Below are 142,378 nucleotides of genomic sequence, written 5' to 3' on the forward strand. Positions count from 1 at the left end.
TGTCAACAAAATATTTGGTTCATGTTTTATTCACATTTGAAATGCTAGTTTTCTATTTGCGGCTTAAAAAATTTCCTTGAAAACTTTGTAATTTCAAACTTTCAGCGGCATTAGAAAACTCAAAAGTGTTTTCAAATGTCCCAAAAACTCGTTTTTCTGGTGTGGTTGACTTTTTAATTGATAATTTTGACTTTTTCTAGTGCCATTGTTTGATGGTTTTTTGTAAAATCTCAACCGTACAAAGTAAACCCTTAGATTTCTGATTTTGTATAGGAAACAAAAAATCTTGATTTATCTTTGTATGAATGCAATTTTCTCTGAAACTATGCAAGATACTGAAACAAAAATTCAACAGATTTTTCTTGAAAGAACGGCGAGTTCAAATATTGTCAGCAATTGTCAATAAAATATTTGGTTCATGTTTTATTCACATTTGAAATGCTAGTTTTCTATTTGCGGCTTGAAAAAATTCCTCAAAAACTTTGTAATTTCAAACTTTCAGCGGCATTAGAGAACTCAAAAATGTTTTTAAATGTCCCAAAAACTTGTTTTTCTGGTGTGGTCGACTTTCTAATTGATAATTTTGACTTTTTCTAGTTCCTTTGTTTGATGGTTTTTTGTAAAATCTCAACTGTACAAAGTAAACCCTTAGATTTCTGATTTTGTATATGAAACAAAAAATCTTGATTTATCTTTGTATGAATGCAATTTTCTCTGAAACTATGCAAGATACTGAAACGAAAATTCAACAGATTATTTGTGAAGGTACGGCGAGTTCACGTATGGTCAGCAATTTTCAACAAAATATTTGGTTCATGTTTTATTCACATTTGAAATGCTAGTTTTCTATTTGCGGCTTAAAAAATTTCCTTGAAAACTTTGTAATTTCAAACTTCCAGCGGCATTAGAAAACTCAAAAGTGTTTTCAAATGTCCCAAAAACTCGTTTTTCTGGTGTGGTTGACTTTCTAATTGATAATTTTGACTTTTCCTAGTTCCTTAGTTTCATAGTTTTTTGTAAAATCTCAACCGTACAAAGTAAACCCTTAGATTTCTGATTTTTTATATGAAACAAAAAATCTTGATTTATCTTTGTATGAATGCAATTTTTTCTGAAACTATGCAAGATACTGAAACGAAAATTCCACAGATTATTTTTGAAGGTACGTCGAGCTCAAATATCGTCAGCAATTGTCAACAAAATATTTGGTTCTTGTTTTATTAACAATTGAAATGTTAGTTTTCTATTTGCAGCTTGAAAAAATTCCTCAAAAACTTTGTAATTTCAAACTTTCAGCGGCATTAGAGAACCCAAAAGTGTTTTTAAATCTTCCAAAAACTTGTTTTTCTGGTGTGGTCGACTTTTTTATTGATAATTTTGACTTTTTCTAGTTCCTTTGTTTGATGGTTTTTTGTAAAATCTCAACCGTACAAAGTAAACCCTTAGATTTCTAATTTTGTATATAAAACAAAAAATCTTGATTTATCTTTGTATGAATGCAATTTTCTCTGAAACTGTGCAAGATACTGAAACGAAAATTCAACAGATTATTTTTGAAGGTATGGCAGGTTCAAAGATTGTCAGCAATTGTCAACAAAATATTTGGTTCATGTTTTATTCACATTTGAAATGTTAGTTTTCTATTTGCAGCTTGAAAAAATTCCTCAAAAACTTTGTAATTTCAAACTTTCAGCGGCAATAGAGAACTCAAAATTGTTTTTAAATCTCCCAAAAACTTGTTTTTCTGGTGTGGTCGACTTTCTAATTGATAATTTTGACTTTTTCTAGATCCTTAGTTTCATGGTTTTTTGTAAAATTTCAACCGTACAAATAAAACCCTTAGATTTCTGATTTTGTATATGAAACAAAAAATCTTGATTTATCTTTGTATGAATGCAATTTTCTCTGAAACTATGCAAGATACTGAAACGAAAATTCAACAGATTATTCGTGAAGGTACGGCGAGTTCAAGTATGGTCAGCAATTGTCAACAAAATATTTGGTTCATGTTTTATTCACATTTGAAATGCTAGTTTTCTATTTGCAGCTTAAAAAATTTCCTTGAAAACTTTGTAATTTCAAACTTTCAGCGGCATTAGAGAACTCAAAAGTGTTTTCAAATGTCCCAAAAACTCGTTTTTCTGGTGTGGTTGACTTTTTAATTGATAATTTTGACTTTTCCTAGTTCCTTAGTTTCATAGTTTTTTGTAAAATCTCAACCGTACAAAGTAAACCCTTAGATTTCTGATTTTGTATATGAAACAAAAAATCTTGATTTATCTTTGTATGAATGCGATTTTTTCTGAAACTATGCAAATACCTAAACGAAAATTCCACAAATTACTTTTGAAGGTACGTCGAGCTCAAATATGGACAGCAATTGTCAACAAAATATTTGGTTCATGTTTTATTCACAATTGAAATGTTAGTTTTCAATTTGCAGCTTGAAAAGATTCCTCAAAGACTTTGTAATTTCAAACTTTCAGCGGCATAAGAGAACTCAAAAATGTTTTTGAATGTCCCAAAAACTTGTTTTTCTGGTGTGGTCGACTTTCTAATTGATAATTTTGACTTTTTCTAGTTCCTTTGTTTGATCGTTTTTTGTAAAATCTCAACCGTACAACGTAAACCCTTAGATTTCTGATTTTGTATATGAAACAAAAAATCTTGATTTATCTTTGTATGAATGCAATTTTCTCTGAAACTATGCAAGATACTGAAACGAAAATTCAACAGATTATTCTTGAAGGTAAGGAGAGTTCAAATATTGTCAGCAATTGTCAATAAAATATTTGGTTCATGTTTTATTAACAATTGAAATGTTAGTTTTCTATTTGCAGCTTGAAAAAATTCCTCAAAAACTTTGTAATTTCAAACTTTCAGCGGCATTAGAGAACTCAAAATTGTTTTTAAATCTCCCTAAAACTTGTTTTTCTGGTGTGGTCGACTTTCTAATTGATAATTTTGACTTTTTCTAGATCCTTAGTTTCATAGTTTTTTGTAAAATTTCAACCGTACATAGAAAACCCTTAGATTTCTGATTTTGTATAGGAAACAAAAAATATTGATTTATCTTTGTATGATTGCATTTTTCTCTGAAACTATGCGAGATACTGAAACAAAATTTCAACAGATTATTCTTGAAGGTACGGCAAGTTCAAATATGGTCAGCAATTGTCAACAAAATATTTGGTTCATGTTTTATTCACATTTGAAATGCTAGTTTTCTATTTGCGGCTTAAAAAATTTCCTTGAAAACTTTGTAATTTCAAACTTTCAGCGGCATTAGAACACTCAAAAGTGTTTTCAAATGTCCCAAAAACTCGTTTTTCTGGTGTGGTTGACTTTTTAATTGATAATTTTGACTTTTTCTAGTGCCTTTGTTTGATGGTTTTTTGTAAAATCTCAACCGTACAAAGTAAACCCTTAGATTTCTGATTTTGTATAGGAAACAAAAAATCTTGATTTATCTTTGTATGAATGCAATTTTCTCTGAAACTATGCAAGATACTGAAAGAAAAATTCAACAGATTTTTCTTGAAAGAACGGCGAGTTCAAATATTGTCAGCAATTGTCAATAAATATTTGGTTCATGTTTTATTCACATTTGAAATGCTAGTTTTCTATTTGCGGCTTGAAAAAATTCCTCAAAAACTTTGTAATTTCAAACTTTCAGCGGCATTAGAGAACTCAAAAATGTTTTTAAATGTCCCAAAAACTTGTTTTTCTGGTGTGGTCGACTTTCTAATTGATAATTTTGACTTTTTCTAGTTCCTTTGTTTGATGGTTTTTTGTAAAATCTCAACTGTACAAAGTAAACCCTTAGATTTCTGATTTTGTATATGAAACAAAAAATCTTGATTTATCTTTGTATGAATGCAATTTTCTCTGAAACTATGCAAGATACTGAAACGAAAATTCAACAGATTATTTGTGAAGGTACGGCGAGTTCACGTATGGTCAGCAATTTTCAAGAAAATATTTGGTTCATGTTTTATTCACATTTGAAATGCTAGTTTTCTATTTGCGGCTTAAAAAATTTCCTTGAAAACTTTGTAATTTCAAACTTTCAGCGGCATTAGAGAACTCAAAAGTGTTTTCAAATGTCCCAAAAACTCGTTTTTCTGGTGTGGTTGACTTTCTAATTGATAATTTTGACTTTTCCTAGTTCCTTAGTTTCATAGTTTTTTGTAAATCCTCAACCGTACAAAGTAAACCCTTAGATTTCTGATTTTTTATATGAAACAAAAAATCTTGATTTATCTTTGTATGAATGCAATTTTTTCTGAAACTATGCAAGATACTGAAACGAAAATTCCACAGATTATTTTTGAAGGTACGTCGAGCTCAAATATCGTCAGCAATTGTCAACAAAATATTTTGTTCTTGTTTTATTAACAATTGAAATGTTAGTTTTCTATTTGCAGCTTGAAAAAATTCCTCAAAAACTTTGTAATTTCAAACTTTCAGCGGCATTAGAGAACCCAAAAGTGTTTTTAAATCTTCCAAAAACTTGTTTTTCTGGTGTGGTCGACTTTTTTATTGATAATTTTGACTTTTTCTAGTTCCTTTGTTTGATGGTTTTTTGTAAAATCTCAACCGTACAAAGTAAACCCTTAGATTTCTAATTTTGTATATAAAACAAAAAATCTTGATTTATCTTTGTATGAATGCAATTTTCTCTGAAACTGTGCAAGATACTGAAACGAAAATTCAACAGATTATTTTTGAAGGTATGGCAGGTTCAAAGATTGTCAGCAATTGTCAACAAAATATTTGGTTCATGTTTTATTCACATTTGAAATGTTAGTTTTCTATTTGCAGCTTGAAAGAATTCCTCAAAAACTTTGTAATTTCAAACTTTCAGCGGCAATAGAGAACTCAAAATTGTTTTTAAATCTCCCAAAAACTTGTTTTTCTGGTGTGGTCGACTTTCTAATTGATAATTTTGACTTTTTCTAGATCCTTAGTTTCATGGTTTTTTGTAAAATTTCAACCGTACAAATAAAACCCTTAGATTTCTGATTTTGTATATGAAACAAAAAATCTTGATTTATCTTTGTATGAATGCAATTTTCTCTGAAACTATGCAAGATACTGAAACGAAAATTCAACAGATTATTCGTGAAGGTACGGCGAGTTCAAGTATGGTCAGCAATTGTCAACAAAATATTTGGTTCATGTTTTATTCACATTTGAAATGCTAGTTTTCTATTTGCGGCTTAAAAAATTTCCTTGAAAACTTTGTAATTTCAAACTTTCAGCGGCATTAGAGAACTCAAAAGTGTTTTCAAATGTCCCAAAAACTCGTTTTTCTGGTGTGGTTGACTTTTTAATTGATAATTTTGACTTTTCCTAGTTCCTTAGTTTCATAGTTTTTTGTAAAATCTCAACCGTACAAAGTAAACCCTTAGATTTCTGATTTTGTATATGAAACAAAAAATCTTGATTTATCTTTGTATGAATGCGATTTTTTCTGAAACTATGCAAATACCTAAACGAAAATTCCACAAATTACTTTTGAAGGTACGTCGAGCTCAAATATGGACAGCAATTGTCAACAAAATATTTGGTTCATGTTTTATTCACAATTGAAATGTTAGTTTTCAATTTGCAGCTTGAAAAGATTCCTCAAAGACTTTGTAATTTCAAACTTTCAGCGGCATAAGAGAACTCAAAAATGTTTTTGAATGTCCCAAAAACTTGTTTTTCTGGTGTGGTCGACTTTCTAATTGATAATTTTGACTTTTTCTAGTTCCTTTGTTTGATCGTTTTTTGTAAAATCTCAACCGTACAACGTAAACCCTTAGATTTCTGATTTTGTATATGAAACAAAAAATCTTGATTTATCTTTGTATGAATGCAATTTTCTCTGAAACTATGCAAGATACTGAAACGAAAATTCAACAGATTATTCTTGAAGGTAAGGAGAGTTCAAATAATGTCAGCAATTGTCAATAAAATATTTGGTTCATGTTTTATTAACAATTGAAATGTTAGTTTTCTATTTGCAGCTTGAAAAAATTCCTCAAAAACTTTGTAATTTCAAACTTTCAGCGGCATTAGAGAACTCAAAATTGTTTTTAAATCTCCCTAAAACTTGTTTTTCTGGTGTGGTCGACTTTCTAATTGATAATTTTGACTTTTTCTAGATCCTTAGTTTCATAGTTTTTTGTAAAATTTCAACCGTACAAAGAAAACCCTTAGATTTTTGATTTTGTATATGAAACAAAAAATCTTGATTTATCTTTGTATGAATTCAATTTTTTCTGAAACTATGCAAGATACTGAAACGAAAATTCCACAGATTATTTTTGAAGGTACGTCGAGCTCAAATATGGTCAGCAATTGTCAACAAAATATTTGGTTCATGTTTTATTCACAATTGAAATGTTAGTTTTCAATTTGCAGCTTGAAAAAATTCCTCAAAAACTTTGTAATTTCAAATTTTTAGCGGCATTAGATAGCCCAAAATTGTTTTTAAATCTCCCAAAAACTTGTTTTTCTGGTTTGGTCGACTTTCTAATTGATAATTTTGACTTTTTCTAGTTCCTTTGTTTGATGGTTTTTTGTAAAATCTCAACCGTACAAAGTAAACCCTTAGATTTCTGATTTTGTATATGAAACAAAAAACCTTGATTTATCTTTGTATGAATGCAATTTTCTCTGAAACTATGCAAGATACTGAAACGAAAATTCAACAGATTATTCTTGAAGGTACGGCGAGTTCAAATATCGTCAGCAATTGTCAATAAAATATTTGGTTCTTGTTTTATTAACCATTGAAATGTTAATTTTCTATTTGCAGCTTGAAAAAATTCCTCAAAAACTTTGTAATTTCAAACTTTCAGCGGCATTAGAGAACTCAAAATTGTTTTTAAATCTCCCAAAAACTTGTTTTTCTGGTGTGGTCGACTTTCTAATTGATAATTTTGACTTTTTCTAGATCCTTCGTTTCATAGTTTTTTGTAAAATTTCAACCGTACAAAGAAAACCCTTAGATTTTTGATTTTGTATATGAAACAAAAAATCTTGATTTATCTTTGTATGAATGCAATTTTTTCTGAAACTATGCAAGATACTGAAACGAAAATTCCACAGATTATTTTTGAAGGTACGGCAAGTTCAAATATGGTCAGCAATTGTCAAAAAAATATTTGGTTCATGTTTTTTTTAATTCACAATTGAAATGTTAGTTTTCAATTTGCAGCAATATGATTTTGTATATGAAACAAAAAAATCTTGATTTGTCTTTGTATGAATGCAATTTTCTCTGAAACTATGCAAGATACTGAAACGAAAATTCCACAGATTATTTTTGAAGGTACGTCGAGCTCAAATATAGTCAGCAATTGTCAACAAAATATTTGGTTCATGTTTAATTGACAATTGAAATGTTAGTTTTCAATTTGCAGCTTGAAAAGATTTCTCAAAGACTTTGTAATTTCAAACTTTCAGCCGCATTAGAGAACTCAAAAATGTTTTTAAATGTCCCAAAAACTTGTTTTTCTGGTGTGGTCGACTTTCTAATTGATAATTTTGACTTTTTCTAGATCCTTAGTTTCATAGTTTTTTGTAAAATTTCAACCGTACAAAGAAAACCCTTAGATTTTTGATTTTGTATATGAAACAAAAAATCTTGATTTATCTTTGTATGAATGCAATTTTTTCTGAAACTATGCAAGATACTGAAACGAAAATTCCACAGATTATTTTTGAAGGTACGGCAAGTTCAAATATGGTCAGCAATTGTCAAAAAAATATTTGGTTCATGTTTTTTTTAATTCACAATTGAAATGTTAGTTTTCAATTTGCAGCAATTTGATTTTGTATATGAAACAAAAAAATCTTGATTTGTCTTTGTATGAATGCAATTTTCTCTGAAACTATGCAAGATACTGAAACGAAAATTCCACAGATTATTTTTGAAGGTACGTCGAGCTCAAATATAGTCAGCAATTGTCAACAAAATATTTCTTTCATGTTTAATTGACAATTGAAATGTTAGTTTTCAATTTGCAGCTTGAAAAGAGTTCTCAAAGACTTTGTAATTTCAAACTTTCAGCCGCATTAGAGAACTCAAAAATGTTTTTAAATGTCCCAAAAACTTGTTTTTCTGGTGTGGTCGACTTTCTAATTGATAATTTTGACTTTTTCTAGTTCCTTAGTTTCATAGTTTTTTGTAAAATCTCAACCGTACAAAGTAAAACCCTTAGATTTCTAATTTTGTATATGAAACAAAAAATCTTGATTTATCTTTGTATGAATGCAATTTTCTCTGAAACTATGCAAGATACTGAAACGATAATTCAACAGATTATTCTTGAAGGTACGGCGAGTTCAAATATGGACAGCAATTGTCATGAAAATATTTGGTTCATGTTTTATTCACAATTGAAATGTTAGTTTTCAATTTGCAGCTTGAAAAAATTCCTCAAAAACTTTGTAATTTCAAACTTTCAGCGGCATTAGAGAACTTAAAAGTGTTTTTAAATGTCCCAAAAGCTTGTTTTTCTGGTGTGGTTGACTTTCTTATTGATAATTGTGACTTTTTCTAGATCCTTAGTTTCATAGTTTTTTGTAAAATCTCAACCGTACAAAGTAAACCCTTAGATTTCTGATTTTGTATAGGAAACAAAAAATGTTGATTTATCTTTGTATGAATGCAATTTTCTCTGAAACTATGCAAGATACTGAAACGAAAATTCAACAGATTATTCTTGAAGGTACAGCGAGTTCAAATATTGTCAGCAATTGTCAATAAAATATTTGGTTCATGTTTTATTAACAATTGAAATGTTAGTTTTCTATTTGCAGCTTGAAAAAATTCCTCAAAAACTTTGTAATTTCAAACTTTCAGCGGCATTAGAGAACTCAAAAGTGTTTTTAAATCTCCCAAAAAGTTGTTTTTCTGGTGTGGTCGACTTTCTAATTGATAATTTTGACTTTTTCTAGTTCCTTTATTTGATGGTTTTTTGTAAAATCTCAACCGTACAAAGTAAACCCTTAGATTTCTGATTCTGTATCTGAAACAAAAAATCTTGATTTATCTTTGTATGAATGCAATTTTTTCTGAAACTATGCAAGATACTGAAACGAAAATTCCACAGATTATTTTTGAAGGTACGGCAAGTTCAAATATGGTCAGCAACTGTCAAAAAAATATTTGGTTCATGTTTTTTTTAATTCACAATTGAAATGTTAGTTTTCAATTTGCAGCAATTTGATTTTGTATATGAAACAAAAAAATCTTGATTTGTCTTTGTATGAATGCAATTTTCTCTGAAACTATGCAAGATACTGAAACGAAAATTCCACAGATTATTTTTGAAGGTACGTCGAGCTCAAATATAGTCAGCAATTGTCAACAAAATATTTCTTTCATGTTTAATTGACAATTGAAATGTTAGTTTTCAATTTGCAGCTTGAAAAGAGTTCTCAAAGACTTTGTAATTTCAAACTTTCAGCCGCATTAGAGAACTCAAAAATGTTTTTAAATGTCCCAAAAACTTGTTTTTCTGGTGTGGTCGACTTTCTAATTGATAATTTTGACTTTTTCTAGATCCTTAGTTTCATAGTTTTTTGTAAAATTTCAACCGTACAAAGAAAACCCTTAGATTTTTGATTTTGTATATGAAACAAAAAATCTTGATTTATCTTTGTATGAATGCAATTTTTTCTGAAACTATGCAAGATACTGAAACGAAAATTCCACAGATTATTTTTGAAGGTACGGCAAGTTCAAATATGGTCAGCAATTGTCAAAAAAATATTTGGTTCATGTTTTTTTTAATTCACAATTGAAATGTTAGTTTTCAATTTGCAGCAATTTGATTTTGTATATGAAACAAAAAAATCTTGATTTGTCTTTGTATGAATGCAATTTTCTCTGAAACTATGCAAGATACTGAAACGAAAATTCCACAGATTATTTTTGAAGGTACGTCGAGCTCAAATATAGTCAGCAATTGTCAACAAAATATTTCTTTCATGTTTAATTGACAATTGAAATGTTAGTTTTCAATTTGCAGCTTGAAAAGAGTTCTCAAAGACTTTGTAATTTCAAACTTTCAGCCGCATTAGAGAACTCAAAAATGTTTTTAAATGTCCCAAAAACTTGTTTTTCTGGTGTGGTCGACTTTCTAATTGATAATTTTGACTTTTTCTAGTTCCTTAGTTTCATAGTTTTTTGTAAAATCTCAACCGTACAAAGTAAAACCCTTAGATTTCTAATTTTGTATATGAAACAAAAAATCTTGATTTATCTTTGTATGAATGCAATTTTCTCTGAAACTATGCAAGATACTGAAACGATAATTCAACAGATTATTCTTGAAGGTACGGCGAGTTCAAATATGGACAGCAATTGTCATGAAAATATTCGGTTCATGTTTTATTCACAATTGAAATGTTAGTTTTCAATTTGTAGGTTGAAAAAATTCCTCAAAAACTTTGTAATTTCAAACTTTCAGCGGCATTAGAGAACTCAAAAGTGTTTTTAAATCTCCCAAAAACTTGTTTTTCTGGTGTGGTCGACTTTCTAATTGATAATTTTGACTTTTTCTAGTTCCTTTGTTTGATGGTTTTTTGTAAAATCTCAACCGTACAAAGTAAACCCTTAGATTTCTGATTTTGTATCTGAAACAAAAAATCTTGATTTATCTTTGTATGAATGCAATTTTTTCTGAAACTATGCAAGATAATGAAACGAAAATTCCACAGATTATTTTTGAAGGTACGGCAAGTTCAAATATGGTCAGCAATTGTCAATAAAATATTTGGTTCATGTTTTATTCACAATTGAAATGTTAGTTTTCAATTTGCAGCTTGAAAAAATTCCTCAAAAACTTTGTAATTTCAAACTTTCAGCGGCATTAGAGAACTTAAAAGTGTTTTTAAATGTCCCAAAAGCTTGTTTTTCTGGTGTGGTTGACTTTCTTATTGATAATTGTGACTTTTTCTAGATCCTTAGTTTCATAGTTTTTTGTAAAATCTCAACCGTACAATGTAAACCCTTAGATTTCTGATTTTGTATAGGAAACAAAAAATGTTGATTTATCTTTGTATGAATGCAATTTTCTCTGAAACTATGCAAGATACTGAAACGAAAATTCAACAGATTATTCTTGAAGGTACGGCGAGTTCAAATATTGTCAGCAATTGTCAATAAAATATTTGGTTCATGTTTTATTAACAATTGAAATGTTAGTTTTCTATTTGCAGCTTGAAAAAATTCCTCAAAAACTTTGTAATTTCAAACTTTCAGCGGCATTAGAGAACTCAAAAGTGTTTTTAAATCTCCCAAAAACTTGTTTTTCTGGTGTGGTCGACTTTCTAATTGATAATTTTGACTTTTTCTAGTTCCTTTGTTTGATGGTTTTTTGTAAAATCTCAACCGTACAAAGTAAACCCTTAGATTTCTGATTCTGTATCTGAAACAAAAAATCTTGATTTATCTTTGTATGAATGCAATTTTTTCTGAAACTATGCAAGATACTGAAACGAAAATTCCACAGATTATTTTTGAAGGTACGGCAAGTTCAAATATGGTCAGCAATTGTCAAAAAAATATTTGGTTCATGTTTTTTTTAATTCACAATTGAAATGTTAGTTTTCAATTTGCAGCAATTTGATTTTGTATATGAAACAAAAAAATCTTGATTTGTCTTTGTATGAATGCAATTTTCTCTGAAACTATGCAAGATACTGAAACGAAAATTCCACAGATTATTTTTGAAGGTACGTCGAGCTCAAATATAGTCAGCAATTGTCAACAAAATATTTCTTTCATGTTTAATTGACAATTGAAATGCTAGTTTTCAATTTGCAGCTTGAAAAGAGTTCTCAAAGACTTTGTAATTTCAAACTTTCAGCCGCATTAGAGAACTCAAAAATGTTTTTAAATGTCCCAAAAACTTGTTTTTCTGGTGTGGTCGACTTTCTAATTGATAATTTTGACTTTTTCTAGATCCTTAGTTTCATAGTTTTTTGTAAAATTTCAACCGTACAAAGAAAACCCTTAGATTTTTGATTTTGTATATGAAACAAAAAATCTTGATTTATCTTTGTATGAATGCAATTTTTTCCGAAACTATGCAAGATACTGAAACGAAAATTCCACAGATTATTTTTGAAGGTACGGCAAGTTCAAATATGGTCAGCAATTGTCAAAAAAATATTTGGTTCATGTTTTTTTTAATTCACAATTGAAATGTTAGTTTTCAATTTGCAGCAATTTGATTTTGTATATGAAACAAAAAAATCTTGATTTGTCTTTGTATGAATGCAATTTTCTCTGAAACTATGCAAGATACTGAAACGAAAATTCCACAGATTATTTTTGAAGGTACGTCGAGCTCAAATATAGTCAGAAATTGTCAACAAAATATTTCTTTCATGTTTAATTGACAATTGAAATGTTAGTTTTCAATTTGCAGCTTGAAAAGAGTTCTCAAAGACTTTGTAATTTCAAACTTTCAGCCGCATTAGAGAACTCAAAAATGTTTTTAAATGTCCCAAAAACTTGTTTTTCTGGTGTGGTCGACTTTCTAATTGATAATTTTGACTTTTTCTAGTTCCTTAGTTTCATAGTTTTTTGTAAAATCTCAACCGTACAAAGTAAAACCCTTAGATTTCTAATTTTGTATATGAAACAAAAAATCTTGATTTATCTTTGTATGAATGCAATTTTCTCTGAAACTATGCAAGATACTGAAACGATAATTCAACAGATTATTCTTGAAGGTACGGCGAGTTCAAATATGGACAGCAATTGTCATGAAAATATTCGGTTCATGTTTTATTCACAATTGAAATGTTAGTTTTCAATTTGTAGGTTGAAAAAATTCCTCAAAAACTTTGTAATTTCAAACTTTCAGCGGCATTAGAGAACTCAAAAGTGTTTTTAAATCTCCCAAAAACTTGTTTTTCTGGTGTGGTCGACTTTCTAATTGATAATTTTGACTTTTTCTAGTTCCTTTGTTTGATGGTTTTTTGTAAAATCTCAACCGTACAAAGTAAACCCTTAGATTTCTGATTTTGTATCTGAAACAAAAAATCTTGATTTATCTTTGTATGAATGCAATTTTTTCTGAAACTATGCAAGATAATGAAACGAAAATTCCACAGATTATTTTTGAAGGTACGTCGAGCTCAAATATGGTCAGCAATTGTCAATAAAATATTTGGTTCATGTTTTATTCACAATTGAAATGTTAGTTTTCAATTTGCAGCTTGAAAAAATTCCTCAAAAACTTTGTAATTTCAAACTTTCAGCGGCATTAGAGAACTTAAAAGTGTTTTTAAATGTCCCAAAAGCTTGTTTTTCTGGTGTGGTTGACTTTCTTATTGATAATTGTGACTTTTTCTAGATCCTTAGTTTCATAGTTTTTTGTAAAATCTCAACCGTACAAAGTAAACCCTTAGATTTCTGATTTTGTATAGGAAACAAAAAATGTTGATTTATCTTTGTATGAATGCAATTTTCTCTGAAACTATGCAAGATACTGAAACGAAAATTCAACAGATTATTCTTGAAGGTACGGCGAGTTCAAATATTGTCAGCAATTGTCAATAAAATATTTGGTTCATGTTTTATTAACAATTGAAATGTTAGTTTTCTATTTGCAGCTTGAAAAAATTCCTCAAAAACTTTGTAATTTCAAACTTTCAGCGGCATTAGAGAACTCAAAATTGTTTTTAAATCTCCCAAAAACTTGTTTTTCTGGTGTGGTCGACTTTCTAATTGATAATTTTGACTTTTTCTAGATTCTTAGTTTCATAGTTTTTTGTAAAATTTCAACCGTACAAAGAAAACCCTTAGATTTTTGATTTTGTATATGAAACAAAAAATCTTGATTTATCTTTGTATGAATGCAATTTTCTCTGAAACTATGCAAGATACTGAAACGATAATTCAACAGATTATTCTTGAAGGTACGGCGAGTTCAAATATGGACAGCAATTGTCATGAAAATATTCGGTTCATGTTTTATTCACAATTAAAATGTTAGTTTTCAATTTGTAGGTTGAAAAAATTCCTCAAAAACTTTGTAATTTCAAACTTTCAGCGGCATTAGAGAACTCAAAAGTGTTTTTAAATCTCCCAAAAACTTGTTTTTCTGGTGTGGTCGACTTTCTAATTGATAATTTTGACTTTTTCTAGTTCCTTTGTTTGATGGTTTTTTGTAAAATCTCAACCGTACAAAGTAAACCCTTAGATTTCTGATTCTGTATCTGAAACAAAAAATCTTGATTTATCTTTGTATGAATGCAATTTTTTCTGAAACTATGCAAGATACTGAAACGAAAATTCAACAGATTACTCTTGAAGGTACGGCGAGTTCAAATATGGTCAGCAATTGTCAAAAAAATATTTGGTTCATGTTTTTTTTAATTCACAATTGAAATGTTAGTTTTCAATTTGCAGCAATTTGATTTTGTATATGAAACAAAAAATCTTGATTTATCTTTGTATGAATGCAATTTTCTCTGAAACTATGCAAGATACTGAAACGAAAATTCAACAGATTACTCTTGAAGGTACGGCGAGTTCAAATATGGTCAGCAATTGTCAACAAAATATTTGGTTCATGTTTTATTTTCAATTGAAATGTTAGTTTTCTATTTGCAGCTTCAAAAATTTCCTCAACAACTATGTAATTTCAAACTTTCAGCGGTATTAGAGAACTCAAATGTGTTTTTAAATGTCCCAAAAACTTGTTTTTCTGGTGTGGTGGACTTTCTAATTCATAATTTTTACTTTTTCTAGTTTCTTAGTTTCATATTTTTTTGTAAAATCTCAACCGTACAAAGTAAACTCTTAGATTTCTGTTTTTGTATATGAAACAAAAAAACTTGATTTATCTTTGTATGAATGCAATTTTCTCTGAAACTATGCAAGATACTGAAACAAAAATTCAACAGATTATTCTTGAAGGTACGGCGAGTTAAAATAAGGTCAGCAATTGTCAACAAAATATTTGGTTCATGTTTTATTCAAAATTGAAATGTTAGTTTCCAATTTGCAGCTTGAAAAAAATTTCCTCAAAAACTATGTAATTTCAAACTTTCAGCGGTATTAGAGAACTCAAATGTGTTTTTAAATGTCCCAAAAACTTGTTTTTCTGGTGTGGTGGACTTTCTAATTGAAAATTTTTACTTTTTCTAGCTTCTTAGTTTCACATTTTTTTGTAAAATCTCAACCGTACAAAGTAAACTCTTAGATTTCTGTTTTTGTATATGAAACAAAAAAACCTTGATTTATCTTTGTATGAATGCAATTTTCTCTGAAACTATGCAAGATACTGAAACAAAAATTCAGCAGAAAATTCTTGAAAGTACGGCGAGTTAAAATAAGGTCAGCAATTGTCAACAAATTATTTGGTTCATGTTTTATTCACAATTGAAATGTTAGTTTCCAATTTGCAGCTTGAAAAAAAATTCTTCAAAAACTTTGTAATTTCAAACTTTCAGCGGCATTAGAGAACTGAAAAGTGTTTTTAAATGTCCCAAAAATTGATTTTTCTAGTATGGTTGACTTTCTAATTGATAATTTTTACTTTTTCTAGTTCCTTAGTTGGTGCTAGTGCTAGTGTTGATGCTAATGCTGGTGTTGGAGCTGGTGCCTGTGCTTTTGACAGTTTTTCTGCCGGTGCTGGTGTTGGTGCGGATGTTTGTGCCTGTCCTGGTGCTTATCTGGAGCTTGTGCTGGTGTTGGTGCTGGTGCTGGTGCAGGTGCTTGTGCTGGTCCAGTTGCTTGTGCTGGTGCTGGTGTTGGTTCTGGTGCTGCCGCTTCTGCCTGTCCTGTTCATTAGAGTGGTGCTGGTGCTGTTGTTGGTGTTGGTGCTGGTGCCTGTGTTGGTGCCTGTACTATTGCTGGAGCTGGTGCCTGTGCTGATGCCTGTACTATTGCTTGAGCTGATGCTGGAGCTGATTTTGGTGCTAGTGCTGGCGCTTGTTTCTGTCCTGGTGCTGGTGCTGGTAATGGTGTTGGTTCTGGTGCTTGTGCTGGTACAAGTGCTTGTGCTTGTGCTTCTATCGGTGCCGGTGCTTGTGCTTTTACTAGTGCTAGTGCTTGTGCTAGTGCTGGTGCTGGAGCTGCAGCTGGTTCAGGTGTTGGTATTTGTGCTGGTGCCTGTGCTTGGTGCTGGTTTTAGTGCTGGTGCTTGTGCCTGTCCTGGTGCTTGTGCTGGTGATTATGTTGATGCGGGTGCTGATGGAGATGCTGGTGTATATGCCGTTGCTTGTTCTATTGCTGGTGCTAGTGCTTGTGCTGGCGCTTAGTGATGGAGCTGGTGCTGGTGGTGGTGCTGGTGCTTGTGCTAGTCTCATACCAGTGCTTGTGCTGAAGCTTGGGCGGTGCTGCTGCTTTTGGTGGTACTGGTTCTGTTGCTAGAGCTGGTGGTTTTGCCGTTGCTTGTGCTGGTGTTTGTGCTGGTGCTTGTGCTGGTGCTGGTGTCGATGATAGTTCTTGTGCTGGTACAGGTGCTGGTGCTGGTGCTTCTATTTGAGCAGGTGGTTTTGCTTGTATTACTGCAAATGATTGTGCTGTTGCTTGTGTTGATGCTGATGCTGGTGCTTGTTCTTGGGCCAGTGCTGGCGCTTGTGCTGGTGCCTGTACTTTTGCTGGAGCCTGTGCTGGTGCTGCTGCTTGTGCTGGTGCTGGTGCTGGTTCTTGTGCTGGTGCTGTTACTGGTGCTGGTGTTGTTGCTGGTGCTGGCGCTGGTGCCTGTCCTGGTGGTTAAGCTGGTGTTGTTGCTGGTGATGGTGCTGGTGCTTGTGCTGGTACAAATGCTTTTGCTGGTGCTTCTGTCGGTGTCTGTGCTTGTGCTTGTATTAGTGAAATTGCTGGTGCTGATGCTGGTGCTGAGGTTTTTCTGGTGCTTGGCCCAATGCTAGTGCTTGTGCTGGTGCCTGTAAAAGTGCTGGAACTGGTGCTGGAGCTTGTGCTTAGAATGGAGCTGGTGTTGGTGTTGGTGCGAGTGATGGTGGTGTAGCTGGTGCTTGTATTGGTGCCTGTGCTTGTTCTGGTGTTATTGCTGGTGCTGGTGCTTAAGCCAATGCTGGCGCATGTGCTCGTGCCTGTATTAGTGGTGGAACTGGTGCTGGTGCCGGTGCTGGTGCCTATCCTTGTGCCTAGGGCTAGTACTGGTGGTGGTGGTGGTGCTGGAACTCTAGCTAGTGCCTCTCCTGGTTCCTGAACTAATGATGCTGCAGGTGCTGGTAGTGTTGCTCTTGCTTGTGCTGGTTCCCATATCGGTGCTTGTGCTGGAGCTTGAGCTGGTACCGGTTTTTGTGCTGGTGCTTGTTCTGGTACTAGTGCATGTGCTTGAACCTGTAAATGTGCTGGTGCCTGTGCTGTTGCTTGTGCTGGTGCTTGTGACTGTTCTGGTGCTTAGGCTGGTGCTGTTGCTGGTGGTGCTGGTGCTGGTGCTGGCATTGGTGCTGGTTCGGGTGCTGGTGCTGGTGCTGGTGCTTTTGCTTTTGCTTGTGCTGGTTCTTATGCTGGTACTTGTATTGGAGCCGGAGCTGATGATCATGCTGGTGCTGATACTTGTGCTGGTGCTGGTCCTTGTGCTGGTTCTCGTGCCGGTTCTTGTGCTGGTGCTTCAGGCGGTGCCGGAGCTTGTGCTGGTGCTTCTTCTAGTGCTGGTGATAGTGCTGTTGCTGGTGATTCTGCTGGTTCTGGAGCTGGTGCATGTGCTTGTGCCGGTGCTAGTGCTGGTTCTTGTGCTGGTCCCAGTGCTTTTGATGGTGCTGTATCTTATGCTGGTGCTGGTGCTTATGTTGGTGCTGGTGTTTATGATTGTGCTTGCGTTGGTGCCAGTTCTTGTGGTGGTACCGGTGCTTGTGCTAGTGCCATTGCCGATTCTTGTGCTGGTTCTTGTATAAGTGCTTTTGCTGGTGCTGGTACTGGTGCTAGTGTTGGTTCTGGTGCTAATGCTGGTCCTTAGGCCGGTGCTGGCACTTGTTCTGGTGCCTGTACTGGTGCTGGAGCTGGTGCTGGTGCTGGTATTTAGGCTGGTTTTGGTGCTGGGGGTTGTGCTGGTGGTTGTGCTTGTGCTGGTGCCTGTGCTGGTGCTTATGCTGTTGCTTGTAGTGGTGCCGGTGCTGATGCTGGTGCTTGTTATGGTGCTTCTGCTGGTGCTCGTACTGGTGCTTGTGCTGGTGCTTGGGCCCGTGCCGGTGTTTGTGCTGGTGCTGATTCTGCTGCTGGTGCTGATGCTGGTACTTGTGCTTGTGTTTCTGTTGGTGCTGGTGCTAATGCTGGTCCTTAGGCCGGTGCTGGTGCCTCTACTAGTGCTGGAGCTTGTGCTGGTGCTGGTGTTAGTGCTGGTGCTGGCGCTTCTGCCTATACTGCTGCTTAGACTGGTGCTGGTGCTTAATGCTAGTGCTGGTGATGGTGGTGGTGCTGGTGCTGGCTCTGGTTCTGGTTATTGAAACGGTCCTGGTGCTGGAGCTTGGGCCGGTGCCAGTGCTTGTGCTGGTTTTGTTTCTGGTGCTTGTGCTGGACCCTGTGCTTGTGCTTGTACTGGTGCTGGTTCTGGTGCTGGTTTTGTTGCTTGTGCTACTGATGTTGCTGGCGCTTGTGCTGCTGCTTGTGCTGGTGCTGATTCTGGTGCTTGTGCGTGTGCTTGTGTTGGTGCTGGCGCTGGTGCTGGCGCTGGTGCTGGCGCTGGTGCTGGCGCTGGTGCTGGCGCTGGTGCTGGCGCTGGTGCTGGCGCTGGTGCTGGCGCTGGTGCTGGCGCTGGTGCTGATTCTGGATCTCGTGCTGGTGCTCGTGCTGGTGCTCGTGCTGGTGCTTGTGCCGATGCCAATGCTTGTGCTAGTGCTGATGCAAGTGCTGGTTTTGGTGCTTGTCCTGGTGCTTGTGCCGATGCCAGTGGTTGTGCTGGTGCTTGTAATAGTCCTATTGCTGGTGCTGGTGCTGATGTTTGTGATGGAACTGATGCTTTTGATGTTTTGGTGCTTATGCTTCTGCTGGTACTGGTTTTGGTGCTTGTGTTAGTGCTTGTGCTGGTGGTGGTGCTGGTGCTTGTACCGCTGCTTGTACTGGTGCTTGTACTAGTGCTTGTGCTGGTGCAGGTGCTTGTTCTTGAACCGGTGCTTGTGGTGGTGCTTGTGTCGGTGCTGAAACTATTGATTGTACTAGTTCAAGTGCTGTTGCTGGTGCTGATACCTATTCTTCTGCTGGTTCTGGACCCGGTGCTTGTTCTGGTGCTGGTGCTTATGCCGCTGCTTGGGCTGGTTCCTGTGCTTGTGCCGGTGCTGGTGCTGGTGCTTTTACTAGTGCTATTGCTAGTTCTGGTGCTGGTGCTAGTGCTGGTGCCTGTGCTTGTTCCTGTGCTGGTGCCTGTGCTTGTGCTGGTCCAGGTGTTTGTGCTGGTAGTGTTGCTTATGCTGGTAATTGTTTTTCTGCTGGTGTTGGTGCTGGTGCCTGTATATGTGCTGGTGCTGGTGCCTGTGCTTGTGCAGGTTCCTGTGCTTGTGCCGGTGCTTTTACTAGTGCAAGTGCATGTGCTGGTGCTGGTGCTTGTTCTGGTGCCTGTGCTGGTGCTATCGCTAGTTCTGGTGCTGTTGCTGCTGCAAGTGCCTGTGCTTCTGCCAGTGCTTGTTCTTGTGCTTGTGCTGGTCCCGGTGTTTGTTTATGCTGGTAAATGTGTTTCTGCTGGTGTTGGTGCTGGTACTTTAACTGGTGCTGGTGCTGATTCTGGTGCTTGTGCTTGTGCTTGAGCTGGTGCTGGTACCTCTGCTAGTCCCAGTGCTTGTGCTGGTGCTGTTGCTTATACTGGTGCTTATACGTGTGCTTGTTCTTGCGCTGGTGCTTGTACCGGTGCTTGTGATGGTGCTTGGGCCGGTGCCGGCGCTTTTGCTGCTGCTTGTACTAGTGTACTACTTGTGCTGGTACAGGTGCTTGTGCTGGTGCCGGTTGTTGTCTTGATATCTTGGCTTGTTCTGGTGCCGGTGTCAGTGCAGGTTCCTTAACTTGTGTCGGTGCTGGTGCTGGTGCTTTTACTAGTGCAAGTGCTTGTGCTTGTGCTTGTGCTGGTGCTGGTGCTGGTACCTGTGCTGGTGCTATTGCTAGTTTTGGTGCCGGTGCAACTGCCTGTGCTTGTGCCAGTGCTGGTGTTTGTGCTTGTGCTGGTTCCGGTGTTTGTGCTAGTGCTCTTGGTTATGCTGGTAATTGTTTTTCTGCTGGTGTTGGTGCTGGTGCTTGTACTGGTGCTGGTGCTGATGCTGGTGCTTGTGCTTGTGCTGGTGCTGGTACCTCTGCTGGTCCCAGTGCTTGCGCTGGTGCTGTTGCTTGTATTGGTGCTTATGCTTGTGCTTTTGCTTGCGCTGGTGCTTGTGCCGGTGCTTGTGATGGTGCTTGGGCCGGTGCCGGCGCATGTGCTGCTGCTTATACTAGTGTACTGTTTGTGCTGGTACAGGTGCTTGTGCTGTTGCTGGTTGTTGTCTTGATATCAGTGCTTCTTCTGGTGCCAGTGTCAGTGCTGGTGCTGGCCCATACACTAGTGCTATTGCTTGTGCTGGTGCTAGTGCTAGTGCTTCTGTTGGTTCTGGTGCTGGTGCTGGTGCCTCTGCTTGTGCTGGTGCTTGTACTAGTGCTAGTGCTGGTGCTGCTACTGGAGCAGGTGCTTGTGCTTGTGATTTTGCTTGTGCTTGTGCTTGTGCTGGTGGTGGTGTTTGTACTGGTGACGTTGCTGATGCTGCTGCTGTTGCTGATAGTTGTGCTGTGGATGGTGCTGGTTGTGGTGTTAGTGCTGGTGGTGGTGGTAGTGCTAGTAGTGGTGCTGGTGCTGGTGCTGATGCTTGTGCAGGTGCTAGAGCTGGTGGTTTTTGAAGTTGCTTGTGCTGGTGCTAGTGTTGGTGCTGGTGCTGGCGCTTTTGCCTGTCCTGGTGCTTATGTTGGTGCTGGTGCTGGTGCAAGTGCTTGTGCTGGTGCTGGTGCTGGTGTTGATGCTTCTGCTGGTGCCTGTTTTACTGCTAGAGACTCTTCTTGTGCCAGTGCTTGTGCCAGTGCTTGTGCCAGTGCTTGTGCCAGTGCTTGTGCCAGTGCTTGTGCCAGTGCTTGTGCCAGTGCTTGTGCCAGTGCTTGTGCCAGTGCTTGTGCCAGTGCTTGTGCCAGTGCTTGTGCCAGTGCTTGTGCCAGTGCTTGTGCCAGTGCTTGTGCCAGTGCTTGTGCCAGTGCTTGTGCCAGTGCTTGTGCCAGTGCTTGTGCCAGTGCTTGTGCCAGTGCTTGTGCCAGTGCTTGTGCCAGTGCTTGTGCCAGTGCTTGTGCCAGTGCTTGTGCCAGTGCTTGTGCCAGTGCTTGTGCCAGTGCTTGTGCCAGTGCTTGTGCCAGTGCTTGTGCCAGTGCTTGTGCCAGTGCTAGTTCTGGTGCTAGTTCTGGTGCTGGTGCTAGTGCTGGTGCTAGTGCTGGTGCTAGTGCTGGTGCCAGTGCTGGTGCTTGTGCTTGTGCTGGTCCAGGTGTTTGTGCCGGTAGTGTTGCTTATGCTGGTAATTGTGTTTCTGCTGGTGTTGGTGCTGGTGCTGGTGCCGGTTGTTGTCTTGATATCTTGGCTTGTTCTGGTGCCGGTGTCAGTGCAGGTTCCTTAACTTGTGTCGGTGCTGGTGCTGGTGCTTTTACTAGTGCAAGTGCTTGTGCTTGTGCTGGTGCTGGTGCTGGTACCTGTGCTGGTGCTATTGCTAGTTTTGGTGCTGGTGCCGGTGCAACTGCCTGTGCTTGTGCCAGTGCTGGTGCTTGTGCTTATGCTGGTTCCGGTGTTTGTGCTAGTGCTCTTGGTTATGCTGGTAATTGTTTTTCTGCTGGTGTTGGTGCTGGTGCTTGTACTGGTGCTGGTGCTGATGCTGGTGCTTGTGCTTGTGCTGGTGCTGGTGCTGGTACCTTAGCTGGTCCCAGTGCTTGCGCTGGTGCTGTTGCTTATATTGTTGCTTATGCTTGTGCTTTTGCTTGCGCTGGTGCTTGTACCGGTGCTTTTGATGGTGCTTGGGCCGGTGCCGGCGCATGTGCTGCTGCTTATACTAGTGTACTGTTTGTGCTGGTACAGGTGCTTGTGCTGTTGCTGGTTGTTGTCTTGATATCAGTGCTTCTTCTGGTGCCAGTGTCAGTGCTTGTGCTGGCCCATACACTAGTGCTATTGCTTGTGCTGGTGCTAGTGCTAGTGCTTCTGTTGGTTCTGGTGCTGGTGCTGGTGCCTCTACTTGTGCTGGTGCTTGTACTAGTGCTAGTGCTGGTGCTGCTACTGGAGCAGGTGCTTGTGCTTGTGATTTTGCTTGTGTTTGTGCTTGTGCTTGTGCTGGTGGTGGTGTTTGTACTGATGACGTTGCTGATGCTGGTGCTGTTGCTGATAGTTGTGCTGTGGATGGTGTTGGTTCCTGTGCTGGTGCTGAAAATAGTACTGGTAATGGCGCTTGTACCTGTCCTGGTGCTTGTACTAGTGCTAGTGCTGTTGCTGTTTCTGGTGCTGGTTCTTCTGCTGCACCTGGTGCTTTTGTTGGTGCTGGTGCTAGTGCTGGTGCTAGTGCTAGTACTGGTGTGGGTGCGTGGGCTGGTCCTGGCGCTTGTGCTACTGCCTGTTTTTGCTACCGGAGCTGGTGCTGGAGCTGGTTCTGGTGCTATAGCTGGTTCTGTTGCTTGTGCTTGTACCGATTCTTGTGGTGGTGCTTCAGGCGGTGCCGGTGCTTGTGCTAGTGCTTTTTCTAGTGCTGGTGCAGATGCTTGTGCTGGTTAGGGTGCTTGTGCTGGTGCTTCTGTCAGTGTTGGTGCTTGTTTTTGTACTAGTGCAAATGCTTGTACTAGTGCTGGTACTGGTGCTGGTGCTGTAGCTGGTGCTGGTGCTGGTGCTGGTGCTGGTGCTGGTGCTGGTGCTGGTGCTAGTGCTTGTGCTTGTGCTTGTCCTGGTGCTTGTGCTGGTACTGGTGTTGGTTCTAGTGCTTGTGCTGATGATATTGTTGGTATTTATACTGGTGCTTGTCCTTGTGCTGGTGCCAGTGCTGGTCCTGGTGCTTGTGCTCGTGCTGGTGCCTGTACTGCTGGAGCTGGTGCTTATGTTGATGCTGGTGCTGTTGTCTGTGCTTTTGCTGATGCTGGTTCTGGTGCTGTTGCTTGTGCTGGTGCTGATGCTGGTTCTTATGCTGCTGCTTGTACTGGTGGTGGTGCTTGAGCTTATGCTGGTGCTGGTGTTGCATCTGGTGCCAGTATTGATGCTGGTGCTGGTGCTTGTGCTGGTGCTAGTGCTGGTAGTGGTGCTTGTGTTGGTGCTGGTGCTTGTGCCAGTGCTTGTGCTGTTGTTTGTGCTGGTGCTGGTGCTCGTGCTGCTGGTGATACTGATGCTTGTGCTGGTCCTAGTTTTGGTGCTTTTGCTGGTGCTGGGGCTGCTTCTGATGCTGGTGCTGGTGCTTGTGTTGGTGTTGGTGCTTCAGCTTGAGCTGGTGTTGGTGCTTGTGCTGGTCCTGGTGCTTGTGCTCGTGCTGGTGCCTCTACTGCTGGAGCTGGTGCTTATGTTGATGCTGGTGCTGTTGTCTGTGCTGGTGCTGATGCTGGTTCTGGTGCTGTTGCTTGTGCTGGTGCTCATGCTGGTTCTTATGCTGTTGCTTGTACTGGTGGTGGTGCTTGAGCTTATGCTGGTGCCGGTGCTGCTTCTGGTGAGGGTGATGCTTCTGATGCTTATGGTAGTGCTGGTGCTTGTGTTGGAGCTGGTGCTTGTGCTGGTGCTCGTGCTTCTGTTGTTGCTGGTGCTTGTGCTGTTGCTTGTGCCAATGCCGTGTCTTGTGCCGATGTTTGTGCTGGTGCTCATGCCAATGCCAGCACTTGTGCCTATGCTTGTGCTGGTTCTTGTACTTGTGCTGGTGCTGATGGTGAAACTGGTGCCTGAGCTTGTGCCGGTTCTTGTGCTGTTGCTGGTGTTGGTGCTAGTGTTGATGCTAGTGCTGGTGCTTGAGCTGGTGTCTGTGCTTGTGCCGGTCTTTGTGCTGGTGTCGGTGCAAATGGTGGTGCTGGTGCTGCTGGTGATACTGATGCTGGTGCTTGTGCTGGTGCTAGTGTTGGTGCTTTTGCTGGTGCTGGGGCTGCTTCTGATGCTGGTGCTGGTGCTTGTGTTGGTGCTGGTGCTTCAGCTTGAGCTGGTGCTGGTGCTGGTGCTGGTGCTTGTGCTTGTTCTGATGCTGGTGCTTATGCTGGTGCTTGTTCTGGTGCTGGTGCTGATGATCTTGTTTGTATTTATGCTGGTGCTTGTCCTTGTGCTGGTGCCAGTGCTCGGTCTTGTGCCGATGCTTGTACTGGTATTTGTAATAGTGCTAGTGCTGGTGCTGTTGCTAGTGTTGGTGCTGGAGCTGGTGCACGTGCTTGTGCTAGTGCTGGTTTTTATGTTTGTGCTTTTGTTTGTGCTTCTCCTGGTGCTTGTACTAGGGCAAGTACTATTGCTTGTGCTGGTGCTGGTGCTAGAGCTAGTGCTAGTGCTAGTGCTGGGGCTGGTGCAGGAGCTGGTGTCTGTTCTTCTTCTGGTGCTGATGCTTGTGATGGTCGCGGTGCTTTTGTTGGTGCTCTTGCTGATCTTGTTGCTTGTACTAGTGCTAATGCTGGTGCTGGTGCTGGTACTGGTTCAGATGCTTGTAATGGTCCAGTTACTTGTGCAGATCCTGGTGTTTTTGTTTGTGCTGTTGCTTTTGCTGGTACTTGTGCTTCTGCTGGTGCTTGTGATTCTGCTAGTGCTTGTGCTAGTGCTGGTGATTGTGCTTCTGATGGTGCTCGTACTGGTTCTTTTGCTGGTGCTTGTGGCGGTGCATGGACTTGTGCTGGTGCTTGTCCTACTGCTAGTGATGGTGCTGTTGCTGGTGCTGGTACTAGTGCAGGTGCTTGTTCTGGTCCAGTTGCTTGTGCTGGTGATGTTGTTGGTGCTGGTGCTGGCGCTTCTGTCTGTCCTGGTGCTTAGACTGGTGCCGGTGCTGGTTGTTATGCTTTACTTGTTTTCCTTGTGCTTGTTCTGGTTCTTATGCTGGTGCTTGTACTGGTGCCGGTGCTGATGCTGGTGCTGGTGCTGGTGGTGATGCTTGTGCTTGTGCTGGTGCTGGTGCTTGTCCTGGTGCTCATGTTTGTGCTTCTGTTGGTGCTTCTGCTGATGCTTGTACTAGTGGAAGAGCTTGGGCTGGTGCTGATGCTAGTGATAGGGCTAGTGCTGGTGCTGGAGCTGGTGCGGGAGCTGGTGCCTGTTATTGTGCTGGTGCTGGTGCTGGTGCTTGTTCTAGTTCCTGTACTAGTATTGGAGCTGGTGCTGGTGCTGGTTCTTGTGCTAGTGTTGGTGATATTGCTAATGCTGGTGCTGGTGCCTGTGCCATTGCTTGTGCTGTTGCCGGTGTTGTTGCTGGTGCTGGCGCTTGTGCCTATCTTTGTGCTTAGGGCTAGTGCTGGAGGTGGTACTGGTGCTGGAACTCGTGCTAGTGCCTCTTCTGGTTCTTGAACTGAGGATGCCGCTGGTGCTGGTAGTGTTGCTGGTTCTTGTGCTAGTTCTCATACTGGTGCTTGTGCTGGAGCTTGGACAGGTGCTGGTGCTTGTTCTGGTGCTTGTACCAGTGCTACTACTGATGCGTGTTCTGGTGTTGGTGCTTGTTCTTGACCCGGAAATTGTGCTGGTGCCTGTGCTGTTTCTTCTGCTGGTGCTGCCGCTTATGCCTGTTCTGTTACTTAGGCTGGTGCTGTTGCTGGTGGTGGTGCTGGTGCTGTTGCTGGTTGAAGTGCTGGTGCTGGTGCTTTTATTTCTGCTTCTGCTGGCTATGGTGCTGATGCTGGTGCTGGTGCATCTGCTTGTGCCGGTGGTTGTGCTGGTGTTGATGCTGACACTGGTGCTTGTACTAGTGCTAGTACTGGTACTGGTGCTGGTGCTGGTGCTGGTGCTGGTGATAGTTCTAGTGCTGGTGATAATTCTAGTGCTGGTGTTGGTGCTGGTGCTGGAGCTTGTGCCTGTCCTGGTTCTTGTGCTGGTGCTTTGGCTGGTGCTGGTTCTGGTGTTGGTGCTTGTACTGGTGCTTGTGCTGTTGCTCGTGCCAATGCCGTGTCTTGTGCCGATGCTTCTGCTGGTTTTTGTACTAGTGAAAGTGCTGGTGTTAGTGCTAGTGTTGGTGCTGGTGCTGGAGCTGGTGCCTGTGCTTGTGCCGGTTTTTCTGCCGATGCTGGTGTTGGTGTTTGTGCTGGTTCTGGTTCTTGTAGTAGTGGTAGTGCTGGTGCTGGTGCTGGTGCTTGTGCTGGTGCTGGTGTTGGTGCTGGTGCTAGTGCTGGTGCAGGTTCTTGGGCCGGTGCCAGCGCTTGTGCTGTTGCCTGTGCTGTTGCTTGTGCTAGTGCTGGCACATGTGCCTGTTCTGGTGCTTAGGCTGGTGCTGTTGCTGGTGGTGGTGGTGGTGCTGGTGCTGGTTCTGGTTGAAGTGCTGGTGCTGGTGCTTTTGTTTCTGCTTCTGCTGACTATGGTGCTGATGCTGGTGCTTATGCGTGTGTATGTGTTGGTGCTGGTGCTAATGCTGGTCCTTAGCACGGTGCTAGCGTTTGGGCTGGTACCTCTACTGCTGCTGGTGCTGGTGCTGGTTCCGGTGCTAGTGCTGGTGCTTTTGTTGGTACTGGAGCTTGTGCCAGTGCTTGTGCTGGTGCTGGTGTCGGTGCTGGTGCTGGTGCTGACGTTGGTGCTTGTGCTGTTCCTTGTGCTAGTACTTGTCCTTGTGCTTATGCTGTTGCTTGTACTGGTGCTTATGTTGGTGCTGGTGCTTCTGCTTGAGCTGACGCTGGTGCTTGTTCTGGTCCTGGTGCTGGTGCTCGTGTTGGTGCCTGTACTGCTGGAGCTGGTGCTTATGCTGGTGCTTGTACTGGTGCTGGTGCTGATGCTCGTGCTAATGCTTATGCTGCTGCTTGTGCTTGTGCTGGTGCCAGTGCCGGTGCTGGTTTTTGTACTACTGCAAGTGCCAGCGCTTGAGCTAGTGCTGGTGCTTGCGCTGTTCCTCGTACAAGTGCTTGAGCTGGTGCTTGGGCCAGTGCTGGTGCTGGTGCTGGAGCTGGTGCTCGTGCTTGTGACGGTGCTTGTGCTTGTGCTGGTGCTAGTGCTGGTGCCAGTTTTTCTGATGATGCTGGTGCTTTTACTAGGCTATTGCTGGTGCTTGTGCTGCTGCTGGTGCTGGTGCTGGTGCTGGAGCTAGTGCTGGTGATGGTGCATCTGCTGTTTCTGGTGATGGTGCCTCTGCTGGTGCTGGTGCTTCTTCTGGTGCTGGTGCTGCTTCTGGTGCTAGTGTTGATGCTTGTGCTGATGCTTGTGTTGGTGCTGGTGCTTGTATTGGTGTTGGTTCTTGTCCTGTTGCTCTGCCTATGCCGTGTCGTGTGCCGATGCTTGTACTGGTGCTCAAGCCAATGCCGGCTCTTGTGCCAATGCTTGTGCTGGTTCTTTTACTAGTGCTAGTGTTGGTGCTTGTGATGGTGCTGGTGCTGTTGCTAGTGCTGGTGCTGGTTCTGGTGCTTGTGCTGGCGCTTGTGCTAGTGCTTCTGCTGGAGCTGGTGCTATTGCTTGTCTTGGTGCTTGTGATGGTGCTTATAATGTTTTTTGTACTTTAGCCGGTGCTCATGCTGGTGCTTATGTTGGTGCTAATGCTGGTGTCTGTGCTGGTGCTTATGTTGGTTCTGGTGCTGGTGCTTCTACTGGTGCTAGTGCTGGTGCTGGCGCTGCGTCTGATGTTGGTGCTGATTTTGGTGCTGGTGCTTGTGCTAGTGCTTGTGTTGGTGCCAGTGCTTGTGCTGGTGCTTGTGTTGGTGCTGTTGCTCGTACCAGTGCTTGTGCTGGTGCTTGGGCCAGTGCTGGTGCTGGTGCTGGTGCTGGAGCTGGTGCCCGTGCTTGTACAGGTGCTTGTTCTTGTGCTGGTGCTAGTGCTGGTGTTTGTTTTGGTGATAGTGCTTGTGTTGGTGCCGGTGCTTCTGCTGTTGCTTGTGCCAATGCCGTGTCTTGTGCCGATGCTTGTACTGGTTCTTGTACTAGTGCTAGTGCTGGTGCTGGTGCTGGTGCTGGTGCTGGTGCTGGTGCTGGTGCTGGTGGTGGAACTGGTGCTGGTGCTGGTGCTGGTGCTGGTGCTGGTGTTGGTTCTTGTTCTAGTTCTAAAGCTGGTGCTGGTGCTGTTTCTAATGCTGGTGCCGGTGCTGGAGCTGGAGGTGGTGCCTGTGCTTGTGCCGGTTTTTGTTTGGTGCTGGTTTTGGTGCTGGTGCTGGGGCTTGAGCCTGTCCTGGTGCTAGTGCTGGAGCTGGTGCACGTGCTTGTGCCGTTGCTTGTGCTGGTGCAGGTGCTGGAGCTGGTGCCTGTGCTTGTCCTGGTGCTGCTGGTGATACTAATGCTAGTGCTTGTGCTGGTACTGGTGCTTGTGCCCGTCCTCGTACTGGTGATTGTGCTGTTGCTTGGGCCGGTGCCCGCGCTTATGCTGGTTCTAGCGCTTGTGCTCGCGTCCGTGCTTGTGCTGATGCTTGGGCCGGTGCCGGCGCTTGTGCTGGTGCTTGCTCTAGGGCTAGTGCTAGTGATTTTGTCTCTGCTGATGCTGGTGCTGGTGCTGTTGCTTATGCTGATGCTGGTGCTTGTGCTTCTTCTGGCTCCTTTGCTGGTGCTTGTTATGGTCCCGGTGCTGGTGCTGGTGCTAGTGTTGGTGTGGGTGCTTCTGCTGTTTCTGGTGCTGGTGCCTGTGCTGGTCCCTGTACTGCTGGAGCTTGTGCTTATGCTGGTGCTTTTACTGGTGTTGATGCTGATGCTAGTGCTGGTGCTGGTTCTTGTGCTGGTGCTTGTGTTAGTGTTTCTGCTCGTGCCAATGCTTGTGCTGGTGCTCTTGCCAGTGCCGGCTCTTGTGCTGGTGCCAACTATTGCACGGGCACTTGTGCTGTTTATTGATCTTGTGTTTCTGCCAGTGCTGGTGCTGGTGCTTGTGCCGGTTCTTGTGTTGGTGCTAGTGCTGGTGTCTGTGCTGGTGCTGATGGTGTTTCTGGTGCTGTTGCTTGTGCTTGTGTTTATGCTGGTGCTTAAGATGTTGCTTGTTGTGATGCTGGTGCTGGTACTTATGTTGGTTCTGGTGCTGGTGCTACTGCTGGTGCTAGTGCTGGTGCTGGCGCTGCGTCTGGTAATGGTGCTGCTTCTGGTGCTGGTGCTTGTGCTAGTGCTTGTGTTGGTGCCTGTGCTTGTGCTGGTGCTTGTGTTGGTGCTTGTGCTTGTGCTGTTGCTCGTGCCAATGCCGTGTCTTGTGCCGATGTTTGTGCTGGTGCTTATGCCAATGCCGGCTCTTGTGCCGATGCTTGTGCTGGTTCTTTTACTAGTGCTAGTGTTGCTGCTGGTGCCAGTGCTGTTGCTGTTGGTGGAGCTGGTGTCTGTGCTTTTGCCAGTTTTTGTGCTGGTGCTTATGCTGTTGCTTGTACTGCCGCTGGTGCTGGTGCTTATGTTGGTTCTGGTGCTGGTGCTTCTGCTGGTGTTTCTGCTGGTGCTAGTGCTGGTGCTAGAGCTGGTGCCTGTGCTGGTGCCTGTGCTGGTGCTGGTGCCTGTGCTTATGCTAGTTCTGGTACTGGTTCTGGTTAGTTTGTAAGTGCTGTTGCTGGTGTTTATGCTGGTGCTTGTGTTGGTGTTTCTGCTCGTAACTTGTGCCGGTGTCAGCTTTTGTGCCGGAGCTGGCTATTGTGCAGGCACTTGTGCTGTTTATTGATCTAGTGCTTGTGCTAGTGCTGGTGTGGGTGCTGGTGCTGGTACTGGTGCTTGTGCTGGTTCTTGTGTTGGTGTTGGGGTTGTTGCTAGTGCAGATGCTGGTGCTGGTGCTGGTGCTTGAGCTTGTGTCTGTGCTTGTCCCGGTGCTTGAGCTGGTGCTGGTGCTGCTTCTGGTGCTTGTTCTTGTGCTGGTGCTTTTGTTGGTACTGGTGCTTGTGTCAGTGCTTGTGCCAGTGCTTGTGACAGTGCTTGTGCTGGTGCTAGTGCCAGTGTCGGCTTTTGTGCCGGTGTCGGCTATTGTTCTGGCACTTGTGGTGTTTATTGATCTAGTGCTTGTGCTAGTGCTGGTGCGGGTGCTGGTGCTGGTACTGGTGCTTGTGCCGGTCCTTGTGCTGGTGCTTGGGGCGCTGCTGGCGCTTGTGATGGCGCTTGTGCTTGTGCTGGTCCTGTTTCTCGTGCTGGTGCTGGTGTTGATACTGGTAATGGCGCTTCTGCCTGTCCTGCTGCTTAGGTTGCTGCTGGTGCTGGTGGTAGTGCTGGGGGTGGTGCTGGTTCTTGTGCTGCTGCTGGTGCTGATGCTTGAGCTGGTGCATGTGATAATGCTGGTTCTAAGGCCGGTGCTGGCGCTTGTGCAGGTGCCTGTACTGTTTCTTGAGCTGGTGCTGGTGCTGGTGCTTAGGCTGGTGCTTGTGCTAGTGCTTGTGCAGGACCCAGTGCTTGTGCTGAAGCTGGTGCAGGTGGTTGTGTTGGTCCAGTTGCTTGTGCTGGTGTTGGTGTTGGTGCTGGCGCTTCTGACTGTCCTTATGCTTAGGCCGGAACTGGTGCTGGTTATGGTGCTGGTGCTGTAGCTTCTGCCTGTCCTGGAACTTAGGCTGATGCTGGTGCTGGTGGTGGTAATGGTGGTGGTGCTGGTGCTGTTTTTGGTCCTGGTGTTTGTGCTGGATCCGCTTTATCTGTTGCTTCTAGTACTGGTGCTGGTACCGGTGATGGTGCTGGTGCTTGTGCTGAGGCTGGTGCTGGCTCCGGTGCTGGTGCTGGTGCTGGTGCCTGTGCTGTAACTTGTGATATTGCTGGTTTTGGTACTGGTGCTGGCACATGTTTCTGAACTGATGCCTAGTTCTGGTGCTTGTGGTGGTACTGGTAGTGGTTCTGGTATTAGTGCTGGTTCTGATGCTGGTGATTGTACTGGTGCTTGTGCTGGTGTGTTTTCTGGTGCTTGTACTGCTGTTGGTACTGTGCTTCTGCAGATGTTGGTGCTGGTGCTTGTGCTTGTGGTGGTGCTGGTGCTGATGCTGTTGCTGGTGGTTGTGCTGGACCAGGTGCTTGTGCTGGTGCTGTTGTTGGCTGATGCTTGTGCTTCTGCTGGTGCTAGTGCTGTAGCTGGTGCTTGTAGTGGTGCTGGTGCAGATGCTGGTGCTGGTGCTTGTTTTGGTGCTAGTGTTTGTGCTAGTGTTCAAACTGGTGTTTGTGATGGTGCTTGGGCCGCTGCCGGCGCTTCTGCTGGTTCTTGTACTAGTGCTAGTGCTTGTGCTGCTAGCGGTGCTTGTGCTGGTGCTTTTGCCTAGGTTGGTGCTTGTGCTTCTGCTGATGCTAGTGCGAGTGCTAGTGCTGATGCTGGTGCTAATGCTAGTTCTGGTGGTTTTATTGGTGCTTGTGGTGGTGCCTGGGACTGTGCTTATGCCTGTGCTGGTGCTTTACTAGTTCTAAGGCTGGTGATTGTGCTGGTTCTGGTTCTGGTGCTGGTGCTGGTGCTGGTGCTGGTGCTGGTGCTGTTGCTTATGCTGGTGCTTGTGTTTCTGCTGGTGCTGGAGCTGGAGCTGTAGCTGGTGCTTGTAGTGGTGCTGGTGCTGATGCTGGTGCTGGTGTTGTTTTGGTACTAGTGTTTGTGCTGGTGTTCAAACTGGTGCTGGTGCTGGTGTTGGTGCTCCTGCTGGATGCGGTGCTTGTGCCCGTGCCAGTGCTTGTGCTGGTGCTTGTACTAGTGCTAGTGCCGGTGCAAGTGCTTCTGCTGTTGCTGTTGCTGTTGCTGGTGCTGGTTCTTGTGCCGATGCCAGTGCTTGTGCTGGTGCTTGTACTAGTGCTGTTGCTAGTGCTGGTGCTGGTTCCGGTGCTTGTGCCTGTCCTGGCTGGTGCTGCTTCTGGTTAGCTCTTTTGTCTGTCCTGTTTTTCGTGCTGGTGCTGCTGGTGGTGCTGGTGCTGGTTCTGGTGCTGGTACTTGTGCTTGTGCTGGTTCTTGTGTTGGTGTTGGGGTTGTTGCTAGTGCAGATGCTGGTGCTGGTGCTGGTGCTTGAGCTTGTGTCTGTGCTTGTCCCGGTGCTTGAGCTGGTGCTGGTGCTGCTTCTGGTGCTTGTTCTTGTGCTGGTGCTTTTGTTGGTACTGGTGCTTGTGTCAGTGCTTGTGCCAGTGCTTGTGACAGTGCTTGTGCTGGTGCTAGTGCCAGTGTCGGCTTTTGTGCCGGTGTCGGCTATTGTTCTGGCACTTGTGGTGTTTATTGATCTAGTGCTTGTGCTAGTGCTGGTGCGGGTGCTGGTGCTGGTACTGGTGCTTGTGCCGGTCCTTGTGCTGGTGCTTGGGGCGCTGCTGGCACTTGTGATGGCGCTTGTACTAGTGCTTGTGCTCTTGTGCTGGTGCAGGTGCTTGTGCTGGTCCTGTTTCTCGTGCTGGTGCTGGTGTTGATGCTGGTAATGGCGCTTCTGCCTGTCCTGTTGCTTAGGTTGGTGCTGGTGCTGGTGGTAGTGCTGGGGGTGGTGCTGGTTCTTGTGCTGCTGCTGGTGCTGATGCTTGAGCTGGTGCATGTGGTAATGCTGGTTCTTAGGCCGGTGCTGGCGCTTGTGCAGGTGCCTGTACTGTTTCTTGAGCTGGTGCTGGTGCTGGTGCTTAGGCTGGTGCTTGTGCTAGTGCTTGTGCAGGACCCAGTGCTTGTGCTGAAGCTGGTGCAGGTGGTTGTGTTGGTCCAGTTGCTTGTGCTGGTGTTGCTGTTGGTGCTGGCGCTTCTGACTGTCCTTATGCTTAGGCCGGAACTGGTGCTGGTTTTGGTGCTGGTGCTGTAGCTTCTGCCTGTCCTGGAGCTTAGGCTGATGCTGGTGCTGGTGGTGGTAATGGTGGTGGTGCTGGTGCTGTTTTTGGTCCTGGTGTTTGTGCTGGATCCGTTTTATCTGTTGCTTCTAGTACTGGTGCTGGTACCGGTGATGGTGCTGGTGCTTGTGCTGAGGCTGGTGCTGGCTCCGGTGCTGGTGCTGGTGCTGGTGCCTGTGCTGTAACTTGTGATATTGCTGGTTTTGGTACTGGTGCTGGCACATGTTTCTGAACTGATGCCTAGTTCTGGTGCTTGTGGTGGTACTGGTAGTGGTTCTGGTATTAGTGCTGGTTCTGATGCTGGTGATTGTACTGGTGCTTGTGCTGGTGTGTTTTCTGGTGCTTGTACTGCTGCTGGTACTGTGCTTCTGCAGATGTTGGTGCTGGTGCTTGTGCTTGTGGTGGTGCTGGTGCTGATGCTGCTGCTGGTGGTTGTGCTGGACCAGGTGCTTGTGCTGGTGCTGTTGTTGGCTGATGCTTGTGCTTCTGCTGGTGCTAGTGCTGTAGCTGGTGCTTGTAGTGGTGCTGGTGCAGATGCTGGTGCTGGTGCTTGTTTTGGTGCTAGTGTTTGTGCTAGTGTTCAAACTGGTGTTTGTGATGGTGCTTGGGCCGCTGCCGGCGCTTCTGCTGGTTCTTGTACTAGTGCTAGTGCTTGTGCTGCTAGCGGTGCTTGTGCTGGTGCTTTTGCCTAGGTTGGTGCTTGTGCTTCTGCTGATGCTAGTGCGAGTGCTAGTGCTGATGCTGGTGCTAATGCTAGTTCTGGTGGTTTTATTGGTGCTTGTGGTGGTGCCTGGGACTGTGCTTATGCCTGTGCTGGTGCTTTACTAGTTCTAAGGCTGGTGATTGTGCTGGTTCTGGTTCTGGTGCTGGTGCTGGTGCTGGTGCTGGTGCTGTTGCTTATGCTGGTGCTTGTGTTTCTGCTGGTGCTGGAGCTGGAGCTGTAGCTGGTGCTTGTAGTGGTGCTGGTGCTGATGCTGGTGCTGGTGTTGTTTTGGTACTAGTGTTTGTGCTGGTGTTCAAACTGGTGCTGGTGCTGGTGTTGGTGCTCCTGCTGGATGCGGTGCTTGTGCCGGTGCCAGTGCTTGTGCTGGTGCTTGTACTAGTGCTAGTGCTGGTGCAAGTGCTTCTGCTGTTGCTGTTGCTGTTGCTGGTGCTGGTTCTTGTGCCGATGCCAGTGCTTGTGGTGGTGCTTGTACTAGTGCTGTTGCTAGTGCTGGTGCTGGTTCCGGTGCTTGTGCCTGTCCTGGCTGGTGCTGCTTCTGGTTAGCTCTTTTGTCTGTCCTGTTTTTCGTGCTGGTGCTGCTGGTGGTGCTGGTGCTGGTTCTGGTGCTGGTACTTGTGCTGGACCCGGTGCTTGTGTTGGTGCTTGTGCCTGTGCTGATGCTGGTGCCTGTGCTGGTGGTGGTGATGGTGCTGGTGCCTGTGCTGGTGCCTATACTAGTGCTGATGTTTGTGCCAGACCCTGTACTTGTGCTGGTGCTGGAGCTTGTGCTGGTGCTTGTGACTGTGCTTGTGCTGGTGTTGGTGCTGATGCTGCTGTTTGTGCTTGGGCTGATACTTGGGCCGGTACTGCTGCTGGTTATGGTGATGGTGCTGCTGCTGGAGCTGGTGCTGGTACTGGCGCTTGTGCCTGTCCTGATGCTTACGCTGGTTCTGGTGCTTCTGGTGGTGCTGGTGCTGGTGGTGATGCTGGTGCTTGTGCTGGACCCGATGCTTATGCTGGTGGTGGTGCTGTTGCTTGTACTGGTGATTGTGCTGGACCCAGTGCTTGTGCTGGTGCTGGTGCTGATTCTGATTTTGTTGCTGATGCTGGTGCTGATCGTGGTTCTGGTGCTATTGATGGTCCTTTGGCCGGTGCTGGCGCTTGAGCTGGTGGCTGTACTGGTGCTTGAACTGGTGTTGGTGCTGCTGCTTTGGCTGGTGTTGGTGTTGGTGCTTTTGCTGGACCCAGTGCTTGTGCTGGTTCTGGTTCTGGTGCTAGTGCTAGTGCTGGTCCTGGTGCTGGTGCCTGTCCTGTTGCCTGTGCATGTGCTGGTGTTGTGCTTTTTGCTGTCGCTGGCACTTGTTCTTATCCTAGTGCTGGTGTTGGTGGTGATGGTAATGCTGGTGCTGGTACTTGTGCTGAACCCGGTGCTTGTGCCTGTCCAGGTGTTGGTGTTGGTGCTGGGGCCGGCTCTATCGCTAGTGGCTGTACTAATGCTGGAGCTGGAGCTTGTGCTGGTGCTGGCGCTTTTGCCTGTAATGGTGCTTAAGCTGGTGCTGGTGCTGGTGGTGTTGCTGGTGGTGGTGCTGGTGCTTGTGCTGAACCCGGTGCTTGTGCTGGTGCTGTTTCTGGTTCTTTTACCGGTGCTTGTGCTGGAGCTTGAGCCAGTACCGGTGCTGTTGCTGGTACTGATGCCTGTACTGGTGCTGTTGCTTAGGCTGGTGTTGGTTCTTGTGATCTACCCGGTGCTTGTGCTTGTACTTGTACTAATGCTGGTTCTGGTTCTGGTACTGGTGCTAGTGCCGGTGCTGATGCCTATGCCGTTTCTTGTGCTGGTGCTGGTGCTGGTGTTGTTGCTGGTGCTTCTGCCTGTCCTGGTGCTTAGACTAGTGTTGGTGGTGTTGCTGGTGGTGGTGCTGGTGCTGGTGCTGCTGCTTAGGCTGGTGTTGGTGCTTGTGCTGGACCCAGGGGTTGTGCTTGTGCTGGTGCTAGTACTGGTGTATTTGCCTGTGTCGTTGCTTGTGCTGGTGCTGGTGTTGTGCTTGTGCTGGCGCTTGTGTCTGTCCTGGTACTTAGGCTGGTGGTGGTGCTGGTTGTGGTGCTGGTGGTGGTGCTGGTGCTGGTTTTGGTGTTAGTGTTGGTTTTTGTGCTGGTTCTGGTGCCTTGGCCTGTGCTGGTGGTGGTATTGGTGCTGGGGCTGGTGCTGGAGCTGGTACTGGTACTGGTAATGGTGACAATGCTGATGCTGCTGTTGGCGCTAGTGCTTGCGCTTGTTCTCGAGCCAGTGCTTGGGCCGGTGCTGGTGCTAGTGCTGGTGATTGTGCTGGTTCTCGTACTGGTGCTTGTGCTTGAGTTTGGACCGGTGCCGGTTCTTGTGCTGTTGCTTGAACTAAAGCTAGTGCTGGTGCTGTTTTTGGTGCTGGTGCTGGACCGGGTTCTTGTGCTGGTGCTGGTATTAGTGCTGGTACTGGTACTGGTGCCTATGCTTGTGCTGTTGCTTTTGCTGGTGTTGGTGCTGGTGCTGGCGCTTGTGCCTGTCCTTGTGCTTAGGCTGAAGCTGGTGCTGGTGGTGGTGTTAGTGCTGGTGCTGGAGCTCGTGATGGTGCCTCTGCTGGTGCCTGAACTATTGCTGGAACTGGTGCCTGTGCTGGTTCGCTTACCCTTGCTCGTTCTGCTTCTTGTGCTGGACCCGAGGCTTGTTCTGGTGCTGGTGCTGGTGCTTGTGCTGGTGGCTGGTGCCGGTTCCGAGGTTTGTGCTGGTGCTTGTACTAGTGCTGGTGCCTGTTCTATTGCTGGGCTGGTGTTGGTGCTGTTTCTGGTGCTGATGCTGGTGCTGGTGCTGGTGCTAATGCTGATCCTTTGGCCGGTTCTGGCGATTGTGCTGGTGCCAGTACTGGTGCTGGAACTGGTGCTGGTGCTGGTGCTTGAGCTTAGGCTGTTGTTGGTTCTTGCGCTGAACCTGGAGCTTCTTCTTGTGCTGGTTCTTGTGCTAATGCTAGTGCTGCTGTCAGTGCCATTGTTTTTAATGGTGCTGGTGTTGGTGCTGGTGCTGGCGCTTGTGGACAGGAACAAGCACCAACATCATCAAAAGCAACGTCACAGGCACCAGCATCAGCAATTGCACTAGTGCAAGAGCCGGCACTTGCCCAAGATCCAGCACAAACACCGGTACGTGCCCCAGCACAAAAACAAGCACAAACACCAGCACCAGCTGCAGCACTAGTATAGGCACAAGCACAAGCACAACCACGAGCACCAGCACCAGCACCAGCACCAGCACCAGCACCAGCACAAGCACCAGGCCCAGCACAAGTACCAGCAACAGAACCAGCACCAGATCCAGCACCAGCCCCAGCACCAAAACCAGCACAACCACCAGCACCAGCCTAAGTACCAGAACAGGCACAAGCGCCAGCACCAGAATCAGCACCAGCACCAGAACCAGCACCAACACCAGCACTAGCACAAACAACAGCACTGGCAGCAGCACCAGAATTAGAACAAGAACCAGCACCAGCAGCAGAACAAGCACCAGGTTCAGCGCAACAACCTAAAACAGCCTTAGCACCAGCACCAGCTCCAGCACTAGTACTGGCACCAGCCTAAGCGCCAGAACCGGCCCAAGGACCAGCATTAGCACCAGAACCAGCATCAGCACCAGAAAGAACAGCAACACCAGCCTAGCAATAGTACAGGCACCAGCACTATTACAGGCACCAGCACCACCACCGGCACTGGCCTAGGCACCAGCAGAAGCACCGGTACAAGAACCAGAACCAGCACCAGCCCAAGCACCTGGTCCAGCACCAGCACCACCACCAGCACCAGCACCAGCACCAGTACCAGCCTAAGCACCAGCACAGGCAGAAGCGCCAGAACCAGCATCAGAACCAGCACCAGGACCGGCACGAGCGCCAGCTCAAGCACCAGCACAAGCATCATGCCCAGCACAAGCACCAGGCCCAGCACAAGTACCAGCAACAGAACCAGCACCAGATCCAGCTTCAGCCCCAGCACCAACACGAGCACCACAACGAGCACCACCACCAGCACCAGCGCCAACCTAAGCACTAGGACAGGTACAAGCGCCAAAATCGGCAAAAGCAACGGCACTGCAACAAGCACCAGCATCAGCACCAGCCCTAGCACCAACACCAGCACCAGCACCACCACCAACACTAGTATAGGCACAAGCACAAGCGCCAGCACCGGCCCAGGCACCAACACAAACAGTATGAGCACCTGCACCAGCACATCCACCGGGTAGAGCACAAGCACCAGCACCAGTACAAGCCCCAACAACAGCACCAGCACCAGCACCAACACCAACACCAACACCAGCACCAGCACCACCACCAGCACCACCAGCACCAGCACCAGTACCAGCACCAGCACCAGCCTATGCAAAAGGACAGGTACAAGCGCCAGCACTAGCAAAAGCAACGACAAAGGAACCAAAACCAGCTCCAGCACTAGTACAGGCACCAGCACAAGCGCTGGCACCGGCCCAGGCACCAGCACCAGCACCAGTGTCAGCACCGGCACTAGTAAACGCACCAACATAAGCACTAGCATAACCACCAGCACAAACACCAGCATCAGCACCAGCACCAGCACTAGCACCACCACCAGCACCAGCACCAACCTAATAGACAGGTCATTTGCTGGAAAAATTAGGCCTTTTTTCCTGTCAAGGTTTTCTCTTCAGATTCCTTGCCAAGAAACATTTTGGAAAAGATTAAGACTTGGGGCATGTTGAAATTTGCCGAAAAGTTCAAAATGGCGGAATTTTTTAAAATGGCGGACTTTTTACACTGTTTTGGCCATAATGTACCGATTTAATCTTCTAAGAAAAGCATTACTTGGCATCAAAGTGTCCTATTACGTCATAAACATGTTTGTTGCCATGAATGATCATCAAAAATTCAAAATGGTGCTCTTAAGGAGGTAGAACTAAAAAGAAATCAACAATTTTGGCGCTTCGCTCCATACCAACAAAGTTACTGTGGTCATATATTTTTATACGAAGAAACGCAGGATACACGGGATAGTAAGTCACCTCAGGAATTCATGCCCATGTCTTTAGGCCATTTCATGCTCTCCCAAATGTTGACATTAACTATTTTAACGTTTATAAACAAAGGTATAAATTATATTCCCACCTTTGAAGTTGTTGATATAAGTAGTTAAACTTAGACTAAATTGCACTATTTTGATAACCACAAATGCAACTTGAGCTTTTGAAATGTAACCGGCAATGAGATAGTATCTTTCGACTGAGTAGCTTCAGAATTTATCTGTGAAGTTTGGATGAGTTTTCCTCGTGAAAAGATGTGATTTGAAGACCAAAGGATACATTCAAGGGTACTATGTAGTTGAAAGTTGTCGACAATATTCTCTGTGATTTTCTTAGCTTTACTAAGAGGGCTTGATAATAGAAGATGCTGAGACATTTTAAAGGAATGGAAGACAACTTTGCTGTGTTGAAATTAAACTGTTAAACACTGTATGGTTATTGCAGCATTGGAATTATGTCGGCAAATCCCTACCTGCAATTCGATGGTCCTGGAATTAATCGGTGTATTTTATGCGATTTGCTTATTGATGACAAGGACAAAAAGGCTATCTAGTCAATAGCTTTTGATACCATTCAGAAGAATGCTCGTCTTTGGTCAAAAATCGACAAGCGAGTTTGTATTGAACAACCTTACGAGGCATTTCGTGAGGCATCATTGAGGCTTCCCCAATGTTTAACTGAGACATTGTACACTCATAAAGGATGCGCAGTTTCTTTCAGAAGCATGCTGAAGACAAAACAGTTGCAGTCGGCAAAGCTCGAGGAAAATGATGCCTTATGTGATGATCAAGAATCACGTAAAAGTTATAGCGATGACGAATCATTAGTCTCCACAAGTAGGAAGAAGAGAACCAAGCTTTTACGAGAAAAAAGAACTGAAAAATCTTGTTTGATTTGCAACGAACGTTCGAGTGACGATGCACTTCCATACAATGATGGGGGATTGGCACGCTGTTCGGAAGAAAAAGCAGCACTAAAGTTGAAAACCTTGGTTGCCAAGAAGTTGTTAGATGAGCAAGATCGCCATTATGAAGCAGCTAAGAGAATTGACATCTTACTAAATGGTGCCTCCTATGATGTTTTTGCAGCAGATGTCTATTATCATAAGAAATGTTATGCGTCATTTTCTTATTCGTATGACAAGAAGGAGACATTGGCATATAACGCGGAGCAGGAACGGAAAGTTATGGGGTACTTTGATGAGATGATTAGGCGAAGGGTGATTCAAGATAAAGAATCCTTTCTCATGACTGAGCTGTTAAAAGACTTTGCAGAGATCAGTTCTGACTTTGGTCTAAGCGAACCACCTATAAGGCAAACAAAGTATCTGAAGACACATATTGAGCAAACCTTTCCAGATGAAATTGCCTTTTCTAAAGTTGGTCAAAAGAAACAAGTCCTGCATTCCAACACAGTTGAACCTGTTACCTATGTCGAGGCTGCATTGAAGGGTCATGGTTTGAGAGAAGTTGATCTAACCAAGGCTTTTGCCAGACTTGTAAGAAGAAAACTGGCAAACAGACATCCACTTACCTGGCCACCAACAACTGAAGAGCTTTGTGAGTCTTTGGAGACTTTTTTCCCGCTAGAGTGTATTTTCAATGCAATTGCTCTGTCGTTGAATGACAAATGGCCTATCAATCAAAATGGGATTGTCAGTGTACCCAAGGACTTGAATCAAAAAATATCCATTCTTGCTCAGGGATGGGAAGCACTGACAAACATTGCGATGGGCTTGACCGTTAACAGATTAACCGGAAGTAAGGAGACATCAAGACTATTGCACTGTGGTGGTATTGGAATATCTTACAATGACGTCAGGTTGCTTAGCAATTCTTGGGCCGAAGCGGTAACAATGGAGCATGCTCAGATGCTTCCACCAGGATTTGTAAAAGGTAGAGCAGTTCACATTACTTTTGATAATTCTGATGGCCGACAGCAAACTTTGACTGGGTCACAGACGACGCACCACACCACGGGAACGATTTCCAACCATCATTTCCTGGTGATAAAGGGACACGTTTATATGAACCATGCGTAGATCTATTACACCACGGAAAGAAAGATTTTGGTTCATATGTTATTCCAAAGAAACGGGCAGACCCTCCAGCAATGCCTGATTTTGAAGACAAATTCAAAGATTCACCGCTAATCGAAGAAGCATTTTATCGTGATGTAGCTTGGGTATTGTGTGGAGCTGTAAGTAAAGAGATGCTTCTAGAAATACAGCCTGAATTAGACACTGATGCTCTCCAGCCAGTTGGATCATGGACAAACTTCATGAAAGCTGTAACAGATTGCACTACAAGAAGGTGCAAACTAGAATATCTTCCTGTTATTCCTTTTCCTCCACATGATAACGTCGTCAAATGGTATATGGACATGATTCAGAAGATGCTTGATCAGCTAGAAATAGATCATATTTTTCTTCATGCAGATCAAGCAATTCATTCAAAAGTTCTTATCATTCAATGGCTAAACCAAGGGAAATACGATCAAATCATTACCTTCTTGGGCGGCTTCCACACGATAATGGTCAATTTGAAGATCCTTGGAAAGAAGTATTCTTGTCTCGGACTCAAGGAATGGTGGATAGAAGCCGATGTGATAGCTCAAGGGTCTGCTGATCAAGCAATGGAGGGAAGGCATTACCATAGAAGCATAAGGCTACACAAACAGGCTTTTGAAGCCTTGCTTCGCTATCGAATGAAGGGTGTTCTGAACAAAGGTGTATTCACTCCAGGATTCAAAAGGCAAATTGTAAATTTGAGACTTGTCCAATCAACCGCCAATTTAAAGTTCACGAGGCAACGAAGTTCTTGTTTTGCAGTTTGATAAGTATTTTGATCCATTTGTAGATGGTCCTGCAAGACATTTCAAAACTGGAGCCGAAATCGAGCCATCGGTCATTGAGGGACTTCTGAATTCATCTGCAGTAGGAGAAGCAATGTATGCTGAGTTTATTGACGAAAGACTCAAAGCCAAAGAAAATAGGGTTAGTATATTTGCATCAATAAAAAAATCCTAGGATCAAAACTGGCATGGAGCGGGCAAAAAAGATTCCCAAAGCCATAAGCATTCTCAAGGAGGACAGGCAAGCCTTTGGATCACTCGTTGGTAAGGCTACAAGTCCAAGAGACGCACACTCTTATCCTCTTACAACTGTTCCACTAGCTTTAGCATCACCTGACAGTGATCTCAGACAAGGCTGCAAAGCTGCATTACGAAATTTTCTGATAGAAGAATCTTTAGCAGAAGTGCAAACACCTTTGTCTAAAGCAGCATGGTTAGTTGACGGCATGGCTGCAGTAAGGTCAATCAAAAGTAAACCTACTTGGGGAGAGTACGCAAAGGCATACTTCAGATTCTGCACACCTGCAGCCTCTTATCAAGCACATTCAATTGCTGTGATATTCGATAATTACACACAGGAGACAACAAAACAACTTACCCAGCGTCGCCGCGGGCACTCTGGCAAAAGAGTGTTCATTACAAGTCAAGAGCAAAGTATGCCACCACGAAAGGATTGGGACACTTTCCTCCACAACGCAGAGAATAAAACAGAGCTAATACGTTTCTTGGTAAATTACGCCAAAAACCACAAAGGCATGTTCAAAATACCACTTCAAATAACAGAAAATGAAAAGACATGGCTAATTTCTAATGATAACTTCACAGAACTTGAAGACAGCAACCACCGTGAAGCTGATACCCGCTTGATCCTAGAGGCAGATAAATTAGATGCACCTGTGATCGTACATGCTACAGACACTGATGTCTTAGTGTTAATGGTTCATGCCTTTCCAACACGGGTTTTTGAACAGAAGTGGCAAATGAAGATAGGGCATGAAAGATTCATAAATATCGAGTCAATTTGTGTAAATATCGGCACAGAAGCTTGTGCTATTTTGCCAGCATACCACAGCATCACTGGTTGTGATACGACGTCTTTTCCATTTGGAATTGGAAAATTAAAGCCATGGAAAAAGATGGTAAAATTGAAATGCCTTAACCTGCTGAACAATTTTGGTTCCACTCTGGCTTCCATCGGATTTTTGTCTTGTGCAAAAGAGTTCTTTCGAACTGTCATGTACGGAGGCAACAAAGGTGAATTTAAATTTATGATTGAGTTGGACTATAATAAAACCTTCAAATTTTTCAAATTTCGGTATGATTTTTTGCCATGTGAAATTGGATTTTTTTATTTCATAGAGCCCTATCCTTACTTGTGGGACTCTGTCGTTACATTTGTTTATCTTTTATAAGGTTTCTGACCACAGTAACTTTGTTGGTATGGAGCGAAGCGCCAAAATTGTTGATTTCTTTTTAGTTCTACCTCCTTAAGAGCACCATTTTGAATTTTTGATGATCATTCATGGCAACAAACATGTTTATGACGTAATAGGACACTTTGATGCCAAGTAATGCTTTTCTTAGAAGATTAAATCGGTGCATTATGGCCAAAACAGTGTAAAAAGTCCGCCATTTTGAAAAATTCCGCCATTTTGAATTTTTCGGCAAATTTCAACATGCCCCAAGTCCTAATCTTTTCCAAAATGTTTCTTGGCAAGGTATCCGAAAAGAAAACCTTGACAGGAAAAAAGGCCTAATTTTTCCAGCAAATGACCTGTCTATAAGCACCTGGACAGGCAGAAGCGCCAGCACCAGCACCAACACCAGCACCAGCACAAAAAACTGGACCAGCACAAGCACCTGCACCTGCACCTGCACCTGCACCTGCACCAGCACCAAAAAATAAATAAAAGCATTCAACAATGAAAAAATTAAAAAAAAATCAATCAACCATGAAAAAAAGTGAAAAAATCAATCAACCATGAAAAAAATCAATAAAAAGAACCAATCAAATATGAAAATTTTAAAAAAAATAATAAACCAATCAACTTTAAACAAATTAAAAAAAAGTAAAAAAATCAATAAACAATAAAAAAAATTAATAAACCAATCAACCTTGAAGAAATTAATATTAAATAAAAAAATTAAAAAAACATGAAAAAAAACCAATCAACCATGAAAAAAACAATCAACCTTGAAAGAAATGAAGAAAAAAAACCAATCAACCATGAAAAAAACAAAATAAATAAAACCGCTCAACCATGAAAAATTTAAAAACAAAATAAAAAAAATCAATCAACCTTGAAAAAGAAAAATAAATAATTCAAACCAATCAACCATAAAAAAAAGAAAAATAAATAAAATAAATCAACAATGAAAAAATTAATGAAATGAACCATTCAAACATGAAAATTTTAAAAAAGGAATAAAAAAACCAATCAACTATGAAAAAATTAAAAAAAAATAAAAAAAAATCAACCATGAAAATATTTAAAAAAACCAATCAACCATGAAAAAAAATCACTCAACCAGGAAAAAAATTAAAAAAACCAATCAACCATGAAAAAAACAAAATAAATAAAACCGCTCAACCATGAAAAATTTAAAAACAAAATAAAAAAATCAATCAACCTTGAAAAAGAAAAATAAATAATTCAAACCTATCAACCATAAAAAAAGAAAAATAAATAAAATAAATCAACCATGAAAAAATTAATGAAATGAACCATTCAAACATGAAAATTTTAAAAAAGGAATAAAAAAACCAATCAACTATGAAAAAATTAAAAAAAAATAAAAAAAAATCAACCATGAAAATATTTAAAAAAACCAATCAATCGTGAAAAAAAATCACTCAACCAGGAAAAAAATGAAAAAACCAATCAACCATGAAAAAAAATAAAAAAATCAATCAACCATAAAATATTTTAAAAAAATGACGAAAATCAATCAACCATGAGAAAAATTGAAAAATGAATAAAACCAATCAATCATGAAAAATTTGAAAAAAATAAAAAAAACCAATTAACCATGAAAAATTTAGAAAAAATTGAAAGCAACCAATCAACCATGAAAATAAAAAAAAACAAGAATCAACCATGAAAAAATCACTCAACCATGAAACAATTAAAAAAACCAATCAACGATGAAAAAAATGAATAAAACTAATCAACCATGAAAAATTTGAAAAAAATAAAAAAAATCATCCATGAAAATTTTTTAAAAAGCTAAACCAATAAACCATGAAAAATTTGAAAAGAATCAAAATAAAACCAATCAACCATGAAAATATTTAAAAAAAATCATCAAAGAAAAATATTAAAAAATCAAAATAAAACCAATCAACCATGAAAATATTAAAAAAAACCAATCAACAATGAAAAAAAAATCAGTCATCCATGAAAAACCTTAAAAAGCCAATCAACCATGAAAAAGATAAGAAAATCAATCAACCATGAAAAATTTAATAAAAAATGAAGAATATCAATCAACCATGAAAAAACTAGAAAAATAAATAAAACCAATCATCCATGAAAATTTTAAAAAAAAACAACAATCAACCATGAAAAAAATAAAAAAAAATTAAAAACCAATCAACCATCAAAAGGTTAAAAAAAATCAATCAACCATGTAAAAAAATTATTCAACCATGGAAAAAAACCAATCAAAAAAGAAAAGAAGAAAAAAAATCAATAAACGATGAAAAAATTTAAAAAAATATATAAAACCAATCAACCATGATATTTTTAAAAAAATATAATAAAACCAGTCAACCATGAAATATTTCAAAAAAATAAAATCCATCAACCATGAAAAAAAATTAAAAAAAACCATTAAACATGAAATATTTAAAAAAATCAATCAACCAGATACATTTGAAAAATTACTTTTTCAGATGCGAATTATGCACCATTGCTCATAGAATGTGGTACCAAAGGTACCAGAGGTACCGAAGGTCCCTCTCATAGGCTTCTTGAGAGATTTCAAGTAAATTACTTTTCTGGTTGTGAATTTTACATTACTTTTCATAAAAAAGGTGATAAGAAAGATACAAGTGGTACCGAAACAATTTTTCATAGGCTTCTTTAGAGACTTCAAGTAAATTTCTTTTCCAGTTGTGAATAATACACCACTGCTTAAAGAATGTGGTACCAAAGGTACCAGAGGTACCAAGACTCATTCCCATAGGCTTCTTAATAGATTTCAGGTAAATTACAGATGTGAATTATACATCACTGTTCCCAATATATGGTTCCAAAGGTACCGATGGTTCCAAAACCCATTCTCATAGGCTGTCTAGAGAGATTTCAAGTAGAGTACTTTTCCAGTTGTTAATTACACTTCACTGTTCATAAAATATGGTACCAAAGGTACCGGTGGCACCCACACCAATTCTCAAAGTCTTCTTCAGAGATTTTAAGTAAATTACTTTTCCAGTTCTTAATTACAGTTCACTGTTCATAAAATGTGGTACCAAAGGTACCAGTGATACCACAACCCATTTTTACAGGCTTTCTAGAGAGATTTCAAGTAGATTACCTTTCCAGTTGTTATTTACACATCACTGTTTATAAAATGTGGTGCCGAAGGTATTGGTGGTACATACACCCATCCTTATTGGCTTCTTTAAAGATTTTAAGTATATTACTTTTCCTCTTGTTAGTTACACATCACTGTTCATAAAATGTGTTACCAAAGGAACCGGTGTTACCAAAACCCATTCTCATAAGCTTTCTAGAGAGATTTCAAGTAGATTACTTTTCCAGCTGTGAATCATAGAATATGGTACCAAAGGTACCGGTGGTACAGAAATCCCTTCTCATGGCCTTCTTAGGAGATTTCAAGTAAATTACTTTTCCAGTTGTTAATTACAATTACCAGTGGTACCAAATTCCAGTGAAAGTTATCAGTGGTACCAAATTCCATTCTTTTATGCTTCTTTAGAGGTTTTAAATAGATTACTTTTTCAGTTGTTAATTACATTTCACTGTTCATAAAATGTGGTACCAAAGGTACCGGTGGCACCCAAACCCAACCTCATAGTCTTCATTAGAAATGTCAAGTATACTACTTTTGCAGTTGTTAATTACACTTTACTGTTCATAAAATGTGGTAACAAAGATACCAGTGATACCAAAACCCATTCTCATATGCTTCTTTAAAGATATCAAGTATATTATTATATTAGTTGTCAATTATATATACATCACTGGTCACAAAATGTGGTACCATAGGTACCAGCGGTACCAAAACCCATTCTCATAGGCTTTCTAGAGAGATTTCAATTAGATTACTTTTCCACTTGATAATTACACATCACTGTTCATAATCATTGTTGGATATAATACTACTCGTGATGGCGGCTAACTACGTGTCACTATGCTGTGATCGTTAAGCCCATAGCAGAAAAGGGCAGAAGTGAAATATGAATATAAACTATATGAACATTTCGAGCTCTTAATTAGTTGGTATTATTTCATGTTTTAATTTCGGTACACGTATTCTGGAGGCTAGGATTTTTTTTTTAAAATGACGGAAACAGGGCCTACAACACGCCTAAAGGCGATCGTAGAAGACGCGCTTACTCAAATCAGAGCAGCTATTATTGACCTACCAAGCAAAGACTTCTTTGACAATGCAATAGCAAAGATGACATTAGAAATCGAGAAAAAATCACAGAGCAACTTGTTTTACGCGACAAAAAGATTATCAAGCTTGAGAAACAAATTGCCAATCTTGAATGCAAACTCAAGTCTGTTGAAATTCTTGAGAGGAAACTCGATGACCAGGAACAATATAGCCGCAGGAGTTGCTTGAGATTATATAATGTGGAGGCTACATCAAGGAAGACCAGCGAGAAAGAAGACTGCATAAAGATTGTCAAAGATGTATTAGATGAAATGCAGTGTGGTTTAGACGCCAGCGCAATCGATCGAGCGCACAGAATTGGCCCCATAGTGGAGGACAAAAATGGCAAGAAATATCAGCAGGTAATCATCAAATTCAGGTCCTTCTGTGATCGTACAAAAATGTACCGAGAAAGAAAAAGGGCAAAATCAATAATCATTCGAGTTGATTTGACAAAAAAAAGATTGAGACTCCTCAATAAAGCAAAAGAAATGGTGAAAAGCAACGAAAACATCGACTTTGCATTTGCGGATATTAACTGTAATCTTGGTCTAAGAACAAAAACTGGCAAATTCATGTTCTTCAACTCGCGTAAAGAACTTGAAGGAAAGCTCCGTTCTAATAAGTAAAATTGTTTTATTTTTATTTTTGAGACATTAAGGAGGGGCGAATGGTGCAGGCCAATCAGGTAAACTGTTCCATCTTTTTATGATGGCTACACTCGGACCCGGACCAAGCACTCATTCCACCATTTTCTTTGTTGTTGTTCGCATTCTTTGCTCTATTGTTCTTTTAAAAAAAGATCAAACAAAAGAATACACCAAGCCACTCAAATTATGTCCATTCAGCTCAATGCATTGACAACTTAAAACACAACTCTTTACAAATATATTTCACAAGCCCTGCTCTACGCAAAAAGATGCCGAATCACGATTCCTTTTATTTTTTTCCATTTGAAATTTCTTCTGGTTTTTTTTTCAATTTTCTCTTATGCTGCGCTAAAAAAATCTATTTCTCTACATCAATTATCATAAAAACTGTATAAGACTTTCTCTATTAAAAAGACCATCTGTTTCTTTGTCAGTATTCGAAACTGTATACCTTGTATGCACTGTACCTATAAACTTATCCTTGTTTGTTGCTTTCTCGATTTTTACACTTCCCTTGTCTTTAATAAACATTTTGCAGCTCAACCTTGACCCAGATCCTTATATCATGCTCCCTGGAAAATGTCAGCAACTTGCTTCTTTACAGGACACTATCATAGTCCTTTATAAACTCACTGCTTCTTGTATTTCTGTTTTTCAAATTGCTTTGGTAAATGTTTTTAATTCCGTCTGCTTTAGCAATAAAATATTACCATACCTTGCCCCTTTCACTCTCTTTTCGATGATTTACTGCAGGCTTCTAGTTTTAACACATTACTTAGGTGACCGAAAGCCCCTTCAGTTCCTTCTCTTGCTTGTTGGTGACACTGAGTTGAATCCCGGTCCTCCAACTAACCGTGGCTTAAAATTCTTTCATTGGAACTTAAATAGTATATGTGCAAGAGATTATGCGAAAATCCCTTCAATAGAAGCTTACAATGCTGTAAACCAGTTTGACATCTTTGCAGTATCTGAGACAATGCTTGATAGCACAATAAGTAATGATGATATATTTATCGAGGCCTACAGTAAAGAAATCCACCGAAATGATCACCCCGGCAATGAGAAAGTTGGAGGCGTATGCTTATATTTTCGTGAGGGAATTACCATTAAGAGAAGGAGTGATCTTGAAACCCTTCAAAAAATTATCGTTTCTGAAATGAATATTGCTCGTAAAAAGATATTTCTTGTTACATTGTATTGAAGTCCAAATCAAAACAGCATAGATTTTGAAAATTTCATAGCCGGATTGCAGGTGTTTGTCGATCAAGTACAAAATGAAATACATAACTCAATTATCTTGACAGGTGATTTTAATTGTAGATCTGTGCAGTGGTGGCCTGATGATGTCGAAAATCCTGAGGGAGCAGCGCTTGACGAACTTATTGAAATAAATAATCTCTATCAACTAATAGATACTCCAACTAACATTAGAGAAGGAGGAATGTCTTGCATTGATCTTGTTATCACTAACCAGCCAAATTGTTTTGTTGATTCGGGTATTTATCCTTCCCTTGATTAACATTGTCAGCATCAGATTATTTATAGCAAAATGAACATCTCAGTTCCTTACCCTCCTTCTTACAAGCGCACTATTTGAGAGTACTCCAAAGCTTGTCCTCTAAAGATTGAAACAATATTAGCAAGTATTGACTGGGAACACGAATTTCGCGGCCTCAGTACAAATAAAATGACAGTTCTCTTTACTAGCTAATTACATTCTATACTGTCCCGATGTATACCTAATAAAACCATTAAATGTAATGACAGAGATCCTCCTTGGTTTAATTCTCAAATTAGAACAGTGATTAAGAGAAAACACAGGGTATATATTAAGTATTTGAAGCGTGGGAGGAAACCTGAAGATTGGAATGAAGTAAAAGTTGTTCGCAATGAATCTTCTAAAATGATTTCGGCTGCAAAAGAACAATATTATTCAAAATTAGGCCAGAAGCTTAATAAAAAAGCTTTTGCAGCTATCCCCCCTTTAATAGAAAATGGACTCTTTGTAACAAACATTAAGACAAAAGCTACAATTTTAAATAATTATTTTATACCGCAATGTTGTACTGTGGAAAGAAGCAGTTCTCTTCCCCCTTTTGCACCTAAATGTAATGTAACACTGGAGAGCCTGTTCATTGATCCTGACAAATTGCTACGATTATTACGGTCCTTGGAACCACAAAAATCCCATGGTGATGACGGCATCTCAATAACTATGATAAAATTATGCGATTAGGCTATTATCGAGCCTCTTTGCATGATATATCGAAAATGTTTAGAAACTGAAGTATACCCTTCTGCTGGGAAGAAATCAAATGTAGTACCTATTCATAAAACGGAAAGCAGACAGTTGAACAAGAATTACAGACCAATATCTCTTTTACCGATTTTCGGAAAACTTCTAGAAAAGCTTATCTTCGATACCATCTACAGTCACTTATGCGACAATAGGCTCATAGTTGAGTACCAGTCTGGCTTTCGACCAGGCGATTCAACTATAAACCAGTTACTGTTGATCAGTCATAAAATCTACAGTGGATTTGAGGAAGTACCTAGTAAGGAGACTCGGGCAATTTTCCTGGATCTGTCAAAAGCGTTTGACAGAGTCTGGCACAAGGGGTTAATATACAAATTACAATGTAATTAAATTTCTGGTAGCTTGCTCATGCTTCTTGAAGACTTTCTTCATCACCGCAAACAAAGAGTTATCTTAAACGGCCAGGCTTCTGAGTGGCAAATGGTATCATCGGGAGTACCCCAAGGCTCTGTACTTGGTCCTTTACTTTTTTTAATCTATATCAATGATATAGTAGACAATATTAACTGTGATGTTAGGCTCTTTGCAGATGACACATCACTCTTTTCTATAGTAAATTATGCAACTTAGACTGCTTTAAAGATTAGCGAGGACTTAGACAAAATCAAGAAATGGGCTTGGCAATGGAAAATGGAATTTAATGCTGATAAAACAGAAATAGTTATATTTTCTGCCTCAAAACAGCAACCACTTCATCCCTCAATTGAGCTAGGAAATCAAGTCATTACTAGAAAGAATGAACACAAACATCCCGGAGTAATTTTAGATTCTAAACTAAACTTTCAGTCACAAGTTAAAGAAGCTGTAATAAAAGCTAGGAGGGGCATTGGCCTCATAAAATACCTCTCAAAATATATTTCTAGAGATGTTCTAGATCAAGTTTACAAGCTTTACGTTAGGCCTCACCTAGACTATGGAGACATGATATACCACAAGTTTGACCCAGATATGAGAGCCACTGTCACAAAAAGCATTGAGCAAGCTCAGTATACGGCGGGTCTGGCTGTCACAGGTTCCTGGAAAGGGACCAGCAGGCAAAAAATATATGAGGAACTTGGATTGGAGTCTATGTATGACAGAAGATGGAATCGAAGACTATGCCATTTTTTCCAGTTAATACAATCAAAAACACCAGAATATCTGTTTAACGAAATTCCTCCTGAGCGACAGATACCTTACATGATTCGAAACCCACGAAATTATGACCCAAGTTTTTGTAGGACAAATCGTTTTTCTAATAGCTATTTTATAAACACAATTTATGAATTTAACCTTCTCAACAGCGAAATAAGAAATTCAAAATCAATTTCAGAATTTAAACGTAAATTATTGTCTGTAATAAGACCAACATAGTGCAAAAATGTTTTTTATGCGCGCGCATGCTGACGTGATTTACCTGCCCGCGAAAATTGTGTCGTTCTGTCCCGGATGCGATTGATATAAAAATATATGAGAAAACAAACTTTGAATTTTAACCTTACCTCTGCTTTTTTTTATGGAGTCAAATAGATAAATTATCTACTTAAGATACATTTATATCATTAAATTATGGCTTTAAAACCTTATTAATCTCTTCGTGGCCTATGCTTTACTGCCAAACTAAAGTATCCTATGCCTAGGCCTACTATTAGGCAAGAAGGGAAATATGAACAATTTAAAAAGTAAATTTTCAAGCGTTACCCAATTTTCCGCCTCTGAAGGAGACAATATACAAAAAAATTGAACTTTTGACTACAAGTATACAAAAATTCAGGATGCGGCATGGTGGAAATTTTTCACGATCGTTAATTCAAATATCGAACAAAACTTCCCATGTTGACCTTTCAAAATTTCGCTTTTGTTTGGTTTCCTACTCTTATAGAAAAATACCGAAGCGATTTCAAAATCGCGTTAAAAACAGCTACTTACATTCGTGACCAATCTATTTTAATGAAAAACTTCCATGAATATACCGCATATCCCAAAAAGTATGGCGGTTTTAAATCATCATTCAATCGCACCCATAAATTGACAATCCTAAAGTTAGGTATCTTTGCGGTGAAATTATGAACGTGACCCAATTTTCCAAATATGCCAACCAATATAATCTTATTTTTCGGGGCATGAAGATGAATCAATAAAAAAATCAGCGTGTGGCATGGTGCCGTTTTTGAGATAAAATAAATTTGAATTTTGAACTTTTTCTCCGTGGAACTGACAATATTTGAGGCATACTCACATGGTAAAATTTTGTATATAAAATGAGCCGATCAGGCTTTAAGTTCACTCCGCCATACTCAGGTCTTTTTTGGTTGTGGTGACACAAAACCCTATAACATTGCACCTCCCAGGAGGCCTGGATCGGAATCAAAGTGTCACATGGTCGGTTGGCGGGAAAAATTTTGCGCGTCGCCATTTGGCCGCAGCTTGCAGGCGCAAAAGCTCTTTGCACAGCGGCTGCAAACATTTTTGCTCTATGTTAATAAGACCCACAAAAAAACCAGTCTTTGTAAATTCTACAGTAACGGTAACAAGATACTTAACCCAACTTCGAATGCGATTCAGCCTTTTAAACGCACACCGTTTTAGACACAACTTTGATTGCCTGAGACCTTTGTGTGTTTGTGGCGCAGGTGATGAAAACAACGAGCACTTATCCCTGCACTACCATTTGTTCCAAGCAATGCGGAACGAGCTCTTTGGTCAGCTTTCTGAAGTCCCTGGACTCAAAATTTCAAACCTCCTTGCAACGAAAATTTGTGAACTAATACTTTATGGAAGTTACGAATTAAATGTACTTGCCAATAGACTTCTTATGGAGGCCACACTTCACTTCATTAAAAACACTAAGAGATTCTTTTAATTGAAAACACAACAGCAGCAACTCCTTCTCTTAATCTTTTTTGTTTTTGCTGATCTACGTCTGAAACATGTAAATTATGTAAAAAATGTATGTAAATATTTCTAGAGGTACCTTACTATTCCTGATTTAGTTTCTTTTACCTCTATCCCTTTAATGTGTTTATATTTAGATGTAATTGAAAATTGTAAATGTCACTCATAATGGAGACTAGAAGACCTTGCGTGACATGTATTTGAGTGACATGTATTTGAGTAGCTTTGTTGTAGTTTAGAATTTTAAATTATAAAAAAAAACTGTTCATAAAATGTGGTAGAAAGGTACCGGTGGTACCGAAAGCCATTTTCGTAGGCTTCTTTAGAGATTTCAAGTAAATTACTTTTCCTGTTGTTAATTACACTTCACTATTCAAAAAATGTGGTACCAGAGGTACCGATAGCCATTATTATAAGATTCTTTAGAGAATTCAAGTATATTACTCTTCCAGTTATTAATTTTACATCACTGTTCATAAAACGTGGTACCAAAGGTATCGGTGGTACCGAAACCCATTCTCAATTGCTTCTCAAGAGATTTCAAGTAAATTACTTCTCCAGTTGTGATTTATACATTAATGTTTATTAAAAGTGGTAGCAAAGGTACCGGCGGTACCAAAACCTATGCTCATAGGCATTCTAGAGAGGTTTCAAGTGGATTATTTTTCCAGTTGTGAATTATATATACATCACTGTTCATAAAATGTGGTTCCAAAGGTACCAGTGGTACCAAAACCCATTCTTACAGCCTTTCTAGAGAGATTTCAAGTAGATTACCTTTCCAGTTGTTAATTATACTTCACTGTTCATAAAATGTGGTACCAAAGGTTCTGGTGGTACCGAAACCAATTCTCATAACTATCTTTAGTAATTTCAAATGTATTACTTTTCCAGTTGTTAATTACACATTACTGTTCATAAAATGTCGTACCAAAGGTACCAGTGGTACCAAAACCCTTTCTGATATGCTTTTTTAGAGATTTTAAATATATTGTGAAACTGTGAATTTTAAAACTATAATTATTGTTTTTCTCTTTGGCTAGAGACAATTTGTTAGACATGTTATGTATGTATGCTAGATATTATTATATTAGGCAGGACATTACTCTCCTGATATCTAGTTTATTAGACTCGCTGAAACTATATATTTGTCGGGTAGAATTTGATTTAGATGATTAAATGGTCGAGACTGCTGGCACAAGAATATTCAGCATTTAATATGCACAATTCTCGTATAACAGTAAACAATTTTATCATGATGAATATATCTACTCTGGTAGCAACATAATTTAGTGAAATATGAATAATTACATAAATATAAGAGCATTATCCAAAAGTATGGTAGCGGGGGCTGGAGCCTGCCACAAAATTCTCAAAATATACTATTCTTCCTTTACAGTAGTGTACTGAGTATGGAGCAATTGAATTTTGTACTGAAAAACACTATTAAAGAAATTCACTTTAATATGCATATGAAATAATATTTTGTAGATTTACCAGAAATTCATGAGTCTGGCCCTATGACTGAGTGACTCTTGTCCCATACCATTTGTCTAGTACAATGCCATGGAAGTGTTTTTTCAGTAAACTAATAAACCCACCGCCTAGTTGATAGGTTTCCCTCCCAATTTCAAACCATTATTTCTGCAAATACTTAAAAATTTCACATATTTTTTCAGTTTTAATATTAATTTCTTCTTTGCTTTGTGTCGTTTTGCCAGTGTTGGTCGTTTTTGTTGTACTACTGCCAAACAGTCGAAGCAATATCTATAATATAAGTGGAAATTTCATTAATTTTGGTATGATGTTCAACTTTGTAATACCACAAATAAGGATCTTTATGTAGGTTAGTGTTACATAGACACTGAATATTGCTTAATTGCTGATAACTTGTATGGCATTAACCATCAGAATATTTGGGGGCTGTACCTACTTTTGCATGTCTATAAATTTATTATCTTTATCTTAGAGCTAAGAACTCGACATTGCAGCAGCAACTAGCACCAAAATAGACTCAGTAATCTGTATCTAGGAATGAACATATACACTGATCATATTTAAAATCTAAGGAGCTACCAATCTTCAGACTGTGGTGGCACTCATTTCATTTTGATGCACTTGATATGGTACCTCCATTCCCTGGGCACTGCAAAAATCAAACGATTTAGTAAATCACAATTCAAATTAGATATATATTTGCTAGCTTAGAACAAGCTGCTCACAAAAAGCCATTTAAAAAACCTTATCCCTCATCACCTCCTGAGCACTCTATCATTTTCCCATTATTTTTCTCCTAAAATAAAAATGATTTTGTGAAGCCTCAGGAGATGCTAGTTGGCATAAAATGTAGGTTGAATATATCAAGCAAGCATATCTCAAGCAAATTGAAATATCTCAAGGTGTACAGTTCTAATACATTTGGGGTAGAATCATTTTATTGACATAAGATTCTGTTTGGAAAATCAATTTACAGGGTGCTGGGAAATCATGATAAATATTTTTCTTTTTATTTACACAATGTTTCTTTTTGAATTATCATTGATATTATTCTACTGAAATTGGTTTAAAACTTTTAACTTAAAAGATGATGGGTTTCTTACCGTTTTCCATATGCAGTAATTGCTGTTTTTCCTGTTAGCTATCTTTTTCTTTATGGTTGTCTCTGTTTTAAAGCAATCAGATATACATAATCAAGTAGTGAACCGACATACATAATCAAATCGACTGTAGAAATATAAAATGTAATCCTTAGTTATGGTTGATTGACAGCAAAGAGATAGCAGTACGTTATTGTGCTCTTTGTTTTTGTTAGAATTGTGTCTCTTTATCTTGAACAAGTTAAACTCCAGATTGGTTTCAAGGTGAATAATAGGAATTTGGCTTATACTCAAGGGCGACTTTTTTGTTACAGTTTTATTCTAAGATGACTGATAATAAATAAAAGAGCAATTGGAATTTTTTGTGACAACGTTACTGAAATTTTTACAATCTACTTTCAATTATATTGTGACACTTATTATGATATCATGATTTTTACCTGTATGCGGTGCACTACCGTTATCTGTACTTTCATCGTCATCAGGCATTCTTTGATTGCAAGATGCATCACCTTTTTAGCACAGGGATATTTAAGACAAATCTTAAATGAGGCAACTTGGTGTGAAAGATAAAGCTTACAGTATTGAATTAGCAATTGTCAATAGGACCCTACCTTCCTGCTGCGTTTCAACTTCTGTCAAGGAAGAGATACCTGTTGAAGATATTAATGTGGTTGTAGCTATCAATCGTTATTATGACGTTATAAAATCTTTGACATAAAACTCTGCATATTTGTTTGAAATATTACAAACTTTGAGTGGATTTTTTTAGTTTGTTATATTAGCTACCCTGTTGTTTTAGTTTTTATTTTTGAAAAATGTAATAATGATTTCGATGAAAATATTGAATGTTAAGAATTGTGATGTCATAATAGAGACTTACCACATGGGAATATGCCGACTGCTCCGGCAGCAAAAAAGCTTCTCCTTGGTGTTGATAATGATAGCTCCGTCTGCCTTTTTTGAGCGTACGAGTAGCCCTGAAATGAAAATAGACATTCTAGATTCAAAGTCTGTAATTCTAATTTAGGGAAGTTGTCTTTAATGAAATTTGACATCAAAATATGTTTGCCTATCATGAAGGGAACTTCTCAAATGATGCTAATTTTCTTAACAATGAGAGAGGAAACATGTCTAAAAATATAAAATATAAGCTTGAAAAAGAAAAACTAGGTTAAAACTGAAAAACGAAAAATCTAAAAAAAAATTTCGGAAGAACAGTTGCTGATTCCTTTCACTCAGATTCATATTGACAGTGTTTTCCAGTTGAAAAAATGTTCAAGACTAATTTTGGAGTCAGTTGCAGGAATTTGGCTTTGCCATCTGGGGACATAGATGCCTATAACAAAGAAAGAGTACAAACGACTTAAACGACACTGCTACAAGTAGATCGTGATTTTCCTCACAAGAAAATTGCAAGGACCAGTAAAGAGGATGCATTCTTTACTTCGACAAGCTGTTATTTTATTTAAGCTTGATCAAATCAATGATGTAAGCAATTGTAGTAAACGTTTACTGTAAATGCTTCCTCTTCTGCATCGGCAGTTGATGTATCAGATTCAGCTATAAAATGGTTCGTGTTTTAAGTTTAAGGTTTCGAATTCAAATATGTAGTATAATGCTATCTTTATGAGGAAATTCATACTAAATTCATTATATAATAGTTTGATAGTGACGGCATGAAAGTTTTCTCGGGATTTGACTGTGATCAGCAAATGAGGCCGGAGTTTTGCGAAGGATTTTTCGGTCAAATGTTTTACAAGTTTTACAAAACTTTATATTGTCGTGAAATCTACAATAATAGCTCAAACAATAAGTACATTAAATGAAGTTGAGCTTGGAAACCGTAAATTGAATTGATATATTGTGACTTACTAGCAACAACATGCTCAATATTCTTGTCTATGCCACTTGAATTCTTTGTTGTTCTTTGCTTATTTCGGCAAAAGTGGGCACGTCAGGAACTTGGGGCTGTTCACCTCCATATAGCTCTAATTGTTGTGAAGTCAATATATATTTCGCAACCCACGCCATCATGGGGGATTCCAACTCGTCCCAGTCTTCTTACGTTATATATATTCACGCCCTATATTGTAAGGTTAAGTTGTTTGAAGTAGTGAAGTTACGATAAAGTCACGCTACAAATTTATGATGGGCTAACAAGTTACGTTTACGTTATAGTTGTTTATAGTCACGTTTTGTATATATTTAAAGATAAAATCAACGATATGGAGTTTCATTCACGTCTACGCTCTACCGAAGCTATGTTCAAAATATAATGGCGCCCAACGTGGGGCACGGAATACGACGAAATCATGGCCACTGATACAGAAGGTAACAGTGGACAATTAAAGAAATTGTTAGCAATACGAAGAGGAAATAGAACCTCCATTACGAAGCTTGAACAACAAGCCACGGCTCTTCTTGAAGAACTAATTAATGAAAATGGAGAACAAGTCGAGAAGGTGATTCGTTTAGAAACGATACAAAAGTCTCTTCGAGAAAAGCAAACGTATGTGAACGGACTAAACGAAAAGATACTGGAATTATGTCCTGAAGTTAACATTGAAAAAGAAATCGATGAAACGACGGAGCTGAATTTCAGAATCGATGAAATTCTGGGAAGAATTCAAGCTTTTAAAGACGGTCGTTACGCTCAGACCAATGCATTCGGAGTTGGGAGTGGAACGACACAAATTATTACGTCAACGCCTTCCAGAGAGGCTGAAAACGTTGAAGAAGCAACAAACAACGAACATGGTCTCAATACAAGCGGGGTTACCATGGCTTCTGTTGCCATTCCTCTCCCAAAAATAACGCTTCCACGATTTAACGGAGATATTACACGTTTCATGTCCTTTTGGCAGAGTTTCGAGAATGCCATAGATAAAAACGAAAGCATAACTGCAGTTGATAAGCTCAACTACTTGGTGAATTTGTTGGAGGGTCCAGCATACCGTGCAGTATCAGGACTCGAACTGACGGAACAAAATTATTTAAATGCGGTGGAAATTTTGAAGGCGAGGTTTGGCAACAAACAACAAATAATCTCGACGCATATGCAGGCTCTCCTTGGGCTACAAAACTGCCCAAACGAAAACGTGAAGCAATTGCGCTTCTTTACGACAGCATAAATGTACACGTAAGGGGGCTTGAAGCCCTTGGTATGAGCTCTGCAAGTTATGGCAGTTTGTTAGTACCAATCCTTATGGCAAGAATGCCGCGAGAAATTACATTGCATGTCGCCAGAAAGACGACCGAGGAAGTTTGGCCGATAAAAGAAATATTGGAGATTGTCAGAAAGGAAATTGAAGCCAGGGAACTGAGCAATAACATCAAGCCCGTCGAAAAGAAATGTGACAAAACTTCAGGATATGGACCAAAATCACCACAAGGCACTACCAAGACATTTTTGACGAAAGACGAAAAAGTGCAAGATTGTGTTTATTGTGGGCATGCACACTCTCCGTCAAGCTGCAAAGAAGTCCAGGAAATAACGGGTAGAAAGAAGATCCTATTGGAGACCAAACGATGTTTTTCCTGCTTGAAATCTGGACACATGACAAAAAAGTGTCGGGAAAATCGAAATTGCAGAAAATGTGGCAGAAATTTTCACCACGAGTCAATTTGCTACAAAGGAGCAAAACAAACGGAGGAAGAAACAAAAGTAACTACCAGTGTTACAGGAAAACAAGAAGTTTTGCTGCAGACGGCCACTGCGTATGTTTATGGGGCAGACAAGGCTCAGAGGATGAAAATTAATGTTTTCTTCGATAGTGGGAGCCAACGAAGCTACATCTCTGAAGAAGTCAGACGAAAACTAAATCTGGAAGTCGAAAGACAGGAAAACTTAAATTTGAACACATTTGGAACTGAGAAATCAGTACGCAAGAAATGTGACGTCGTAAAGTTAAAGTTAGTTACAGGAATAGATGAGACGCCAATTTTGATAAGCGCAATAAGCTATCAGTCTATTTGTTCGCCCATAAATACGCGCATAGACGTAAGCAAGTATCAGCATTTGATAGGCCTTAATCTAGCGGACAAGAAGCTAAGCGAGCAAAATAGGCGCATTGATTTGCTTATTGGTAATGATTATTTGTATGATGTAATCATTGGTGATGTTATTAGAGGTACATCAGGGACAATAGCAGTAAGTAGCAAATTAGGATGGCTACTTTCGGGAAAAGTACCAGGATCTTTGGAGCCTAAAACCTATTCTTAAGTGACTTCTAATTTGATTTTAGATACGTCAGTTGGAAGGCCTGTCGAAGAAAATGAGGAAATAACACAAACGCTTCGCGAGTTTTGGAAACAAGAATCATCCGGGATTGACAAGGGGAGTGAACCCACAAATGAAAACAAACAAGACGAGCAATTTGAAATCACCTTTAATGGTAAAAGGTACCAGGTAAGCCTTCCTTGGAAGGTTGATATATCTTGCCTTAATGATGATTATAACTTGGCATTAAATCGCTTAAAATCTTTGCTTTGCTGGTTAAAAGGAAACCCTGAATTATTATCTGAATATGATAACATTTTCAAAGAGCAATTAAACAACGGGATAATTGAGCAAGTCCCTGTGGAGGAGGAGAATCAGGGTAATCCTCATTTTATGAGTCACCATGGTGTTATTCGACGAGATCGTGAAACAAAAAAACTTCGTGTTGTTTTTTATGGAAGTGCGAAATCGCACAAGGAAGCATTATCTCTTAATGAATGTTTAGAACTTGGTGATAATTACATGCCGCCAATATTCGATACGTTATTACGTTTCCGCTCACATGCCATTGCTATAACAGCTGATATTGAAAAGGCATTCCTTCAGATTGAAATTGATGAAAAAGACCCGGATGCTTTACGTTTTTTGTGGTATGACGACATTAGTAAGCCGAATCCAACGGTTATTCAGTATAAGTATTGTAGACTGGTGTTTGGTTTAAGACCATTGCCATCTATACTGGGAGCCACAATTAAGAAACACATTGCTCAATATGCTAATCGATTTCCTCGTGTTGTTAAAGTGTTAGATCGGCTTTATGCTGATGACTTATCATGTAGCACAAATTCTATTGATGAGGCGTTAGAGATTTTCCATAAGTCACGGGAGATTGTGTCCGAAGGTGGGTTTAACCTTCGCAAATTTAAAACTAATGACACAGCTTTGTTACATGAAATCAAAAAGGCTAAGCAGGTAACGTATCCAATGGTGATAATGCGAAGGAGATCATACAAGATGATCAATCCTTCGCTCAGCAAACAATAGGCCCACCTCAAAGGGAAAATAATAACAAGGTCCTTGGAGTAAATTGGGAAAGTAAAAAGGATGAACATTTTTTTGGTCCGGGGTTTCTAAAACAGCCACCCACAAAATTGCCTAAGCAAGAAGGAAGAAGGAATATTTAACAGGTATTATGGAAGCCTATAGACCGAAAGACAAACGGGAAGAGCCAGTCATATCGGTTGGAGATATAGTTCTTTTAAAGGATGACGATAAAAAACGCACTTTTTGGAAATTATGTAAAATTCTTGAGTTGATTGTAGGTACAGATGGAAGAGTAAGATCAGCAAAAATCCAGATAGCAGGTGAAAGGAGTAAGGGTAAAGTATTTAGACGTCCCTTGAAATTACTTGTACCTTTAGAAATTGCATGTAAGGAACCTAACACAGAAGCAAATCAAGTCAACGCACCTATAGCGCCTGCGCAGCCAGCAGATAGAACTATTACGCGATCTAAGCACGCAGCTGCAAAGTTAGGAGAGTTTCTTAGAAGAGACAATATGTAAATATTTCAATATGTATATGCTTACAGTTTCAGCTTGCTTAAAGGGCCTCTCCAGCCAAAAAAAAAATTTTTTTTTTATTGACTAGAAAGTTAGCATCTGGTGCGTGTATTATGGCAAAGTCGTTGTTTTTGCAAAATTCCAATTAGTTTAGAAGTTATAAGGCCTTTAAAGTTGCACCTTTCCGAGAAAAAAACGACAAAAGCCGAATCAGTTTTGTGACATTCTGACGTCACAGTGTGCGGCTCTCGTCCGTAATGAATTTCGTATATCTTCCACCGAATTGCGAAGGAGTCATGGTCATGCGTTGATAACTGCATCTAAATCTAGAGCAGGAGTTTTTTAGGATCGAAAAATATTAAATGTTTACAATCATTCTAAGTTTGCGGGTCGGAATTTGTCTATGCTGTGTCACGACTTTGTTTTGATCACCTGTTTAGACCCACAAAGCTATGGCTTCCTGTTCCAGCTCTTCCCTCGCGTATAATTAATCGAAATTGACACTTCAGTTGTTCTCCAGAAACGATGAACAACTAATGGCTTCAGAACTGATGTCTGAAATGCTCAAACTATAAGCCGGTGGAACAGAACTGAGAGTACCATCACTTGCAGTGTTCAATTTGCGAATCGCCGTCGTTCAATTCGGTTTGAGGCGAGACTAGCGAAATACACTGTGACGTCAAAATTGCGTCACAGTGTTACCAAACCGAAAATTTTTTGTCGGTTAATTCAATTCAATTAACGAAATGCAAGAGCTTATATCTCACAAACTGTACAAAATATCGAAAAACAAAGAACGAATTCGTGATCAGCAGGTTCAACTCCTTTAGATTAGCTAATAAAGTGCAAGTGCAAAATTTGGCTGGAGAGGCCCTTTAAAGAAAAATGTTCTTACGTTTTGTTGATGAATAATGATTGAATAATATGTATTATTGTAAATTGAGTGCAGGCAACTCAATCGGGGGAGTATGTTGTGAAGTCAATATATATTTCGCAACCCACGCCATCATAGGGGATTCCTACTCGTCCCAGTCTTCTTACGTTATATATATTCACGCCCTATATTGTAAGGTTAAGTTGTTTGAAGTAGTGAAGTTACGATAAAGTCACGCTACAAATTTATGATGGGCTAACAAGTTTACGTTACGTTTACGTTATAGTTGTTTATAGTCACGTTTTGCATATATTTAAAGATAAAATCAACGATATGGAGTTTCATTCACGTCTACGCTCTACCGAAGCTATGTTCAAAATACTAATAAATGGATGGCTGTATGTATTATATGTCTTCAACTTCTATCTAGGCCGCTCTGTATTATTTCGCTTTTAGGACTATTAGCTGCCTTTTGTTTGTAGCATTCTTTGCCATTGTGGTCAAGATTTATTATTCGCATACCCCCCCCCCCCCCTTATACATGACAATTTACATAATAAGTGAATTTGATTTAGAGATTTAAGGGTCAAAAGACAGGCAGTAGCTAACAAAACCTTTTGTGGCACAGCGTACCTTGGCATTTCATTTAAGGCATTCAGGATAGGCAGTGCCTGATACATGTTTTTATCAAAATATGGTAAAGAATAATTAACAATAGTTATTGGTGCCAATGCTACATATAATCTTATGAATGAAAAAACGTACCATAGTCGAGCCACTCCTGAAAGGTGGACGAAAACATATTTTTCGGTATTTTGTGTCCTGCATGAAAATAGAATTGTTTCAGCTGACTTTTATTGCAATTTGTTTTTGTAATAGTTTGCGAATTTCTAAAAGATGCTATATTTCTTCTAGATTTTTTAGAAACTGTCAAAGAAGAGAGTTAAGAAAAACTGTTTATTTTTATCTCAATTTTTCGCTTTCATATCTCAAATTCTTGCCTACCTTTTGCACAAATGGTCAGCTCTGGGTCCCTGACTCTCAGCGGCTTTCTGGTGCATGAAGAGCCAGCCTTTCCAAAATAAATCGGCCACGAGTAGGCATTTTCCATTATGCTTCTGGACTATTGAAGCAAGTCCTGTGAAAAAGTGTTAAAAATTCATTTTTAGCGTCAGTGATTTATGGTGTCAAGACCAACTTGTGTTGCAATCATTATCGCTAGTAAGGGTTAAAGCATTTTGCTAAATGTTGTAACAAGTATATAAGTATGCTTTGAAACTTTTTGAAATATAAAATGTAGGCTGGCAGTGCAGGTTCTTCCTGAAATAGTTATGAATGAACTCGTTTGAATTAACAGCTCCTCTGACGCCTATCGCTGGAATGAACATGCCACTGCTTTTTACCTTTACCAATGTTTGTAAGTTCATCCATGTCAAAATCTATAATTAAATATTTAGTGATCTGAAATCGATGATTCTTTTTCAAACTCCTATGAAACTTTTTATAGCAGCTCAATGGCTTTCTCAAGAATTTTTCCACATACGGATGTCACAACAGATAACCATATCTTAACAATAAAAAGAACCTGCCTGTACTAAATGCAAAGCTTGATTAGAATAAATTATAATAAATGTACGAAAGATATCTCACAAAAATACCAATGGTATTTATTATTTAAACCAAAGGACGAATAGATCTTTATGTTCTGGCCATAGATGAATTGATACAGGAAACCTTGAAACCATATTGTAGAAATAGTGAATTCCTCAACTCACATGGGCATCGTTTAATTTGATTTTGTTTGCCATATTTTTCTCCAGGCTATCAATAAGCGGCTTCTTGTCTAACAAAGACTTGGTTTGCGTCTCAATTACTTCGGACAAACTGTCCTTTAGTTCCCATTTCTGGTCCATGCTTTGTGGATACTAGAATAAGGAAGCAAATTGTTTTTGATATTATTATTAATCTAGTGGCAGAGAAATCCTCAAAGAACTCCATTCTAAGTTACAGTTTTTAAATGTAGTAGCATCAATTCTCTAAATGTGACCTATACTTACAAGGGTCTCTGTAAATAAGACAAGTGCCATTTCATCGCAACATCTCTGTTGCTTTCGTGGAAGGCACTCCAAAAGAAACTGTCTTATGGAAGGAACTATGCTCTTCCAGCTGTGACAATCTGTTCTCAAAATGGACTGCCCATGCCAAAAGAAATCCCTAATTTGGAAACGGAAAACAAATCAGATGCCACATAACTCAAAAGATAGCTGATAGAAAGAGAGCACTTTCTCATTTGCATTTAAGAAGAATGAAAAAAATTTTTTCAAACACAATATTTGGAAAATATTTTTCCTGAGCTATAATAAAACAGTGATTCGAACAAGAAGAGGGGTTAGCGTGTCAACAAAGGTATAAACATCTCATTCCTGCGACTTTAACGTTTAATTGAGTTTGTGATACAAGGTGTAGCATTGTTAAGGTAGCAGTATACCCTCTAGCTCTGAAATGTAGTTTGTCACAAGTAAAGAACATACTGTACCAAATCTCATGAAAAGATACACAAATAGCAGTTAGTCTTTGCTTATCAAGATACAATAGAAAAATTGGAAAAAGACCATAATTAACACGGGGGTAATGTTATGGAAAAAGGTCAGTCCGTTTTGTTTCCAACAAATATACTTCAAACAAAAAGAACTGGAGAGTTGATTTTCAGCAATTGTATACTATTTTATATGCTCTATACACTGAATGAATTAATTTTGAAAAAGTTCAATTTTCTGGGGGGTCACACACAAAAACGTAGTTCTTACCCCCTGAATGAAAACAGTTTTAAAAAATGTTTTATTCAGTGTATAGAATGTACAAAAAGACAACTGTACAAAAAAAATAGCCTTCAATAATCTTCCTGTCAGCAATTATCTTCAGGACAAGCTTCATTGGCATGAAAAATGTAGTTTTCATAAAATCAACTTTGAAAATTGTATAGCGTATGATTATAAGAACGTGAGGGGAGGATCTTTTCATAATAGCCAGATGCCATACAACCTGTTCCTGTAATGCCATCAATTTATTTTACTGATGCAAAAACCAATGATGAGCCACTCAAAAAGGCTTTTTTGTAACAAAGATGGCATACATCTTTTCAAAATAGTGACACCAGTACACTATGTGACACCGTGTATAACTTGGTACAATAATACAAGTTTGATGGACTAGCAGACTTGAGAAGTTAGGATTAATCAAAAATTTATAAATAAATTATCAGATGCCATATTATGACCATAAATGATTAATTATCAGTAAAAGACTGTCACTTCAATTTCATCAACAGAAATAGCTTCATGAGCAGGAACTGTAGAAGGATTTGGCTTGTTTCTTTCTTTTTCTTTCTTTAGGAGAAAAAAACTTTAGAAAGAAAAGAACATTTTTTTCTTTCTACAAGCCTTCTTCTTTCTTTTTCCTTCTTTCATCTTATTATTTGTTACCTTAGTTTCTAGTTTTTCAAACCCTGTTTCTGGAGTAGAAGAAAGCCCAAATGCACCAGCCTGGTAAGTGGCAGAACTGCTGTTGGATTCCCCTTTAGAATTTTTGTCAGTTCTGCACTTTCTACTATGAAGGCGGTACTTTTCAGATACCTTTGTTTCTGCACTTCTTATTCTTTCTTTGTCAGTCTTTCTGAAGCCAGACAACATATTTTTTTCATGTTCAAAACCACATTCCTCGACCACGGCAGCCTTGGTGGCAGCTCCACTATTGAAATGGCAGATGGTTTCACAAACTGCTGTCTCTACTCTTCTTCTTCAACAAAAGTTTGCTTTGGGGCATTTTGACCACAACAAACCATTTACAGATTCATTTTGGTTTTGTGTGAGCCCCATTAAACACCTGTCTAACCATTTTGCTTATGACAGCTTTGCAAAAAGTGGCGCGAGTTCATCATAAAAGACACCTGGTAGCCTTTTGTCATCACAGTATTCTTTATCTTTCCTCCAAAACCTGCACCATGTATTAGAGGATTTCGGGCAGTATGAGTGTTGTTCAAGAGATTCATTGTCATTTCTGACCATGTGCTTGAAAACTGCCCATATGGCTTCATATATTGCTCTTTGTTTCTAATATGTGTTGCCTGTCGATAGAATTTTGTCTGTAAGTCGCCCTTTACCTCCAATTGTTTTACCATCATTCACCTTTAATCCTTTCATTCTTCTTTTATACTCCCTTAGTCCTGAACCCAACCTTCTCTGTAAATGGCCTATCCATTCTTCTTTTGTCACATACAAATCTTGTATAACGCAAACATTGATCTAAGGAACATTTCTACAGCACAATCAGTTTCCATTGAATCACTTGAACCTTTGTGGTTCAAGCTGCACTGTGACTGATTATTTGAGCGCCATTTCTCACATTCTTCTCCATTTTTTTCTTTTATTTTGTTTGTGACACATTCATGACAATAAAGGCTTTCCACTTCATAGTCGAATACTTCACCTGTCTCTACAGAGAGTACAAATATGACACCAATCTTGAAACTGTGACCTCTCTTCTGCCATGTACCATCAACAGTGACAGCAACATTACAGATCACAGCTCCAGATTCAGCAACCTCAACATCCTCAGGATTGTTTTCTCTGGTTAAATCAATCAGACGGCTTGCAGCATCTTTCATGTTTCTTACTGCTTGTTTCTTGTGCTGCTTGTATAACATCTTGCTAATATTATTGTAGGATTTCTTTGAAACTGGTTTGGGTAAGTTCATTATAGTGCAAAACTGTTCAACAGCTGCAAAACCAAATCTCTGTGCAGCATAAACAGATCTGAAGTTCACCTAAGACACTAAACTCCCTTTAGCTATTTGGGATGTTTTTAGTTCTGTTGAAGCTTGACATAAGCTGCATTTTAGATATAAAGCCTCAGCTAATCCTTGTTTATTTGTATTATTTTGAAGAAGAACAAGTTTGCTATCCGGGTTCTTGCATGAACTGCAAATAGCTACTTGGCCGATACAATCACTAAGTAATACCTGGTCGAGAATTTTGAAACCTTTTGGCTGACTGATGGACTGTCTTGACATCTTCTCTTCTTTGCTAAGCAGGGCCATCGGAGGGCTACTTTTCAGATTTTCAGCAGATTTGTTCTCCAGAATTTTAAACACAGAGGATTTTTCTGAGGGTGAGCTTTTGTTAATGTCTGAACTACGCTTCTCTTCTTTATTTGCCAACTCGGTTTGTTGCGAGTTGCGAACTCAGATCATACCTACACGGAACAGTCTAAAATGGAATCAAGGACCTACTGGATATTGTGCACAGATCATTCCTGTAAATTTCCTCTTCATCAAGCAAGCCTCTAATGAACCCAACACAAATTTTTCTACCTTTCAACCTACATTTAATTGATGAAACCAAATTAGAATAAACATTGCTGCTACTATCAAATTTTATAGGAGGTTCACATATAAAAGGTAATATGCACTCTCTTCTGCAAACCCAACGAATGAAGTGAGTCTTCTCACAGCCGATATGAATCCGAAGAAATGTGAATTGTTAGCAGATGTATAGTAAGTGAATAGTACGTTAGTAATACCTAAATGACACGTAAATTTAGAAAGTATACCTCTTCGACTCTTCCTATATCAGCGACCCCTGCTGCAGCCCTTCGTGGACTTGCAAACAGTGTTCTGTCAAACACTTGGCATTTGCGATATCATTCAGCGATAGAACCATATTGCTGCGCCGTGAGACTACCAGCATGACGCCTTTGAGTATGAAAAATAAGCAAATCAGAAATGAAAAAGTTTTTGCATATCAGAATATAAAAAAACCGAAGGTGGAAAAGGATAAGAAACAATTTTCTATAAAATTATATAAGGAAAATGAACTAGAATTTGTACTAGTTATAGAAAGCAATTGAACTATAGTTGGTAAACACATCAAAATGTTTTGTATCACTCCTAGTTATTGTAAGTAATCAGAGATTCACAATGTTACTGTTAGTAGTTATAATCTTAGTGTATTATGTATCCAGCTGCTATGCTAGAGAATGGAAAGGAAAATGTATCAATGTTTATAATGTGGTGTGTTGATATGCATATCAATGTTTTCAATTTTTTTTTTACCACCTGTACGCTAGATAGGAGGGGGGAAGAAGCTTGTCGGACTCTAACAAATAATTTGGACTTACGACGTGATTCCAGCTGTACACTGGTTGCCACCAGCCAACAGCAAATCATGTTTGATGCTGGTAGCGCCTTGCCAAAAATGTATTATTTGCTGGGTCAAAGACTTTCCGATGTTCTTCTCGCCATATAGGAGGGCAATATTAGCCTCTCCTAAAAAGAATGTAACGAAAAATGAGATACACCGATCAAGAAGCATAGTATGTTTTTGGTTTTTTTTCTTTTTGAGCAAATATTTATAGGGATAAATACATAGCAGTTTTCTCAACTGCACCATACATTTATTATAGTAAAATAATCTAATTTTATGCATATTTGTAAGCTTTCATATATGCTTTCTAACATGTTTTTGAGAATTCTGTAGACTTGCAGAAGTAGATGGGCTAGGCTGAAGCAACAAGTAGTTACTAATTATTTTCTTTCTTTTTGTGACAAAGCAGGAGGTTTGAAGCAGCTAAAATAGTAGCATGACATCCGTTCTGATTACACTTGTACTTGTATTAGCCATCAGACAAAAAGAAGGAATGGAAAGGATAATAGTAATTATACCATTTTGCCTACGCTCAATACTACTTCTTGAACGTCTAAAAAGCCTTGCCATCGTGAATGCTATGGCTAATGTAACTGCTGGGCGATTGCACTTGAAATAACTTGTTAAAAGTATTTAAAGAGAAACTTTTTCTGGACATTTTCATAAGTAGGCAAGACATTGTTAAGTAAAAGTTTAGTTACGTTAGAACGTTTTTAAACATCTTCAAATCAAAATTATTCACAGTACACTACCAATATTGGTGCATGGTCCACTGATATCAATAATGAAATCTACGTCAATATTTAAGATTTGCAAGAGATTTTGTAACCTTTTCAGTAGTGTACTCGTGTTTTGCTTTGCAAATGGTTATTGCTCGGAGAAGTTTTAGATGAAAAGCTTCAATGTGTTCTAAACTTGTTTGTTTTTTAAATACATTTGTTTAATGGATATAAGAAAGCTATCTTTTCTGCAATGAATATTCTGAAAATTGAGAAATATAGCTCACTTTCTATTAACTTTAGTGCATTTTCTTCGTTGACACAGCAGCTCTACATCAGGATTTCGAGCATGACTATATACAGAATTTCGTTTTCATCCAAAAGTTTTCCATTCGAGATTTGCACCTAAGAAATCAATAATGAAACTGCTATATTGCATGATTTTGATACTATGCACAAAAAATATTGTCTTGTTCAACAAACTTCAAATATATTTTAACATAGAAAGTTGTTGATACTTTGATCAATTATAGTTTGTATCGATGTAGTTTTTGTATGCTTTATGTAAATTATACATTGCTTTGAAAACATAGCATGTAATTTTCTATTACATCCATGGGTAGATTTTAGATGCAAGGATTGGGGATGGGAGGGTGTTGTATAATGATTGGCTTTTCGTGCCACGCCCTTCAGGTGCCTCAAAAATGATGGAAACACCCATTTTAAATTTCACTTTCAAACTAAAATATCTTTACCTCTTCGCATTTCAAACAAAAATTTCCAACGGTTACTCGTTAAACAAAATTGGCATTATTTCGTTACTATTGACTACCAAAAAAGCTTTTTACCGAATAAAAACAAAATTTAACCAATAGCACAAAAACATTCCCCGTAAATCCGTCCCAGATTACGTTGTAAGAAACCAATAGTTGTTTCCATGTAACTTATGTGTTTTGCCAAATTGTAATTTCTGGCAGAATTTTCGCTTACATAGTCTGTTTTCAAAAACATAAGGACCCCTTTCCAAACGGAAAGGTCTCCTTTTGCCAGAGCCCCATATCTTTTCACCAAAGCTGTCGCAAATTTTGCCTGATTTAGGAAGGCCTTGTGACTGAGATAAATAGTCCTGCAATTTTATTATTTCTAATGTCATGAAAATTAATTTTAAGGCTAGGACAGGCTATGTTGCGAAAAAGTAAAAGAGTTGAACAAGAAAATATCCTGATACCTTGTTTTGAAATTTCACGACGATCAATAAACCTTTGGCTGGGGACTTAACTCAAGAGGAGGGATTATTCGAATGTGGGGACTTATTCAACAACTTATGCTATTACACGATTTCTTGAATAATGATATGCAAATAAAAAAGTTTTAGGTACAAAATTAAAAACCAAAGAAGCCATTTACGAAAGTTTCTCGATACAAGTAACAAAAAAGACACGGTAGTGCGTTTCAACATACGGCAAAATGTTTGACTATTCACGGAAAAAGTACCAACACATGGCTGAAAATCCTCGTTTTTGAGAGAAAGCTTTCCTCAAAATTGCATTATATAGTAGCTCAGCCCCATCTTGTTCTTAATTTGTTCTTAACTTTTGACCAATTTTGAGTCTCGTGTTGGTATAAAATTGTTCTTATAAAAAAAGAGTGTAATATTTGTATTTTATCTATCTTTTAGTACAATGCTTTGCAAGTATTCAAGAATTATGTGATGATAATTGCATAATGTAATTAATGTAGAATGACTTTACCGTGTGAATACTACCTTTTCCATGGTAGTGTAGTTTTGTTCCCTGGCTGTTAGTGTTCGGCTTGCATAAGAGACCACCCTTTCCTGACCGTAATTATCAAACTGAGTTAAGACAGCTCCGAGCCCAATGTTAGAGGCATCTGTTTGAAGTATGAAAGGTTGATTAAAGTTGGGGTATGCTAAAACAGGGGCAGAACACAAAAGGTCTTTAATTCTTAGAAATGAATTTTGATGTGATTCAGTCCATGTAAATGGTATACCCTTTTTAGTAAGCTCAGTTAAAGGGGAGGCTAAGGATGCAAAGTTGGGAATGAATTTCCTATAATAGCCTGCTAAACCAAGAAAAGATCGGAGTTGTTCTAAATTTGTGGGAGGAGGAAGGCCCTGAACGATTTAGTTTTAGATGGATCGGTGTGAATTCCAGTACTTGAAACTGAGTGACCTAAATATATAACTTCATTAGAACCAAAAGAACATTTGGAAGCTTTGACTTTAAGGCCATGGGCACGAAACCTCTGTAAGACAGTCTGCAAACGGTTGATCAATGGTCTTTGAAAAGATTATAACATCATCAAAATAGCATAAACATATATCATATGTTAGGCCTGATAATATAATGCCTATGGCTCTTGCAAATGTGGCTGGTGCTGTACATAACCCATAGGGCATCCTCAAAAATTACAAAAAGACCATGAGGGGTAATAAATGCTGTCTTTTGCTGATCTTCTGGGGACATACTTAATTGCCAATAGCCACTTCTGAGGTCTAGGGTACTAAACAAAGAATTACCATTTAAGGAGTCAAGTATATCATCAACCCGAGGCAAAGGGTGGGCATCATGGGCCGTGACTAGATTAAGCTTTCTATAATCGACACAAAATTTATAAGAGCCATCCTTTTTTTTACAAGTACCACCGGTGAAGCCCATGGACTGGTGCTAGGTTGCACAATTTCTTGCTGTAACATGTCCTTAACCTGTTTATCAACCTCATCTCTATAATGATATGGTAATCGTCGAAGATATTGGCGAATGGGGGCAAAGTTACCAGTGTTTATGTGATGCGACAAGACCGATGTATGACCTAAGCCATCATTAAAAACATCAAGAAAAGATATCAAGGTTTCAAGAATTTTCTTTCTATCAGTTGTTGAAAGATTAGGACTAAGAGCTGTTTCTAACTCAGAACGAGTCTGAGCATTTAAAACTGAGGGCTCAGAAAGGCTAGCACATAAACTATGGACTACACTAGAAGAATTCTGGGGCTCAGCTACTAACTCAGATACTGGGCAAAACCTGGCAATCTTTTGACCTGCATGTAATTCAACTTCTGTCTGTGAGGGATTTAAAATTCGAACTGAAATCTTTCTACCTGCAGCTTTACTGACTGTGTAAGCAGTGAAACAACATAAATCGCTGGACTGGCCTAAACTACAAACCATACCCACTAGATTAGCACAACTTTTAGGAACCTTAGCCTGGATGACACTTTCTGTTCTACAGGGAAGAGAGATGCTAGATTCAACAGTCACAAAAACTGGACCATGGTAAGAAGACTGTACAAAAACAGGCAGGTTGCCTTGCTGGGGTAAAGCAGAGGAGCATGAGACCTCAGGGGTAGAGAGTGCAGCAGAGAGGGGCAAAGGTGCTAGAGGAGTACTGCCGATTATTCCACATTCTCTTGATAAATGTCCATGTCCACCGCAGAAGGAGCAGGAAAGGTTATTATTAGGCCAGTTTTGTCCTCTTCTTCTTGAGTTCTGCATCCCCATTGTACCATGTCGGTGTGGGCAATTTCTGGCAATATGACCCAATTGCTGGCAATTAAAGCAAACGATTCTGTCCATCGCAGCAGGTTTAGGAAAGGAAGGGCTTGATGTTGCAAGGGCAGCAACTAAACTGGCTTGTCCTTCAATTAGGCCATCCACTTTGGCTGTTAGGGCTTGAATTTCTTCACTATGGTCGTGATAGTCAGAACGAGGCGACGCTTCTTCAGGGAAACGAGGATTGTTATGCGGAGGCGCATGGGCTGGCAAAGTAGCACACGTAGTGAGGTCACCGCCCCTGCCAGGCAAAGCCCGGAGGGCACGAATGCGTTGGGCGAATTTCAGCATGGTATCAAGGTCGGGCGTGGGCTCTGATTCCAAAAGCTTAAGTTGAAGATCCGATGGCAAAGCTTTCATAAATTGGCGGCGTAGTAAAGCATCGAAGGCTGTATCAGAGACACCTGGTTCCGCCTTGCGAAGGGTATCCTTCAGCCGCCATAAGAATAGTGTTGGGTCTTCGGATGGGCGGAGTGTCATTTCGTCAAACAGGCGATAATGGCGCTCCCTATCAGTAATCGGTGAAAAACAGGCTTGTAAATTCTCCGTCAAATGAGCAATTGTATCTTTGCTAGTGGCAGGAAGCGCTTCATAATAGGCAGCGGCGGGGCCTTGAAGAAAGGCAGGCAATTTTGTAAGGCGTGTTTCATCATTCCATGAGTTTGCCAAAGCACACCGCTCAAAATGTTGAAGCCACAGAGCGAAATCGCCATCCGTAAATCGTTCGGGTAATATACTTTGAGCCATCGCTAAACTAGACAAAATCCTGTCACCAAATTTGTAGCGAGGAAGACAAATACAAGTTCATATGTTCATATGTTCATATTCAATCCAACAACTGACTTTACAATCTAGATCTAATCATTCTATACAACATCACAGTTTGTTAATCAACACATCAAGACAGAACAACAGACATACTGTACAAACAACAGAGTACAAAGATTCAGATAGAGACGATGACATTATTAAATTACATACAATAACAATCAGTTCCGGGAAGCACATGCTACACGTGTCAATATCGTCCATCAAGATATCTACATCTGTAATTTGGAAGCTTGCCATCTCTCACGATGAGACTTGACCACCTTTTTCTGTTAGGATTCGAGAGCAGACTAAGGATAAGTGGCAAGGTGTGCTCTTTTATAGCTGTCAAAAGTAACACAGTCAGGGGGGAGGGTAGTAAAGGTAAGTTGAATTAAGGCTGGTTGTTCTGATTTGTTTCGAAATATTCCAAATTTCCAAATAAGAATGTGAGCATAAAATTTCTTAAAGGGCGTTTCACAAGATTGTTCGAGATTGCAATTTACAGTAGCTCAGCCTCAGCTTGCTCTTAATTTTTGACCAATTCTGAGGCTCGTGTTCTTATAAAATTGTACTGATAGAAAAGAAGTGAACTTGGGAATGTGCTGCAAGCAAGCGTAAACTTTTTCGGACTTCTAGTTTAGGCAAGGGTATTTTTTTTTGCTATTTTGGTCAAGCCAAGGTGTAGCCAAGGGTGTCATATTTGCCAATATTGGTCTAGGGAACAGCTTTTGGAAATAGGAATTTTGTCCAAGCATTCCATTTTTATTGATATAAATGAAACAAATCCACCTTTGACAATTCCGAGAGATCTGCTAACTTGAATTTGTCAACTTTGAGAAATCTGCTAACTTGAATTGCTCAAAAATGAATCTAAAAGAGGGTTTCCCTTTTCAATATAAAACTATACCAAGGATAACATTTTTGTATAATTTGGTTGAGCCAGTCTAAATTGCTCTTGACCAGTGTCCTCTTCTGAGTTCGAAAACAAGAAAAGGTATTTGTTTTTTTTGGGTCTTGCCAAAATGTTTTAGCTGATAACTGCAAATGAACCCCAACCCCCCTGCATCTCTGAATGTATATAAGATGTCATGGTGACTCCCAGGGGCACCAACGACACTGTGGCAAAAAGGGTGTATCAGTTTATCCATGCAGCGAAGATCATTTTAGAAAAATAGGATTTACAAAGATTTTGGGGAGATTTTGCCCAAGAGGATTTTCATTGCCCAATGCGACAAAGAACAATAAGATGCGTAAAACCTCTTCAATTGATCATAACTAAACATCATAGTCAGCTCTGGATCAAACTATGAAATTAAGTTAACACTATTTACTGTTTGGTCCCTGTTATACTTGATGTCAGGATGAAATTTTCCTTTTAAAATAAAAAAGAGTCATTGCGAAATATCTTTAAACTATGTTAATATATTAATTTAAAGTACCGAATACCTTGGTTTTGGGGTATGACATCCGCAAGTGTCAAAAAATAGGTTTTTGCTTACAAGATTTCTCGTCATTCTAATTTGTGATTATGTTTTATCGGAGGAAAGTTTAATGGTCAATTTTTTTTGCGATTTTGTGTTTGGAACCGTGAAAATATCCAAATAAATGGTAAATGTTTTCCAACAATGGCTAGAAATTGATAAGTGGTGGTTCCAATGCTCTTAAACAAATTCAGTTAGCTAAAACCGTAAATCTTATGTGACTCATCAGCTTCTTAATGTCTTTTAATTTGCTTGCGACATAGCTGCTTGTTACCGTAAATCCTCAAATTAGCCCCCTGGGTGCTTTCTTTATTTTTGATATTTTTGAATGAGGGCTAGTTCGAGGGGGGGGGGAGGATTGACGAGGGGGGCTTTTAAAATTGTTGTACATATTAAGAGGACTTAATCAAAAGACCTCGTTTATTTTGTAGATATTTCTTCATGAGCATTTAATTAATTATTACCAAATGTATGAATTTGTTATGGTAATTCAATAAAATGCCAAAGGCAACCTCAGATGGCAAAAATTAATCAAACTGAGGGGTCCAATTCGAGAATTAACGGTAGCATTGGGGGCCTATTCGAGCGGGGCATATTGACAATTTTTAGTTCTAGAGTGGGGGCTTATTCGAGGGTGGGCCAATTCGAGGATTTGCGGTATGTCATTTTGAGCAAAAACTCATAACTAGCTAAATCATTCAATGGGAAGCCCTATCACGTTCAATGTTTTTGAAATCATCGCAATAAAATGCTCGAAGATAAAATGCGACTGGAAGAGGAGTCAACTGTAAATGGTTGTATGTAAACTTTGTAACGACTGTAATTAAACTATTTTTCAAATGTAAATCGATGGTATTCGTCTCTTTCAATATTTTTACACCTGCTTCAAGGTCCTCTTTTTGCTCCTTGACAATTGCTTCATTTTGATAGAAATTCATCAAAAAGGTATAGAATGCGTGGATATGGAACCTCTGCGTACTAGCCTGCGTGCAGCCTCTATTGTTAGATGGAGGGGAGGAGGAAAGAGCGCAAATCTGCTAAGTAGAGTCTGCGCATCAGCATGCAATTGCTTATTCCACAGAACCATATTGTAAGAGTACTTCATGTTGCAAAACCCGAATTGCGTGGAGTTGTTTTACGTTCTCAATGGCGATGAGTCACAGCAGTGACAAAAAAACCTAGAGTATATCTGGAATGAATCTAAGTTCACCGAAGCAATAAAGATGGTTTGTTGTTTCTTTAACATGGATGAATTGAAGGATAATCAGGAGAGAGCGTTGTACAGCTTTTTCAAGTTCAAGAAGCATATTTACTACAGCGCATCGACTGGCCACGAGAAGTCCCTTATTTTTCAATCGATTCCACTAATAGCTGACGTTCTAGCTGACAACGCAGTTGGAACAAGTAACATTTTAGTGATTAGTCCATTACTGTCTCTTATGCACGACCAAATCAATAATGTGAACACACAAACTGAACTGTCTGCTGCTGGGATCTTCAAGGGCCAAGCTGAAAGTGTCCTTGCTGTCATAGAAGATGGAACTTACAGCACTGTTTACACCTCACCAGAATCTATTTTGCCGTCCTCACGTCGGCGACGCATCCTCAGTGGGAGTAGATTTGCCGATTGTTGCATTGGCATTGTTATTGACGAAGCACACTGTATCAGGCAATGGTAAATTTTTCTTGAACTGAATGTGTCATGCATTTTGTCTACTGCTAGCTAATCAGGAAGTGAAAGTATCGATCAGTCATTAAATACGTATGACTTGCCTTGAACCAATTAATGTGGAGTTTTATAAAATCCTGAAACTTTTCATCACTTCAGTTAATTTAATTCTGGAAATATAACCCTCAAGTATCAATGTTACATGCCTTTACATGTGTTTGGATAAAAAAACCCAGGAATAGACACCACTTTTATATAAAAGGCAGTTTTAAAGTGCAAATGACACGAAAATTTTTATTCGCTTAAATCATCAAAGATTGTATATTCGCTTAAAACATCGCTGGTAACGCTGGTGAACTTAGTTTTTTCATTTGCGACTTACTTTCCCCAAAAATCGGGGTTTTCCAACACCCATTCGAGCTAAAATCTGTCACAAGAAAAACGCGGTCGAACCTGTGGTCACGTGACACCTGTGACGTAAAGTGGTTGCGTATCCGTTGAATAGAACAAGGCTTCTGTATGGTTTCACTATGTGCGGGCACTACTGTTGTCCTCCTAAAGATTTTTTTCCTCTATTATTGTAATAAGTTTTATTTAGATAAATCAAGCAATGCCATCAAAGGTCGGAAAGTAATTTAGAAAAAATTTTTGGTTCATTAAACAAGAGCACATTTTGTTCTAGACCAATCAACGGGTTTGTTTACCAAATGTCATTAGCCATTCACCGGCCTCCATTTCGAGCTTGATTTTTGAATGTTTCAAACCAAAACACAGTTGCTGTGGAGAAAAACCTACCCCCATACTTTTGCCCGGGAAAAAAAATTTACGTTCTTTAACCTAGAAGGTTTTTCAAAGTTAGTTTCTAGAGTAATTTTTTCGTACAAATCTCGGAGCCCTAAGCAGAAACACAAACGGTGTCTAAAATATCTGCACTGAAACATCACCAGAGACCTACCTCCAAAAATGGCCAGCCCCTAATTTACTTTATATGAAGCTTTCGTTAATTAAACAAGGAAACATTTTAAGATTTGAGTTACCTGATAGTTTGCTCAAGCAAATCACCCAGCTATCACTTGGGAATAATGTATTTTCTTTAAAAAACTAGGCTTTATAATTGCCTATTCCCTCCTCTACACTACCGCACGGGATGCCTAGGCCCTTTCTGAACATTCCTCCTGAGCATCACAGACAATGAAACTCAAACCACTTTTGTGAAGCCATTAGACATCAGTCGATAGTTTGAAGCCAAAAAGGCTAAAATATTGGCAATACTTTCAATTCAATTTTTGAGGGATATCATCTTTTTAAAAGTAAAAAAGACCCACTTTTCTTGGACAGTCTCAAAGCCTTGAAACCTTACTGATACCTGCTAAAAGGTTTTTAGAACAAGGCATGATAACTTTAGAAATATCTTTGCTTAATCACATTTAGTTGTTTGAGAACCAATATGATCGAATTGGCCTTGGATTTTGTGGCAAGTGATACATTATCAGCCTTTGGTCGTTTCAAAGCTATTTTCAGCCGAACGTCTTTTCAAGGCATTTGAGGCACGCTACTGCCAATAGCGAAAATTTTGGTAACTCACTCCCCTCACGAAAGTATCTGGAAAGTTTAGAATTTACAATTTATAGGTTTTTGATTGCAAAACTGTTTTCTGAATATCCTTGAATTTTTCTATAAGTTTCTTTGGCCTTTGAACTATTTATTTGTCTAAAAAAATTATTTTATCCATGTGTAAGTAAATGTTGTGAGGGTTTTTGTCAAGCTGGTAGCGAAGGAAACGAAAATGAATCCCAGTCACCTGACATTTGACATCCGTTGATTTGCGTAAGGCAAGTAGCGCAAAGGTTTCTTATTTTAAGAAAAAATATATAACAGATGAAAAGGGCAGAAGTTTTGCAACAGTTTGATGACTTGTTTCATTTTGTAATGGTTTCTCAAAAAATTATTATCACTAAATTAAAGAGTCGTTATCATCAGCCTGAATTTGTTTTTGTCCGAAAAGGAAATCGATTGTTGAACTGTCCTGATAATTTCGTGAAGGGAGTGTTTGCTACGGTGGCCCACAACGGCCACGGCACAATCTTTTTTCACGGCAAATAAATATATTTCCACGGCACAGTTATATATTTACACGGCACATGTATATATTTCCACGGCACAGTTATATATTTACACTGCGAAGTTATATATTTCTCACGGCACAGTTATATATTTACACGGCACAGTTATATATTTCTCACGGCACAGTTATATATTTCGCACGGCACACTCTCATAACGAGGCGTGTAGCGAGAGAAAGGAACCAGAAAAGGAAACATGGCGGAAAAGGAGCAGGACTTTCTGTAAGTAATTTATATCTTTGGACAATTAATTTAGAATAAGTTTAATTTAGTCAGTGTGCCTCATACCTTCAATCTTGGCTGTCACAGGCCGGTCAGTCTGCACAGTATGGCGTGTGCACACCAAAAAGATGTCAATTTTTTATTTTCTAGTTTGCCGAAACTTAGTCTGTGTCGAAACTGTAGTCTCTTAATTGTTTTGTACTCATTTATTTTGCATGATGAGCAATGCACACCAATTATAGATTTTATTTGTAACTGTAGGTGGTTATTGTCATTTCAAATTCTAGGACCAATTTTGTGTCTACATTGGAATGACCCAAACAAATTAAACACATTGAAGGCTCCACTGTTTATTTAAGGGGGGACCATAGATAAAATATAAAAGGAGATACTATTTTTAATTATTAAAATGGTTTTATCAGATCAACAACACAAATGCTTAATGTGTTGACCAACACACCAGCAATCCAGGATTACTGTACACTAGCACATTAAGATTTTTGCCCATGCACATCAAAAGATCTCATGTAAAGTGTCATACTCTGCTGACTGGGTGACCCATGGATGTCATTGCCTGTTTGTATGGCTCCTTCTTATTGTATTTTACTAAATGAAGCCTTTCAGACCATAAACTTGTTGCATCTGTGTTTATGATATGTTTCTTAAGGAATTAATATTGATAATATTTCAAAACTGTCTCAAACATTAGTCTAAGAACTTTTGTTCTCTCTTTTTCTACAGCTACTGCTGCTCGTGCTCAGCAAAATTGCGATTAAATTGCAGATATTGCTGGCAGTGCCAAGCTGATCAGCAAATTGTTGGCCCTCCTAACAGGGTTCAATCAAGCAGTGCAGGCCAAACTGCTATTCCAGCACAGTCTTTTGGAAGACCCAACAGACCTGCCAAGGCAATGAGCTTTGGAGCCTTTTGTAAGGCAAAAAATGTGAATCGGCAAGATTGCATAAATAAGCCAAACAAGAAAATGAGAAAGGCAGATGAAGACGTGTCAATTTTTATTGGAAGGAAACAGTTATCAGAAGAAAAGACGCTGAAAACAATGTGGGGCAAGCGATTACCAATAACTGTCCCAAAAAATGGAACATATGCTATCATACTAGACAAGGCTTTAAGAAAGTGGCAAGCATTTGATCGTAACTTCAGTAATGAAGAGGAGTACGTTTTGGTGTATGATGATGGCAGGCATGCCCAGTTTATGCCTGGAGGGTATAAACATTTCTTCAATTTGCTTGATTACCGGAATGAACTTGGAAAAGACTTCAAGCGAATAACTTTGTATTTGTGCACTTTGGGAGACCATATGGTAGCTGAGGGTCTCTTAAGCCCCTTTTCTGATGCAGGTGACACTATAGAAGATGAAATAGTAGCCACCAGCCCAGATAACCAATCAATATTGGTGCCAAATTTGTTTGATTTGGAACAAGTACAAATTGAACCAATCTTTTCTGTTGATGATACACAAGAAGATAGGTTAGATGAGGCTGTTGCAGATTCAATGAAAGTGAATCTGACACCACATAGTGTTAGCAAGCAAGAAGACCAAGGAATTGAGTATGTACTTGCTACCCTAAAGTCTAAAGTCAATGAAGAAAGTCATTTTTTCCTTGTTTGTCGTCGCTCAGCACCACTTGCAAGACTACTAAAACTATGGAAACGCCAAGCAAGCATCAGCACTGTTACTGCAACTGTCAGAGTTAAATATGCTGGTGAGGATGGTATAGATCAGGGAGCCATAGCAAAGGAATTTTTCACTGAATGTGTCAGCAGTATTGGTAAAGAAATGTTTCCTGGTGGAACACCTTTAAATTCTACTTACCATATCCAAAATGGTAATTTTAGAGCCTGTGGTGAAATTATTGCTGCTAGCATTGCACAAGGAGGCCCATCACCTTTGTTTCTTGAGCACTGTGCATATGATGCTTTTCATAGCAAAGTGAACATGCTAAAAATTCAGGAGAATGATCTAACAAGACAGGAGAAAGAAACATTAAAGGAAATAAAGAAAGACTGTAATGCATACAGTGAAACCATCATAGATCACAACTATACAGGTCCAATCAATCAAATACATTGTGAAGGCATCATAAATTCCTTGAAGGTTTCCTTTGTGAGCCAGCGCCAGATGTACATGGCTGAGTTCAGCATAGGCCTCAATGCTTATGGTTTGAAAGATCTTATCTCTAAGAACCCAGAAGTGTGCAGCAAATTATTTGTTATAAATGAAATGGACCCAAATCCAGATGCGAATTATCTATACAGCATTCTATCACCTGTTTATTCAGATGCTGGCTCAATTCGCAGAAAAATGGAAGAGGAAATAATGGATATATTTCAAGACATTTTGATACAAATTGAAGATACAAAAGTGTCTGGTCATGAAGTTGCTGTTGCATGGCAGGAATTTGACGAAGCAGAAGATTCAGAGAAGATAAAGGATATATACCAGTCTCCTGAGGTATCAGTTCCAAGGATCATGGGATGGCTAACAGGCCAACAACATAAACCATTAGACCAAAGTGAACCATTTGAAATCACTTGTCGCTTTGATCATGATTGCCTTGTCAGAAACCCTGTCCATACAATCTGCTTCCCAGTGGTTGGAGCTTGTGGAAGGGAGCTCACATTGCCAGTTAACCACATGAACACTGCAGAAACATTTCTAGATGTGTTTATCACAGCATATTGCAAAGGAAATGCATTTGGAATACATTGAAGACAGTTTTAGTTCACTATGATAGGTTTCACTAGATGCTTTGCCAGTTGTTAATGTTCAATTGTTCTATATATCTTCAAAATTTGTTATGTTCAATTATTCTATCTTTTCAATTTGCTTTGTTCAAAAATTCTATATATCTTTGAAAATTGTTATGTTCAATTATTCTAAACATCTTTAAAATTTGTCATGTTCAATTGTTCTATTTATCTTCAAAATTTGTTATGTTCAATTATTCTATATATCTTTACAATTTGCTTTGTTCAATAATTCTATATATATATCTTTAAAATTGTTTATGTTAAGCTTGACCTTAACCTTAATTGAGAGAGAAAACAGAGTGAGCTATCCATAGTTAGATTAGGCTTTTTGGAGCCAGATCTTTCCCATATCAATTTGAATTGAAAGAATTATATCTGAAAGAAAAATCAAAATATAGGTTTTTAAATCAGGACACTGGAGAACACAATTCTAATGGAATCCAAAAAAGTCCTCGTTCATTATTACCTACACCAAAGCCTCTTTAAAGCACCAAGTGTAAATTTGGCTACTTTGTAGAAAATTTTTTGGAAATCAACGCCTTTAATCCACCCCCACCCCACCCCAAAAAAACAAACTCAACCACTACCGTTCCACTGCCTGGAGCCTTCTGACCTCTTTACACATTTTAATTAAGATTATTCTTGAATTAGTCATGACCGACAAAACGTGTAAATTCCCCTGAAAATCTAATGAACGAATTCAAATCATTAATGATGAGTTTCCTCATCACAATACAAAACAAGAATGTAACAGAACAATGAATATGGTATTGAAACAAAAAACTGTCCATTCTCAAAATCGCTGGTCTTGATTTCTGGAAACACAAATCATTAGCTTGAGCCTACCATTGCTCTGAATTATTCTTGAATTTGAGCGATTTTGAGCTAGAATACCTTATGACACTATATTCTTCTAAATTTTTTATCCTCTTTTGTAGATTTATCAACCCCCATTTCCCGTTACTCCCCCCCCCCCCAACCCAAACAAGTTTCTTCTGGTCTCAGACAGAAAAAAATGGTCATTGGTTTATGAAGTTAATATTCTCGAAACGATTTTACATTGCTGAGTGTGCTTCCCTTTTGGCAGTCAATATATATTTTATTACTTTGATTGTATCTTTGTGGAAACTGTTTTTGTGTTTGTGGATGTGATCATTCGTCATTACCGCTGGTTGCAACATTCATAAGTTGATGGTAGCGATTTAATGCTTGTCTCCAGTCCCTTGGGTCTTCCATTGCCAAAAGGTTTGCCAAGTACTTAAAGTATTCTTGATAATCATTGGAGGATTCACATTCAATAAGATGTTCTCTTGCATAAGATAGTTCATTTTCTGGGACGGGGAGGGCCAACTGCACCTGACCACCACGTTGCTCAGGCCAATAAAATAATGAATCGGGTCTACCTCGCACTGTATCAAAACGAGAAGCACGAATGTAATGGGTGTTCCAGTGCTCTTTTACAATATTCAGCTGCTGCTGCAGTAAGCTAGCAAAGCAGAACCATAAACATTCCTTTGCCATTTCATCTCCCAGATTTATTTCCCCAGAACCACACCGATCTTTGAAGAAATTTATCCACCATGTTGAATGACTTCTTCGAAAGAAAGACCACCACCCTTCGATTCGCTGGTTTCTTGGGGATGGCACATATTTGTGACTTTCAATGTCATTGCGAAAAAAAGACTGAATACCCGCCATAAGCCCATTTTCTGTTCCGAGGTCGGTAACAAGCTGAGCAGGACATCCGATTTCATCTACTGCTTCAAGATAGTAGGCACCTATATTTTGAGGAAGATTATTTGACCTGGTTGTGTAAAGCCAAATTATTTTTCTACTCCAACCGTCGATACATCCATGGATAGGAAACCCATAGGGTTTTAATTTGTCATATCCATCGCAGTGCCAAACGTCATTTGGACCAGCATTAGCATAGGCCCTTCTACGTAAGCGATGAGCTCTTCTCACTTCTATTCCTTCGGGATCGATTTCGCGCATCAAGTTCTCTACAATTGTCCTTGGAACGTAGATGCCTTTCATCCGTAAATGATGCCACATTGCACGATAGCCCCTAGATGAATCTGGTCCATCTCCTAACGATATCAAAGTGTTTTTAACCACGTCGATATTGTATCGACAGTTTCGTCTTGTCAGTCCAAGTAACGCCAGTCTTCTTCGCAATGTTCTTTCACTGATACTAACTCCATTCCTCCTTGAAAGCATGGCACATATCTCTCTATATTGAAACCCTTGGTTAAAATACCTTGCAACGAGCTCATTTTCATCTGAACTGTCTTCCATCATTGCTTAATAACCACATGGGAATTATCACAATGAACGAGAAATATGAAAGTTTGCCGTGAGAAATATGAAAGTTTGCCGTGAGAAATATGAAAGTTTGCCGTGAGAAATATGAAAGTTTGCCGTGAGAAATATGAAAGTTTGCCGCGAGAAATATGAAAGTTTGCCGTGAGAAATATGAAAGTTTGCCGTGAGAAATATGGAAGTGTGCCGTGAGTAATATGAAAAGTGCCGTGAGTAATATGAAAGTTTGCCGCGAGAAATATATATCTGTGCCGTGGAAATATATAACTGTGCCGTGTAAATATATATATTTGTGCCGTGAAAAAAGATTGTGCCGTGGCCGTTGTGGGCCACCGTAGTTTGCATTCAAGGAGATGAAGTGTGATTTTGACAAAACTGCAGCATTGGTTTTCCGTGCACTGGATTGAACATTGCCGCAATGAACTTGGAAATTTCGAAAAATTCGAAAAGATGGGCTTTCGAAAAGATGGACTTGGAGGCTTTCGAAAAATTCTATATGGATTGAGTTCTCTTGTAACATACACACAATGGTCTCCGTTGAAGTACAAAAAATTTGGACCAAGATGTTTGACCTATTCTTTCATAACATAAGGAAATGAGCAGTTCATTAATAACACAGAGGGAAATGAGCAGTCTTAGACACCCAAGCATAAAGATAAGTATCTGTGAGTTTACATAGAAATCTCACAAGGTTGTGCAAAGAAAGGCTTATTTTATTGCAAGTACAGGTACTTGTAGGTACAGTGTACATGGCCCATAAAACATAGTAATTTTTTACAAGTTTACTCCTTCTTGAGACAAATAGTTTTTGAAAAGAAAAGAAATTCAAACTGTTTTCTTTCAGTTGGGATAAATACATGCATGTATAGATGTCACCGACCGATTAGAAAACAAGCATAGCATTTGGTAACATTTTAGCAGTTCTGAAACGTTCTTACAAAGCAGAAATATCATTTAGAACTATGGTCATAAAGCCACAGAAATAATTTACAGAGGCAAATCTTGCCGAAGTAAATCGGTACGAGAAAAAAATTTAATTCAAGGCCAGTTTAATCATATTGGTTCTCAAACAACTAAATGTGATTTAGCAAAGATATTTCTAAAGTTATCATGCCTTGTTCTAAAAACCTTTTAGCAGGTATCAGTAAGGTTTCAAGGCTTTGAGACTGTCCAAGAAGAGTGGGTCTTTGTTACTTTTAAAAAGATGATATCTCTCAAAAATTGAATTGAAAGTATTGCCAATATTTTGGCCTTTTTGGCTTCAAACTATCGACTGATGTCTAATGGCTTCACAAAAGTGGTTTGAGTTTCATTGTCTGTGATGCTCAGGAGGAATGTTCAGAAAGGGCCTAGGCATCCCGTGCGGTAGTGTAGAGGAGGGAATAGGCAATTATAAAGCCTAGTTTTTTAAAGAAAATACACTATTCCCAAGTGATAGCTGGGTGATTTGCTTGCGCAAACTATCAGTTAACTCAAATCTTAAAATGTTTCCTTGTTTAATTAACGAAAGCTTCATATAAAGTAAATTAGGGGCTGGCCATTTTTGGAGGTAGGTCTCTAGTGGGAAATAGGTGATGTTTCAGTGCAGATATTTTAGACACCGTTTGTGTTTCTGCTTAGGGCTCCGAGATTTGTACGAAACAAATACTCTAGAAACTAAGTTTGAAAAATCTTTTAGGTTAAAGAACGTAAATTTTTTTCCCGGGCAAAAGTATAGGGGTAGGTTTTTCTCCACAGCAACTGTGTTTTGGTTTGAAACATTCAAAAATCAAGCTCGAAATGGAGGCCGGTGATTGGCTAATGACATTTGGTAAACAAACCCGTTGATTGGTCTAGAACAAAATGTGCTCTTGTTGGTTCATTATAAATTTGATAAAAATTGAAATAAAGTGCTGTGCATGACTTTATGGAATGAATACTCCCTTGAGGAAGATACCGTTGTGCTTGACTGCCATCCTGGAAAACCTGCCGCAACAGAAGTTCGCCGCTTGGCATTACTTATTAAAAATGCAGCGTAAAGATATCGAGCCATCATCTTTTTCAAGATCACCTTTTTCCGACTGATTTTTCCCGTACATTTCCCTCTCCTCCTGGTTTTGACACCGAAAATACCAAAACATTTTTTCGACGTGATGCTCTACCCTCAGTTCGCAAACCAAAACAAGACAAAGAACGAAGCAAGAATGAAAAAGCATGGTGAGTAATAAGTTTCCTATTGTTTTTTTATAACTGCCTAACAACGTTCTATTGTATAACAGCTGAGATACGTTATTGGTAATGACTCGACAACACCGGAGGCACTCGCTTTATGGAAAAAAGGGACTCCTTGTCTCTCTGTGTGGGGTCCATATCACCGTTTTTAATACATAAAAATAACCCAAATATTCAATTTTGTAGTTATTTTTTTAAACCATCTAAACAAATATAAACTACTTCAATATTTTATACATAAGTGAAAAAGTTTTTGGAAACTAAAAAAGCATTATTTAAGAAATATTTAAGAAGCAGGGAAATGATATTCTATGGGATAAAGATTCGAAATGCAAGTGAGAATCGATTAACAATAAACAGAAGTCATCAAGTAACAAAACATGATATAAAAACCTTCAATTAAATCACGGACTCAGTCGTTTCTGTATAACAGAAATAGGGGTCTTTGACCTGGTCAGCCTTGTTCAAAGACCAAAAATTAATCTTGGATGTTGTTAAATGTAAACATTGAAATATGTGTTTCTCGTTCTTCACAGGCAAGCAGCGTTAACGGAAGCTCTGCACAGATGGAGTTGCTTTGGCATCAACAAGGTTTTGAATATCTCAGAAGTTCTGGAATTGAAGTATCTACGTTTGTCTCTGACAGACACCAAGACTGTATGCCATTGCACAGAGATACCTATTGAACAAAAACATTGTATGACTTAATATAATGGTTGATTTGAGTTTCTCTTACATTCTTTACAATCGGCAGGATCATAACATTACACATATATATTATATGTATATGGTATACTCATTTCTGCCAGATTTAATGAAAAGAAAATATTAAATTTACTAATTCTAAGAATTGAAGGTACCAAACAGAATTTTTATTTCTAGACAGTATTTGTATAACTTCTTCTTCATTCGCCTAAACAACGCAATAGGACAGGCCCCTATGATCAGGGAATGGTGGCCTAAAAACAGCAGAGATGTACAGGGAAAACAGAATTTATAACACTAAAAACACAATGACAACTTATTTCACTCACCATTGACTTAAAGTAATAATTCCTCGCCATCGATCACGCAGTTGAGATTTTTGTATTCCATCTTCGTCCTCTGCCCGGTCATGAAAGCTTCGAGCCATGCCAGCTTCGCCTGGTTCCGCGTCTGAATTATCCGCAGAAAAAAGACTGGTTCGTTCTTGCAAGGCAAAAAAAGCCCATCAGCAGCACCTAAAAGCTATTCCCCTTCACTCTCGTCAAAAACTGACGCCCTCGAGCTTGAATATTTGCCGTGAGACATATTCATAAACTTGCAAGTAAAACTCCGCCGTATAATTTGTTGTTAGTTAGCAATCTAAATTTTCACTAACACAACCACTTTACGTCACTTCCTGTCAAACTGGACCCAATCCCTTGTGACAGAATTTGAAGCAAAAATCGACCTAGAAACAGCTGTAATTACGAAAGTGTTTGTTTTTCGAAAATTTTATGGTGATTTTCGTGATCAGCATACTCGATTACGTGTTGGGGGCGAATAAAAGTTTTCGTGTCATATGCACTTTAAATAGATGGTTTCCGTATAGGGGCTTTTACTAAAATGCTTCCTTGGGTGTTGAAATTTATTGCATTAATATTGAAATTTCTCATTTACAGTAGCTAGTTTCTGTGTGGACAGCTGGACTTTCCATGAAGACAATGATAATATTTTCGAATAGTGAACTGCTCTTACCTACAAAGCAATGTTGGCAAAACAATATACTGTGAATTCACTTTGCTTTTCAGGAGCGAAAGCATAGCATCCAAATCTGCCTTCAGAAAATGGTTTGGCATGATCTTTGCTACCAAAAAGTAGTTCACATGGCAGTTTTCTGCAACCAAACTGCAAACAAAGCAACAAAGCAAAGCATCACTGATGTCCCAGGAATTGATTTATCTAATTCATTTGTCCTAGAAAAAAATTTCCAGTGAAGGAAAAGTTGCGGTTTATTGTAAATATGTTGGTAATGCTATTCCGCTTTTTGAAATATTTGCTGTCCTTGTAAAAGAAATAAAAGAAGGCATTGAAACAATTTGAGCTCTCATTTTTTGCCAAACTAGAAATCAGTTAGCTTTTATCTGGAAAATGTTTGTTATGGAGCTGGGAGAGAAGCTGTACAAAGACAAGACAGAGAATGCAAGAAGAAGGTTGGTTGAGATGTATCATGCTGGAACTCCAAAAAAAAAAGAATTCATTTTAGAACAAATGAGAGATGGGAAAGGCCACAACCGTATTCTCTTGCGTACCATTGCCTTTGATTTGGGCATAGACTGCAAAGGGGTGCACAGAAGTATTCACTTTGGCCCATCAAAAAATTTAGAGAATTATTTGCAGGAATGTGGCAGGGCTGGCAGAGATGGGACTGTCAGTCATTCATGTTTGTTGTACAATGGTTTTACACTTTTAAACAGTGGAAAGGATATGAAAGATTTTGTATTTCCAAATGTTTGCAGGCGTGCTTTACTTCTGTCAAGCTTTCCCAAGTCTTCAGGAAATATATTTCAAAAAGGCCCTGAGAATGCTGGCTGTAAATGTTATGATATATGTGCAAAAGCATGCAAGTGTCAATCAGATGATTGTAGTAGAAATACATTTGATTTTCTGACTGCAAAAGATATCAATGCAAATACTGAGATGGCTAAGAAACGTTCTGTAACAGATGAAGAGAGCGATTTGGTAGAAAGCAAAATGTTGGAATACAAGGAGTCACTGCAGCATGCCATTGTTCCCAATCTGAAAACAGTTTCATACCCAAATGTTTTATTCCTGTTCAAGTCAGACAGGTACGTAGCTCATGTGAATTTACGTTTACAGTAGAAGATGTAAATATGCATATTGAAATATGGAGGAAGGAGGATTGTTTAAAGATATTGAAAGTGGTAAAAGAGGTGTTTGAAGACATAAATTAACCACTTTCAGGAAGTGCTATAGAAGCATCACTACTTGATGATACAGATAACAGAGAAGAAAGAAGTCTTGTGTTGGATGGAGACTGGTTGGAAATTCAGGGTGACTTCGAAATCAACATTTCAGATTCAATCAATTTATCAGAAATAGAAGAAGATGCAAGTGTGTTCCATGACTCATTGGACAATCTCGGCAAAAGCTTAGACAATTACATGAGTACTTCTGGAATTAAACCACAGTTGCTTTATGATTCTGTTGTAGATGACAACTCTTCTGCATGAACTTTAGGTTTAAAGGAATAATTGAAAAGTAAATATATATACCGTATTTCCCTGTTTTAGCATGACAGTGTTTATAAAATTCCAAAAATTTTGGATGCAGCTTTTATTGGAGGGAGGTGTTTATTAGAGAGGGGCATTTATATCTGTATCAATGCTTCATTACTTATTAATAGAGGTAATATATGGTACTGGGTGTCCTAGGATGTGAATGTAGTTAACTGATGGCTAATTGCTCTGCAAAATGTTACTCAACAGTAAAAAAGCCAAAATGCCAAAGCTCTGGTTTAGAGGTTATTGAAATTTGACAATTAACATGTCTGCTCTAAGAGTGGTGAAACCAACAAAAAGAGTGATGGTATCTATGTCAAAGTCGATAATCACAAAACATTTTGAGACTAATTGAAGCCATAATCACATCACAGTATACCTAATTTCTTGCATCTCTGCACTTGAGCATGAAAATGCAGATTTACATTGCAGTGTATTGCTTTCAGCACTGTATACTCAATTCTTAGTCCTAGGGGAATAAAAGCCAATTTTTGCCTGACAGACTTTGGCCTAGCAGAAATATCTGAATTGTTAAAATTTCCAAAATTTTGAAGGAAAACTATAATTTTTCAGTTAACGTTTCTCAAATATTTTGTATTATAAACAAAGTATTTTGCACTTGACAGTAACATCTGTAAGATGCAAATTAAAGATTGTCAACTAAAATGCTTTGGGTGAACCAGCAACACCACAAAGCAATTTTTGACTGTCAAAATGAAACAACTCTTTAAAACTAATAACTGACAACACCCCCCCCCAAACACAAACACAAAATCTCCTAAGTTATTAAGCAAAGAAACAAAATTGGTCCCCATTTTTACAATCTGATCTCTATCATACTTCCTTTTATATTCCGGTTGCATTTTAAGAAAGTTATATTTCTGAAGATACACAATTATGCTTTGTGATGCATTCAAAGTCATCTTCTTGCCCTGTTCATCATGATATTTTATTTGTGCTGCATTCATTATCCAAGCATACATACCATGCAAATCAAAGTCTTCTAGAAGAGATTCTTGCATTCCATCAAATACCTTGTATGTTCTACCACTTGTCATAAGGTTTTGAACAATTTTCTTCAAGTCCTTCTTTGCTGATGTTTCAGTGTGCTTACCTGACCCTTTATAGATATCACACCTACGGTCAAGTTGTCCACTAATTTTTTTGCTACTGTCACAGCTTTTGCAATCCGATCAACTGCTTTTTTATTTGTGCAGTTTGGTCCCAGGGACCTTATTGCATTCTTCATGAAATTGTTGTTGTGCTCTATCATCAAATCCATGGGTATATTGCTACCACAACTCTCTATGGATTTGTGGAATCTATTCCAGATCAATCTATGAGCATCCTTCTGGGAATAAAAAGCCTCAACTTGAATGATGAGGTAAAGTGCTTCAAGAGCATACTTTCGACTCCTCGGACCATCAGCTTTCAAATATGGGAGCATAAATTTCCAGCACCTTACAAGTCGTGCACCATCTCCCTCTGAAATGGCATCGTAGAAGTTTAGAACAATAGCACCAAAATCCAAAAGTGATCTTTGGTAGTTAAACATAGCATCAATATCACTGTTCTTTTTTTCAATTTCCTCTCTTCCTTTATGTAGGCAATGTGATTTTTCATTATCCAATCTTGCCTTGCCATCAAAAGTAAAAGCCTTGCTACAACCCACTTCTCTACAAGCAAAGCGGCCATCTTGTGTTTTGGGATTCACTGATTTGAGCCAATCTGAGTATGCTTGTTTTTGCAAGAGATCTCCATTTCTATCGGCATTAAATACATATTCATCTACAACCCTGCTGCATAATCCATGGAAATATTCTCTCTTTTTTGGATTTGCTACAAATATATTTTGGTAAGATCCCCTCTGATGGTTGCTCTTCTATATCATTTATGCCAAGAATCACTAAAAATGCAGCAACAATCCTTGCATGGACTTCAAGCAAAAAAACTTCTTATTTGCATCAAAGCGCTTTGACACATCAGTGACAGCATTTCGGCGGTTTACAAGAGTTCTATCACTAAAGATTGTGCACTTGTCCATCACTGATTTTGCATTATAGAATTGGTCATATCCAAACTGAAAATAAACGTGAACATACGTTTAGCAATGTGATGTAATCTGCAGTATTTCGTAAAGTGCGGGAGAATCTAGTTGTAAGTTTCTGTTTCTCCCTCTCCATATGGTATATATACATAGAATACTCTAGGTATTATTTGTGTACCACTCTGGTTGTGTTTCATATTCTAGAAAAATTAAAACAAAGAGTTGTTGATCACATGGTTCTAAGAACACATGATTCTAAGCGTAACAGACAAAGAACACTGTGAGTTATTAGTTAATAAAACAAAATTGATCGACTGGAAGGGCTACTTGAACTAAGGGCTACAAGGGAAGTAATAAGGGATATTGATACTGAGGATGGAAGTTCCTTTCTTTGAAAGTTCTCCCTTAAGTTCAACTGCTTTCGACTGAGCTTGTCTAAGTATATAGAAGAGCACTAGGCTCATTGTGTAGAAATGAGTGAATAATTGCTGTAATTTGCTAAAATGTCTCCTGACATAATTACATTGGTTAATACATACTTGCAAAAACTTCATTCCTGCATGAAAATCTCCAACTTCCAGGTGTAAACCAGCAAGCCATTCAACTTCGTCAAAGCCATTACTCAACTGTAGCAAAACATTCACTCCTCTTTCAACAGTTCCTTGATCACCAACAATTGCAAGCGAACTGCATTTCCCATCATTGCAAGGGACATACTTTGAGTGAATTTCCTTCAATATTTCCTCCATCTCTGCTGATTCATTTGAGTTTGTATAAATCATTCCAACAAATTTCTAGAAGGGGAAAAGAAATCTTAAGAGATACTTCAGACAGTGTCCAAAAGATTAAAAGAATAAGTTATAATGAATACAGTACCTGCATTGGGGCTAACAACAATACTTCTTTCTTTGATAGCTTATAAAGTAAAAGGGACAAAGCCAAATTAAAGATTGATAAACTTATGTTGCAATAATGAAAGGTGATATACATCAAAGACATCAATATGGAAAGCCCTTGAAAATATGCTCGATGAAGATGGTCCATCTGACATCATTCTTTAGATGCCATATTCGATATCAAACAAGGTCAATCATTTACTGTTTTAACTAAATGGAATGTATTTTCAATCATTGACAATCATTACTGTATGTATGACACACAGCTTATGCCTGGCACACAAACATGACAAGAATTCTTCACACACTGGTTTTGACCGATTGCAAAAATGAATCACAAGAATTTCACTAGAAATATTTTTGATATTTTATATTAAGTCTTTCACAGGAAAATCATGTCGATTTTTTCAAGATCTGTATGGTAGAGCTCAACTTATAACAACTGTTTGCCATATTCCTTTTTGGTAAATATGTAATGGATTTTATCACTTACAGTGTCTGTTCCCCTTCTTGCCTGAGTAGAATATGCATGTTTTATATGCTGAACAGCAACATCCTTAAACTTTTCAAGACATTTGATACTGGCACAAGCAATCTTGCCACACAAATCAATATAATTCTCACGTTGCTTTTTGTGATTAGTGATGTTTTGAAAGCGCCATTAAATTTTCCATGTTGAAAGTCCCAGTTTTCATTGGGCACTCAGTGGACAGACTATCAGTATGAATCCTGTTTTCAACTGCTGCCACTGACACCCGATTTTCATCATGATTCTGGTGACCCTCTGTCATGGAATGGTCCTTTGTTGTGAAATAAAAAATTGTCTACCACCACTTTTCTGTCCAAAGATATTTTGAATGCTTGATCCTTAAGGAACGAATCATGATTTTTGCCAAATTCATGCAGGTTCTTGCAAAGAAAATGGCGTGAAACAACTAGGCGCAAAGCCTTTAATCTTCTGAGTCTGCTCTTCAAGGCAAATACAAGGAAACTGCTAGCACATAAGCTTTCAATCTAGAGGCTATTACTGTCTCATAAAAAGCATCTTTTACTGTTGTTTCAAGAGAAATGAAGAGGCCTTTTACAGTGTTTCATTTCATTAGAGAATTTTTAGGCAGTTTTCCCTATAATCTTAAATGTATTTCTCATCACTGCTTCGGTGCTGCACCCAGGGCATACCACTAAAATGAGATGGGCTGAAGAATCATTCTAAATATAAAACTTTAAAGGTCTAGAAATTTAAAGACTTTCAGTTTTCTAAACACAACAATTACCGTATTTCCAGAGTGTTGCATAATTATGCTTATGATCAACTGCAATATTGTCATTTTTGGTGATCTGTTTTTGAGGCAAACAGAGGCTGCCATACAAACACATGAAGTCAGGTAGGAGCTTTCTGATGGGTTCTTCTTATGCCTTAGAGCAGCAGCTTGCAAAATGTGCCAAAAAAGTGGTGCCTCGTTTACCATTAATTCCTTCATTTTCTCAAACTGGAAACTGACAACATCCTCCTTGCTTGTACATCTGAAAATATTTTTAGTTGCTTTTTTGTTGTTTCTCTCAGACCCTTTTCAACATAAAGCCCTGCATTCTTTGTGATTTCCTTAAGCATGAATCCAGTCAAGGCTCCGCGAATTCTGTCATGCCTTCAAGCAGCATTGGCAATCTTTTTGTAAGTTCCATGAGACAGCATTTTTCCTAATGATGCCAAGTCATGGGGCAGCTTTCTCTTTTTCACTTTGCTTGTCCAATTCACTCTGACAGTAACTTGTGTCTGGCCACTTCCTCCAAAATTTATTGCTTTGACCGATTTTGACATTTTCCTTTGAGGGCCTCCTTGACCTTCATCAGAGGGTGACTTGATAATATTTCGGGCAAGACAATCACTGCCCAATATTAATCTCTTATTTGGTGGGGTTGGGCAGTGTCCTGTTGGTGTACTGGTAAGGGCAGGGGCAAAACTCATTGTTGGAGGCACCGTCATGTCAATATCTGGCGAGGCAGAAAGCTTGGAGCGTAATTTTGACTAATTTGACAAAAAGCTTTTTTCCTGGAGATGTCCCAATCTTCTTGCGCCACAAATAGATCACTTTCATTGTCGATATTTAATCCAGTCTCTCGGTTTCCAGGTCATCTTCCCAAAAATGTCGCTATATGAAATAAATTCATCTTCAACTGAAGAATGAGCTTCAGCTACCCCTAACTGTGTATCATGACCTTCTTGCAGCTTTCGTGCCAGAAAAACAAGGTGCATGTGAATGCAAAACTTGATTCTTTTCACCTGAAATTACAATTTATCTTCTTATTTGATATTTGTATCTCATCACTGCCTCCTATCGATTGCCCTGGTTGTGATTTGGTTGTTTTGATGTTTCAAAAAGTAGATCGAATGGGAAAATTTTAGATAAAAATTTTCAAATGACAGGTTATTTGCCTTCAGAAAAAAATTGCCCTGGCAAAAATTGAAAATGTTGGGAACTTGCCTTCAGTTCCTGTGACACTAAAATAATTCTCGAGGCAAGTCACTTAGGCCCTTGCTTATTGTGTCCACACGTTCACCGATGTTTTTGACTAACCTTTGGAAAACGAGCAAGAGAGTTTTAGTGACCATTTCTATATGCTCACTAGCATCCGACTTATTTCCTTACAGTAGATGTAAAATCACAATACACAAACATTTCTCAAGATGAGGATATCAAAGCATCCCTCAATGCCATTAAAAATCATTATGCGGAAACAACTCAGCGGCATATAAAATGGTGATATTTATTTTCAAACATAATTTTATAACCTTTACACTCACTCTTTTATAAGAACACAAGCCCTTAGATTGGTCAAAAGTGATAAAAAATTAAGAACATTTTAGCATGATCTACTGTAAAATGTAACTTTAAACACTGTTTCATCTAAAAAAGGAGAAGAGTTTTGCCATCTAGGGACCATTTTCTGTGAACTTTCAAACGCTGCCAGCCAATATAGGATGTCTTACTCATTTTGTTGGCAATTGAGGCTTGAAAACTTCTCTAAAGCGCAATAGCTAGCAATTATACTGCTCTCACCCTAATAATTTAAGAACAAATTATTCTAGCCTCAGATTTTTGAAAAAAATTAAGATGGACCAACCTGAACTTCAATTTACTGGTTTTTATAAAAAAAGAGTGTTATGGAATGATAAATTTCATTGACCTCTCTAAAGGCACCGCAGTGGGGAGACCCTTTGCCAACAAATTCATGACAACAATAACACAACATCTCTTGAGCAATGCCCCGATCGGACGTAGTCCAATATTTTGGAAAATATTTATCGATGGATGACATAATTTTCACCTGGCAACACAAGCTTGAACGTCTACAGGAGTTTGTAGTCTTCGCACGTATGTGACATAGCAAAATAGGAGATGCACAATCAACAAACTTATAGCTGTTCATATGCGCAATTGTAGGTATTTCCTAACCATGATGATAAGAAAAAGAAAGAATAAGAAAGAATATATCATCCCCAAAAAATAAAATAGATATTAAGAAAAGTGTAGAGTCGGCTCTGCTTATAGTCACTTTGCTTAGAAGTCACACTACTGAGCCAGATCCAATTGAGACCCAAATATGCAAAACTATTCAATAAAATTTAGACCCTAATGGCCCCGTTTACAGTGTCACATTCGGTTTACAGTCACAACTTTTCAAGCAACATTTGGTATGACTATAACAGGAGCCAGATCATACTTCGAAACAAAAAGACGATGAAAGGGAGATATGTTCCAATGGAAACAACAGCGAATATTTTCAAGACTCAAGAGAAGAGATGGAAACAAATCTAGGAATCAAAGAGAATCAAAGAGAGCTTACAAAACATAAAAAAACAACTCGCGGTAATCTTTGAAAGACTTGACAAAAGAGTCGAAGAAAATGATAACAGGGACGATATGCAAGGTAGGCCTGATAAATTATGTGATATGCTAGCAAAAATTAACTTACTAGAAAAAGAAAAAAGAGAACAAAAAGACGAAAACTTTGCTTTAAGACTTGAAATCATAGATCTAAAGGAATTCATTGAGGAAGAAAATATCAATAACCGACTGAGAAAAGATGGAGAAAGCTATGGAGAACAAGTGTTGACCTTTAGAAATTTCCTAAACATACAATAAAGTCGCGTCAATGTAATGAGATGTTCGTTAAAACTAAGAACAATTTTGAAATTTTGGACAAAAGTTTAGATAAATTTGCAATGACAAATCAATTTTCAAACCAGTCATTGGAATACGTTGAGAGAAAAAGGGCGCAAACCCAGAGTGCAAAGTCCATGACAACAAAGAAAATCTTTCCCAACATTGTCTCCGGATACCTGACTTTTGCTGAAGTCACCGCAGCATAAAAGTACACAATCTCACCAAACAAAGATATGATCGTAAGAAAATTGCAAGAAAAGCCACCAGTGCAAGAGCCCATCAACAATCAAAAGAGGCCGGTGGTAACTGTTTTAGAATGTTTTTTGTTTTAGTAGTGGATGTTTTAGAAGATTCAAGAAATTAATCAAAATGCACATAAATACAATTTTTTTTGAAAATGTCTCCTGGAGCTACTGTCGACGATATGCAATCATACATTATTCCAACGCTGAATAGGAAACCAGATGTCCTTGTTATTCACTGCGGAGCAAATGATTTGTGGAAGGCGGATCCCAATAAAATTGCCACAAGTTTAACGAAACTTGCGATTCATGCAAAGAAGACCGTCCGAAATGTGGCTGTTTCAAGTATACTTGCTACAGGAGACTCCGATCTTTTGGAAGAAAAAAGACTACAAGTTGACACGATGCTAAAAAAATCACTTGCAGATAAGGAGATTGACTTCATTGAAAACAAAGTTTTTGATTTCGATTGGAAATATCTTCTTCACGATGGAATCCACTTAAATGACAACGGTACAAACGTTTTAGGTTATGATTCAGTGAACTTTATTAATACTATCTGACTGTTCTTTGATCTTTTACAACATGATGAAAATAGGATATCAGGTATTAATCCTTCTAAGAAAAAAACGAAAAGTCAACTGACTACACATAAAGATCATATTTCAAGTATACCACTAAGGCCTAACACATTAAGATGCTCATCAGATCTAAGTATTACACCTGACTGCTTGGAAAAGTTGCACCATAAAATAAAGTCAAAAACACTTGAGTCCTAGATTGTAATCCAGTTTAAGTTGTAGGTCAAGTATTGAACGCTCTTTTTCCTCGATTTCAAACGCTTCCGAAGCAGGCGATGAATGTTCCCTTTCTGCATCTTCAATCGAATCCACGCAATCAGATGGTTCGAATAAATTTAGGGAGATTTTTAATCTATAAAACGAAAAATCCAAATAATTCTTTGATTGGTTTCTTCAATATAAATAGCCTTCGAAACAAAATGATTGACCTATAATTAGTTATTGAAGAATGCTTGCCTGATATTTTTGTAATAGAGGAAACAAAACTAAGTTCAGATTTAAAAACTGAAATCTTTCTAATAAATAATTACCAAAAACCAATCCGGCGTGGTAGGAATGAATTTGGTGGGAGTTTGATGCAATTTGTTAGAAAGGAGTTGTTTGCAATAGAGTTCCAGTTTTTGAGAGCCTAACTAACGAGATAATTTGTTCACATCTGTTGGTTTGCAAAAAGAAGTGGATAATTTTTAGCATTTACCGACCCCCAGAACCTTCAAACCTGGAACTATTTTCAGAGAGCTGTCTTTTTCATCAAACTCAGCTTTGGACCAATATAAAAATGTTATCATTATGGGCGATATAAATATCAATACTCATGATACTCAACATCCTGGGTACACTAGACTAATCTCCTTCTGTCATGGGCTTGGACGGTCTAATTAAATATAGGACAAGACATGATACATGAAAAATCATAGTTCATCAATTGATGTCATATTGACAAATAGACCCAGATGTTTTCAAAACACCAGCGTTTTTGAAACTAGCTTTAGCGATTTGTATTGCATTGTCCTAACTTCAATTAAAACACACATACCCCGTCTCAAACCTAAAATCATCAGATACCGATGGTATAAGAAACTTAAACCTGAAAGGTTTCTCCAAGATGTAAAGGACAGTGACTTTCAAGCCGATTTAAATTATACTGATTTGGCATATATAAATCTATCGTCCACCTTTCGAAAAATTGTAGATAAACATGCTCCTTTAAGAACAAAAGTTCTGAGGGGAAATACTGCCCTTTTCATGAATCAGCAATTGCCGAAGGCAATTTATACTAAATCAAGGCTTAAAAAAAGATTTTATAAAAATCATTATATAAATATAGTAGAAAAATCCAGCGGTAAGAAGCCCATTAGCCTTGCAAAAATACTGGAATTTCTGACGACCGCCAAATCGTTCGCTTGATTCTTGATCAATATAAAAACCATCCTAGTGTCCTAGCTATTATTCAAAGCCAGGCTAATTTCACTTTTCAAGAGATAGGCAGTCATGAAGTTGCAAAACTATTAAAATGCCTGGATGGCTAGAAATCTCCTGGTGAAGATCAAATTCCCCCGAAGCTTATATCCTTGGCTGCAAATGAACTTACAAATACTTTAACTACTTCAATAAACTGTAGCATTCGAAATTTTCGTTTCCCAAACGATGCAAAGAAAGCGGCAGTTTGCCCACTAGATAGAGGGGAATCAAATTGTACATTAGAAAGAAATTTCCGCCTAGTTAGTGTTCTCAATACCTTTTCAAAGATATATGAAAAAGTCTTTAAAAATCAATTGGTTCAACATTTAGATTACACGCTTTTAGTCTTCATTACTGCCTATCGACAAACGTATGCAACCCAACATGTTTTGATACGTTTGATAGAAGACTGGAAGGCTAGCCGTGACAATGACTACCTCGTTGGTGCAGTCTTAATGGGTCTTTCGAAAGCTTTCGTTTGTATCTCACATGATTTGCTTATTGCCAAACTGCATGCGTATGGATTTCATGAAAATGTTCTACTTCTAATTTATTCTTATCTGAAAAGACAAAATCAGTGTGTTCGGATAAACAATTCATACAGCTCTTTTCAAAAGGTTATGTCTGGTGTACCCCAGGGCTCTGTGCTAGGACCAGTTCTGTTTCATTTTTACATAAATTACTTATTTCTATTCACAAAACAAGCAACGCTCCATAATTATGCAGACGACAATACACTTTGTTATTTTTCTAAAAACCATGCGTGATCTTGTAAATACCTTGCAAAATGAAATGGGAATCGGCATATCATGGTTAGCACGAAATGTAATGATTGCAAACCCTGAAAAATTTCATGCTATAATTCTTGCTATGAACTCAGAAAAACTAGAGAAATACTAGTGGAGAACAAATGATCATTAATGGTAAAAAATTCAATCTGAGGAGACAGTGGAGCTTTTAGGAGTAACGTTGGATTAAAAACTTGATTTCCATTCACATATTTCGAATCTTTGCAAAAAAGCTGCAACACAATTGATTGTTCTTAAAAGATTAAAGACGTTTATTGGTTTCCAGGAGAAAAAGGTTCTTGTCCAGAGCTTTGTATATTCCAATTTCAGTTATTGTCCCTTGGTCTGGTATTTTTCATCGTCTAAATCATTACAGAAAATTGAACAGATACAAGAACGTGCCCTAAGATTTCTCTCTAATGATCATACAAGTTCGTATAACGATCTGCTTGTGATGGCAGACAAATGCACGATGCTCGTCGCTCGTCGAAGAATTCTATGTATTGAAATATTCAAAGCAGTAAAACAGCTAAACCCACCTTTTATGCAGAGTATTTTTAAATTACGTTCGTCAAATTATTGATTAAGAAATCCGAATAATTTAGCTCATGCTAGACCTAAGCAAACAACATTTGGATCCAAAAGTCTTATGTCAATCGAGCCACAGATTTGGAATGGCCTACCCGACGAGTTGAAATCCGTAGAAAATTTTAAGAGTTTTAAGAATCTAAGAAAACAATGGGACGGACCGAATTGCAAATGCAGTGCTTGTCAGTTTCTGCCTGAAAATGCAATGTAATCTTTAATTTTGTATCCATAATTTCTTTTTTTGTACTAACTGTTAGCTATATTCGATTTTGATTAGTTAACTTTGTATATTTATGTATTTATTGTTAGCTATTGTTTCTTGCGTCGAATTGAAATAAATTTTCAACCCTGGGAATATTATTTGAAGTTGTTTGAAGCTGATAAAAATATAAAAAAATTGGCGATATGAACATTTTTAAATGCACTTACTTTTTCATTTTATTTTTCATGGAACTTTATTTATTACTTTGTATTTAGCTTACAGACAGCGTATTAGCTTACACGTATTTTGCAAAAAACATTTTCTTTGACGTTAGAAAAGGTATACTGACTCATGTATACCTTTTGTGATCCTCAAACAATTTTAGGTTCTGCTGAAGTTGCTCGAAATTTTTTCCACGCTTAATGTCTTTTTGGACAGCTAGAATCCACATGATTTTTGCATTTTCGATATCATCAGTTTTTAGATCACCTTCTGGCCTTGCAGACGTAATATTAATTCGAAATTTTTATATCTGTATAAAATGCAAGACATACGCAGTAACATGATGAATCTTGTTTACATCGCTGAACCTTTCCAAATGTACGAGTTCACAAATATTTGATCCCCCTGAATGAATCAAATTGACAGTTACAGGGTTTTTTTTTCAAATCCACAAAGTCAAAGTAATCATCAATGTTTTCCTCAAAACTTTCTTTCTCCGGCTAAAAATTGCGCACTCGGCACAAGAAGTCAGGATCGTGCCACCACAAATTGTTTTTTGTTAATTTTGAAACCTTCATAATATTATAATATGATATAATGAGGGATAAGGAGGCCATTGGCTTATTAAACCCTTTAGCGTTGGTTTTAAGCGTATTCATAGTTGTACTTCTCGTTCCGCAAAAATCCTCAAACTCTATATTTGACTTCGCATTGGCTATGTTTGCTGGAAAATTGTTGCCTTCGTTTATTACTCTGTTTGAGAAATAGCTCTTCCTTTTGCTCGACGATAAAGCAAACTTGAAAAGCTTGAGATTGTGTCCTCTCGTAACTGAAGTACTTCGTTCAAAAAATACTTTACTATCAGTATCGACCATGCCGTGTAGTATTTTGAAAGTTGTAATCATATCTCCACGTCTTCTTTTATTGCATAATGTTGGGAGATCGAGGAAAAGTAAGCGTTCCGTGTACGGTTTGAATTTGTTTTACTTTACATGGATTCCAAACAGGCACACAATATTCAAAGATTGGCCTAACTAGGCTTTTGTAAAGAGCATTGAAGGTCTCTCTCTTGGCGAATTTCATGGCTCTTTTAATGGACGCTAAAACACCGCAAGTTTTTTTTGCATTTTCTGCGATGTGTGTGTCAAATTTGAATTTGTTGTCAGCTATAATTCCAAGTTCTCGAATTGATTCAACTGATTTAATGATCGTATTTGTTTGTGTTAAATCATCTGGTATATAATATCTTTATTTCGTTGATTGGAGCTACCCAGGCGAAGTACACTGCACTTATCACTGTTAAACGGAAGCTGCCATGTTTTTGACCAATTTTTGTGTGATTCAATATCATTTTGAATATGTTGCGCTTGGTAGTTAGAAGGAGAATACATTTTCGTATCATCAGCAAAGATCTTGACTTGACAGTAGTTTATGTTATCAGGTAAATTGTTTATATACAGCAAGATTTGAAGCCATTTAATACAACTCTCTGTTTCCTTCCAGTTAAAAAACTCTTGATCCAGTTGTATATGTATCCTTCAATACCATACGACTTGATTTTGGTAAGAAATATTCATTTCTCGAGAAAGAATATCTGCGGGATTCAATTAAGTGGGATAATAATGCCACTGCGCTCGGTTTTAGGCAAAGGCTTCTAAAACCTTTCCTTCACTTGCCATCCATCAAAGTGTAATTTTAGAATCGAACCAGCGATGAAAAGTCTAAATTTTAGTGACTGGTTGCAGCGCTTCTTCTACTCTTTCATCAAACAAGCAAGAATTAATGCAGCTATCAGTTCTAAAGGAGGGTTTGTCTCCTATTGGCGCGATACGTGTTTTAGCCCATCATAACTATGACGTTATTTCACCTGATCATAGATGGCAGACAACATAAACACAAGCACCGTAACCTCTTTGTTGATGCGTTACAAAAACCGTGAAAATCAATGAAATTGATATCTGATATTGAAATGTCCTTTCTTAGGTAATATCTGTTAACAGTTAGGCACCCTGTTTCTTTCATGTCGTTTGTAATAGCCTTATAGTTTTTCAAGATAGAGACATCATTCAGCGAGTCCCAATTATTATTTTCTTTGCACAGCGCTTGAAAAAGCAATTTCAAAGGATAAAATTGCTAGACTAATAAGTCTGAGTGGGTCAAATATTTTAGCCTTTGTGGCAAGAATATTACCCGTGTTTCGTAATATATTCCTTCGCAGTGGAACCCAATAAACTATTGAACTCGTATATTAACGTGTCCGATTTCGAATTCCAAATGATACCCAAAACTTTAATCTCTTCGGTTTTACCGAATCACATTGCCTCGTAGAATTTTCCTATTCTGTTTCGACAAGGTCTTTATTTCTAGCCTCATTTTCGATTTTGTCAATTTTGTTCAAAACTTGTTCTAAGTTTGAGTTCCATTTTTGCATGGTAAAACCCTCTTGTCGAAAACGCTCCTTTAATTTTTGGTACAACGCTATCGCATTTTCTTTGTTTTATGTACCCACTACAAAATCGTCATAATAGAGAGAGTTTTTCACAGTGTCGATAAACAGTTTATCGTCCTCGTACTTTGCAATATGGTGTCTTACGACAGCATTTGAACAGAATGGTGAGCTTAAAGCTCCGAAACAAACGCGAGCAAACCTATAAATAACAACGTTTTAGCTTTAATACCTATTGATTCATTATTCCAGAAATTCTTCAATTTTTTCTCAATCTCAGAGTCATTTTTGTCAACGATTAATGTATCAACTCTCATAACATAAGAATCATTGTCACTTACCAGACCAGATGGACCAGACAACACCCATCCTAGTTTCGTTTGAAGCGTGACCGGTTCATCTGCCTCTCTGTATACAACTTCACCGCTTACAAATCTCCAAAATTCATCCCAGCCTACCAACACTTGCATGGGTTTATCCGGGTTTTCTGCGTCATTGTGATCGATATCGACCAAATCTAGACCTCCTAATTATGGGTACCTCTGTACGACTTCTGGAACTCGCTGGTTGCTTATGGCAGTGCAGATAAACGATACAACATAGGCTGAAATCACCATTTCCGTTCCATCCTTGCACTTCACGCTGATCTTGACAATTTCGCACTCCCTAACCTTCGGTGTGGAATCTCCAAAAGTTTTTATTTAAAGTCTATCCTTTCCAATAACGGGTAACTTTAACAAACGCTTTAATTCTTTCGTTATGTAGCTCTTCTGGCTCCCCAAGTCAAATACGAACCGAACACTTTTTTCCGCTTCGTCTCTTCGCAATCCAGGCACCTTAACCTTTGCATTCGCCGTCTGCAACAATATAGTGTTCCTTGTGCTTACGTTCATGTTTGTGGTCACCCATCCAACATGTTCTAATATGGATAATTCAAGTTTTCCAAATATTAGAACTTTTTTCATCCACGGCACAATATGGCTGAATCTGGTCGTGCAGTTCGTTATGAAAAGATTTCGGATCTTCAGCGTAGTATTTTGCTGAAGTTTTATCGGCAAGGTATGACGAATACTGCGAAGGGAATGGATGGATTGATCGAGGAAGCTGCTAAGGAAACTGAGCTTGAAGTTGACAAAGTTAAAGTGAGTAAATGTTTAGCACATCACACATTGAAGGGTCTAAACGTGTTTGAAAATTCTCAACTCCAACATAAAAAGGGATTAATTCTATGGTTTTCAGACTTCAATAAATGTTACCAATATTTGAAGAAAGGGAGCACTGTAAGGTGGTGGCAAAACGACTGAACATTGTCCAGTGAACTTTTTCCCTGTTGAAGAATGCAGGTGGGAAAACTGGCAACAGGGCATCTCTTTACCTTTGAAAATACACTTTTCATAGCCATTGACAAGTGGCTAGGACAGCTAGGTTTATCAAAATCACCGTCCTCCTGCTCTCTGACATCGCTTTCCTTATCGGAACTAAAGCTAATCTGATCGGAAGACTCGTCGTTACTAATAAAATGCCTTTTCTGCTATTGGTCGAATTGAATTTTCACGTTGTTTCCATTTCGTTCGCGGTGTTGACTAGGAAAGTTTGTTAAAGATTTGAATAATGGAAATAAATTCGCGCCAAATCCTATCCATTACATTCATTGCGCCTGCGCGAACTGGACAATGTTCAGTAGAGTGGCAAAACGACTGAACATTTCTCTACAACATCTGCGAACAAAAGCATTTTAATCCTGTCCACTGAACATTTTTGACTACCTTCAAAATCGACTGAACAACACTCAACATCGCTGAACAAGACTGGACAAGGTGGCAAAACGACGCAACATTTACGCTGGACATTTGTCCAGTCCATGTTCAGTGAAAATGTCCAGTCGTTTTGCCGGGGCTTAATGCATTATCAAATAAAGTCAAACAAATAAATTCAGAAAATATTTTGACCTGTGCTTTGACCTATGACCTGAGAAAGTTTTATGACCAGTCTGAAAAATGGACGACGGCCTATGAGGGGTCATCAACGCGAGCGATTTTTGTCGCCGTCGAAGGGGAAGGGGGAACAAGCTCCTTGCCATGCCCATTTCTCATTAGGGATGTTTAGATTCAAGAAAGTCTTTTAAGCAGACGGCACATGTTTTCTGAAAAAATTAGATAAGGTTCACCAAACAAAATTGCGGCGGGTATTCATCGAAACTTAATTCTTTGATAGTCAAATAATAGCTGTAAAATATTCCTCATTTAGAAAAATCCTAAAGCCCATTGTCAATTAGAATCAGCAAGATTAGTTGATTCATCACTTTTCTGAAAGATTAGTTGATTTGTTATTTTTCATTCCCAAAACAACCATTTCATAGGAAAAATAATAAAGTGAGTAAGTATAAGGTAATACCTTTATAGGTAACAACTTGGAAGAAAGTAATGCCATGGTGTCACAAAACTTGAAAAGTGAAACTTGACTTTCCAATAGAAAAATGGATGCCATTTTCATAAACTGTACATTGAAGGCAATGGTAGGCTTTTTTCTACTGGCAGGCCACAATCCCAGTTTGAGTAGCTGTGCAGCTTCTGTTCCACACCCACAATAACGGATTTTCTTAGAATGCTGTCTTCCTGCTAAAGAAAGGAAAGACCTGCCAAGTTGAATAAACACTCAACTAAAGATGGAAAATATTTTGGACTTGTTATCCAACCAAAAATAAGAAATCCAAAACAAGCAAAATGATATTGTCTTATATGTGCTTTAAAATTTATCTAAAGGTATCCTTAGAATTAAACCTTGGTACTAAAAAAGTACAAAAAGTCCTACTTTTGATAATATGAATTGTTGCTTTACCAGGCTTTACCGGCAACAACAGTCCATTGTGCACAAAACTCCAAAGCACAACTTGACATTACAGCCTTGGAATTATCTCAACTTCAACAACCTTTACAAATCAGTTCCAAAGTTTTATTTATAGATAGAATTTATTAATACCATTTCATATCAGGTTTTTTGTCATCTCATTTTTCTTAGAGCCAGGCCTGCTTTACAATACTTTTGATACCTTAGTGTACTGATCAATGATCAAATGACATTGGTTTGCAACTGAACTGATGCTGGTAGTAATTGTAATTTTGATGTAGCAAATTCAGGAGTGTCTTGAAAAAATAGCAACCTTTGTGTGAGTGCACAGCAAAGCCCAAAAAATTCTGACTTTCCCATGAAATGCAAAAACCTTTGTAGGTCTGAACTAGCTATTAGTTTAGCTTCCCATTTATTATAGAAAGATAGAAAGATCTTATCTTCTCTCTAATCAAGAACAGTGAGTGGCAAGAAATTTTTAAAAGTAGGACCAGGTGAGCACAGAGAAATGGATGCTACAAAGGTTCTTATGCAAACAATTGAGGGTTACTCTTAAAAATAACTACCCTTTGAGGATAATCTTTGGAAGTTAAAAATGTTTTTATTTTACCTCTAGATTTGATTAGAACTGCCTTTATTTTATTTAGCTTTAATCTATTAAGATAAAACTTTAATGTTTAAAATGTCTTTTTATGACACCAGGTGTGAGTACAATTAATTTTACCCCCTTCCACAATGTCAGGAAAGTAGCTTATTACATGTTTCGCTCTCCCCTTTCCTGTTGATGTGATACGAGAACGACCCCTTAAAAGAACAACCAACTATCACAGAAGTTCGTAAAACAACCTACTTTTGCGACGTTACGTGAAAAATGGAGGGACCAGATTTCTTTAACGATTGTTACAAAGGCGCCTCCAGTAAATTTTTCCCGCCAGAACATATGCAACTGACGTGACATTCATCGAATAATTAGTTGTGTTGAAGCCGACATAGTGCAAATATAAAATGTTATTATGGAATTATTTGCGATTATATATGTAAGTATTGTATTTCCAAACTGAATTTTGTTGGGTTCAATTTTAAAGTTTATATTATTGATTTAAAACTCGTAAATGCATCCGATAACACTTCTTCGAGTTTCGTTAAGCTGAACATCAAAGTAGGCTGGGAAATGACTTTTTTATAAAGTGAACCCTTCCTGGCATATTTCCTAAGTAAATATTTTGCAGTGATAGCTAAATAACATTTTTAGATGGCGTTTTAAGATCATTTTAGATTGAATGATTGTTATAAATAGACAGAGGTATGTTTAAAATATCATGTTAATGTTTTAATGGCCATAACTTTTCTTAAAAACAAGATCGCGAAAAAGCCAACACTGGAAATGTGCCCACAAGCCTCCTCGACACTTTTGCAAAATTAAAGAAAATTTCCCCAAGAATTCTAGCATCAGGACTTTTTTGAAGAAGGGGTGGTCAAAATTCTGAAATTTGTCATTTCTCGCAATTTGATTGGTTCAAATCGATGGGGGTTCCCGCTTTGGCGATTCCTTTCGCAGCCAATCAAGATTTGATGCCTATGCTACCCTGTTAGGCCATAATGGGAGTACCGCCCCTCCTCCAGGTCTGAAGATCACATAATAGGTTATATAATACTTTGCCGCCATAGTGTAAAATACTTCTTAAAAAGGATGGCATTACAAAACTGATGTTTCAACAGTGGCACACCTTGACCTTCAAAACTCGGGGGTGAAGGGCAAGGCAATCAAAATTTGCTGTGAAAGACATTGCTTTAGAGAATATTAATTGCCATTTCATCTACCATCTGATGATTTTACTTACCAATAAACGAAAGTTAAAATCATCCCCAAGGTTAGCCAAGCCCCAATTTTTCACAAAATACTATTAAATAGATTGACATAATACAAATAATAACAAAGCTTTTTTATAATTTGAATCAATATCAAACCTTGATAATCAATTACAATGCAATGCTTCCAATAAAATGTGCAGGTGCTCTCATTGAAACATCTGCCTCTAAGCTCAGCATTGGTTTAAATTGTCCACCCTATAAAAATAATTTTAATATTGGCACTTCATTAATTTAAAAAGCTGTCCTAGAAAACAATGCAAACATGCATGTGTATTTGTGCCATGTCACAAATAATGTATATACAGTTTGCCATTTGGTTTTGAAGCAGGCACATTTTGCCAACAATGCAAAGAACAGAAACAATTTCCTAAAGTAGAGTCACATGCCTGCATCACTTTATTGGATAGTTAAAGTGATGAAGAATAAAAAGCTGGACACCTAAATGACAAAATCCCCAAAATAGGCTGAGCAATTTTGCATGATACGGCATCTCAGAATCTAAATATGACTTTACAGGCACCATAGAGCAGGGGGAGGGGAAGGCTTTATACATTCTTATAGATACAGTCAGGGGTGTGATGCTAGGGGGTCTCATGGGGCTGATCCTTCTTTGATAATGCCAAAAATAGGCAAATTTCTATTTTTGCTATTGTTTTAGCAACATTTTGTGTAAGATCCCCCCTTGTTATTTTGATAGCACTACACCAATGGATACAGAAAGTCATCAAATAAGCCCCCGGGGGCATTCTTAGCTCCTGCCAGGAATCTGTCCCTAATGAATGTCCTGGAATTATTTACCATTATAGCAATTCAGTTCTTATACCCTCACTAATAAACACAGCAACTGGCCAACATTAAGAATACAGATACTAGAAAAACCACTTATATATTCCAGTTAAAGTTATAGTAACTATATCATTAATGGTCTAGTATTATAGCCTAAAAAAGTATTATAGCCTATAAATTTCTATAGACTATTTGTTATTAAATTTATTTGCATAAGGCGTGTTACAATAACAGTTTAAAATTACCTGCCACTCTTCAAGCATGCGGTAATTATTTCTTCTGGTAAGCAAGTGAGATGCACAATTTCTACAGAAGAACTGATGAGGGCCACATTCTAAACAGCAATGGGACGCTATTTTGTCGATGTTCTGTTCCATACATGTGACACACAATTGTTGCTCGGGCGTAGAGTCCTCAGAAACACCAGTCCTGTACAAATCCAATCGAATTTTTTCCCATCCATTTGCTTCTTTCACCTTTCTTTTGCCATGCTCGGACAAAAAGTTATCAGGTTGCTGGTATGCTCGCTGGTCCTGTTGATATTCCACTTCAGCTTGATTTAGACACTGATTAGCACCCTCCTCTGTAAAATCACAAAGAACGTCTTTTTCTAATACTCTGCGACGTTTCACAGACAAATTTAAAGCTTTTACAGTATGTTTACCACTAAGAGATGGCCGTTTAACAACAAGTTTTGCAGCTCTAATTTTCGGCATGTCTCTCTCCGAGGATCGGATTCTGCGCCCTTCCTGCTCTTCATTCATGTACTCTATGTAAGATTTAGAACCAATGGCACTTCCAATAATTCTAAACCATAGGATGATATGGATGATCATACGGGATTGGATAACCCAAAGTTCTAATATTTAGAAAACTTGGATTATCCATTTTAGAACATGTTAGATGGGTGTTGTGGTGGTTTTAATCGCGTTCGGCTCCTTAATTTCCTCCTTTGTATCATTCCTTTGGTCAACTCTTGTTGTGATTGCTTGTTTCTTTGAATGATGTCTTCCTTTGCATCGTAGGGATCTCATATTGGTTCGGCAAAAGCGTGCGGGATGACCTCCACGTAAACAAATGAAACAGCACCTTTTCTCCATCAAGATTTTCTTACGCACAGCAAACAAGGGCACATTTGTTCTAGACCAATCAGCAGGTTTGTTTACAAAATGTCATTAGCTAATCACCTGCCTCCATTTCGAGCTTGATTTTTCAGTGTTTCAAACCAAAACACAGTTGCTGTGGAGCAAAACCTACTTTTGATTGGGAAAAAAATTTACCTTTTTCTACAAAGGAGATTTTTCAAAATTACTTTCTAGAGAAATTTTTTGGTACGAAACTAGGAGCCAGGAACACAAATGGTTGCTAAAATATCTGCAGTGAAACATCACCTATTTCCTACCTCGGCCCTACCGCCAAAAATTCCCACCCCCTAATTTACTTCCTATGAAGATTCCGTTATATAAACAGGCAAATATTTTAAGATTTAATTTAACAGGTGTTTTGCGCAAATAAATCACCCAGCCATTACCTGGGAAAATTGTATTTTTTATAAAAACTTGGCTTTAAAACTGCCTATTCCCTCCTCTACATTACTGCACGGGATGCCTAGGCCCTTTCTGAACCTCCTTCCTGAGCATCACAGTCAATGAAATTCAGACCACTTTTGTGAAGCCATCAGTCTATAGTTTGAAACCAAAAAAGACCAAAATATTGGCAGTAGTTAAAGTTTAATATCTAAGAATAATTCACTTTTTAAAATGTATAAAAGACCCACTTTTTGGACAGGCTTGGAGCCTTTAAACCTTGATGAGACTTGCTAAAAGGTATTCTGAACAAGGCATGATGAATTTTGAAATATTTTTGCAAAATCCCATTTAGTTGTTGGAAAACCAATATGATCATATTGGCCTTGATTTTTGTTGCAAGTGTATATTCTAAATCCACTCCCCTCACGAATGTATCCGGAAAGTTTCGGATTCACAATCTCGAATTTCGAAAGATCGAATTTTTGAAATCTACCATGTTCCTCTGATTGCTCCCATTGTATTTGCAACTCCCATGTGCATCACTTTCTCTTGTGTATGTCTAATCAGTTTCTCTACGAATAAACTTTCCTCAAGGTTCATTGGATTGTATCCTTGAACTCTTCCTTGACAATATAATATTCCCGTTAGATCATCTCTGAATAATTTCCAGCCAGGTGTTTCTTTCATTTCAATGATACTTCTCTGGGCTCTTTTCAATAATCCCTTGCTCTTGTTTTTTTTTCAGTTGTTGATGGTCCCTCTGTTAATTTCTCCTTTCTCAATTTTGCTGAGCAATTCTTGATGAATCTCAAACACCAAGTTGTGGTCCTCAAAGCTGTCCAATATCGTTTATGCTCTAACAGTTTGTCCCATTCACCATTTTCTGTTTCTTTGGTGTATAGAATTATTTCCTTAATTGGTCTTTCTTCCTCCAAAGTTTTTGAACCACTTTTTAATTCTGGCTGTACCGGCCATTCCTTTTCATTCACTAGCCAGTCTGATCCTTCAAACCGTTTTCCACTCACCATTTTATCAATATTTGCTCCCCTACTTCCTAAGTCAGCAAGATTTTCAGCTGAAGGGCAAAATTTCCACTTTATGTTTATTTCTTGCTCTATTTCAACAATTTTTTTCACTCTGTTTGCAACAAATGCTTTCCAGGGTTTTCTGGGGTTGCTTATCCAAAACAAAGCAACCATGCTATCCATCCAAATTGTAACTGATGAAATAGGCAGCTTTCCCAAAGCTTTGCAAACATTCCTGGCCATGTTTGCTGCCATTTGACCTCCAACTAGTTCAAGCCTTGGCACTGGAGTATTTCTCTTTATATCCTTGATTTTGAAACAAGTAAACCCTTCACTGTATCACTTCCTTGTTCTTTTATTGCTATTTTTACTGATGAGCACGTTTTGTCACTTGAGTCTGCAAAGATGTGTAGCTGTACAGCTTTGACTTTCTTTCCCTCCTTTAATAAACATCTTGGCATTTTAATTTCTCTCAGTTGTCTCAACCACTTCAGATAATCTTTCACAAGAGGCTTTGAAACTTCTTTGTTCCAACCTCTTCCTTCATCGCAGGCTCTCTGAATATTTGCTTTCCTTCTACTGCAGTAGGTGAAATGATACCGAGTTGGTCATATACCCTTGCTAACTGACTTAATATGGCGTTCTTAGTAATTGGGCCATCACCCACATCTTTATTAATGGGAATTGTAAGAGTCTTCTTTCTTGTCCCATATGCGACCCAAAATTCTTGTTGGGTTGATCATATCTTCACTTTCTAAGCTTTCAGCATTGGACTCCCATTTATGAATTGGAAACTTTTAATCATCTAGTACAAAGGTAGCTTGTGTCTTGAATGTTTCTAGTTCCTCAAACTCTGCTACAGTACACATCAGATTGTCAACATAAGTATTTGATCTAAGCTGTTCTAGTGTATTCCCAAACTCTAGCTTCTCAAATTGCTCATAGTGGTGTTGGAGTGTCCCCCCCGAGCATGAAAGATCTTGTTTCCCCTTGGTCAGTTAGATAAAACTGTTTGTCCTTTGTATGCTTATACTTCGTTTTCAATTTTCTCAAATCGGGTCTCAGTACAGTTGTTAAATTCTGCATTACTAGTCCTGTAACTTCAAGGTTTTGTCTGGCTTTGCTATCCAATGACTCTATCTCCACATTAAAAATTGGCATAGATTTTCTTCTTTTCCCATTTACAGTGGTTATTTCTTTATTCTCAAACCTTTCTGGTTTTAATTTCAACTCTTTCATTGCTTCTCTAGAAATGAAATCTCTCCCTGCAGGACTGTCTAAAAATGCCCAGAAAATCTTTCCTTGAATTTTGACTAGCAATATTGGTGGAAGGGATTCTTCCTTATTGGGTGTGTAGCCTACAAGTACTGACCCTTTCATATCTTAAAGCTTTTCACAGAAACGATTATGGTGTTTTCTTTTGCAAAAATAACACCCTTGGCTATGATGTTGTCTTCTCTATGCCCCACTTTGGCACAATTGAAACATAATCTTTTGTCCCTGAAAATTGTTCTCCTCTTTTCTAGGTTATCAATTGTAGTACACTTATCACTCCAGTGATCTTTCTCACAATAGACACACTTTATTACTCTTTTTTCTTTTTCTCCTGCACTCCTGCATTCCAGTGTCTTTCCTTTCTTTCAACTGGTTTCTATTTCATTAAATTTTATTTCTTTTCAATCATTTTTGCAAATTCTCAATTAGATTCTCCATATCCCAGCTTTCCCAATTCTCATCCATTCTCACAAAATCTGGTTTTACCTGAGGTAAATTGTTTAGTGTTATCATCATAAATCCTTTCAGCATAGCCTTCTCACCAAGTGTCAACAAAGCATCATAACTTCTGGTTAATTTGTGACAAAATTCTTCAATTTTCTCATAGTTAGTTCCCCTAATTGCTGCTAAACTGAGTATTTCATCAACATGTGTATTTATCATTGAATTTATTTGACCATATTCTTTGATCAATGTTTCCCAGGTAGTCTCAAGGCCGATTTTTCCTGGTTGGAGGTTTCCAATCTTTCCTCTAACTTTTTGATTCACCATTTTAAGCAAATACCCAAACTTAATTTCCTCACTAAAACCTTTACTTAAAACCTGAGTTGTAAACATGTTACTGAATCTCACCCAGTCTCCCAAAGTTCCATTGAATGGGATTACTTTCAGTTATGGCAACTTGGAGCAACTTGCTTTGGTTTTGAGCTCTATTTCTAGCATTTTCTCAGCTAATCTCAATTCTGCCTTCATTCTCTCTTCCATGATAATTCTCTCCTGCTCAAATCTTTCTTGCCGTAATTTTTCCTCCAATTCTGTCAACTTTTTTTGCCTTCCTATACTTCTTTCCTCCTCCCTGACCTGTTCTCTCTCTTTCTTTTCATTTTCTTTCCTTATAATTTCTGCCTCAATATCTGCTTATCTTGCCTTTAATATTTCAACTAATATTTAATTTTCTGCTAGCATTTGACTTTACCTTTCTCTGGTCTCTCTTCTCCATTTTCTGACGTCTCTTGGCGTGAGCCGCTGCTCTATTTTCTCCTCCTCTGCCTTACTGACTACCTCTCATAATTTGTCTACAATTACTTCCACCCGACATGGCACTTACTTCATTTCTTTCAGATCTCTACACACAATTAACTCATCTACCTGTTCAGCAAAATAATTCAATTTTGCAATCTCCTTTTCGATCTCACTTTCAAACTCATATCTCACTTCTCCTGTGATTTCTTGTTGGCTTCTGGTAGCCATTATATTCTCTGTTTTCTTACGAATAAATTTTCTTTCCTGGTTATTACTGTCCTGGCAGGGTCGCCAATGTTTTCAGAATCTGACTGCAATTTTCTCATTCACAAAATCTCACGTCCGTCATTTTCGTTTTTTGCATGCGGCAAGTGTGGTTCGATACTCGAACCCAGTCCCCTAAGACTCGCTAATCGAGCCCAGGCTCTTAATTTTTGATCCAACAACGATGGGTATCTGGTGCAGCGAAAATTCTCGGCGCCGAAAGTACATCACCTGGAAAGTATAAAAGCTGTTAAAATCGGCAAGCTATTAGCATAGATTTTGTAGCTTCAGTTACTAAAAATATTTAGCTTGCGGATACAGGATTGTTACAAGATGATTTCTGTGCAATGAAAGGATACGTCACACTGGCTTTGACAACAACTATTGACTATTGTTTTGCCATTAAAGTTAATGCGTAATATTTACAAGTTAAGTGCAAGGAATACAATTTAAATACTTATTTAGATATTCTTATAATGTTGTTTGGAGAAACTCTATTTGTTAACTTTCAGCGCTAATTCTACTAGTTTTGTTAAATCTCTGCACTCTCACCGTTATCATTCCTTGCTCTAAATGATACATATTTGACAAAATCATTTCCTTGAAGCATTGTAAGGACTTTACTGTAATCAGCCAGCTTCACTTTGCCCGTATTTCTTGCGTTTGGTTCACTTTGCCCGTTTTATCGATCTGTTGCAGTCCTTGATGGAGCGCAATAACGAAGATTTTGTTCGAATGTATCCTTCCTTTCTCTTTCTCGCATTTCTGTGTTGCTTCGAGAAGGACATCTACGTTAATGCGTGAAATTTATAATACCATGAGGGTTAAGAAGTCACAAACAACAGCCTATCATCCGCAGGGTGATGGGTTGGTTGAAAAGCAAAATCGCACCCTGCAGAAAATACTTGGTAATTTTGTGTCAGACCATAGTGGTGACTGGGATCAATGGGCAGACCTGTTTGAGGAAAACCATTTACGACCAGCAGAGGACCCCATCCTGTACTTGTGGAGGCTTGAAGATGCCCTCCACCACGCTGAACCGTATTTATCCGAAGATGCCTTTCATTTCCTTTTGCGAAAACAATTCTTCAAAAGACTCCCAAATGTTGTCCAGCTGAAGCTCTTGGAGTCCCATTCTACCCCAGGACTGGACGAAATGTTGGCGTTTTCGAAACGGTTTCGATCGCTTCAAATTTTCCCCTCTGGCAAAGCTGCATGTGCTACTACCACTACCATCGTGCCTCCGCAGTTTCCTTGCGATGAGCTACAATAAAATTCACGAGATGACCTGCACATGTTGTTGACTCAAGTTGTGGAAAGCCAGAACCAACTGATAGCAGCTATTGGTGAGTCAAGGAGCAGCAGTCAGACAGAAATTCGTTGTTTCCAGTGCTATGAAGTGGGCCACATGAGACGGCACTGTCCACGCCAAAGGTGGCCCTTTCCAGCACGGGCAGTGACAATGCTCACTTTGTCCCGGATGGGAACACAATGAAAGTATATGTGCAAAGGTAACGGGCCTAGGCCCTCCTCATTTCCACACATTATAAAAATGGTAGTAAGGCGTCTCTAAACTTCCAGTGGGTGCCTCGTTAAGGGGCTGGGACGACGAGCACCCGTCTCATTTTGCAGTTGGTTGTGCGTCGGACTTTAGTTGGAGACCCCTAGCTCCCCGCCTTTCCCTGCTATTTTGCGAGCTGGAAGGTGTGCAGGTTCCAGTTTTAATTGATACTGGTTACATGAAATCCCTGCTTAGTTCAAGTGTCTTTCAGCGTATTTCTACACGCTGTGCACACCAAAAGAAAGCCCCTCCTCCACTTCGAAGCATATCCAACAGTTGTGTTTCTATTACCAGACAGCCGCTAAATGCTTCAGATTCCGCAGATCTTTCTTTGTCTTTTCCGGGAAGCCAATTTTTGTATGTGGGAGAGTTCTTGGTATGTGATAATGTGCTTGCCCCCATGCATTGTGTATTTGCTTGGGATCTTTTGACCTTTTATTCTTTGCATTCTACTGTTGTAGCGGATTCCTATTGCCTTGTTGGGCCCCATGGCAGCACACCTCTGACCCCTTTGTCTCTTCCTGTCCAACCATCACCCCCAGGTCTCTCTGCCCCAGTCAATTCATCTTTTAAGAAAGATCTACCTGTTTTTGTCCAATCATCAGACTATGGACCAGTCTTTGTGACCCTAAGCAATGTTATATCCATCCCAGGTAGAACAGAAAGTGTTATACAAGATCAGATTTCTAAGAGTTGTAGAGAACCAATAGGTATGGTATGTAGCCTCAGTGAAGACTTTGAATCGTCCGATATTACTGCATACAGAATTAGTCAAGCCTCTGAACGGATGATTCCAGTGAGAATTCTCAATCCGACCAGATCTTCTGTTGCAATCCATGCAGGCCAAAAAAGGTTTGCCATTGCCAATAAAGCAGCATCCACGGCGATTGCCTTATGCTCACAGAGGAGAAATTCGTAAACAGGTTATTGAAATGTTAGAGAAAGGGGTTATGCAACCAACCACTGTTATGTTGTTAAAAAGGGCCTAATCATGTGCTCACATATAATACGTTTTACTCCATGGCCTCGTGCTCTACAACTAACTCTTGCTGCCCTTCTCCGGTCGCAGGTATTTCTAATGATTTTTCATCATCCGCACCATTATAAAATTCCAAATCTTTTCTTTCCTGAATTGGCTTGAAAAATGAAATGTTCCTTGTTACGTATTGTCCATTTCTACAAGCTGTGATCATCGTTCCTTTTATTCGTACTATACAAAAAGGCTTCAGATCGAATTTGGATGTTAACTTGTTTCTCTTTCTTTGTCGAATTAGTACCAGATTGCCAATACTCATTTTACGTTCCTTAGCTCCTCTTTTCCGGTCTGCATTTTGCTTCATCGTTGCCTTTGCCTGTGTGTCGTTTTTGCGAATTTCTTCGTCCAAGGGCGATAGACTCTTTTCCACTGTGTCTGGCAACTTTATTCGAATTTTGCGATTAAAAAGTAGCTGTGCTGGAGGATATTTTTTTGTTGTGTGTGGAGTGGCACGGTAATTTAGAACGAATCTATAAAGCTCTTTTTTCCAATTTCTCCCCTCCACTTGTGCTGCTTTGATGGCTTTAGTCATTGGTTTGTTAAAGTTCTCAGCTTCGGAATTGGCTTGGGGCCACAACGGTGTTATGGGTTGAAAATGTATGCCATTTTCTTTCATGTAATCCTTGATGTCAGCACTGTTAAATGGTGGGCCATTGTCACTTTTAACAACGTGGGGCAATCCATGTGTTGCGAAAATTCGATCGAGTTTAGCAATTGTCGCAGAGGCTGATGTGGAATGCACAATGTCCACTTCTGGGAATCTAGAGTAAGCATCGATGACCACGAGAATATATTCTCCGGTAGGAAACGGTCCACAGAAATCAATGTGTACGTTATGCCAGGGCTTCGGAGGCAATTCGTTCATATGAAATGGGGCAGGCCTATTTTCCGAACCAATGGCTTGGCATGGTAGACAATTTGCAAGCACATCTTTGACAGATTTATCGATGTTAGGAAACTAAATTTTCTCTCGTAGAAGTTGTTTGGTTTTGACGATCTCTTGATGTCCTTCGTGAGCAATTTCTATGGCTCTATGGCGGAGAGGTTTAGGAAGAGCAATTCGTGATCCTCGCAGAATTAGGCTTGCATCATCATTGACAGTTAATTCGCTTCTTATTTTAGCGAATAAGTTTAATTCCCCTTTATCAACGTCAGGTGATTGCATACTTCGAATGTTGTTCCACGAATTATCATGAATAAGGCGTATTAGAGCTTGCAAGGTTTGGTCTGCGAATGTGGCATCTTGAATTTCTTTGTAGTCCATACACTTCGGAACAGCATGACGAGCTAGAAAATTGACGTATTTGTCGGCTGTTGATGATTGCGATTTACCAGTTGTATCCGTAAAGATGTGTCTTGATAAGAAATCCAAAGGGGTTTTGAGCTCCTTGTTTATAAACAATTTCAAAATCGTAATCCTGAATACGTAAATTCCAGCGTTCAATTCTAGCAGGTGGTCGTGATTACGGGTTAGACAAGATAAGTTCGACTGGCTTGCAATCTGTAAATAGCTTGAATTTCGCACCATATAAGTAAATGTGAAGGCGTTCAATAGCCCATACTATAGCTAATGCCTCTTTTTCAGTTTGCGAGTACCTTCTTTCTACATCTGAGAGCGATCGGCTTACGTAGGCTACGACTTTCCTGTCTTCTTGACCAGGTGTAGTTTGCGACAAAATAGCCGAAAAGCCTGTAGGCGAAGCATCCGTAAACAACTCAGTTTGTTTTGTCTGGTCAAAATATGCCATCACCTTGTCACTAGTCAGTGCCAACTTGATGCTATCGAGCGACTTTTGTTGCTTAGGGGTCCACCGGAAAACACTGATTTTCTTTGTTAAATTCCGCAAGGGCTCGCTGATATCACTGAATTGTGAAATAAATTTTGCACAGTAGTTTGCCATCCCTAAGAAACTGCAAATATCCTTGACTGACTGTGGCGGCGGGGCGTTGTGAATTGCATGAACTTTCTGGGGGTCGGCAGAGATTCCTTTGTCAGAAAACACATAGCCAAAAAACCTGATCTCCTTTTTGTTTAACTCGCACTTTGCCTTGTTTAACGTCAACCCCATATCTTGGAATCGTTTGCATACCGCATGTAACGCGCGGTCGTGATCGGCTTGGGTGTTACCATAAATGATAACATCGTCGCTGATGTTTACGGCACCCTCAATGTTCCGAATTTGTTCGTAAACGGCGTTCTGAAAAATTTCGCTTGCTGACGACGTTCCAAAGTTAAGACGTGTATATCTTCGTAACCCTTTAAGAGTAGCGAAAGTAGTGATTTGACGGCTTTCTTCTGAAAACACCAGTTGGTGGTAACCAGAGCGAAGATCTAACTTGGAAAAAACTGTAGCACCATTTAACGCGTGTATAAGGTCGTCGATGGTAGGGCTAGGGTGGCGTTCCCGTTGAATCGCGCGGTTAGGCATTCTCATGTCCACGCATAAACGAACAGTTCCGTCGTTTTTTGGAATGACGACCGAGGGGGATACCCAGGGGGTGCTTGTTTCTGCCACTTTTTCAATAATGCCTTGGTATTCCAAATCACGCAGAGTTTCCGACACTTTGTCGTTGAACGACAAAGATGGATATTTTTAGCTTTTTAGCCTTGACCTGATGAAATGTTGATTCATCCAAAATATCGATCGATGCTCCTGTGTCCAAAATCATTTTCACAGGGATTTTATTAATTTTTACACGGACTCGTGGCATCTTTATTTCGCGTTGATCATCGCACGTAAACAAATAACCTTCGTCGCTGCTAGACTCTGGATTAGGCTCTTGTGTATGTTGAGGTGCTTTTCCATGTACATGATGTATTTTTCCTTTTTGATTTGTGAATTTATGACCTCCTTTCTTATGGTCTTGCATAGGCGGGTCGTTAACGGCACGCGGTTGTTTCGCGCGGCTTTTACAGACTTTAGCAAAATGTCCAACACGCCCACATTTGCGACAACTTTGTGTCTTGGCGGGGCAAGGGGAAGTACGGTGAGGCCATGAAAAACCACAGTTGAAACAGGTTTGCAGCTGAGGCGTACGAACCAGCTGAGCAGTTTCCACTTGCATGAGACTTTCTTCTATATCTTTAGCTTGTGTATCGCTGGCTTCCAGAATACGTGCTTTTGATAACAACACGGCAAGTGTATGCTTCGCTTCCCGCAAAACAAGCCTTCTGAGTTGCTTAGACGAGCAGTTTTGTATAATCGCAGATTCAAGTCCCTTATCTAAATCTGTCAATTCACAATTTGTAGCAAGTTTGCGAAGTCGTGTAGCAAATTGATCAGTAGTTTCTCCAATCTTCTGTTTGGCTTGGCGAAATTGAAAAATTTCAAAGTCGACATTTTTCTGCGGTGTTGGCAACAGCGGGGCAAAGTAAGTGTCAAGTTTCGCCAACGCTGTCTTGCAATCTGCAGCTTCATCTTGCTCAACTGGGAGGGAATCGAAAATTTCTTGAGTGGCGGCACCTGCTTGGTACAATAGTAAGGCACGTTTCTGAGCATCATCAGTTATTTTTACGGCAAGTAAATATGTTTCGAAACGGCGTTTCCATTGCTGCCATCGTTGGCTTATGGACGTCGGGTCGGACACAGGGTCGAACGGTGGAAGCGGTAATAAATCCAATCGTGCTGCCGTGGCCATCTTAAATTCTGAAACTTAACAGAAATGGTATGTGCTTTCCCTCCACGTTATCTGCTTTTTGTTTTAATCCTCGTCGCCAAATGTTATGTTGTTAAAAAGGGCCTAATCATGTGCTCACATATAATACGTTTTACTCCATGGCCTCGTGCTCTACAACTAACTCTAAGTACCGTTACGTCATAATATGTTAATTTATTCAAAACATTACAACCACTAGCCCTTGGGCGTCTCCTGTTGTCCTCGTTAAAAAAGAAAGGATGGGTCCTATAGATATTGCCTTAACTACCGAAAGCTAAACCTTGTCACCAAGCAAGATGCTCACCCCTTGCCTAGAGGAGATGACCTTCATGACCCTCTAACTAACAAGAAGCTCTTTGGTACTCTTTATCTCCGCAGTGGTTACTGACATGTAAGTATGACCTCAGAAGATAGAAAAAACAGCTTTTATTACCCCTGGTGGCCTATTTGAATTGCTTTGTATGTCATATGGATGTTCAACAGCTCCAGCGACATTCGCTAGGGCCGTTAGCATTATATTATCAGGTTTAACCTATGATATATCAGGGCCTCCGACGAAGAGGGGGGGGGGAGCGGTGGGGCAACGGCCCCCTCACTTTTTTGCAAAACAATAAAGCTTTTTTTAAAAATCTTTGTTATGATTGTTATATTTTCTCTTGGCCCCTCCACTTTCCAACTGGCGTCGGAGCCAATGATATATGCCTTTGTAATTTTGATCACGTAATCATTATTTCTGACAAAATTGAAAAACACTGAACATTTAACATCTGTTTTGCAACGATTTCGTGAAAATGGGGTGCATGTCAAGACTTCAAATGCTCTTTTGGTGCCCAGCAGGTCATTTATTAAGGTCACTGTGTCTCAAGTAAAGAGTTTTATACTGATCCATCTAAAATTAAGGCTGTGCAGGATTTACCCCCACCAACTGACCTGGACAAGCTTAGATCATTCTTAGGACTAGCAGGGTATTATAGGCGTTTCATCCCTCAGTTTGCAACCATGGCAGCTCTTTTGACTGAACTTACACAGAAAGGTATCCTATAAAAGTGGACAGGAGAGCACCAGACTGCTCGAGGGGCAAATAATTCTTACGAGCGTACGAGATTTATGGATTTATAAATCTCTTGCAATTTTTCAGGGATTTATGAGATTTATAGAGATTTATGGGATTCATAGATAGTAATGGAATATATAGGGAATTTCACAAATATATCTAGATTTATCAAGATTTTTGGGATTTATTAAGTTTTATGGAGACTTCGAAACTTTATTTACATTTTTTTAATATCATTTTCATAAAGTCTTTAGTTGGGTCGAAATCTAGGGTCCCGTGACAACTTTTAAAAGAACTTGTTTAACAAGTTGATTTTGGTATTTCAAAGTACGCTCTTCAAAATGAGCCTGGGTACATTTTGATTTTCGATAGGCGTTGGCCGAAAATGACGTCATAAAATATGCACCTGTAAAGTCATTTTTACGGTTAAAACTCGAGACAAGTAAGTCAAATTCATTCAAACTATACACCATTTGACTCCTCGTGAGGAAATCTTTCGAGTGATTTACATCAAATTATATTATTATGATATCAGCAATTTATGCTATGACGTCACTGAAGGTCGATGACGTCACATACAGGAAACTGAAAGGGCAGTTTTCATAATATCGATATCTACCATGGACAGTTTTCAAAATCTACCATGGTTGTAAACTTTGGCTTTGATCTTAGCATTCAAACAGTATCTTTTGAATTATCTCATGTCACAGTATCGATTCAAAGGAAGAGAGAAAAGAAACCCGGGCTTGGAAGGATCTCAAAGCTATTGCTGAGAAATGGATGGGATTAGATCCATACAGAAGAATTTACACAGAGACAAATTGGGAAAGCGGGCCTGAAGGTAATTGTATTCACAAGACATGCAGGTTAAAGCTTGGAGATTCCAAAAGACTTGAAAGTGCCTTGCCACGAAAAAAGCAACAAGACAATTTTCCCGAGAGTACACAGTCAAATGATTTCACGCCGCATTCACAATTTCCAGCAAAAATATCTTCTGTTCATCGACGGTCTCAGACAGGAAATTTGCATGATAAGAACTTGTGCAAATTTTGCATGAGAGGAGAAGATTCGAAGCATCGTGATAGGAAAACCTCAAATTTGCATCTTTTGGAGCAAAAAAGTACATGGATGAAGTTAAAATCTGCAACCATCTTTCTGAAAGATGAGATAGTGCGAGAAAGGCTTCTCCACTTCATTAGGGAGTGTGAAGACCCCTTTGCACGCAAAGTGAGGTATCATAAGAGTTGCCGGAATCAGCACATTAGGTATGGTAGGCAAGAAGAAGGAACACTACATGTTCAGCATGTTAGGAATGAGGAAGTCAACCAATTATTTGTCGAGCATTTAAGGTAATGTGTAATAAAAGATAGGGAGCCAAGAACATTAAAAGGCTTAATGAACGATTACAACAAACTTCTTGATAACTTTAATTATCCGGAATGTGAAAGGACTTCATAAATAAAGAAGATTTTAGAATACAACTTTGGTGATGAGCTAGGCTTCCATAACAGATTTCAGAAAAATGAAAGCACTATTGTGTATGATAGCCAGAGCGGGGCGACGTACATAGAGGTAACGATAAACTCATGGGGAATCGACAAAGAACATTCAATGAATAGTGTCGCACATCACCTACGAGACACCTTCAAAAATCAGCCCATACAAGAATGGCCACCACATTCAGATAGACTCACAGAAGAAAAACAGCCCCAAGAAAAACTGAGACGCTTTCGTACATGGTTGCGTAGTCCATCCACCAAAGACTTTGCTGATGATTGTGAAGATCCCATTATTACAGCTTTGAGTGATATATTGTTGGCATATGTTACAAGACAAAGGTCTCTTTATCAGGTAATCAATCATTTGTTGTTATTTTAATTATTTACTTGTAGATAATTTGATATGCATATTCTGTTTATCAATCAGTGGACGTCCATTCAGTGCATTGCCCTTTGATCAATGAATAGAGAAAACAATCCGGGTGGGTTTGGTTTACCAAAAACGAGAGCATGTTATACACAAACAAAAACGATTAGCAAGATAGAGTCAAAACGCCAGGCTCTCAACGCTGCTGCGAGCATTAAAGGAAAGGATTGTAGCCATTCCGAAAACTCTCCAGTTAAATTAAGGTTTGATGAGAAGCTTGTACAAGATCTCAGCTGATGCTTACAAGAGTGAAATTGTGATCCTTTTGACGAGCAACACAAGGACCTTCAATCACTTGAATCTGGATTGCTTGCATCCCCAAGTCTTGTTGAAGATTTCTCAAGTACATACAAAGAAGGTGAAAAACAAGTCAAATATTTTTTGAAAGAAAGAATTTTCTCAACAGAAAGGCCAGTATCAGATAAAATAAAGAAAAATGGTCTTTGCAATTTCATCACACAAGAGAAAGCAAAGCCTCTGCAAACCAAATGAAAGCCAGTGTGATGGAAAATAAAGCAATGGCGGAACTGGTCACGACCTCACGGTCGCTGTCACGACACGCATCAACATTTCATTTCATCAATGACCGCTATGATGTCTCAAATTCGATCAAAGATATTAAGCATCAAATAAATGCGACCAACCTGCACCGAAAGCCCAAGCCTTCAATAGCTTCTTTGTCAACAAAGGATATAAACTGCGTCTTCAAGAACTTCTGTGGAAAGAGTTCAAGTCATTAGCGTTGGATAAAAACCAAGAGTTTTATTACACAACCGGGGAAAAAATGCGTTAATTTGAAGACCTCAGCTGTGAGTCCAGAACTGGAATGCCATCATCACGGAGCTGATACAAGGCTCATCTTTCATGCCTCTAAAATGCTCTCCCAATGCCAAAACCCGATCATACTCGACAGTGGTGATACAGATGTTGTTGCAATTTGGCCAAATGCTCTTATGTCAGAAAGGCCATCTGTTTGATTGTCAAAAAATATGCTCCTCAGGGCCAGCTTCAGTCCTTGTGCAAATAGATGCCTTCACAGGTGCAGATGCAATCATTGGCTTCTTTGGTCACGGAAAAGTCTCAGTGTTCAGGGGCGGATCTAGAAATTATTCTGAGGGGTTCTAAAACGTAAGGCTTGGTAACCCAGGGTGTTGCTATGCACAAACTCTGTACCCCTGCTAATAAGCCATAATGAAATGAAAGTCTTCCATAAACTAAAAAGCCTGGATGCCTTGATTTATATAGTAATTTTTGGTTTCAGCTTTTATGCCAATTGAACGCAATTTGCAGCTCGCCCCTCTTATATTCACTTAGGGTACAAAAGTATAGAAACTGTAGTCAAATATGATATGATGGCCCGCAGTGGCAAAAGGCCCGAGCCCACAAATTTTCAAAGCAAAATTTAATTTTTGACTCTTTGCAGCCATTTATTAGAACTTGATCAGCTTGACCAAAAAAATAACGTGGCTGGTGGAATGAAGCCCTTGAAGTGCAGTGCAAAAGTTGAACACAGGGATTCAAACACAGCATGCATCGACATATGACGCCGAACCAAACAAAGAAGGCCCTGAATGTTTCGCTATGGGCCTGGCGTTTTGAGTATTTTTATGTATTTGAAATTCTTAGAGAAAAAAGTATTCGCAGGAATATAAGTAGGTATAAAAAGGAAACCCCTTTTGGTCAATAATAGTAAGGGCAAGTTTTTGAGATGTTTTTTATGTAGTTCTTGAATTATTAAAAAAAGAATAACAAGGGCTCGGGGCTCGGGCAAGCTTTATCCTCTGAATATAAATCATACCTCATGGTCTATGAATAAGACGTGAAACACGGAGTTGAAACTTGAAACCGTTCTGTTATATAAACCACAGCGTTTACAAGTTCTGCCGTTCCAGCATCGAGCATCAGGTAAAGATCGTCAAAAGATCCACGAAAACATATTGCAAATTTGCGCCTAAGCATTCGTCGCGTGCTGTATCATAATTCAACTCCCCCTGGTCAACCTCAACTCCCCCTGGTCAACCTCAACTCCCCCTGGTCATAAAACCACTTATACATTTGACTGTAGATTGAAGCGAAGAAACTCCCCCTGGTTTGTCGGTATTCTTTGATGTTTTGGATTTTTGAAATCCATGGGTTCTCGCGCCAAAGTTTAGAACCCCTCGACCTGGCACCGTGATTGGCTAGATTCACTTCCACGGGTGCAGAAACTCGTATAATTTACAGGCCACGGGTTCCTTAAGTGGCTGGATATAAGAGGAGACAATGCTTTCCGAGTCTGTAGAATGCTATACAGGACAACCAGGGGGAGTTTCATAACACTTCAATGCATGGACTGAAATAACAATGTTGAACAGTTGTGAGACGGGGCATTGAAGCGGAAATAACAATTTCAGGAGATGTGCATACTTCCCGGTATTATTTAAATGGTTTAAATAATAATAAACAAAATTGCGGTAGAATAAGCTTTAATCCTCAAAAAGTTTGTTCTCAAATCTGAGGGGTGCTCGAGCCCCCTTCGCACCCCACTGGATCCGCCCCTGGTGTTTGAGAAAGTGAAAAGAACTCCAGAGTTTGCCAGTTTAATTTGTGATTTTGGACTACAGGTTGAGCTATGTCCAGAGCTTTCACCATTCACCATAAAATGTGTCTATCGCGATCTTTCTAGCCAATCCCTTGCAGCAGCAAGATCCTCAAAATGGCGTTTAATGAAGAGGAAGAATACAAAGAGGCTTTCACCTGCTGAGGATTCACTGGCACAACATTGACGAAGAGCAAATTATCAATCTTACATTTGGAGACACTTTCACAAAGAAAAGCCTCCTCCATCTCCTTTATCTCATGGATGGAAGTTCGGTTCAGCAGGGCTGCTAGAACCAGTCCTGTCAATATGGCAAGCAATCCCCGATGATGTGATTGCCGTCTCTCTCTAAGAACAAGAAATAGGTAGGATTATGTGTATAACTTTAAACATGGTTATATATGGTGGCTGGGTACAACTTCCTAGGTGGCATCATTTGCCATGGGTTTCCGTCTCTCTATAAGCACAAAGAATCGGTAGGATTCTAGGTATAAATTTTCAACATGGTTATTTGTTGTTGCTAGGTACAACTTCCTAGGTGGCATCATTTGCCATGGCCACTTGGATAGAAGGGGTTTCCGTCTCTCTATAAGCACAAGGAATCGGTAGGATTCTGTTTATAAATTTTTAACATGGTTATATATGGTGGCTGGGTACAACTCCTAGGTGGCATCATTTGCCATTGGCAATGGGATAGAAAGGGTTCCCGTCTCTCTATAAGCACAAGGAATCGGTAGGATTCTGTGTATCAATTTTTAACATGGTTATATAAGTAGATAAGTATACGAGGATATCAACTCAGCTGGCACTGCGCAGCAGGGTGATTTGTAGGAGGAGGTGAATGCGTAGGAGCTCACTGTGTGGGGGGATGTCGTGTAGGATGAGGAGGTGTTTTTGAGATTAAAAAAGTTTTTGAGATTTTAGGTGTTTTGCGCATGCGCAGTAGATATAGAGGTTTCACATAAAAAGACAGTAACATTTCTGAGACAGATTTTGTTTACTTCATAAATCTTTTAAGTAAAATAAAACCAACATGGCTAAATATTGTGACAACAATTGAACTACTGATGGAGATTAGCAGAAAGAGTTTGCACAAGTGTCTGATTTCTTCTCGGTCATGAGGGGTTCTCCCATCCACAATAAATTTACACAGTCTCTCGAAGCCACTATTATTTTCTATCGATGTCTGCACTCTGTCAGTCTTCAAGGTGTTTATTAGAGTGTCTTTAATTAGAGAATTGTCACTCAATTCCTGGTGTGTCTTCCGAATCTCAACAGCGAATGCAAACATTCACCACCCCCTGAAAAGAAGCTTAATCTTGGTGTGATTAAAGTTCCTAAATACCAATTACACGATAATATTTTTCCCAGTCAAATCATGACATTGTATCTATATAAAGAGGAAACAAACAATCAATCGGTGCAATATACTAAAATTAATTGTGCTCGAAGAATAAAGGATGGCATAAACATTATTTCAGAATCAGCTATCAATGTGAAATGTGACATTTTGGAAAATAACTACCTAGCAGGTCTTGATAAGAAGAGAGTTCTGCGAAAGTTAACATTTTATGATACACAAGTTGACACATATGTGAAATATTTTGAACCGAAGAGCATCATATTTACACCAATAGAAAACCTTCAAATTCAACTGATCTCAATCATGTTGACGGATGATGAAGACAGCCCTATAAAACTACCATCATTCTATTCACCAAAGCAATATATTGGAGAGACCTCGATTACTGTGAAGATAAGACCAAAGATCGTGGAAGGGAGACTGGATAGGACACTGAGCTGAGAACAAAAGGCGATTATTCTCATCTTCACAACAGTGTTATCGAAAAAGTTGTAGGGTATCCTCATTTCCGGTTCAGCGTATTTTTTGGAAGAAAAGCGAAGGTCGCAGTTGATTGTGGTAGAAAAGATGGAATTTGATTATTTTGGTCCTGATATAGACGAAGAAATGCTTGAAGATTCGGCAGAGGTAAGGGTCTGTTTTATTTTTGAATTTTGTTGAATTTTAATCTTGCGTTCACTTGATCTCTTATCATTAGAAATAGGCCCAAGCCTACACCTTCACTCATTACTGATTTTTGATTCGCTTTCATCTACAGGTGACAACGATAGCATTTTGCAATGAAGACAGGATCGAGCTGCTTATTGAGGAAAATGATATCAAAAAACGGCGGAGAAAAGCGAAGAAGGGCAATACCGAATCTGATGCGCGTATCGGGGAAACAAGTAAGCCAAAATTTCACGTTGACGTCCGCGTGATGCTCAGGAATGCACTTGAAGTAATGCAGAAAAATGAAATGTTGTGTGAGATGTTTGCTAATGTGATAGGACGTTTATCAAAAATCAACTTTGAAAGTATACCAGAACTATCTTTCCTTGATGAAGTCCTTGCACAGACCGTAGACATGAAATCTTTTTCAATGGAGATGATGTGGACTCGTTTCAGCAAGGTTTGGATAAACGCAAATGTTACTGACAAGCTGATTGAATGTCTCGATGTACCTAAATACTTTTGTTCCTGGCTGTTGTTACATTGCCAAGAAGAAGTGTCAAAATATAATTTTAATGCTTCAGTTCAAGTTTCTTTCGTAGCCTCCGAAGCACGACTGAAGGAGCAAGAAAAAGAGACTGTCACATATATCTGTGGAGCAGTTTTGTCCAAGTTAATTAAAAAGGCCTATGACAATTTGCAGAAGCCACGAATAAATGAAAATGCAGAATTGGCACTCAAAAAGAGAATTGAAGCTTTAAATTGCTGCAAGAGTAGTCACTCTACTGGAGTTTACACTGGAAAACTGATAGAAACTCTTGACCGTGGAGGGCTTGTTTATCCGAAAGCTTCATTTGCTGACCTTTTTCACAGAGCAGAAAAGTTATTTCAAGATTCCGTTTCTGGTGGTGTTAAAAAAATTAATGTGGCAGCCATTGTATCCCAATTCTTCAGTCAGGAAGCAAATGGAAACTACAGTATAAGAACAAAATCAATATTCAGTTCAAAAAATGTACCTGAAAACATGCAGAAAGTCATATTAAAAGACAGCATCAAAATATATGTGAAGTTGAGAGCCCATGCCCATGCAAAACATTTGATTGAGAACTATAAGTCAACATCAAGGAAACAGAAAAAAGAAAAGGCTTTGAGAAAAAAGTTAAAATCTGTTTCAAAGGACAAAAAGTTGTAATTTGTTAAGTTGTTTTGGAGATGATAAGATCCTTTTTAGAATTATTTTACAGGATAAGATCATTTCCCAAAAATAGAATTTGTAACTTTTTTGCTTCAAATTTCTTGTTCTCTGTTCACCAGCATACCCTGAAATAGCCTCAACCACAACCATAGCCTCATGCCAAAAAACATGCTTTGCCCCAAATGTTCTAATGTTTAATTTTTTTATTTTCTTACAAATATGCTTCAATAGAGCTCAGCACAAGTTCCCTATGATGTATTGTTGTACTGATGTACCCAAATATCCACCCATATCCCCAAACTAGCATTCTAGGCCCAGACTATAAATGGATAACAATTAGATGTATTTGTGCTAAACTGAACTTATTGAACTAACTGAACAATTGTTTTCCTCTCAATCACATGACAGAAGATTTTAAAAAAATTATTTTTGCTGATTTTTTAACATGACTGAGAACAGAACAATTTTTATTTAAAAACAATCCTTAAATTCCTTACAGGCTTGAAATAAACAAAATGATCAAAATAGAGGCAAGGGGACAACAAAATTCAACGCAACAACTTGAGGTCACCTGAATAAGGGTTCTAATAAGGGTACAATACTTTTAATCAGAGCAGTGGAGTTAAATGGGCACTTTTGATTAAAAAAGCTACTTTTGTTGGACCTTCCAGTGGAAAAATAGGGGGAGAAGTTGAAATAAGCTACACATATTCTACTAAAATCCCCAATTTATTCTAAGCCCAGAAAAAGTGATTACTTCACTCAAATAAATAAATATAGTGTCTATAGTATATCCACTGCTTTCACTGTTAATAATGCTGTAATATATGCGTGTTACATGGTCTTTTCTGCATGTTCTAGGTTAAGATTGCATGTGCACTACTTCATTCTTTAATGGAGTAACAACAGACAATTTTAATTAAAGATAGGCAAAATGTTAAAGCTTTAAAATGCTACATTTGGATATGCTAGCCCAATGGCAATAATGTCCTTTAAGCCTATTCCCATGTATAACCTAGACCTAAAGGGGTTCAGCATTCAGCTGGCAAAGTACTGGAAAATCCAGAATGGCCAATCGCCCTGTTGATGAACTCAAATTTGACATGTTGCCCAAAAACGTTTTATAAAACATTTATGCTTTTGATTCATTAAAACTTTTCTCAGTAAGAAAATCTTTAAAAATGCTCTCAACACAGTTATAAATGGGGCTAAAACCAAAAGTTAATGTGTCCTTCATCAAATAACTATGAACAATCAAGGGCATACTTGGAGAAAATCTTCAATCAATTATAAAAACTACAGAAACTTAGAACAAAAACTATAACAGAGGTCCAAACAAAGGTAACTCTCTGCAACCTAAGTGATGTGTCTGTATCCTAATAACTTTATTTCTTTCTTCTTTTTAATGGACTTGTAGTTATTGTTATTCCCTCTTTTGGGCGCTTTGAACCCTTAGTGTTTCCTTTAGGGGTTATACTTGTGGCATTAGATCTTTGCACCCTCAACTTGTTCTCCTGATGACCCAGTGCATGGATAGTAGGATTGCAAGACCGTCTTCCTAAACCTCTATGTTGTCCAAAATGGTCTTCAAGGGGATCCTGGCTAAGTTTGTTCGTAAGGACATACTTGAAGCCATTTTGGAGCAGATACTGGACACATTCAATCAACGCATGAGCTGTGGTTTGCAAACCTTCATAGGTTGCTTTGGTTAGGAACATCTTTTCTCTGTCTGCTGACTTGAAATTCCCTTTGCGGTTTTCTATGATATCCTTCCAATCAGCCAAATATTTTAGGAATTCCTCTTTCATGAATTTGAACCGTTCATCGTCCACACTTGTATATGGCTTCAAAAAGGGCTTTCGTTTCTGTGCACCTTCATTTAATGACCGCGTATTGCAGCAATCAAAGAATTTATCTACAAGTAATATCAGCTTGGCAGTTTCTTTTGCCTTTGGTGTAGCATAAGCCAACATCACCTTACCTACTGTCTCGCTCATGACTTGCGCTGCTAAGTTGACACGCATTCTTGAATAAGGTGTCAAATATACATGCTCGTTCTTGATTTTGGGTAGCTTCCTGACCTCACTCAATCGATCTGCCTCATACAATGAGATCAAATGGTCCCATGTCATCTCATCATTGTTCCAAAGAAGCCTTTTTTTCCCGTGTCCTGAATTTGCAAGATTATTGCGTATTGTTTTGATTAGGTGTGGTGGGTCAGAAAATAAGAAAATAGGACGGTTTTGTTCCTTTGAAAAAACATTTACTGCCTTGTAAATAATGCTACCTTGAGTGCTCATCATTCTGTAAAGCTTCTGGTTACTGCTTGCTTTATCAGACACAATGGCAATCACTTTCAGCCCTGCATATCCCTCGCATAAGCCTATAGCTCTCCATGTTAAAGGGAACAGCATTCCTGAATTTGCAGTAGTAGTGGCAAAGTAGCCAAGTGAAAATTTGAGCCTGGTTGCAATACCACAAACCATAAACACAAGGGCATGTGTCGCAATTGTACTTGATGCATCCTTCTTGAAGACTTCATTTACCTCATCACCAAGATTAACAAATCCAACCAGTTTATTGGTACTGTTGTTGTATACAAGATCATCTTGTACAGATAGCTCATCTAGCATCAACACAACATACTTTCCGATTCCTTCAAGTTTAGCAGCCTGATGTTTCAAATCTGCATAAACCTCTCTATTGAAACCTGCTCTGGGATGAAAAAGGCTAGAATAATCCCTCAATGTTCTTTCTGATGGGAGCTTGATGACAGAGCTTTCTTTCAAGGCTTTGTATGCTGCTGGGGATCGCAGATGTAGATGTAAAGCAAACCTTATCATCATTGGGTGCCATCTCTGCCCCTGGTTGGAATGCTCAAAAGCCTTTTTCTGCTCCTTCCAAAACAAATTTTGAAAAGAATTATCAGGGAATTCTTTCACGCCACTTTCAAGGATTTGTCTGAAATCCTTATGCACTTCAGTTTCCAGATCTATTCCTTTTGATGCAATTTCTGCTTCAAGCACTTTTATTTTCTCTTCCAGTTTTTTCTCTTTATCCCTTAGTGTGCGAATCGCTAAAACTAGTCGATTTTTTGCAACTTTTGTAAATGGGGCTTTTGTAGCAAGAGGTTTAAATCTCTGTTTGTCTTCAACCTTTTGTTTTCTTGCGAGGTCTTTAGCAGCAAGAGTACATGGCCTACAAGGGCTTGTTTCACAAAGAACAGAACAGTTGCTGCTATGCAAATTATGTACATGTTCTATGCCTTTTTTGCCATTAACCAAAACCACTTTTGATGTCTTTCCAGAGGAAGAAAGCTTTAGCCCATAGACCTTTTCAACTGAGTCTTCAATGCCCTGGCATGGCTTCCATTGTGAAATTCTTTCTAAAATTACATTAATTTTCTTTTTCGAAATTGTTCGCTTAAACTCTTTGTAAATTGGATGTTCCTCGGGTATTTCCTTGAAACTACCCTCCACAACAAAACCAAGGGACTCATCCACAGTAAGCTTGATCACAACATCTCCCAGTGTATTGATACAGCCAAAAACCAAATTGTTTTCAGTGTGGGAAAGTTTTACCCAAGAAGCATTTACCTTTGACAGATCTTTCTCCAGCTCTTTAAAATCTATATACTTGTATAACACAGGTAAAACAATTTCACTGTTGCGCACCAGCTGACGTCTTTCAGTTGCCACTTCTCTCTCGTGACTCCTCTTCGCAATAAAAATAGTTGGTATGCTACCCACAATAAGGTCTTTCCTTCCTGTCCTGCCTGAAATACAATATTTAATAAATAAATGTCTCATGTTGATAAAAAGGTCATATTGTTACTACTATATCAGAATCGAGAAAAAATTGCCTTTAGAAAGAACTGTAGAATTACGGACATCGATGTCTCAATAAAATTAGATACTTCTTGAAAAGCAGCCAGTCTTCGTTGAGTCTGATTCTTGGTCGCTAAATACCAAATGTGAACTAACCTGTCTTGAAACAGTCCGGATTGAAGTGTCTTGAACATATGTATGCCCTCTCTGAGTTAAAACTGCTGTCGCATCTGTTTACAACTCTCAACAAGCGTGCTCTCCACTCTTTCTTGGCATTACTCTTAACCGAATTCGATGGTACTTTGTGAAAACTTAGAAGAGGGTACCTTGCTTTACTTTCATATGTAGTGCAACCAACCATACAACAATTAACGACCATAGTTCTCTACAATCCAACAAAACTAGCGCATTTTTTCATTCGATTGGTTCCGTACGCGAACTTTCATTGCGTGTTAAGGTAGGCCGGAAATGATCATACCCTACAAACTCTCAAAATCAGTGATCCTTAACATAGCCTTTTGTTATAAGCGCAGTGTCCTATCCAGTCTCCCTTCCACGATCTTTGATAAGACCAGTAATATGAGTAATGAAATTTGTTTAACTTTAAATAGAAGAAGTTTGAATTTACCAAACTCTATAACAAATGTTGCAAAATGTAGTATGATTGGATGCATTTTATTTCCAAAGATAGAAATAAGTATAAATAAAAGTGTCATTGCTGTGTGTTCTGATCTTATATTCAGTAAAAACAGTGTTCCAGTATTAGACTTGGCAATGCTCGAGAATGACAGGGTAGTTAGGAAGGTGAACCCAACAACACACACAGTAATAACATCTGAGAAAAAGACAATTAACAAACAAATTTTTGATTGGGAAACATTGGATATATCACATAAATTTGAAGACAAGTGTTATATTGAGTTATTACTTAGCAAATATGATTAATGACTTTCGTTTAATGGGGCGGCGTTGCTTCTGGTGATGTGGGGGGTGGCGTTGATTCCGGTGATTGCGCTTGTTGTGACCGCTCCTCCACCTCCATCCTCAGGGCTGTTCCGAGTAGGTTGCCGCTCGCATTCGTCTCCTCCTCCTCCTCCGCTCGCATTCATCTCCTCCCTGCTGTGCTCCTCCCCAATATCTGTATCATCGGATGTTGTTGCCGCTTCGGGGAACATGTTTGTTAGTTCCCTGAAATAAAACACCCTAACATCACAACCTGTATCTAAAAATTACCCAATCCAACCACTAATGTTGTTGCATCACTTGAAAAAATGATGGTTGTAAAAATTAATAGTTTCAAATTCAAAAAATGTTGAAGTAAAAATGTACTCACCGCATCCTCCGATTTACTGATCTCATTGACCTTAGGATATACCCACTCCTCCTCAATCTTATCTCTCTAGCGTTATTTGCTACCATATCGTCGCTTTGGTACTTCACTGTAATCTAAACATTTAAGGTAGTGGTATTTATTAAATTGTTATATATTTGGAATAAATCGGGAAATAAATCAGGGTATAAAATGAAAAGAAAAAATAAAAAAATCCAATTGTTCCCAATTATTGGTAAGTGTAACAAACGCTCCCCGTGCACATCTTTAGACCTCAACAAGATGACTATTCAATACTCATGTGTACAAAGTCAATGGACTAAGGTCGGTACTAAGCACTGAACGGAGGATTGTAAGCACACAAACACAATAACCTAAGGTACCTGAAGCGACGTCTCTCAGCAACCCTATACCTTACTTCAAAGTGCTGAGTCGTGGAGACCAGCCTATTTCACTTCAGGTGGGCAACAATTAAAAAAAATGTCTTAAAAAGAATATAAGCTATTGCAAGTAATTAAAAAAATTGACTATTGACAATAAAAAGCAAGTATAAGTAATTAAAAACAAGTATAAGCATCTAATGAAATAGTGTTGAAAGTAAAGGTAAATCACCTGTTAAATTCACTTTGAAAAGTACGTATGTCTTTCTCTAACCACGATAACCGCGAAAAGAGGTGGATTGCTTGTGCTTCAGTCTTTTATGCCGGTGTATACGTGTTTAAGTTCTGTTATTCGAAACGAATCAGACTCCTCCATTATTATCATTTCTTGTAGGGGCACAAACGCTATATATTTCGATTTTCGAAATATGAATTCCTTCGATTGTCTTATACATTCAATTATCCAAGCACTTGCTTTAATAGACTTGAAACTTCGTATATATCTAGATAATCAGATACTCTGGTGTCAAATTTGGGCTTTGTATCACCAAAGGATCTACTGCGCATACGCAAAATCAACTTGCTCTGATCGATTTGAAACTTGGTACATATATAAAGAACTTATAATACGAAATTTTATTTGCACTTAATCAGCCATATACTCAGCCACATATTTGCACTTACGCACAACAGGATATATTCCTATTGTATCTACATTCGCTTTGTAGCCTAGCTTTTCTATTCGCTTTGTTTTAGTTAATCCACTATAATGAGCTGTTTTATTATAGTTTTGTAGATAGTAAAAATGATTAATCGAGTTCTGGTACAGAGAAAAACAAGTCGTCTCAAGTCTTCGCTTCTGCGCACACCTAGATAAGAAGTTATATATATACAAACTAACACACAAATTAGTTAGTAAAGGAAATAACAGCGCTTTTACTAAATTGGTGACCACGCTTTTTATTTGATTTGCCCTTGTCAAATTGCCTACATTTCCGTGCCGTTCCTTTCATGTCCTCGCTATTTGATAGGCCATATTTTTCATAAAGCTCAATCTTAACAATGAATGACGAAACACCAACTGCCAGCACCTTAACAGGTTCGCTTACTTTCTCCAATGCCATGCTATCTCCAGTCGCTGCATTTTGGCCGACTGATCCCGTTGTCTGGTTTGCACAGGTGGAAGCCCAATTTTTAACACGCAATATCGCATTTCAAGTCACCAAATATGCCTACGTGGTGGCTTCACTGCAAACTGAAATTGCACAAGAGGTACGCGACCTGCTTGTCAATCCTCCTACAGCAGAGCCGTACGATCAACTCAAAGCAGAACTGATTCAGCGCATTTCAGCTTCTGAGCAAAAACGTTTTCACCAGCTTTTGACTTCAGAGAAACTTGGTGATAGAAAGCCCTCGCAACTTCTCCGCAAAATGCGACAACTTCTTGGTGACAATCGTTTAGAAGACAGCCTATTGCGAAAAATATTTCTAAATCAGCTGTCTATCAACGCTCAGCTAATTTTAGTCTCTACTCCCGAATCAGTTTCCACTGAAAATCTAGCAACACTTGCTGATAAAATAATGGAAGTGGCTATTCCTTCACCCCCGTTGCTGCTTTTGCTGCCTCCAACACAACACCACCAAGCGAAGTTGCAGAACTCCGTCAGCAAATAAGCACCTTACCTGCACAAGTACAAGCTCTGGCCAACCGTTATACTTCACGACCTCGTTCTGGTCCACGTGGTCGCAGTCCCACTCCACCAGGCTCTCCATATCGTCGAAATTCAAGCAATGAACGTCACGCAAGTTCTCGATGTTGGTATCACTGGCGTTTTGGTTCTGCTGCCCGCAAATGCAATCACCATGCTCCTTCACATTCAAGCTTTCTGCATCTCAGCAACAAGGAAAACTGCCCCGCCAGCGGCTAGAGGCGACAAGTCTTCCTGGCACCCTACACCAAAGTCGCCTATTCTATGTCACAGACCGTCCTACTGGCACACGTTTTCTTGTCGACACAGGCGCTGACGTAAGTGTTCTTCCTCCTTCACGCTTTGAAAAGCAGCACCCTTTTCTATCACCCTACAAGCTGTCAACAAATCTCCAATCTCAACATATGGTGAAAAATCCTTGGCTCTGGGTTTAGGACTTCGCCGTAATTTTCAATGGATTTTTCTTATTGCTGACGTCCCAATTGCTATTATTGGTGCTGATTTTCTTGCCCACTTTGGCTTGAAAGTGGATGTGCGCCAACGTAAATTAATTGATACGATAACTACCTTATCTGTAAATGGTATCAAATCAACATACTCTTCACCAAGGCCAATGTTTGCGCTTCCAAACACAACTTCTCCATATCAAGCCCTTCTCAAGAAGTTCCCTGCACTGGCCCGTCCATGTTATAAAGAATCTGCTGTCAAACACACTGTTACCCATCATATTCGAACCAACGGTCCACCTGTTTACTGCCGGCCTCGACGCCTCGCACCATATCGTTTAGCTGTCGCCAAAGCCGAGTTTGACCACATGCTACAATTGGGCATCATTCGTCCTTCGGAAAGTAGTTGATCGTCTCCACTCCACATGGTCCCTAAACCTACAACTGGCGACTGGCGTCCTTGCGGTGATTACAGAGCACAGAGCCCTCAACAAACCTATCGCTGACACCCTATCTAGGACAGATATAAACATTCTTCAAACGTCCTCACCACTTGATTTTGTACTTCTTGCCAAAGCTCAACAAAACGACCCTGATTTGTCTCTTGTACAGTTTTCTTCACTACGCCTCAAGGAATTTCCTCCACAATCTTCAACAGGCACCATTCTCTGTGACATCTGAACTGGCCACCCACGACCATATATTCCTTTGTGTTATCGTCGCCTCATTTTCGACCAGTTGCATTCCATGTCCCACCCTGGAATTCGAGCTACACAACATCTTATCACTCAGCGATATGTTTGGCCAGGCATAAATAAGGTATTCGCAACTGGACTCGATCCTGTGTACCGTGCCAAAAGTCAAAAGTTACTCGCCACACTGTTTCACCCCTTGGCACTTTCTCTACACCAGATGTTCGTTTCGACCACATACATATTGACATAGCTGGACCTCTTCCACCATCTCAAGGTTCCAAATATCTCTTGACATGCATCGATCGTTTCACACAATGGCCTGAAGCCATTCCACTTGCTGACATTACAGCTGAAACTGTCGCCCGTCCCTTCTACCATCACAACTGATCGCGGGGCTCAGTTCGAATCTGCTCTTTTTGCGTCACTGACGTCGATTCTTGGAATCGAGCGGATCCACACAACAGCCTATCAACCTTGCGCGAATGGCATGGTTGAACACCTCTATCGTCAACTCAAGAGCTCAATCAAGGCATCTTCTGATCCATCATGTTGGTGTAAAAGTCTGCCACTAATTCTTCTCAGCCTCCGGACACTTCTGAAACCAGATCTTGACAGCACTCCTGCACAACTTGTGTATGGTTGTAACCTACGTCTTCCTGGTGATTTTTTTACCTCTTCTCCAGAGTCATATGTTTTGGACCCTACAATTTATGCACAACATCTTCAATCTACTATGCAAAGTCTTCGGCCTACACCACCTCGCAAACAGGAAACCAAGTTTCATCTTCCGTCAGTCTTAGCAACTTGTAAATTTGTCTTTGTGCGTCATGATAACATTCGCAAGCCACTTCAGCCACCATACGATGGGCCTTACAAGGTGCTTCAACGTCAAGACAAGCATTTCGTTCTAGAGATTGCTGGCACACATAAAACAATCAGCATTGATCGCCTCAAAGTGGCCCACTTGGATTCTGATTGTGACTCTTACATTTCAACAGAAAACCAATTCTTCCCAGTGATTGACAACACACCAGTTTTTTCTAGTCACCAATGCACGACACGTTCAGGGTGCAAAGTTCATTTTCCAGATCGCTTTGGTTTCTGAAGTCCCCATATTCAAACTTATATCGACTGTTTCGCTCCTCTTACATTCTAGAGGGGGGGGCTCTAATAGTGAACTTATAATACGACATTTTATTTGCACCTAATCAGCCATATACTCAGCCACATATTTGCACTTACGCACAACAGGATATATTCCTATTGTATCTACATTCGCTTTGTAGCCTAGCTTTTCTATTCGCTTTGTTTTAGTTAATCCCCTATAATGAGCTGTTTTATTATAGTTGTGCAGATAGTAAAAATGATTAATCGAGTTCTGGTACAGAGAAAAACAAGTCGTCTCAACTCTTCGCTTCTGCACACACCTAGGTGAGAAGTTATATATATACAAACTAACACACAAATTAGTTAGTAAAACAAACAACAACGCTTTTACTAAGCATATAGTTAATCACATACCCTGATGCAAGTTCTGGTATCGGCATCACCAAAGGACCTATTGCGCATGCGAAAAACTCAACTTGCTCTAATCGATTTGAAACTTGGTACATATAGGTAATAACATACACTGATAACAATTCTGGTTTCGGCATCACCATAGGACCTACTGCGCATGCGCTAAACACCTTAAATCTCAGAAAGCACCTCCTCATCCTACATGACATCCTCCTACACAGTGACCTCCTACGCAGACTCCTCCTTTTGCATATCACCCTGCTGCGCAGTGCCAGCCGAGTTGATATCCTCGTATGCTTACCTACTTAGTTATGATGGCTGGGTACAGCTTCCTAGGTGGCATCAACTGCCATGGGTACTTGGATAGAAGGGGTTTTCGTCTCTCTATAAGAACAAGGAATTGGTAGGATTCTGTTTATGAATTTTAACATGGTTTTTTGTGGTTGCTGGGTACAACTTTCTAGGTGGCATCATTTGCCATGGGCACTTGGATAGAAGGGTTTCCGTCTCTCTATAAGAAAAAGGAATCGGTAGGATTCTTTTTATAAAATTTTAACATGGTTTTTTGTGGTCGCTGGGAACTATCATACTGAGGTGGCATCGTTTGCCTGGGCATTTGGATAGAAGGGGTTTCTGTCTCTCTATAGGCACAAGGTATAGGTAGGATTCCGTGTATAATTTTTTACTTGATTATATGTGGTGGCTTGGTACAACTTTCTAGGTTGCATCATTTGCCATGGGCACTTGGATAGTAGGACTTTCCTTCTCTCTATAAGCACAAGGAATCGCTTTGATTCTGTGTATAAGTTTTTAACATGGTGATATATGGTGGCTGGATACAACCTACTAGGTAGCATCATTTGCCATGGGCACTTGGATAGAAGGGTTGCCGTCTCTCTATAAGCGCAAGGAACCGGTCGGATTCAAGGAACAGTGCATAAATTTTTAACATGGTTATATATGATGGCTGGGTAGCACTTCCTAGGTGGCATCATTTGCCATGTCAACTTGGATAGAAGGGATTGCCGTCTCTCTGTAAGCACAAGGAATAGGTAGGAATTTTTGTATAAAATTTTAACATGGTTATTTGTGATGGCTGGGTATAACCATACGGGGGTGGCATCATTTCCCATGGGCACTTGGATAGTAGGGGTTTCCATCTCTCTATAAACACAAGGAATAGGTAGGAATTTGTGTATAAATTTTTAACATGGTTATTTGTGATGGTTGGGTATAACTATACGGGGGTGGCATTATTTGCCATTGGCACTTGGATAGAAGGGGTTTCCGTCTCTCTATAGGCACAACGAATAGCTAGGATTTTGTGCATAAATTTTATAACATGGTTTTTTGGAATGGCTGGGGACAACCATACGGAGGTGGCATTATCTGCCAAGGGCACTAGGATAGAAGGGGTTTTTCTTTCTCTATAAGCACAAGGAATAGTAAGGATTTTGTGTATAAATATTTAACATAGCTATTTGTAATGGCTTGGTACAGCCATACGGGGGTGGCATCATTTGCCATGGGCACTAGGATAGAAGGGGTTTTCTTCTCTCTATAAGCACAAGGAATAGGTAGGATTTTGTGTTGAGACTTTTAATATAGTTGTTTCTTGTAGCTGGGTGAAACCATACTAAGGTGGCATCTTTTGCTATGACCACTGGGATAGAAGGGGTATTTATAAAGAGAGAATGAGGCTCACTGATACTTAATTAGGCATCAAGAAAGGATGAAGGGGTATGGCTTCTAGATCCAAGTGAACTACAACATGTCAAAGAACAAAGTTTTTTGCCACCATGTTTTGTGGTGAGGTATCAATAATGATTTTATTTGTTAAACCTCCAGGCACATCTCGTATCAGTAAATCTTAGATTTAAAATATTGAATACTCATAAAAGTCTACTCCACTTTTTGAATTTTCTAGCTTGCGTTATTCCATTTCTTCCAAATTCAGAGCAAAAATATGTTCAAATTTTTGCCCCCATGCAAAGTGTTGTTTTTTTATATAAATTGTTTTGAACTTTTTTGATTCATTTATAAACGTCAGCAAGGACGCAGAAAAAGTGAAAAAAATTGTTTGCGTAAATTTTTTTTAGGGAGGGGTGGCTTAAGCATAAGGTAAAATTTTCGTTCAAAATCCAACAAACTACTAAGGTTACCAAAATTTTCCAACCAATTCGATGCTTTTTAAGGGGCTAAGCCCACTATCCTTCCCAGCCAGACGAGCGAACCACGATTTTAATAGATAGTGAAGTGTTACAAAATATCAAAGTAAAATAAAATTCAAGATTCACCTATTTTAAATGTCTTGCAAAATTTTGAACATCGTTGGTACAGCATTAAATTCCAACTTTAAATTATTTGCTGCTCGGTCAATAATTTTTTCCTTGAAGTGGTCGGAGCAAATTCTGAAATTCTTGCTATGAATCCAGTTCTCGTGGCGCATACATTGTACATCTCTGTATTTTACCATAATCAATTAGAAACCTGAGAAATAAAAAACATCACTAATATAGAATTTTTTGTAAGTCAAACTTTGGATAGGTTGATGAATATAATGAGACAAAGAGACAAATTCCGCTCGATCTTTGCCAAATGAAACGGGCCTAAATTACCCAAACCGAAATGATAACTTACGAATGAAAAGTTCTGGAGAATTTGAATTTTATTTTGGATTCTTTTTCCGAATTTCCACTGGGATAGAAGGGGTTTCATTCTCTCTATAAGCACAAGGAATAGGTAGGATTTTGTGTAGAAATCTTTGACATTGCTATTAGTGGTGGCTGGGTACAACCATACTGAGGTGGCATCATTTGCCATGACCACTGGGATAGAAGGGGTATTTATAAAGAGAGAACGAGACTGACTGATACTTAAATAGGCCTCCTCTGTCTTTAAGGGCAAGGAAGGATGAAGGTGTATGGCTGCTAGATCCAAGTGAACTACAACATATCGAAGAACAAAGTTTTTTTGCCACCATGTTTTGCTGTGTGGTACCAAAGATGATTTAATTTGTCAAACTTTTAGGCAACTCTCCTATGGTTAAATCTTAGATTTCAAATGTTGAATACCCATAAAAGTCTACTCCACCCTTTCAACCTTCCAGCTAGCGTTATTCCACTTCTTCCAAATTCAGAGAAAAAGATGTTCAAATTTTTGCCCCCTTGCAAAGTGTTGTTTTTTCATAAAAAAATTTTTGAACTTTTTTGATTCATTTATAAACGTCAGCAAGGACGCAGAAAAAGTGAAAAAAAATTGTTTGTGAAGAAAAATTTTTTTTAAGGAAGGGTGGCCTAAGCATAAGGTAAAATTATTTTTGAAAATCCGACAAAATACTGAGGTTTCCGAAATTTTCCAACCAATTCGATGCTTTTTAAGGGGCTAAGCCCACTATTCCTCCCTAGTGACACGACCGAACCACGATAATAATAGACAGTGTCGTGCCTTGGGCCCTCCTTTTCATCCTATACGTAAATGATTTTGAGC

The 142,378-nt window shown here is 39.1% G+C and overlaps 10 protein-coding genes and 1 long non-coding RNA gene across 25 annotated transcripts in view; 5 read left to right on the forward strand and 6 right to left on the reverse strand.

Annotated features, from left to right (window-relative positions):
• Positions 1-28,144: 28,144 nt before the first annotated feature.
• Positions 28,145-29,663, reverse strand: LOC135686164 (uncharacterized; the record flags this gene model as incomplete). The annotated part of the gene is made up of 2 exons (XM_089110786.1): positions 28,145-28,335; positions 28,397-29,663. Coding segments are annotated over 2 exons (1,458 nt in total), but the record flags the coding sequence as incomplete, so codon positions are not given.
• A 19,834-nt stretch (positions 29,664-49,497) lies between these two features.
• Positions 49,498-70,932, reverse strand: LOC148959167 (uncharacterized). Of its 4 annotated transcripts, none has more exons than XM_089110633.1 (13): positions 70,795-70,932; positions 69,331-69,448; positions 68,299-68,446; positions 67,732-67,873; positions 64,182-64,338; positions 63,900-64,049; positions 63,130-63,262; positions 62,890-62,946; positions 57,343-57,458; positions 56,351-56,447; positions 56,082-56,120; positions 55,471-55,532; positions 49,498-54,637 (listed from the first exon to the last, which is right to left on the reverse strand). In XM_089110633.1, exons 9-13 carry the CDS (start codon positions 57,352-57,354, stop codon positions 54,509-54,511), a joined length of 339 nt encoding a protein of 112 aa, XP_088966759.1. In that variant the 5' UTR covers positions 57,355-57,458; positions 62,890-62,946; positions 63,130-63,262; positions 63,900-64,049; positions 64,182-64,338; positions 67,732-67,873; positions 68,299-68,446; positions 69,331-69,448; positions 70,795-70,932; the 3' UTR covers positions 49,498-54,508. The 4 variants fall into 4 exon arrangements, with proteins under 4 accessions (XP_088966759.1, XP_088966758.1, XP_088966757.1 ...); XM_089110632.1 differs by having other exon boundaries at positions 57,343-57,553; XM_089110631.1 differs by adding an exon at positions 55,127-55,163 and having other exon boundaries at positions 56,351-57,553.
• LOC135694908 (uncharacterized) lies at positions 58,685-61,253 on the forward strand. Its single transcript, XM_089110792.1, has 3 exons — positions 58,685-59,600; positions 59,715-60,590; positions 61,012-61,253. Exons 1-3 carry the CDS (start codon positions 58,685-58,687, stop codon positions 61,251-61,253), a joined length of 2,034 nt encoding a protein of 677 aa, XP_088966918.1.
• A 5,196-nt stretch (positions 70,933-76,128) lies between the features above and the next one.
• On the forward strand, positions 76,129-88,105 carry LOC148959168 (uncharacterized). Its single transcript, XM_089110629.1, has 2 exons — positions 76,129-76,580; positions 87,997-88,105. Exons 1-2 carry the CDS (start codon positions 76,129-76,131, stop codon positions 88,064-88,066), a joined length of 522 nt encoding a protein of 173 aa, XP_088966755.1. The 3' UTR covers positions 88,067-88,105.
• LOC148959169 (uncharacterized) lies at positions 78,026-81,650 on the forward strand. The gene is made up of 2 exons (XM_089110544.1): positions 78,026-78,919; positions 79,661-81,650. The coding sequence occupies exons 1-2, from the start codon at positions 78,894-78,896 to the stop codon at positions 81,648-81,650; spliced, it is 2,016 nt and encodes a 671-aa protein (XP_088966670.1). The 5' UTR covers positions 78,026-78,893.
• LOC135695770 (uncharacterized) lies at positions 80,551-84,851 on the reverse strand. Its single transcript, XM_065214949.2, has one exon. It carries the CDS (start codon positions 83,990-83,992, stop codon positions 82,844-82,846), a length of 1,149 nt encoding a protein of 382 aa, XP_065071021.2. The 5' UTR covers positions 83,993-84,851; the 3' UTR covers positions 80,551-82,843.
• On the reverse strand, positions 87,958-117,439 carry LOC135683375 (uncharacterized). Of its 11 annotated transcripts, none has more exons than XM_089110625.1 (7): positions 108,877-116,542; positions 107,942-108,040; positions 105,521-105,744; positions 103,468-104,197; positions 93,705-94,711; positions 92,074-92,328; positions 90,296-91,567 (listed from the first exon to the last, which is right to left on the reverse strand). In XM_089110625.1, the coding sequence occupies exons 5-7, from the start codon at positions 93,909-93,911 to the stop codon at positions 91,394-91,396; spliced, it is 636 nt and encodes a 211-aa protein (XP_088966751.1). In that variant the 5' UTR covers positions 93,912-94,711; positions 103,468-104,197; positions 105,521-105,744; positions 107,942-108,040; positions 108,877-116,542; the 3' UTR covers positions 90,296-91,393. The 11 variants fall into 11 exon arrangements, 4 of the variants coding, with proteins under 4 accessions (XP_088966751.1, XP_088966754.1, XP_088966750.1 ...); XM_089110628.1 differs by having other exon boundaries at positions 91,426-91,734; XM_089110624.1 differs by lacking the exon at positions 90,296-91,567 and having other exon boundaries at positions 91,742-92,328.
• A 1,668-nt stretch (positions 117,440-119,107) lies between these two features.
• On the reverse strand, positions 119,108-120,202 carry LOC135683398 (uncharacterized). Its single transcript, XM_089110804.1, has one exon. The coding sequence runs from the start codon at positions 120,200-120,202 to the stop codon at positions 119,108-119,110; it is 1,095 nt and encodes a 364-aa protein (XP_088966930.1).
• Positions 120,203-127,629: 7,427 nt separating this feature from the next.
• Positions 127,630-129,690, forward strand: LOC135689835 (uncharacterized). Of its 2 annotated transcripts, XM_065207200.2 has the most exons (3): positions 127,630-127,768; positions 127,899-128,025; positions 128,392-129,690. In XM_065207200.2, the coding sequence occupies exons 1-3, from the start codon at positions 127,709-127,711 to the stop codon at positions 128,979-128,981; spliced, it is 777 nt and encodes a 258-aa protein (XP_065063272.2). In that variant the 5' UTR covers positions 127,630-127,708; the 3' UTR covers positions 128,982-129,690. The 2 variants fall into 2 exon arrangements, with proteins under 2 accessions (XP_065063272.2, XP_065063271.2); XM_065207199.2 differs by having other exon boundaries at positions 127,899-129,690.
• A 5,893-nt stretch (positions 129,691-135,583) lies between these two features.
• LOC135688629 (uncharacterized) lies at positions 135,584-136,195 on the forward strand. The gene has a single exon (XM_065205560.1). It carries the CDS (start codon positions 135,584-135,586, stop codon positions 136,193-136,195), a length of 612 nt encoding a protein of 203 aa, XP_065061632.1.
• A 2,566-nt stretch (positions 136,196-138,761) lies between these two features.
• The window catches only part of LOC135681561 (uncharacterized), a 5,775-nt gene continuing 2,158 nt past the window's right edge, over positions 138,762-142,378 (reverse strand). Inside the window, exon 3 of the long non-coding RNA XR_016144143.1 lies at positions 138,762-141,379. This is a non-coding gene — a long non-coding RNA (uncharacterized LOC135681561). The remainder of the gene's footprint in view (positions 141,380-142,378) is intronic.

This window comes from Rhopilema esculentum, chromosome 10 (assembly GCF_057945365.1).
Source record: "Rhopilema esculentum isolate cy_ngs chromosome 10, ASM5794536v1, whole genome shotgun sequence".
NCBI classification, from domain to species: domain Eukaryota; kingdom Metazoa; phylum Cnidaria; class Scyphozoa; order Rhizostomeae; family Rhizostomatidae; genus Rhopilema; species Rhopilema esculentum.

Excerpts from the sequence above, each read along its gene's own strand:
- LOC148959167 (XM_089110630.1), bottom strand. The coding sequence starts at position 56,546 with ATGATAGGCAAACATATTTTGATGTCAAATTTCATTAAAGACAACTTC. Across the intron at positions 56,121-56,350 it reads AGTCGGCATATTCCCATGTG|GTATCTCTTCCTTGACAGAA; the intron begins GTAAGTCTCTAT and ends TATCTTCAACAG. Across the intron at positions 55,533-56,081 it reads AGTTGAAACGCAGCAGGAAG|AGACAACCATAAAGAAAAAG; the intron begins GTAGGGTCCTAT and ends GCTTTAAAACAG.
- LOC135694908 (XM_089110792.1), top strand. The coding sequence starts at position 58,685 with ATGCCGCGAGAAATTACATTGCATGTCGCCAGAAAGACGACCGAGGAA. Across the intron at positions 59,601-59,714 it reads CATTGGTGATGTTATTAGAG|ATACGTCAGTTGGAAGGCCT; the intron begins GTACATCAGGGA and ends ATTTGATTTTAG. Across the intron at positions 60,591-61,011 it reads ACGGGAGATTGTGTCCGAAG|GTACAGATGGAAGAGTAAGA; the intron begins GTGGGTTTAACC and ends AGTTGATTGTAG.
- LOC148959168 (XM_089110629.1), top strand. The coding sequence starts at position 76,129 with ATGGTTTGTTGTTTCTTTAACATGGATGAATTGAAGGATAATCAGGAG. Across the intron at positions 76,581-87,996 it reads GCACACTGTATCAGGCAATG|GAGCGAAAGCATAGCATCCA; the intron begins GTAAATTTTTCT and ends TTTGCTTTTCAG.
- LOC148959169 (XM_089110544.1), top strand. The coding sequence starts at position 78,894 with ATGGCGGAAAAGGAGCAGGACTTTCT. Across the intron at positions 78,920-79,660 it reads GAAAAGGAGCAGGACTTTCT|CTACTGCTGCTCGTGCTCAG; the intron begins GTAAGTAATTTA and ends CTTTTTCTACAG.
- LOC135695770 (XM_065214949.2), bottom strand. The coding sequence starts at position 83,992 with ATGATGGAAGACAGTTCAGATGAAAATGAGCTCGTTGCAAGGTATTTT.
- LOC135683375 (XM_089110624.1), bottom strand. The coding sequence starts at position 93,911 with ATGAAGGAATTAATGGTAAACGAGGCACCACTTTTTTGGCACATTTTG. Across the intron at positions 92,329-93,704 it reads TGCAACACTCTGGAAATACG|AAATTTGTTGGAATGATTTA; the intron begins GTAATTGTTGTG and ends TTCCCCTTCTAG.
- LOC135683398 (XM_089110804.1), bottom strand. The coding sequence starts at position 120,202 with ATGGCCACGGCAGCACGATTGGATTTATTACCGCTTCCACCGTTCGAC.
- LOC135689835 (XM_065207199.2), top strand. The coding sequence starts at position 127,709 with ATGGAATTTGATTATTTTGGTCCTGATATAGACGAAGAAATGCTTGAA. Across the intron at positions 127,769-127,898 it reads TGCTTGAAGATTCGGCAGAG|GTGACAACGATAGCATTTTG; the intron begins GTAAGGGTCTGT and ends TTTCATCTACAG.
- LOC135688629 (XM_065205560.1), top strand. The coding sequence starts at position 135,584 with ATGAATGACGAAACACCAACTGCCAGCACCTTAACAGGTTCGCTTACT.